Consider the following 144179-nt stretch of genomic DNA (forward strand, 5'->3'; position numbering starts at 1 on the left):
ACATTCTCATTAGCAATAAATGAGTGGTCTAGTTTCTTTGCATTCTAACCAGCATTTGGCATTATCACTATTTTTTGAGCCATTTTAATAAGCATGTAGGGATGTCTACTAAGTGTGGTTTTAAAAGTTAATTTCCCTCATGGCTAATCATCTTTTCATGTGCTTGTTTACCATTTGTATTTTTTTTCAGAGAAATACCTATTTATGTCTTTTGCCTACTTTCAAACTGGAGTACTTGGTGGTGGTGGTGGTGTTTCATGTTGGATTTTGAGAATTTTCATATATTTTAGATACAAGGCTTTTGTCGGGTATGTGATTTTCAAATATTTTGACCCCATGTTGTTTTCGTCCTCCTGACATGATCTTTCACAGAGGATAAGTTGTTATTTTTTTATTTTTATTTTGAAGAGATCTATTTTATCTTTATTTCCTTTTATGAATCTTTTTTTTCTTGGGTGTCAAAACTGATACCTTTTCTCCTAGTCCCAAGTCTCAAATATTTTCACTCATTTTTTTTCTAAAAGTTTGAATTTGAAGTTCATCTTCTATCTTTAGTTAATTTCTGTAAAGGGTGTACAGTTTGGTTGAGGTTCATATTTTTGCCCATGGACATGCAATTGCTCCAGCAATGGATATTGAAAAGACTACATTTTCTTCACTGAATTGTTTTGTACCTTTGTCAAAATTAGTTGAGAATATCTGTGTGGGTCCATATGTTCCATTGATCTATGTGTCTGTCCCTCTGTCCCTCTGCTAACACCATACTGTCTTGATTCTTGGCATACATGGCTTTTTTTTTTTTCAAATTGTTTTTACCTTTAAAACAAAGAGAGCAATTCACGACACCCTCTTATCTATCTATGTTGGTTGGTTAGGGACAAAAAGGAAGAAATGAATCATTTAAAATGTAGAGGCTATTTAGCAGAATTTGTTTCCAATTAGAAAAGGATTGAGATTCATGGCTTTGGGAATGATTTCCCTATTGCTTTCTCTCTCTTTGGTGTTCTTGATTATCCACAATGTGTTATATTCTCCATTTTATAGATGAGAAGATTAAAGTTCTTTGAGGTTCCCACAGAATATGGTAGGACCAACATCATGCTTGGGAGCCAATTCAGCTTGCTTCCAAAGTTTGAAATTTTATCCACTATATTATACTGCTCATGACATCTCAGAGTCCAGTGCCCCTCAGACCAACAACTCTTACATATATATGGGAGATTTTTGAAAGTCTACATCAGTGTCTACTGGTAATGGTACAAAAGAATCATCAGGTGGAAAATAGTCTTATTAATTTAATTACAAAATACTCATTGAGTACCTATAGACCATGCCCTTGACCTAATGGAGCTTACATTTTGTGGGAGAAGCAAACAAACACACAAGCAAGCAAGTCTCTCTATATACTTACATTTATATTTTTATATGTATTCCCCAAATCTCCTACCCGCAGTTCTGCAATTCAAGAAGTTCTGAAAACCAAAGATTCTTTTATAACTTATTTGTTGGAAAAAACTCGTCTTGAATTGACATAAAGCTATCTATAGTCTTTATTTATCCCACTTAAAACTAATTACTAGTAATGAATTTTATTGTAAATCAGTGGCTGAGGCCAAGTGTGTTGGGGGAGGGGGGTTACATAATATACAGTAAATGTCCTATATTATCCTTCTAAAATTTGGGAGGAAAATGTCTTATTCTGGAAGCATATTTATTCTCAAAGGTTTGGGATAAAGGAATGTAAACTTACATTATTAAATGCAGGAAGAATAGGTACTACATTGAAAAACAGAGTAATGAAGGAGAATACTGTTTGAGATAGGGCACCAGAGAAGGCCTGTCTGAGGATGTGTCACCTTAGAGACAAGCAGAGGAGAGCTATGGTGAAGGAGCATCCCAGGTAAAGAAAAAAAATAAATAAAACAGATGTAAAGACACCTAGACAAGAATATCATGCTCAGGGAGTTAGAAACAGCAAGAACACTGAGCCTGGAGTGGAGTGAACATGGTAGAGGGCAGTAGGAGGTAAATTTGGACTTTGTCAGACCATATGACTTTAGTCAAGGAGCAAAATTATCCAGGTGTTTTCTCTTTTGTTCACTGTAAACAAAAAATATCTGAGACAAGTCTCAATCAGTTTAGAAGTTTATTTTGCCAAAGTTAAGGACATCCTTCTGACACATCGTCGGGAGGTCCTGAGACCATGTGCCCGGAGTGCTGGTTTTACATGTTTTAGGGAGACATAAGACATCCATCAATGCATGTAAGATGTACATTGGTTTTGTCCAGAAAGATGGGACAACTCAAAGCAAAGGGGATCAGGGGTTCCAGGTCATAGGTGGATTCAAAGATTTTCTCATTTGCAATTGGTTTAAAGAGTTTATTTAAAGACTTAGAATTAATAGAAGGGACTGTCTGGGTTAAGACAAGGGATGGTAGAGACCAAGGTTCTTATTATGCAGATGAAGCCTCCAAGTAGCAGGCTTCAGAGAGAATAGATTGTAAAACTTTATTATCAGACTTATTAAGTGCCAGACTCTTAGTTAATTCTCTCCTGGATCAGGAAAAAGACCTGGAAAGGAAAAGGAATTCTCTACAGATTGTAGATTTTCCCCTATAAGAGACAGCTTTGCAGGGTCATTTTCAAAATATGTTGAAAAAAATATATACTTTGGGGTAAAATGCTTTTCTTTCCTTCAAGGCCTGCTATTTGTCATGTTGGTATCATATTGCTACAAACAGTCTTCTTTGTCAGTCATAAGGTCTCTGTTTTAATGTTAAGGCTGGTCAGTTGTGACTAAATTCCAAAGGGAGGAGGGTATAATGAGGCATGTATGACTCCCCATTATGGCCTGGACTAGTGTTTCAGGTTAAATTTGTAATGCCCTTGGCCAAGAGGAGGACACCATTTTGTTGGTTGGGGAGCTTAGGATTTTGTGTTTGGTTTACGTCATAATTGCTTGTATTCTCTTTAAGTCATTTCTCTGTGTCTCAGTTATAATCTCTAATAGGGTTTGAGGCTTGCAAACACCTTGCTATTATTTTTTAGTTATCTGGCACTGACTCAGCTTGTAAAACATCAAGAAGAGTTCTAAATCTTCCATAAACAAGGCAGTGATAATACTTACATATTGGTACATGAGCTAGAATATATGTAATAACACCTTAATACATTATTTGAAGGCCTGAGGAAAACAAGGATTATATTCAAATGCAATATTACAATATTTTTAATTTAAGAAACATTCTTAAGATAAAATCAAAGTTATTATTCAAAATTATTGAATTGGCCTTTTTTCTTTTCTCTTTATTAAATCATTTTGGAGGCTGCCATCTTAAGACAGACAGACTTTTGCCAGTTCAATTACACTTGCTGGATACTGTTCTGTATCAGTTAACCAGCTGCTTTTCATGGGATGCTCAAGTCCTTACTAAAGATGAAGATCTATAGTTACTTATTAAGTGAATTCACATCTGAGAAGGATAAATTGTTATTTAAAACAAAATACAGGTAGATGTAATGTAGAAGGATCAAATTCAATTCTGGAGACAGAATAATCTATTGACCACAAAGTCTAATCCTCTCTGATGTGTCTATAATTTCTTTATTCTAATGCCACTGTAAGGATTGTCTTCTGCCCCAATGTCATGTGTATTTGACCCAGCCGAGAGATAATATTGCTTTAATGTGAAAATAAATAAATGAATAATTACTTCTCTGGTGCTGACACCATTTAACTATAGTAATTTATAAATCCACATCCTTCTGTGACCATCCTGCACCCCCAGTGTTTCCTCAAATTAGTTCCAGAACTTTTCAGAGAAGCCTCACATATGGTCACAGGCAAGTCCTTTCAGCCTCCACTGCCTACTGAGTTCTATAGTGCCTGCAAAGCTGGGCTTTGTTGCAGTTTTATCCTCTGAGTGCTCTAAGTTCTATTCAAAGGAATGGCCTCGGTAAGTTATAGCTGAATCCACTGCTGGAGGTGGTGTCTCCTGCTATGAATAACCCCAGTGCTGACACTCCTGTGCTATGGTGGGCCCATTCTTTCTTGCTATATTTACACATGACCTGTGAAAATGCCTTTTTGAACATCCAACATCTCATAGACACTTTATGAGTTAACATTTTTTAAGTTTAACATTGTCACACAGACATTTCTCTTTTTGACAGAACTCATAGGATTAAAAAAAAATTGAGTGTATTAATTTCCTAGGGTTGTCATCGCAAAGTATCACAAACTGACTACTTTAAACAATAGAAATTTGTTTGCAGTTCTGGAGGGTAGAAGTCCAGGACCAAGGTGTCAGCAAAGTCAGTTCCTTCTAAAACCTCTGTCCTCAACTTGTAGAAGGGTTGTCTTCTTGTTTACATGAAGTGCTCTCTCTGTGTGTCTGTGTCTTCTCATAAAAACATCAGTCATACCAGATTAGGGCCCACCCTAATAACCTCATTTAACCTTGAAAGGGTTAACAGTCCACCAAAGTGATATGAAGATTACTTTAACTGAAGACTATCTAAACAATTAGCAGCCACATAAAGAAACATAATCTAAACTTAGCAGAGACTCCCCAAATACAGCTGCCATTGACCCCCTCCAAAGCAGTTTCCTATTAGAGGGCTAAAATGGTTAATTCTACATGGCAATTTAACAGGGCCAAGAGGTGCCCAGATTAAACATTGTTTCTTGGTGTGTCTATGAGGGTGTTTCCAGGTGACATTATTATTTGAATCAGTGGACTTAGTAAAGTAGACAGAACCTCCCTAAGGTGGGAAAGCATCATCCAATTTATTGAGGGCCTAAGTAGAATAAAAGGCAGAGGAAGGAAGATTTTGGCCCCTTTGCTTCCTGCCACATACTTGATCTGGGACATCAGTCTTCTCCTGCCCTTGGACCAGGACTTACACCATTGGTTTCCCTGGTCTCAGACCTTCAGACTTGGACTGAAATTACACTGCCAACTTTCCTACTATGTGGGCCAATATCTCATAATAAGTCTCTTCATATATGTATATATTATACATACATATTCATATGTATATATAATTGGTTATCAGTAATATGTCAATATATATATTGGTTCTGTTTGTCTGGAGAACTCTGATACAGGAGAATACTGGCCCTTGGCAGCAGGAAGTATAAATTACACTGTCATAACACCACCCCTCCTCTTCAGGCTGAGATTTCAGCCTGGATAAACACTGCCATTTCTATTTGCATCAAAAAGCCAACAGGACTTTCCATACTTCCCCACTGAAACCCTAGACACTGGCCACAGCCACTTACCCTCCTTTTGTTTAGGTAGTATATAGACCTATACCTCTGGCTATTCACTGAGTCACTCATTACTGTGTGTTCCTATATATGTGTGAATTAAACCTGTCTTTTCTCCTCTTAGTATGTCTGTTAATTCACAGGTTCTGATCACTTGAACTTAAGTTGACAGAAATATCTTTCTTCCAATAATCTTAATTACCTCTTTAAAGACCTAATCTCTAAATATACGTTCACGTTCTGAAGGTACTATGAGTTAGGATTTTCATATAGATATTTGGGGACACTATTTAACCCATAACACTGAGCTATAAATTTCTCCAAATCACTCCTTCTCTCTTAGAAAATCTATCTTAGAAAGAGCTTATGTGTCTCATTTCTTTACTCAGAAGGTCTCAAACAATTATGTCAAGCATCCCTTGAAGAAACTAACCTGCTTGCCTACTGGGTATGTCTAAGTGTGTCTGATCCTAGTAGTGACAGTCAGCAGAATTGAAATTCAAGCTGGAATGTATACTGTGTTCTCTAAACTACCTAATATAAACCAAATGTGTAAGTGTGGAGTTGAGAAAATATTCCCAAATGGTCAACAATTTAGAGCAACATTCCCTATTTTGTTTCAAGTATCCCAAAAAATGAGTCTGGGTGATTATCCTGGGCTCTGAACATTAGATGATGAACAACTGAAGAGAAATAGAAGATCCCACAAATAGATGTTAAGAGAGGACTATGACATTTCTAACACAGCTCAATCTAGTATAAAAATTAATCAGTTCATGTTCTGCAAGCAGTAGTAGTTCTAGAAGCCTTGACCCCCATTACCTCACATAGCAACCAACTTACAGATAAAGTGCTGATGGGATTTTCAATCACAAAAGATTTGAGGAAAATCAACTGGAGACTGTTTTTCTTAATGAGTCCATTCCTTGCCCAGACCACCTCCCTCAATGGGCTGATGCAATAAGGTGTATTCCTTGGCATCTGATAATTGTCATTAAGTCAGCCTTTTGGGGAGCCATTTATGATAGCTCACAACAAATTTGAGTATTATGTGCTTTTCATGTAGATGCATTTCTTAAATGGAAAAGTCTCAAACGAGCATTGATGGGTTTATTTCAAGCACATTAATTTGGTTATTGCCCTTATGAGGCAGTATTTTTCAACTCTCACATTTATTTTAAAATCTAAAAGCTGTATGTCTTAGTCCATTCTTGCATTGCTATAAGGAAATACCTCAGACTGGGTAATTTATAAAGAAAATAGGTTTAATTGGTGCACAGGTTCTGCAGGCTGTACAGAAAGCATGGCGGGGAAGGCCTCAGGGAACTTACAATTATGACAGAAGGCAAAGAAGAAGCAGGCACATCTTACTTGGCGAGAGCAGGAGGAAGTGGGTGGTGTGGGGTGGTACCAGACACTTAAAAGAATCAGATCTCATGAGAACTCTAACACAAGAACAGCACCAAAAGGGTAAGTCCCTCCCCATGATCCAAAAACCTCCCACAGGGTCCTACCTCTAACACTGGGGCTTACAATTCAACTTGAGATTTGGTCAGGGACACAAATCCAAACCATATCATTCTGCCCCTGGCCCCTCCCAAATCTTGTATTCTTCTCACTTTGCAAATTACAATCATGCCTTCCCAGCAATCCCCCAAAGTCTTAACTCATTCCACCATTAACTCAAAAGTTCAAAGTCCAAAGTCTCATCTGAGACAACACAAGCCCCTTCCCACTATGAGCCTGTAAAATCAAAAACAAGCTAGTTACTTCTAAAATACAATGAGGGTACAAGCATTGGGTAAACACACAAGTTCCAAATGGGAGAAATTGCCCAAAACAAAGGGACGACAGGCCCCATAGAAGTTCCAAACCCAGCAGGGAAGTTATTAAATCTTAAAGCTTCAAAATAATTTTTAATGACTCCATGTCCCATATCCTGAGCAGGCTTGCACAAGGGGTGGGCTCTCAAAACCTTGGGCAACTCTGCCCCTGTGACTTTGCAAGGTTCAGCCTCCACAGGTGATCTCATGGGTTGGCGTTAAGTGCCTATGACTCATTCAGGTGCAGGGTAAAAGTTGCCAGTGGATCTCCCATTCTGAGATCTGGAGGATGGTAGTCCTCACAACTCCACTAGGCAGTACTCTGTGTGGGGGCTCCAATCTCACATTTCCCATCTTCACTGTTCTAGTAGAGGTTCTCTATGAGGGCTCCATCCCTGCAGCAGGCTTCTGCCTGGATATCCAGGCTTTTTCATATGTCCTCTGAAATCTAGGCAGAGGCTCCCAAGCCTCAACTCTTGAACTCTAAGCACCTGCAGGCTTAATACCACGTGGATACTGGCAAGGCTTACAGGTTGCATCCTCTGAAGCAGCAGCCCAAACTATATCTGGGGCCCTTTTAGCCATGGCTGGAGCTGGAGCAGATGGAATGCAGGGAGTAGTCTCCCAAAGCTCAAGGCAGCAGGGCCGGTCCTGGCCCATGAAACCATTCTTCCCTCCTAGGCCTCTAAGTCATCTGTGATGGGATGGGCTGCCTCCAGGGTCTCTGAAATGCCTTGGAGGCCTTTTTCTCATTGTCTTGGCTATCAGCACTTGGCAACTCCTTACTTATGCAAATTTCTGCAACCTGTTTGAATTCCTCCTGAGAAAATGGGTTTTTCTTTTCTACCACATGGTCAGGCTACAAATTTTCCAAGCTTTTATGTTCTGCTTCCCTTTTAAATATAAGTTCCAGTTTCAGGTCATTTCTTTCCTCATGCATATGAGCATAAGTTGTTAGAAGTAGGCAGGGCACATTTTGAATGCTTTGTGGCTTAGAAATTTCTTCCACCAGATACCCTAAATCATCATTCTCAAGTTCAAAGTTCCACAGATCTGTAGAGTAGAGGCACAGTAAAGCCAGGCTCTTTATTAATGCATAAAAAAGTGACCTTTGCTTCAGTTGCCAGTAAGTTCCTTATTCCATCTGAGACTTCCTCAGCCTGGAGTTCAATGTCCATTTTGGTCAAAACCATTCAACAAGTCTCTAGGAAGTTCTAAACTTTTCCTCATCTCCCTGTCTTCCTCTGAGCCCTCCACACTCTTCCAACCTCTGCCCGTTACCCAGTTCCAAAGCTGCTTCCACATTTGCAGTTATCTTTATAGCAATGCCCCACTCTTGGTACTAATATTGTGTATCAGTCTGTTCTCACATTGCTATAAAGAAATACCTGAGACTGGGTAATTTATAAAGAAAAGAGACTTAATTGGCTCCTGATTCTGCAGGTTGTACAAAAAGCATAGCTGTGGAGGCCTCGGGAAACTTACAATCATGGTGAAAGGTGAAGGGGAAGCAGGCACATTTTACATGACCAGAGCAGGAGGAAGGCAGGGGAGGTGCCACACACTTTTAAACAACCAGATCTTGTGAGAACTCTATCACAAGAACAGCACCAAAAAGGGAAGTCTGCCCCCATGATCCATACACCTCCCACTAGGCCCCACCTCCAACATTGGGGATCACAGTCCAACATGAGATTTGGTCAGGAACACAAATCTAAACCATATCACTGTACTCAGCCATCTTCTCAGCCTTATGCCACCCCTGTTAGTTAATATGCCATAAGAAGTCAGAGAAGATTTTTCATATTTCCTAATGACATTTAACTATACTGTCCATACTGCTAACAGTGAAAATGTTTTTGATGATAATGAGAAAGTACAAACAAATTATTCTTTTCTTCTTTTAAAGCAATTTTTTATATGCTCATAAACTAATTTCTTTGAGGCTTTGGTTTACATGGTTCTGTGCTAGCAAGCAGAGATGGTTTAAATTATACTTCTTCAATAAGTCATCTACACTTTTTAAAGCTTTAATATAGAATGTCTAATGCTGTGCTGTAGATTACTGTTAATTTGTGTCTCTTCATAAATAATGTGAAAGTGTTTAACTTTGGAAAGAGAGGACTATAAGAAACTGATTTAAGGAACAGTATGAGTTTCTGTATTACAAATATTTAGATATTGTTAAGAATATTTATAGGTTCCCATATGTTTATATGAGAACAAGACCCAGGTCCATTTCTTTTATTATTCTTATCTTTTTTTGCCAAAGGTGCATGACAAATAATAAATGTTTAAGAATCAATTGTGAGTGATGAATGAAGATAATATGACATACTTGAACATGGGATCAAGGAGATGGCCAAGTTAATACTTGACACAATGCTCAGCCTTATGATAGGCCCTGTGCAGAACACAAAAGATGTCCAAAGTGTGGTCTCTGTTCATGCAGACTTCTAAAGGTCTATGATTTAATATCCAAATATTTTAATTCATTTGCTAATAATTAAACAAGTAATATAGGCAATAAAAAGATTGTAACAAGAGTAAGAAGGGAAAGAATCAGCCAGGTATTTATTGAACACTTCATACATGCCAGTCATTGTTCTAAGCCATTAATTTGTCTTATTATTTGCAATGATCCTGAGGTAAGTATCATTATTGTTCCCATCTTATAGATGTGTAAAGCAAAGTAGTTTTTCTCCTCAAGATGTATGGAATAAAATATATGTTAAGTTCAAAGTAGAAGGTATTATTTTATCAAAATCTACGAATTATATTAGTTTAGTAATAAATATAGTATTACCAATTACGTTAACAACTTTGCCTAGGTTTTTTTTTTTTTTTTTTTTTTTGAGACAGAGTCTTACTCTGTCACCCAGGCTGGAGTGCAGTGGTGCAATCTCAGCTCACTGCAACCTCCACCTCCCAGGTTCAAGCGATTCTCCTGTCTCAGCCTCCCAAGTATCTGCGATTACAAGTGCCCGCCACAACATCCAGCTAATTTTCATGTTTTTAACAGAAACTTAGTATTTTTAGTTTCACCATGTTGGCCAGACTGATCTCAAACTCCTGACCTCAGATGATCCGCCCATCTTGGCTTCCCAAAGTGCTGGGATTACAGGCTTGAGCCACTGCACCTGGTCCAAACTTGCCAGTTTTTAAACAAATATTTCTAATATAGAAAAACACTGTAACTATCTAAGATTCAGATAGCCATCTTATTTACAGTGCACAAAGCTTTGCAAAATATTAACATTCACAGAAAAAAATAAAACCAAATTCAGAAAAACTAAAACTATTACCATGTGTAGAACTAATGGAATCAAAATTAATTTCTATCTATGAGAACAGAAAAAAAATGCAGCATACAATAAAAAATGTGTTTATCCTAAGAATACTATGAAATTCTTTCAAAAGTAATATTGTAATGAAGAGATGTCTTTTTAGTCTCTTACTGATAATTAATTTTCAGTTAATATAATATTTAGTGTTACACACCCTGGAGCCACAGCTTAATTCACGTATAAAATCCAATTGTGAAATTCTAAACATTGAGAAAGAATCTTTAACTTTGTTAAAACTGAAAGAAAATGGGAAAGATATTTCTAGCACCACTATAATCTTGATAAACTAACCTTAAAAATGTTGAAAACACAAAAATATTAGATTCTATTCCCAATAAAATCAATGCTGGTAATTATTTTTTCATTCATGTATCCATTTAACAAATGATTATTTAGTGCTTACTATGTGTTAGACACGGAGCTAGGCATTTTTAAGCAAAAATTGATATAAATTCAATTTCTAGTTATGTGAATAATTAAGAACAAAGTATAGAATTTTTAAATGACTTGAGATTAAAATTCTTTATTTCTTAATTTTATTCATTCATTATTTTTTGTGTGCCCACTTAACAGAGATACATTTTAAAATATAAAGTCACTTTCTTGCCATTAAAAAGACTGAAATCATGGCAAGAAGAAATTTTATCCAGCCTTGCATACAACATTGAAGACTTAGTCTATGATGATTTTGATATACCACACTGCCCTAGTAGATGTAATTAAGTCACTAATTAAATTGTGTAAAGAATCTAGAAGATAAAGCTCAGCATCACTAGTCATAAAAGAAATAAAATTGATAACAATAGTTATCTTAACCTGCCAAATACTAGAGAATTAGAAATGTTGGAGCAACTAAGAATATGGAGACACAGGCATGGTAATAGAAAGTGCTGGTGGGCATACAATCTACTTACCAGATTTTTTTTTGCAGCAAGTAGTCGTGACAAATTCTGGCCAATAAGATATAAACAGAAGTATTGTATATGACTTCCAGGAAAATTCTGACATCTTGTATTATTAATGTTAGTAACCATTTAAGATATCAAGAGAGGTTTTGCAGAATAAAGAGATAATTAAAAGAAAATGGTTTAAAGTACAGAATTTTCTGTAATACAAATAGCTGGAGAATCAAAAATATTTATATTTGTTTATATAAGACAAAAATGAAGTGTGTGCATTTTCTGTGCTGTTTCCTTTGTTAAAAAATATAAATGTCCTCCAATAGCATTGTGTTTCTAATGACTAATATGAAATGATGGAACACCCCCAACACTGATATTTGATGGATACAATCTCAAGTCTACCTTTTGGGAACACAGGACCTATGCAAAGAGTTCTCAGCCCCTCACTGCCTAAGAACACTGGGAACAGGGCAAGGAAATTCTATGAGTTCCTTGAGGTTCAAATTACAGCAAAGCTTACTTCAAGTGGTTTAAGCAGTAAGAACACACGCTATTTTGTATAAGAAAAACTCTGGAGGTAGATGGTTCCAATGTAGATTAAATTAATAGCCCAACAAAGTCAAAAGTTCTAGCTCAAAGTCTTGTGATCCTCTGAGCTTTTTCCTCATGCTCTGAAGATGGCTGCAGCTTCTCTGATCATCAGGGCCTCACATAGTAATCTCCAAAGGCAGAAACAGAAGCACTGTCTCAAGAAGCCTCACCATGCTTCCCTTTAAATTCCTCTAGGCAAGATGCCCTTGCCTGAGCTAATCACTGGCAAGTACAGTGAATTGTCTTGATTGGCTTAGGCCATATTGTACACCAGCTTGGAGACCTAAGAGGGGCCCAGAAAGATTGTGGATGCCAAATATCTATTAAAAATCACGTTGGATTAATAATAAGATAAAGACAGAAAATACAGCTGTGGGATGGGCAAACACGTGGTCTTTCACACTAAATGCTGATATAAAGACTAGAAATAGGCTCACTAAAATTTCTCCCAAGTCCATGTAAATATTTTATATATAAATTGTTTTAAAAAAGGTTTATGAATTTTTTCTATGACAGAAAAGAATAGAAATACAAAGAGATAAGGGCTAAATGTATATATTTCACAATTAACATTAATCATATACTATAAAATGTATTAGAACATGATAAAAATTTTAAAACCAACAATTATTTTATAAGAGTATTAATTTTAATGATACTCATTTATGTAATGGAAAACAAAATTGCAAAGCCATTTTAGATAGACTTTTTGTGAACTGCTGCAATAAACATGTACCTTCTATGAATGTTAATGCTATCATTTCTTCTTCTAGAAAGGACAAATAATTCATTCAAAATGTTCAGCTAAGTAACATTTTATGGATGCTGTTTCTTCCAGAGCCTAAGTTTGTCTTTCTGGGAGAAAGTAAAGATGTCTGGAAATGCAATGAGGTGCACTGGGCTTAGCCCAAACTTTTACCTCAGCGCTCAATTTCAACAGAGGGACTGGTGGTAGGAACAATTGCTCTAAGTTTTCAACAATAATAAGACTCAGGTAATGTACAAAAACATTTAAAGACCAACATATTGAAAAACATATGAAGGTTTTTCAATCAGTTATTAAGAATATAAAATATGATTTTATGAGGATTCACTTGAAAGACGTTTTTAATTCATTGCCTCTCATATCTAAAGATGTCTTAGTAATAATCTATTCAGTCTCTTCAATTTACTAATGAATACATGGAGGACCAGAAATATCAAAGATTTATCAAGACCACATAGTTAATGGGTAGAAGAATCAAGAAAAAAACCCAGGTGTTGTGATTACTAGTTCACGTTTTCCTACTTGGGTCTGTTATTCCAATCATTTTAATAATCTTACTTCTTTTCATTAACAATGCAAAAATTAAAGATAACAAAATATAAACAGTATTGCATTAAAAATGAAACACTCTTCACCCAGATATTTATAACAGCTTCATTTATAATTGCCAAAACTTGAAAGTAAACAAGATGTCCTTTGGTAAGTGAATGAAAAAATAAACTATGGTATATCCAAGCAATGAATTATTATTCATTACTAAAAGTAAGTGAGCTATCAAACCATGAAAATACATGAAGGAAACTTAAATGAACACTCTTAAGTTACTGAAGCCAATCTGAAAAGGCTACAAACTATATGATTCCAACTATATGACATTCTTGAAAAGACAAAACTGTGGAGTTAGTAAAGAGATCTGTGGTTGCCAAGGGTTAGGGGGCAAAGAGAGATGAATAGGAGGAGCACAAAAGATTTTGGAGCAGTAAAAATACTCTGTATGGTACTACAGTGGTGGATAAAGTCATCATAGATTTGTCCAAACCCAAAGAACATACAACACCAACAGTGTACCCTAATGTATTCTATGGACTCTGGGTGATAAAGATGTCCCAGCATAGGCTCATCAGTTATAGCAAATGTATCATTCTGGTGGAGGATGTTAATAACGGGGGAGGATGTGTACATGTGGGGGCAGGGCTATATGAAAAATATCTGTATCTCCAATTTTGCTGTGAGCCTGAAACTTTTCTAAAAGAAAAAGTCTTTAGGGAAAAAAAAAAGCATTCTTTATTTTCAAAGAAAAGCAACCATAAATAATGATGGAAACATGAAAAATTATATTTTAGGTAGGTACTATCTCTGAGACAGACTAATATCTTCATGAATGTTTATTAACTGTGACATTTTATTTTTAAAACTTCAATTTTTACTTTTAAATAAAAATTGTTAAATTATTAATATAAAATTATAAATTATTAAATTAAAATATTTTTAAATTTTTAAAATTAATTTTTGGTTTTTTAAATTAAATTGTATTAATCAAAAACTACTTGTACATATTAAATAAAATTGAACATATATATCATAAATCTCACAACTCAATAAGACTCCCCTTTTTGTTAATAACAGTAGTATGGTTATCACTTAGTAAGTTCCAACCAAATGCCATGTTCTTTGTATATAATAAAGTTATATCATTAGTATATTTACGTCACCTCCAGTCAAATTTTAGCTAAGACTAAATGACATTATGTTCCAGGAACTTTCCTAAGTACTTTACATATATTTACTTAATCCTCTCAATTTCTTGTGAGGTTGGTATTATTAGTATCCCTATGAATATTAGTGATTACAGGGTGGTCTTAGTAGCACCAAGCCTCATATCCTCCCAGAAAAAGTGCAAAGCATGGAAGAAAAGAGAGGCTTCTTGTGAGAAGTTCCTGGAAGTCTTCTCTTTAGTTCCTATGAGCTAGCAGTGGAGCTGGTGCAAGGAGAGCTGAGAAAGCCAGGGTGTGGGAGGCGGGCTCTGCCATTAAGGAAGTGGGAGAAGAGGAACACCCTTAGGGCAAATACAACCAGATCAGTAGCTACTGCTTCATAACAAACCACTCCCAAAACAGTTATTTAAAACCGTGCATTGTTTCTAAAGGTGCCATGGGTCACGTGACCTGGGTCAGGTTCTGGTATCTTGGCTGAGATCACTAGTGCATTTGTATTCCATTGCTGGATCAGTTCTTGTAAACCTAGTAGAGAACTGCTGGTAGTCCTGGAACAATCTCCTTTGAAGCATTTCTCTTTATTCTTCTTTTCCCATTTTCATCCTTTGATGTTAGAGCCAGATATTGAGGTCACCATGTCACTATGAGGTTCAGAATCCTGATACCTCATAGTAGCAATTCTGGGTGAAGTGCATGTTAAAGAGGAAGCACATCTTTAGTTTCCAGTAACTGGCATTTGGTTATGGGGTGGCTGTTTTTCTACGTGGAACAAGCAGGGTCCCAGTTCAAGTTTCTGCTGCGTATCTGATAATCTTGAGGTATTTATGAAGGACTCCTTTGAAAGTTCTCTACTGAGTTTCCTTAAGGAATTCCTTAAGGAATCCTTAAGGTATGTAAGTAAATTACTGTCCAGAATGGAGGAATACTACACTAATCACAATGAATAGACTGTATATTCCTTATGAAATTCATATTATTTGAAGGAAAAATTAGGTTAGTAACTCTACCACATAATGTATTTACTTATGGAATTTTTTACTCACTTCTTCAGTCTATTGTATCTGCCATGCTTTAGAACATGGTCATGGATCTTATTGGGGTTATCCTCATCTTTATTCCTGAGCAGTCTCTACCTTTGGTGGCACCGCTTATATTATATTGATATAGTTTTGATTAAGTTTTACCACTGATATGGCTCCAATGAGTGGAGGAACACCAGGACTCTAGTCTTGTGTGAATTAGATAAAACAACACGGACACACGTGGAGTGGTTTTAAGGAGCGGAAAGTTTAATAGGCAAGAAAGAAAAGAGAAGGCAGAAGGAAGAGGCTAGCCTTACAGAGATAGAAGGAAGGGGGCTCCAAGCTGAAAGAGGAAACCCCAACTGCCACAGATACCAGCCAGTAGGCTGGAGAAGGTGGCGTTTGATTTGCATAGAGCTCAGGGGATTGGTTTGACCAGGCATGTCATTCATGGAGCCAGTGGAAAAAGCTGGCCCTCCCACCCCAGCCTTTTAATATGCAAATGCAGGGTGCCACGATATTCTACACAGTGGGGGTATGCGGAGGCAGCCATGTTGTCCAGAATATGTGGGGCAGGGGCAGGGGCAAGGGCAAGGGCAAGAAGGCCGAGGGAATGCCATGTTTGGGTGGACCCAGTTTCTAATGGCCTGCACTTGCATATCAAAGTTTGCTGGCCTGGCTCTAAGAGCTTCTTTAAAAATGAAAACTTTCCAAGGACCCGTTTTCCTCTCTATCTGCCTAAAATAATTACTTAATAACTCCTACAGCACCACTATGCATGGAAATAATTTGGAGGTGGAGACATTGGCAAATTCGTATACATTCAGTTAACTTTCCTTCCTTGTAGATATGAGAAAACTGATCCTTGAAAAGTGAAGAAAGAAAAGTGACTTGTCTAAGATTGAACAGCCAAATGATGAGAGTCCAATCCCTTTGGACCTGTTTTCTCACCTATAAAATAGGTGAGACCATATCCCAGGAACATCCTGTCTTTGGCAAACAGTACAAAAGGAGAATTTGATAAACAAACACATTTATCTTCATGAATATCCAATCCTACTGGTATTTACACTCTGGACATATACTTCAGTCTGGGGAGAAGAGAAGGACACTGTAGAGATACTCAATCTAACAGGAAAGAGAAGTAAAAGTCTTATAACTTGTATGAGTTAATTTTTATCAAGAGTGAAGAAATGATTTATGTCAGGAGAGGTGGGAGTTTGGTGGGGAGTGAGGATATTGCAGCCACGAGAAGCTTGCTCTTGGATATATGCTGTTCTGATTGGAAACTGTATTTTATCCATGTAGTAGCCATCCCTAGTAACTGCTTACCTACTTTAGGACTTTTAGTGAACAGAACCTGATTAAAATATACCCTCCTACATAGCCTCATATTATCTTTATAATAAATTGCCATTGAAAACTACTCAGAAGATAGTTAATGTATTTTAAAGATAATAAGTATTTGGGAATCTGGATGAAGTTTTAGTTTTAAATGTAATATATTCTGAGAAAAGATAACTGATTCTTGGTCATCGTTTCAGTGATCTGAAAGAATCAATGCTCTTGTATTCAGCCAACAGGAGGCAAATTGTGAATCCAAATCATAAACTATAAAAACAAGTAAGGACCTTAAAAAGTATCCAGGCTCAAACCTCTGCTTTTAATGATAAGAAAGTAGGCTCAGAGAAGAGCATAATATACAGGAATAATTTCACGAATTGCTGTTGTTTGCTTCTTTTTCATTTATTAACCTATTGAATACTTGCTGTGTCTCAGCATTGTTGGCTGACAGAGATATAATCATAAACAAAACCCCAGAATAGCACAAAAGCATGTTCACAATGCCTTCCTGACTTCTTCCAGGCTTATATTCCCCCATTCCCCAGGCTCTCAGCCTCACCGAAAACCTCAGACACATCCTGTTCTTTCCAACTTCTCTGTCTTTGTTCATGTTTCTGGTCCTTTCAAAATAGTTGATTACAGTCGTTAATACAAGTACATGGTAGAAAAATCCCAGAGGTATAAAAGGACAAAAAAAATGAAAATCACATCTCTCTTTTGTCTGTGTTTACCGGTCACTCAATTCCTCTTCTCAGAGATAACCACTGTTTCTAATTATGTATTGTCATGGAGTTAGTTAATGGATATGTAAATATACATGCATGCATAATTGATAGTTATTTTTTGTCACCAAATGTTAATATGTTCTGCATGTTGTTCAGTACCTTATATTTTTGAGCTTAAATGTGTGTGTTCTCTTCTAAATTTGATAGTAAATTTTTTAGATTAATAAGGTCTCTCTTCAGCTGGGCTTTGGTATACTAAGATGATTTTTAACTTAACTTGGGTCCTCTCTTAAATTATATTCTTTATATTATATATAAATTATATTATTTAATTCAATTTAATTCAATTACTTTAATTCTTTAATTCAATTACTAATTCAGTATATTCAATTAATTCTTCTTGCCATTCAAAGTCTTCAGAGCCTGTTTACCTGCAATCTGTAACCTGATTTCACGCCACTGTCTAACTCACACCTTCGTATCACTCAGCCCATTTCCTTATTTTCCCTTGAATGCTGATGCATATTCCTGCTTCTGAGACGCCACTAGTTGTGTTTCTCACAGCATTCCCTTCTTCTCTCTGACTACAACATTCTTTGAGACTTAATCCTCACCTCCTCCATGAAGCCTTCACAGCTGTTCCCACCCACATTTGTCTCTTCCTCTTTCATATTCCTGTTCCATTTTGATATAATCACATACTATCCTTTATTTCAGCTCAGTGGGACTCAGTCATTACTCAGAGTGTTATAAGCTATATTTTCCTGGCAAGTTAATGTTTACAGAAATCATGTAGCCCCTTTCGACCTGTTTTCTCACCTATAAAATGGGAAAAGCAGTATGATGCAGAGCAAGTTCATGGAATTTGGAGTCTGCTAGACTAGGGTTGTATTCCAAAGTTTGCATCATATTCTATCCCTTAGGCCTATTAGAAAATTGCTCTAAACTCTGTTTTTTAAAATCTTCAAAATGTAAATGACTCCTTCCTCATAGCATTGTTGGAGGATCTGAAAGAATAATTGATGCAAAGCTCTTGACATACAATAACTGCCACTTTTTGCATGTATAGCATTCAGTCAAGTGATACCAATGTGGACGTCACCAATAAATATTTTACTGAGTATTGACTATGTGTTCAAGACATTGTATTGGGCACTAAGGTATGAAGATTTACATGCTTAGTACCAGGACCTAGCACATGGAAGGTACCCAGAAAATGTTGATTCAACTCCTGGATGAGAAAAAGTCCCTCAAATGCAGGATCCAATATGTTAGAACACGGGTATGTGCGTTTCGTTTTTTAAAAAGTCTATAAAATTTAAAACTTCTAAATTTATCACTAAGGATTGCTTTAAAGTTTAACATTATATTTTGAGGAAATTATGAGCCTCAATATAGAAATACAAAGTATTCAAAATATGTAAATAATAATTGTTCTTATGTAGATGTAAATTAATCTCTAAGGTTTTTAGGACAAGTTACATAAGAGTCCAAAACAAATGTCAAGGCCCTAAGTAGGGATTGTGCTGTCATATTCAAAGGACATCTAAAAGACTAGTGTCGCTGGGACAAGTTAAGTGAGAGATAAAATGAAATTAAAGGTGATTGTGGCCCTGTCTCCCAGTTTCTACAGGAAGTAGGGGTCTGACTTCAGGAATGGCTTATTCCAAGTTGTAAAACTATCCCCTGTCGTGAAGGTAGGATAAAGTTTACTTTGCCTTTGGGTAAGGCCAATTAGCAAACACAGGTGGCCAATGATCCTCTCCTGACACAGCTTTTAAACACTTTCCAGCTTTTTGTTTCAGAAAAGTTGAACTCCAGGCCTTTCTCCTCTAGTTCAATAGCCTTGAATAAAGTCTTTCTTACCTGTATAACTTTATATAGTGTCATGTTTTCTTTGACACAATGATAATGGTAAGAAGTGGTGGGATCACTGGATATATTTTGAAGACAGGATTTTCTGATAAATTAGATGTAGACTGTGAGAAAAATAGAAGACTCAAGAATTATGTCAGGTCAGGTGCAGTGGCTCATGCCTGTAATCCCAGCTCTTTGGGAGGCTGAGGTGGGCAGATCACTTGAGGCCAGGAGTTCAAGACCAGCCTGGCCAACATGGCAAAACCTCAGCTCTACTAAAAATATTTAAAAATTAGCCAGTTGCAGTGGCGTGCACCTGTAGTCCCAACTACTTGGGAGGCTGAAGTGAGAGAATTACCTGAGCTCAGGAGTGAGCGGAGATCGCACCACTGCACTCAAGCCTGGGCAATGGAGTAAGACCCTCTCTCAAAAGAAAAAAAAAAGGAATGCTGTCAAAGGAGTCCATGAACAAATGGATAAATAGAGTTGTCATTGACTGAGATGGAGAATACTATGGTTATGGCATATGGGGGTGGTGGGTTGGGAAGTTCAGTTTTGAATATGTGAGTTTGAGATGTCTTTTAGACTATACGGTAGTCATTTAAATATTGAATGTATGAATTTGGAGTTAAGAAGTTCTGTTAGATCTAAAGATATAATTGTGGGTGTTGTTACAGTTTGAATGTTCGTCCCCTCCAAACTCATGCTGAAATTTAATTCCCTATGTGGCAATATTGACAGGTGGGACTTTTAAGAGGTAATTGGGTCATGAGGGCAGAGCCCTCCGGAATAAATGAATCTATTTATGAATTAATAATGAGTTAATGAATTAATAGATTAATGAATTAATAGATTAATGAGTTATCACAAGATTGGGACTGGTGGCTTTATAAGCAGAGAGAGGGGAGACCTGAGTTAGCATACTTGGTCCCGTCACCATGTGATGCCCTCCACTGCCTTGGGACTGTGCAGAGTCCCCACCAGCAAGAAGGCTCTCACCAGATATGGGCTCTCAACCCTGAACTTCTCAGTCTCCATAACTGTTAAAAATAAATTGCTTTATATATACATATATATATATATATATATATATGTATGTGTGTGTGTGTGTGTGTGTAAATTGCCCAGTGTCAGGTATTCTATTATAACCACCAGAAAACAGACTAGGACAGGAGTCTTCAAAATACAAAGCATGTATCAAACCAATGCCTGGATATAAAGATTGTGGCTAGAAAGGAGAAGACTAAAGATTGAACCCTGAGCCACTACATCAGCTAGTGAGACAAGAGAACTTCCAAAGAGACTGAGAATGCATGGCTTGGGGTCAGAAAATCCAAGAGTGCTGCCTTGGAAGCCAACAGAAGAAAGGATTTGCAGGAGAAGGGAATGATCCTCTCAGTCAAATGCTGTTGATAAAGTTAAATGTGAGCTGAGAGTTGGTCACAGGATTCAGCAACTTGGAGGTCACAGGTGATCCTAACTAGTGCCATTTCATTGGAGTGATGGGAACAAAAACGGGACTGGAGTAAGTGAAGAAGAGTAGGAGGTGGGGCTTGGAGAAACTGAGTCTGGTAAGGAGTTTTTGATGCAAAATTGAATAGAGGGATGTGTCAGTAACTAGAGAGAGAAGAGGGGTAAGGTTTTGTTTTAAGTTTGATTGTGTATTAGGGATGACAGAAATAAAAGCACAGTTGTACTGATGGGAAGGATACAGTAGAGAAGAATGTTTTGATGATGTTTTGATGGCATAGGAGAAAGATAGAGGGGAGAACTGTTAGAGTGAGGCATGATGTCCCTGAGTAGGGGAGATGAAAGTAAATCCAGGGTCTAGTGTACCAGATAAGGAATTAGCCAAGTGATGAGATGCATCATATTTCTGCCAGGAGAGGAGGTAGACTTTTCACTTCAATAACCAAAAGGAAGGCAAAATATATGGGCACAAAAGCTGGCATGGATGGGGGATGTGGTAAAGGAGGTTTATGAAAATTCTCGTCTGATTGCTTTTAAATTATATTTTTTGGCTTTTCAAAAATCCACAGAACTTTAATATCTGTTATGAAGGAGTAATAGTCAGGGAGATTTTCATCTATGAGTTGTAGAACACTTTGAAAAGTGAAGCCTGTCTCCAAAGATAATTAAATATTCCCTTAATTTTAATGACACATCTGTGACTCATTAGTGGATCTCTCTTTTCCTTTCAAGGCAATAATAAAATAGCAGTCATACAATTTAAGTATTATTTTCTAACATTTCTATTTATTACTTTTGTTCTGTTTGAATTTTTACTGTTACTCTTTCCGCTGCAGTGACAAAAAAGAGGTTATTCTTATCTTATCTATATACAGCTACATTTTGACATTTGGATTTTTAATCTACCAACATCTAGCCCAAGGCATTACATCCTTTCAATTTATCTGAAGAATGTTATTGTTGTGTCTTTGAAAGAGAAGAAATATAATGTCTAATAATAAAAATAATAGCAACAATAAGAATAATCACCATTAATTAACTGTTTATATACTGCTAAATGTTTTACACTTCACACAGATTACATCTTTTAATTCTCACAAAAAACTATGAGTTAGGAACTATTATAACAATCATTATAAATAAAGTTTCAGTGACCCAAAAGAAATAGCACTTTAATATAAAATTTTCTTTTTAATTCTCAGCAAGGCAAGTTATTTCTATAGAAGGGTGTGCCCTTACAGAGGGAGCAATGGTGAGCGCACTTGGACAAGGGCAGGGAAGGAGTTCTTAACCCTGACACACGTGGCCCCTGCTGCTGTGTCCTTCCCCTATTGGCTAGGGTTAGACTGCACAGGCTAAACTCATTCTGATTGGCTTTTTTAAAGAGAGTGACAGGGTGAGTGGTTTGGCAGGAAAAATGGTTATGCAGGGTGGAGAATGAGTTAGGGAGGAGCGGGTAGCCGTAATCGGAATGAGTCAGGGTGGAGCAGGTGATTGAAATGAGTCAGGGTGGAGCAGGTAATCGAAAAAGTTTGCTTTATGAGGAAGTAAAGTTTAAAAGTAGAAGTCAAAGAATTGAATATACAGACATATTGATTCTTTGAAAAGAAATTTAGAACTCCTATCTAACACACCCATTATTTATATTATGCATTTGAAGTTTTAAAAGGTTAAATAACTTGTCTATGTTTACACGGACTAAGTCACAGAGCTGGAATTTGAAAGCAAATTGACTACTCTTTACAACACCAGATTATCCCAGAAGGTTGTATGAGAAGAACCCTACCCTTTCAAATGATAAAATGTAGGTGAATTCATCATGGCAATGGTGTTAGCAGCAGTGTGTGGTGTGTGTTAAGTTAGTGTGTATGTGCACACATATAATTGTTAAATGTGGACACTAATGCTTATATGTAGGTTTCTATTTATTTAGAAGCATACATCCAGTGGTTTAGAAAACAATCCTTATTTTTTTGTTTTATATTCAAACAATATTATATTTCATTAATTCTTAACCTACTTAACAACTGGTTCTCAGAACATTTAGCGGGCATTATTCAGGCATCTATTTTAGCTGATAAAAGAAATTATATTCATAGATTCCTAGGTTTCAACCAATAGGAGAGAGAGAGAAATAGAGTTTGAAACAGAGGGTGGGGGAGGAGTGGCTCAGGAGTTAGTGGGGCCTGGAAATCTGAAATTCGTGGTGCAATCTGTCAATTTGGAAACTCAGGCAAGGGTAGATGTTGCATTTATGAGGCAGAATTCCTCCTTCTGGAAACCTCAGTTTTCACTCTTAAGGCCTCCAACTGATTGGTTGATGTACACCCATGTTATCAAGGATAATCTCCTTCACTTAAAATCAATTGATTGTAAATGTTAATTACATCTATAAAATACTTTTTGGCAACCTCTCGGCTGGTGTTTGACCAAACAATTGGTCATAATGCTGTCTTAGTTCATTTGGGCTGCTAAACAAAATACCATAAACTGAGGTGCTTAAGAAACAATAGAAATTTCTTCCTCTCACTTCTGGAGTGTTGGACGTCCAGTATCAGCTCTGGCAAATTAGACGTCTAGTGAGGGCCCACTTTCTGCTTCATAGACGGCAGTTTTCTCCCCGAATATGGTGGAAGGGGTTGAGAGGTCTCTGGTGCCTCTTTCATAAGAGCACTAATTCCATTCATGAGGGCTCCACCCACATGGCCTAATCACCTCTCAAAGACCCCACCTTCTAATATCATCACATTAGGGATTTGGTTTCAATGTATGAATTTTGGGGGGACACACAAAGTCTATAGCAATAGCCTAGTGAAGGTGGCATATAAAATTAACTACCACAGTAAGTATTCCTTGTGATATGATAAATAATTCCTAGATTACTGCAGAAAATATAATACTGAGTATTATATACATGTTGAGAGGTGTTCCTGAGCACTCTGCATGTTGGGATGTTTGTTCATGGCAACAGTAACCTCTCAGGTATTTTGCTTAATAAGCTTTTATGTCTGACATGCAGAGAAAAACATAGTCTATGTTTGCAGTAGCAATTATAGTAGAGACTGCTCTCCGTGGACCAAAACTTGTGCTTCTCCTTTCATGTTATAGCGCTGTCAGCTGGATGCAGCTCCCTAGCCAGGGACTACCTGTCCCAGCTCCCTATTCCTTACCTTCAGGTGGGGCCATGTGACTAATTCTCACAAATAAAATTTGAGCAGAAGAAATGTTAGTTTCAGGCTGATATGGTTTGGTTCTGTGTCCCCACCCAACTCTCACCTTGAATTGTAACAATCCCCACGTATCATGGGAGGGACCCATTGGAAGGTAATTGAATCGTGGGGGTGGTTTTTCCCATGAGTTGGTCTCATGATGGTAAATAAGTCTCATGAGATCTGACGGTTTTATAAAGGGCAGTTCCCCTGCACACGCCTTCTTGCAGGGGCAAGACATCCCTTTGCTCTTCCTTCATCTTCTGCCATGATTATGAGGCCTCCCCAGCCATGTGAAACTGAGTCCTTTAAGCCTCTTTCCTTTATAAATTACCCAGTCTCACATATGTCTTTATTAGCAGTGTGAGAACAGACTAATACAGTAAATTGGTATCGGGTAGTTGGGCATTGCTGTAAAGATACCTGAAAATGTGGAAGTGACTTTAGAACTGAGTAACAGGCAGAAGTTGGAACATTTTGGAGGGCTCAGAAGAAGATAGGAAAATGTGGGAAAGTTTGAAATCTCCTAAAGAGTTGAAAGGCTCAGAAGACAGGAAAATGTGGGAAAGTTTGGAACTTCCTAGAGACTTGTTGAATGGCTTTGACCAAAATGCTGATATTGATATGGACAATAAGGTCAAGGCTGAGGTGGTCTCAGATGGAGATGTGGAAATTGTTGGGAACTGGAGGAGTAAAGATCACTCTTGCTATACTTAAAGACTAGTGGCATTTTGTCCCTGTCCTAGAGATATGTGGAACTTTGAACTTGAGAGAGATGATTTAGGGTGTCTGGTGGAAGAAATTTCTAAGTGACAAACTGTTCAAGAGGAAGCAGAGCATAAAAGTTTAGAGAATTTGCAGCCTGAAGATGCAATAAAAAACAAAAGCCCATTTTCTGGGGAGAAATTCAAACCTGATGTAGAAATTTGCATAAGTAACAATGAGCCCAATGTTAACTACCAAGACCATGGGGAAAATGTCTCTAGAGCAAGTCAGAGACCTTTGCGGCAGCCCCTCCCATCACGCGCCTGGAGACCTAGGAGGAAAAAATGGCTTCATGGGCTGGACCCAGGCCCCTCCTGCCGTGTGCTACCTAGGGACTTGGTGTCATGTGTCCCAGCTATTCCAGCTGTGGCTAACAGGGGCCGAGGTACAGCTCAGGCTGTGGCTCCAGAGGGTGCAAGCCCCAAGCCTTGGCAGCTTCCATGTGGTGTTGATCCTGTGTGTGCACAGAAGTCAAGAATTGAGCTTTGAGAACTTCCTCTTAGATTTCAGAGGATGTATGGAAATGCCTGGATGTCCAGGCAGAAGTTTGCTGCAAGGGCAGGGCCCTCATGGAGAACCTCTTCTAGGGCAATGCAGAGGGAAATGTGGAGTTGGAGCCCCCACAGAATCCCTACAGGGGCACTGCCTAGTGGAGCTGTGAGAAGAGGACCACCATTTTCCAGACCCTAGAATGGTAGATCCACCAATATCTTGCACTGTGCACCTGGAAAAGTTGCAGACACTCAATGCCAGTCCATGAAAGCAGCCAGGAGTGGGGTGGTACCCTGCAAAGCCACAGGGGTGGAGCTGCCCAAGGACATGGGAGCCCACCTCTTACATCAGTGTGACCTAGATATGAGACATGGAGTCAACTGAGATCATTTTGGAGCTTTAAGATTTGACTGCCTTGTTGTATTTCAGACTTGCATGGGGCCTGTAGCCCCTCTGTTTTGGCCAATTTCTCCCATTTTTAATGGCTGTATTTACCCAATGCTTGTACTCCCATTGTGTCTAGGAAGTAACTAACTTGCATTTGATTTTACAGGCTCATAGGCAGAAGGGACTTGCCTTGTCTCAGATGAGACTTTGGACTGTGGACTTTTGGGCTGATGCTGAATGAGTTAAGACTTTGGGGGACTGTTGGAAAGCATGATTGGTTTTTAAAAGTGAGGATGTGAGATTTGGGAGGGGCCGGGGCAGAATGATATGGTTTGGTTCTGTGTTCCCACCCAAATCTTACCTTGAATTGTAATAATCCCCACATGTCATGGGAGGGACCTGGTGGGAGATAATTGAATCCTAGGCCAATTTTGTGATAGCGAATAAGTCTCACAGATCTGATGGTTTTATAAAGGGCAGTTCCCCTGCACATGCTCTCTTTACTGCTGCCATGAAATACATCCCTTTTCTCTTTCTTAATCTTCCACCATGATTATGATGCTTCCCCAGCCATGTGGAACTGTGAGTCCGTTAAACCTCTTTCCTTTATAAATTACCTAGTCTTGGGTATGTCTTTATTAGCAGTTAGATCTCAAAAAGTAATGCACTGCATGAAGTAGATAAAGAACTGAAGATTTAACCCTGGGGAACAGTTGTGGCTACAGTTCCATGATTTTTACTTTCTTCTATAATAAAGTTTAAGGAGAGTCTGAAAATTTAGGATAAATGAGAAATAAGCTTTGTACAAGGGGTGGGTGGGGGGCTCTAAAGGGTAATTCTCTGGGCATCATCATCTTAGCTGAAATGGGCATCTGGCATCTACTTGGTCTGACTAGATGCCCTTGGTGAGAACAGACTAATACACAGGCTGATCCTGTAACAGAGAAGGTTGTCTTTCTCCACACATTTTTTCCATCTACTGAGTGGAGAAGACTCTGAGATGCTAAGAAACAGTGGAAACACAGGGTGGAAGGACCTGGGTTGCTGAAGCACCTCATGGAATAAAGTCACTGCCAACACAGATGCCTCCATTGAGCACCTGCATGAATAAGATGTGCTGTTGTATTATGTTAGCAATTCTGTGTCATTAGACTCTTGCAGGAACAAGGACAATTATTTCATTATGTTAATCTATTCAACTCTTGGAGTAAGATTATATTAACCTGAACCAAGACAAAACTGGGAGTACACATTTGGACCTTCACATCAGTAAATTGTTTCTTTAGGAAGGGGTCTTTCCTAGTGACTAACTTCATAGCTGCTTTGTGGTTTTTGTTTTGTTTTATTTTTGTTTTTCAGTGATGCTAGAATGTAAGCTGCATGTGAGCAGGAATTTTTGTCTGTTTCGCCATTGATGTATCTGAAGCAACTAGAAGAAATACCTGGCATAAGGTAGCATTCAGCAATTAGTTGCTGAATAAGCAAATGAGCAAAAGCAAATATTATCTTCTAACTAGTGATTGGACTGTCATCATGCATAAATTGAAAAAATGCGATGTAAAACTATGAAATGGGTTTTTATATAACTGTGTTTCTATATCTCCATAAATAAAATGTTACAAAGTTTTATGTTATTAATGGTAACAAAACAATTTCTGAAATTTTATGGCATATTTTTCAGAGTTTTTTGAAAACTACTTGGCAGCTCTAAAAACTGCAAGTGTGTCACATAAATAATAATGCAAAGGGTTAATAAGGAAGAGGGAGCGTTGATCCCGTAAGGCATGGAAGGTTGTGTGGGCCTTCAGATCAAAGGGAGATGTGTATATATGTGTAAGGGTATCACCGTGTCATAAGAGCTTAATTCTTTGGTTTAAGTTAGATCTCAAAAAGTAATGCACTGCATGAAGTGGATAAAAAACTGAAGACTTAACCCTGGGGAACAGTTGTGGTTACAGTTCCATGACTTTTACTTTCTTCTACAATAAAGTTTAAGGAGAGTCTGAAAATTTAGGATAAATGAGAAATAAGCTTCGTACGAGGGGTGGGTGGGGGGCTCTAAAGGGTAATTCTCTGGGCATCACCATCTTGGCTGAAATGGGCATCTGGCATCTACTTGGTCTGGATATTAACGTACGTAAATCTCTGGGAGCTTCATTTTCTTGGGTAAAGGAAATAAAATAAAAAACTAAAAATGAGTGAAACTACACAAATGAATGAAGCCACATGTAATTTACTATACTATAGGTTGAAGAGTAAAATATATACAAAACTCATGACTACCATACGATATCTTTTTGGTATTAATGTCCAACTTTCCCTCTTCACTCCTTGCCCCTCTCTCCCCAAACACACTTGTATAGAGAATCACTAGAAATGAGTGATAGATCTTGAGCTAAATTTGCCTACAGGACATTTCTGTCATGGTCAAGTTTGTATCTTATTAGGCTTTCACCATTTTGTTCACAAATTCCATTTTATAGAGTCTCAAAATATAACATTTCATATCCCTAGCACAGAATCAGTGGCAGAAATTTTCCATATTTCCATTCACAGCTCATATGTTAAGTTTATCTCTTCATACCTTTCTAGAACCCTTTTCACTGTTTGTCCTGCCTACATAGATTTATATAATTTGGTCCTTTAGGGGTTTCCCTCTTTTTCAATAGCCCTCTGCTATTGTAGCCTCAGGGATAATTTACTTCTGTGCAAAGTCACCCATGTGCTCCTTTCTTTTTAAATGCCTAAATCTCCCTGGTCAGTAAGTTGTATGTCTCTCTGCCATGCTTCCACAGTGGGAAGGACAGATTTCCATAATAAGGCTGAACTAAAACTGGCCTCCTAGTTGCATTCTTTCCTGATAAAAGCATTCTTCTTTATAATGCCACTAAATATTTCCCTTGGCTGCAACACTGTATTTTACTGTTTGAACATGCATTAAATATGCCTTCTTTCTTTCTTTTTTTTTTTTTTTGAGATGGAGTCTTGCCCTGTGGCCCAGGCTAGAGTGCAGAGATGCAATCTTGGCTCACTGCAAGCTCTGCCTCCTGGGTTCACGCCATTCTCCTGCCTCAGCCTCCCGAGTAGCTGGGACTACAGGTGCCCACCACCACGCCTGGCTAATTTTTGTATTTTTTAGTACAGATGAGGTTTCACCTTGTTAGCCAGGATGGTCTCGATCTCCTGACCTCGTGATCTGCCTGCCTTGGCCTCCCAAAGTGCTGGGATTACAGGCGTGAGCCACTGCACCTGGCCCCTTCTTTCTTTATTATAGGAGATGTTATTATTTCCGTGATCATTCAGGAACGGAGTCTCAGAGGAACATAGGGGTGGGTTAGACTGGTTGTTGCTCACTCTTGTGATGAGTTCCAGACAGACAACCCTGTAAAAAGCATTACTGGACCACCCAGAAGGCACAGCCTAAGGCCATCCTTCTGGGAATGTCACCACACCTCTCAATGAGCTACAGAGCTAACCCATGGTAACAATTGGTATGGAGGCACACTGTCTTATTCTACCTGAGAAACAAGCATAATAAAACTATAGAATTCTACTTAGCCTGTTGTATCACATACTATTTAGTTTTTTTCCTGAAGCCTACCTATCTTATCCCTCTTAATTTTTGGATTTTTTTGTCAGCTACTCTGTCCTTTTCATTTTTTCTGGACTTTCTCTATTCCTCGTTTTTGTTTTTATGAAAGCATGGCCTTTAAAAATGCCCACATATAACACTCTAAGTTCACCAGATAAAACTATAACAATAATTACAAAAGGTTTCACTTGTTGCTAATGCTTTATGTATATTAATACACTGTATAATCTCCGTAGCAAATTTATGATATTAGATTGCTTTTCTTTTTCCCCATTTTACTGAGGTAAACTGAAAATCAGAGAATTAGCAAGTTGTTCAAAGCCACATAGCTAATAAATGGCAGGATTCGAAGCTTGTCCAACTGACTCGAGAAGACATGATTTATGGATCCAATAAATAACGAGTGAGTGTGTTGGCGACAGAGACACAACAATGACAAAACAGGCTGATCACTCACCTCACAGAGCTTACATTCCTCTGGAGTGTCAAAGAAACATTACACCAGACATATTAAACAGAGAAGGAAGACTTTATTCAAGACTATTGCAATAGAGGAGAGAGAGAGAGAGAGAGAGAAAGAGAGAGAGAAACTGAATTCAACTCCCGTAACACAGAACCATGGAGTGTTTTTCTTATGGGGATGAACAAGTGGAAAAGTATTGGAGGATCTTAAGGTGTCTATGTGGTCAGATCATTTGTGTTGCTAATTTGGCACTTATGGAAGTTAAGCTTCTACCTTACCCCAGAGACTGGAAGATAGGGATGCAATTTTTCTTGATGATTGCACTACAAAGGAATGAATCCCAGGTACTTAAGAAAGACATTCCTGGATTGTCAAACTGATAAAAGGCTGGGAGAAGATTTACATTTCAAAAGGGCAGAGAAAGAATTTACAACAGCAAATTTTCTACAGTAAATGCTTGAAGAAAAGGAAGGTGGGACATCAACAGTCAAGAAGAAATCTGTCTAAAGTTTAGTCAAGCTAAAGAAATCATTAAGATCATCTTGGTCAGGAGAGAGACAAAAATATGTAGTGAATGTCCTATCAAGCAGGATACAGATGCTGCGGTGGGGGAGTTTCTATTTTATGTGGTTGTGTGACTTTGTCCTAGTTTCTATCTAGAATAGAGGTTTTAAGCCCCCAGTTCCTGATTTATGGAGAAGCTAGTTGATATTAAGGGGAAATATTTCCTAAAGACAAAAACATTACTACTGACTTGGTCTTTACTAGAATACACATTGCCAGATTGGTTCTCCTGATTTATCCCCTGATCTCAGGGCTTTTCAGCCATTATATTCAATGCACATTATTTTCGGACCATTGGCATAAGCAAATAGGCTACTATTGACCACCCTGACCATCTTCTCCCACCCCAAGTTTCTATACCATCTAACCCAAGACCTTGTTATAACCATCTCTTAGATAACATGGCTATCTTCTCGTTCTCCTTAAGGAAAACATCCCAAGGCACTTCAGCTCCCTCCTACCCCTTCCAAATCTGGCATATTTGACTAATAAGCCTAAATATACAGTGTTCATGTATTCCATTTTCTGGATAATAGCATTATTTGTGCCATCTCTAAAAGACAGAAAAGACACTTCAGCACTTTGAAAAGTAATGTCCCCACTTGGGTAATCAAGCAGACTTTTTAGCAGCCCTCTCACCAGCTAAATCCGGAAGAGCAACTGCCTAATAGCAAATGTAATCTCCAGCAGGGCACCTCTATGCCATTATACTATTCTTATTATCCTTTTTTTGTCAAAAAAATTTTACAAAGCCACTACATTTCAAACATAAGAAGACTGAGGCTTAAAGATTTTTATTCAAGCCACGTAGCTATTAAGCAGGAGAACTGAGATGTAAACCCAGGTTATTTTAATTCCAAAGATGTGTTCTTTGAAATTTTTGTTTCCATTATTACATGCTACTACCAATCAAGTTTTATTTCTGGGGATAGGGGAATAAAACCTAAATATTATGAGTTTTATTTGTTCATGGAAAACATAGGCATTTTTCATTTTTAATGATATCGCAATGAAACATAAGAAATACTATTCTGGTCTAATGTAGGGTTTCTCATGGGGTTCAATAATTATTACTGAGTTCTCTATTCAAATGTTCTTTTCATAATAGATCATTTGGGAAAAGGCTAAATGATATCAATTAGTCATTTTTATTTCAACATTAGGAGGAACTATTTTACTAGCTTATTCTTTTCCTTTGTGGCTTTATAGGCTCCATCCATCTTGTTCTCTTTAGAGATAAGAATATTGCAGAAAATGGAGAGTACCACAGGGTAAATTTCAATTACTCTGTGGAATATTAGCTATTTTACCTTGTTTGCTTAAGAGGTTTTTTTTCTGATTAAAGAATTATAATTTAAAAGGCAGAAGTAACTGTTCCTTTCATATTACTTCACAGTTCATCTCTCTTCTCTCTGGGGCTGACTTTTGCCCACAAGGCTGATTCTAATTCCTTTTTTTTTTTTTTTTTTAAGACAGAGTTTCTCTCTTGACACCTAGGCTGGAATGCAATGGTGCAATCTCAGCTGACTGCAACCTCCACCTCCGTGATTCAAGCAATTCTCCTGCCTCAGCCTCCTGAGTAACTGGGATTACAGGTGCCTACCACCACACCTGGCTAATTTTTGTATTTTTAGTAGAGATGGGGTTTCACCAAGTTGGCCAGGCTGGTCTCAAACTCCTGAGCTCAAGTGATCCACCCACCTAGGCTTCCCAAAGTGCTGGAATTATAGGAGTGAGCCACCTTGCCCAGCTGGCAGTTTCTAATTCTTTTCTTGGGGAATAATAGTTGGTGTATCCCTTTGAAAAACTGGTCATGCATCATTGCACTTCTGTCTCCCACCTTTTTACCCTAGAATTTATTCTGAATATTTCAGAAAATTCAGACTACGTCTTCTACAGACGAATGGGGTTTGAAAAATGAAAACCCAGGCACTTGTATAGACATAGGAACATCCAAGATGTACTCACAGAGATAGTGCTGTGGCTGCTATATTTCAGATGCTCTGTTCTGCTGCAGCTATGAGCCTACTGAGGCTGTGAGCCTTACTTGTCATTGGCTTATCCCTGCTCAAATGGGAGGAGAAAGATGTGAGATCCTTAGGGCACCTCAGTGTAGCACTGCTACACAAGATTCTCCATTATGGCACCAGTTAGAGGGAAAGTGTGAAACTCCCTAACTCAAGAGATATTTAAAGATCAGTATCAGTGCTGTATATTTGAGAGGGTGGCCTCTGGGTTCTTTCAGGAATGGTTGGTTGACATGATTGAATCATACAGTTTCACAAGGAGATGGGCCATAAAAGGCTACACAGTACAATCATTGTCAAGCTCCAGAACTACTAAAAAAGTCACTCAGGGATGAGAGTTAAACATTCACATTCCTATATCATATCCTGATAACAATAAGTTTCCCTGGGTGTCTCCAGAGTCTGTCTGGTCATAAACTTCTTAAGTATTTCTTAGTTAGTTCTGAAACTCCAAAAGTATTTGACTAAATGGTGAAACGGTGCAATGTACCTTTAAAAATTTGAAAATGACAACAAATAATTCCTGAATGATTTTATTAATAATAGTCTGCTAAAACCTAACCAGATGTTAACTTCTATAGATTAAAAACGTATTCTGTTTTCTCCTGAATGGATGGATTCCTACCTGATTTGATTTTTCCTTGCACAGACGTTCTGTGGCTGTGTCCCTCGTGGGAGGACATGAAAAGATGGCCATTCTAGAGAACAGATTCTGTTGTGGTGAAGGGTACCTTCGCTCCTCTGACTGGATGCAGATATCACAGTCTTTAGGAGGCAAGGAAAGCTCTGCTTTTAGCCTCACTATCCTCTTACCCTTCATATTCTTGACAGAGTGCATCTGAAAAGTAAAATAATTGTTTCCCTCATGACTGCAGCACAGATGAAATGAAAAAGACTGGCCTTTCCCCGACTCCTGAGTAATTAATTTAGTCTAATGTGTCTGTTCTAGCATCCAAGTACTGCAGCAATAGGCGCCAGGCATATATGCAGATAGCTTGACAGAGATCATGTTATTCAGATAATCTAGTTACCCCTTGGTCCACCCAATGTTAACAGTGACTTGAAGCTCTCATTCATTATTTAGGCTAACAATATCTTACATGTTAGAGCAAATTTTAGCATTTAACACACTTTCATAAATACTGTCAGGAAGCTGGATATATGGAAGGAAGTTTGTATGACTTGTTTCATGGTCTGACAACCAGAAAGGGTCAGAGTTGAGACTCAAATGCAAGCCTAGGGACTTCAAATCTAGTTTCCCTCTAAAGGACATGAGGGTGTATGTAATACAATTTTTCCAGTTCCTATAGTTATAGAGGAAATCAAAGCTCTGGTTCCAATAAGAGTGTTATTTGGCTCAAATCCACACCCAGATTTGCTGAGACTCTAAAGTCACTCCTAACTCTTTATGAGGGCTTGGCTCCTTCTGAAAAACACTCCACTGTCTCCTTTATCCAGTTAGAGTTCTAGGGAAACTTATTTGATTAGCACTAAAACCCAGAGTCACAATATAATATATTTCTTTTAGCAAGTCCTTCATTAAACAAATACTTGTGTATTCAGCATGTGCTACAACCTGGGTACTGTGCTGAGAACAGGGAACATAATCAGTGGGGGGAAGGGGAAAACTTACGCGTCTTCTTTGAATTTATAGTAGATTTAGAAGAGGTAGACATATGCACAGGGTATGGGCATAGAGGGATGTTTCTGAATGAGATGGATGTATAGAGATAAACAGCTGGCCGGGTACAGTGGCTCACGCCTGTAATCCTAGTACTTTGGGAGGCCAAGGCAGGTGGATCACAAGGTCAGGAGCTCAAGATCAGCCTGGCCAATATGGTGAAACCCCATATCTATTAAAAATAAAAAAATTAGCCAGGCATGGTAGCAGGTGCCTGTAGTACCAGTTACTCAGGAGGCTGAGGCAGGAAAATCGTTTGAACCTGGGAGACAGAGGTTGCAGTGAGCTGAGATCGTTCCATTGCACTCCAGCCTGGCGACAGAACAAGACTCCATCTCAAAAAACAAAACAACAACAACAAAAAACACTAAGCTAATCAATAAAGGATGAGGAGGAGTTAGGCAGGTAAATGGGGATGAGATGGAGAGAAGTTCCCAGGCAGAAGGGAGCAGCACCATGGGGAGGCTTGGACTGGGAAGCCTTGTGAGATCAGCTGTTGCTTATGTTAGAGTCACTGATGTGATGCTGCCACAAACCTCCACACCTGTGTGCATCCTCTTCCTTTTCCAAACCTATTCGTGGGCCTCTGGCTGCTGCCCTTTCTTGCCCCCACTCTGTTCCCTGATAAGTCTTACCTCTTCAACCTACTTCTGCTCCTTTACTTGCAAGCAAGGGAGACTGTATTAGGTAGAGTAATGACTCCCTCAAAGATGTCCATGCCATAATTCCCAGAAACTGTGAATATGCAAGGACATGCCAAAGAGGTAGTAAGGTTGCTTACAGAATTAAGGAAATTAATCAATTGGCTTCAATACAGAAAAGTACCTGGATTTTCCAGGTGGAACCAATCTAATCACATGAGCTTTGAAAGAATAGGGAAGTAGAAGTGTGGTCCTGATGGTCAAGACACTAGAAGGATTCCATACTCCAGTGTTGGCTCTGAACATGGAGAAAGCAAGCCATGAACCAAAAAAACTGGTGTCCCATAGAAGCCAGGAATGGCCCTCAAGAACATACCAGCAACAAAATATGAACCTTGGTCCTACAATCCACAACCTGAATGAGCAAGAAGCAGATTCTCTCCTCAAGGTTCTAGAAAAGAACACGAACTGCCAACATTGTGATTTTAGTCCAGTGAGACACACACTGGCCTTCTGACCTACAGAACTGCAAGATAATACATGTGTATTGTGTGAGGCTGCTCAAATTATGAGAATTTCTTACAGCAGCAATATAAAACTAATAAAAGGCTTTCTACTGGAAAATGGTAATCTTCTATCAGACCTGGAATGGCCCCAATTTCAAGGTTACAATATAGGTCATGTGAACTACACCCCTAGGGAAGCAGTGTATACCCACGCTCTACATGCTGCCTTGCTGCATGGAAATAACACCATAGCTTTTGCAGACATGTTGAATTCAGTCTTCATCCTTCTATAAAGAATGGCCTCCAGGAATCACAAGATATTTATTTGTGTGGTTCCAATATGTGCTTTATTCTGATCCCCTGTCCTAAAAAGTCTGGTCCTGAGTCTTGAGTAAGCTTTCTTTTAGTTTTCCCTCTGAGAGAAAAACCTGTTTTCTGCCTTGCTGAAGCACTTTCCCCTGGGCTTTGTGAGGGAGTTTGTGTCTCTCCATTTCAATACTGTGATGTTTATCTTCATGACTTGAAACCTAAACATACTCTCCAAAATTCTGTAACAATTTTTTTGAGTTTGGAGATAGAAGTGGGGCCAATAAAGATGATAGTGTGGTCAGCTGGTGGGATTTTAGGGCCTCTTAAAATTTGCTACACATGATGCATGTTGGGCTCCACTGCCATACTGTCATACACCCACAGAGATGGGAAAAGAAAAAGTTTGTAAAATCAAAAGCACATTTATGTCCTTAAAATTTTAAGATGGCATTATAAAGACATCTCTGTCATTTTCTTCCTACAGAAATCAACTCACAATAACAGAAAAATCTAAAAAATAGAAAATACAAAATCCATCTATGATGAAACAAGGGATCATCTTAGCTCTAAACAACAATATATAAGGAAAGGCTGCTAAGGAAAGATCACACTGGGGTCTAGGAAGACATAGAACTCTCTCCATGCCACTGGGCTGCATGCTACTGCAGATCTTAAACTAGCAAAACACCATCATTTTCTAATGGAAATGCATACCGAGGGAAAAAAAACCTCTTTGCCTTTTGGCTTAAAGGGATTAAATAGAACAAGGTGCATATCTTACTGAGATTATCGTTGAAGACTGAGTGTCTCTGTAGAGTAATAGGAGAGTTAGATCTAAGAGAGAAAACTGAAAATGTCATGACTGCATGTAGATGACACAAAAGTAGAGAAAAACTTAATTGTGAGCAGTTTAGACATGCTAGTCTGTTGTGAGTGCTCAGAAAAATATGCTAAGAAAAATCATGCTTATACACACAACTCTGTAACATCAGAAGTTCCACGGAGAATGAGACTAAAATCCTGCTCACTTTGCCTTCTCTGGTCCCTTTAGTACATAAATTTCCTTAAAATAACTGAACCAGGACTGACTTAGGTCATTCGAAGTGAATAATAATAAATAAAAATAATTACCACAGGCCTATATACATTACTACTACTGCTGCTAGTGGGAAAAAGAGGAAAGAAATACATTACTACTACTGCTGCTAGTGGGAAAAAGAGGAAAGAAATAGAAGTGAGAAGAAATGATAGATGCAAGTATCTCCATTGAGGAAATGACAATCCATAACAATCTGAATTGTAAGTTTTCATGAAATTCAAAAACACAAACCAGAGATCTAAGAGGTTAAGGGAGATACAGAAAAAATACAGGAGGATGACAAACTAGTAGAGTTCTGGATAAAAGTGGTGCAAAACCATCACATAAATGAAGGTTACATTGAGACCAACAGGAGAACAGAATGGATGCCACTTAAATCCTAGTAAATGACACAGAATGTAGGATTGAGAAAAGTGAGGATAGTAAAATATAGTAAGCAAGGATGAAAAGGATTAGAGAAAACATGTTAGATACAGATGGCAGACAAAGAAAATGTGATGTATACATCATTGGGTCCCTCAATAAGCAATCTGATGAATTAAAGACAAAAATATCCAAATATATAATTCAAAAAACTTTCCAGAATGAAATCCAGTTAGGATCCATAGGTTTTTTAAGTGTTCTCTGCCACAGGAAAAACTGGTATAGAATGATCAAGCTGTGACATATCCAAGTATATATTACTAGGTTCAAACACTAGGAAAAGAATCCCTTGATCATTTTTGCAAAAGGAAAAAATCACTGTCCTAATCAGCATGGGCTGCCATGATAAAGCCCCATAGACTAGGTGGCTCCATCAACAGAAAGTCCTTTTGTCACAGCTCTGTAGGCTGGAAGACCATGATCAGGATATCAGCATGGTCAGGTTCTGGTGCAGAGCAGCTTCCTGGCTTGCAGATGGCCACCATCTCATTGTGTCCTAAAATGGCAGAGAGTAAACAAGCTCTGGCCTCTTCCTCTTCTTATAAGGACACTAACCCCATCCTGGGGATTCCACTGTAATAGCCTCTTCTAAACCTTATTATTTCCCAAAGACCCCACCTCCTAATCCCATCACATTAGGGGTTAGAGTTTCAACATACAAATCTGGAGAAACATAGGCATTAAGTCCATAACAGTCATCTATACAGCATAAAAATTGGTTCCAGTCTTATACCTCTTCATAGATACACTCACAGCACTAAAAGACAATGGACTACACTAAAGAAAGGAAAGAAACACCCCATAACTTTATATTTAGCGAAACTGTCACAAGATATAAGAGCCATAACCCTACATCTTTTTAAACATAGAAGAACTCAGGAAATATAATTGTCAAGAAGATTGTTTTTATAGAAAGTACCACAGGGTAGCCTTGGGAAAACCAAGTAATGAGTAAAGAAAGGGACTAGTGGTCAGCTCTGAGTTAATTTAACTCACTAAAGTTAATACTTAAGCACAGCTGAAGTATTAATTAAGCTGTGCTTAAGTATTAATTCCCCTCTGTGGTTGTAGAGGGGAATGTAAATGTTTAAAATAATGATAATGTAGTTCTAGTATAAATAATGCAAATTGGGAGGGGAAGTGAGAGATAAGGTAGAAAGTAGCGATGAAGACTTCTTTTCATAATGGATGAAAAAAGTCACCACCAATAAAATTACACAAAATACTGAGTGGATCACATATTTACAACCTCATCACTGGCAGATGGAGTAACATAATTGAAATATTGAAGCAATTTTATTTTTACACAAATAGAGGGTCACATTTCAGGCTGACCTTCTAAAAAATATTTTATGTTGTAAAGAGCTGGATGAACTTCTGGCCATTAGCCCATTTAAATTATTTCTGGAACCAATATAAATGAATAAAAACATTCAAATGTTTACATTTATCTCAAATTTATCACATTTTCTACTTTACCCTTATTAACACTCCAACTTTCCTCCCACCATGGAATTTGGTTAAAGATTATCCTAATTTTGAATTACTTCCAAGGTTATTTTCTTAAAAAATAGTGCTTATTTTCTTTTATAATAATTGTAATTTTGGGCAAATTTTGTCTGGCATTTACTGGTATATATTGGTATACATTGACAAAATTCATAAATGACTGTGTACCAATTTTGGATGGGATACTCAGTTATACATTTTGCTGGAATTTGTGAAATAATTTCACAAGAAGTTTTCCTTGATAAATAACACTGGAAAGGAAATTTGCAAAATTCACTGCATCATATATATATGTATATATACGTATATATATACATACACATACATACATATATATATATACACACATACATACATATACCAGTCTATATTTTCTTGCAAAACTATGATCCTCTTTGGCCTATTCATTAGTGATACTGGGGTAAATTATTAAATAATGCTATGCATTAACATAGCAGCTCTCCCTACTGTGGCTAAAAACTCAATTTAAAATGATCTACCACTAGACAAAGAGGGAAAAATCTAAACATATAATGATGCTACATTGTCTTCTGTGTTAACCTTGATTGCTTCTTGACCTGTGTGTAGGCAATATTATTAACAGTTAGAAATACTCTATTCATGACAGCTACAGGCAATGGTATCCTTGGAATGATAGATTAATAGTCATAGAGTTAGCTAACTAGCTTAAATATTATTTATGTCAGAATCTAAGCTCATTTCTACTTATTCTGAGGCAAACTCTTTGAATATGAAATATGATTTCTCAGGACTCTTACAAGAAAAACATCAGGTATAAGATTCATATATGGAAACACAAGCTGATAAGTTAGGGAAAAATATTTTAAATCGGTTGATACATGGGAGTAGGGTGTGGAGAGGCTATTGATTGGGAAGTGACACAAGAGAACACTCTGAGATAAAAGAACTATTCTGTGTGGTGTTAGGAGGGTACATATTTCTCAAACAGACCATATGAAATTCTTAATCTAAGCATTTTACTCTATGTAAGTCATACATCAATAGTAAATAATTATTTAAAAACTCACTAAAAATTACCCCTGTAAATTCCACTTGATTTAGTTTATCAGTGAGTTTTGAAAATACAAGCAGGGATGGTAGCTTGAATTGCAAACACTATTAGAACACTAGGAGTTCAAATCTGAGACTCCTAAGAATTTGATTACAAGTTATCTAGTATCCATTTCACTCCTGTCAGACATGCATAAAGCTAAGATACTAACATTAACCAAACTTATTGGGCTGTCTGAAGAATAAATTAATTGAATATCTCTAAAACACCTAGCAATAGAAGCAAATCATTCTTTGTATCCTATATAGTTAAACTTGATGTGAAAAGTGAAAAGTCATCACTCTCTTCCACATTTGTTATTCTCATTTATGCTATGCATTACATTTATAGAGGTAAAACTATGTAAAAATATATGTAAAATTGGGAACAGGTCATTGTTATTTTGCATAATTTATTTTTGGTTAGCAGAGAACCTTTATGGTCAATTTATGTAAATGCTATAGTGTTTTTGTCATTATAACCAGGAGACCAATTTGTTGAATTGGACAGCTGGAAACAAGGAAGGGAAAAAGTATTTCACTGAAAAGGCAGAAGACTGGCATCAACTGCAAGCTGTGGAATCAAGACAACTTTGGCTGAGTCCCATTTTATATAGGACAAAAGGAGAGTGCTGTCCTCAAGGGCAATAATGCTTATGAGAACAAAGAAGACTATGGAGAAATTTTAGGCAGTAGAAGAGAGCAGAAAGGCCAAGAGGATCAGGGTTGAAGTAAGCTATACAGCAAATCAGGCATTGCCCAATTACCTAGGAATTACATTCAGGCAAAGCAGAAATACCTGAAGCTAATTGCTTATACAACCAAATATTGAGAAGTAAAGATATTTTCATCTAGAACAATCCTAAAAATCACTCTGGTTTCTAAAAGGCCAAAGGTAGTGGGCAGGTATTCAAAGAAAGGGTTATTTATGAGAGAGGGCCTGACATTTAATCTATTTATGTAAGTGACATCAATACATATTGTCAAGTCTGGATATGACATAATTAATCATTAATACAACCTAGTTGCAGAAGTTCTTTTTAAAAATAGAGTTATGTCTCAGAATAAAGAAAGATCCCTAGCTCCAACACTTATTGCCTCTATTTTCTTGGGCAAATTACTTCAACTCCCTAAGCCTCAGTATGCTACAGTAAAATATAGATAATAATAATACCTACTTCATAGGATGTTTGGGAGGGCTAATGATAAAATGCTTGCAAAAACATTTAGCATTTAGTACTTAGAATAAAGTAAGCACCCAATAGATGTTAAAATCTGACATATATATACACACACATATTTACACATATTTGCATGTGGGTGTATATATATACATGTACACATAATATAAATATTTAGCAAAATAGACAAATTTGACAAATATACATTAAAAACTCTACTTGTTACTTATGGAAGAGACTGGCTATTTACCACATCTATTTCCCTTTCCTTCTGGGTCCACAGCCATCTTATGTGCCTTAAAGTAAGATATTGCAGTTACGGAGTTCCTGCCACTGGCATGAGTAGCATGAATGTGTGCTGTTTCTAGATCTGGCAGGTGAAAACCTTCCATGAATTCCTCTACCTGTTCTGTTTCCACTCTGCCAGCTCAATGTTGGGAGTCATTTTCCAAAGAATGGCAAGGCTCTGATCATTGGAGACTCAGAAAGGTGGAGGGATGACAGAAGGGTGAGGGATGAGAAATTACCTAATAGGCATAATGTACACTATTCAGATGAAGGTTCCACGAAAAGCCTACACTTTACTGCATGCAATATGTTCATGTAACACAATTGCATCTGTACCCCCGTAATCTCTTGGGAAAAAAAAGAATGGCAGGGCTCCAATCTGACTGCAGGAACTGAGTGCTACCACCACCACCATCTCCACCCTTGGTTTTATTTCCTTGAGTTTTAAGTGCTTGAAAAATATACTTATATTGCATTAAGGCCATTGAAATTTGGAACGTTGCCTATTGTAGTAACTAGAGTTACCTTGACTAATATACTACTAAATCCAAACGGTGTATATATTATGCAACACCGGTTTCATGTTTTTACTGCATGTATGAATAGAATAAGAGTGTGTCATTCAGAATTTTCTTTGGTTCCTCGTAATAGAATACCAGTTGCCAGCAGCTTTAACACCTAGTTATTTATTTTTCTTATAAGAATGTAGGTCCAGAAATAGCAGTTGTTGCTTTATTTCGGCAGTCAATATATCTGGAATTCCCTTGCTTTTCCCTCATTATTACCACATGACTGCTGTGGTTCCTACCATCATGTCTATGTACAAGGCAAAAAGAATGTAGAAAACCTCACTGTATCTGTCCTATTATTAGGAAATTCAAAGCTTACTTAAACTTAGAAGACAACTCAAGTTGCACTGGCAGAATTGTGTCATCTGGTCACCACTAGCCACAGAAAAGATGCAAAGTCAGCATTTGACTGGGCACCTTATTGCCCTAGACATAACTATGGTTCTGTTATCAAAGAAGAATTGAGGAATGGCTATTGGCTAAGTAACTGACAATGTCTGTAACTTATAGTGGTAACAATGAACTCTAACCTGACTGATTTTTAGTACAGGCTATTTGTTTATACAGGTGATATCAAAAAACCCAGAAAAGGTCAGAAGGGACTGTGTTTTTACTAAATTCCAAAAGTTAACAGAAATAATTATAGCTCTGAAAAGGCTATATGTTGTCACATGCTTATAACTTCTGCTTCCACACGGAAAGCCACTTGACATCTGAAAACCCTGCTCTCTGTTCACAGGCTTTCTTTGTTTTTGTTCACCACATGATGAGACAGAGACATAAAAACATTTTATCTGTATTTTAAAATAATTTGAAAAGAAAAGGGAAAGTATATTTGAAATTATTTGGGTTAAATCCTTAAAGTCTCTAATATACGATATATTTAATCCATTTTAATGTTTTCATTTTCTTTTTCTTTTTCAACTTTTCTTTTAGGCACAGTGGGTACATGTGCAGGTTTGTTGCATGGGTAAATTGCAACAAACCTGCACATAGGGTTTGGTGTATGAATTATCCCATCACCCAAGTCGTGAGCTTAGTACCCGATAGGTAGTTTTTCAACCCACATCTTCTCTCTATTCTCCTCTAGAAGTCCCCGGTGTCTATTGTTGCCATATTTATGTCCATGTTTACCCAATATTTAGCTCCCCCTTATAAGTGAGAATATGCAGTATTTGGCTTTCTGTTCCTGTGTTAATTCATTTAGGATAATGGCCTTCAACTGCATCCATGTTGCTGTAAATTACTCAATTTTTGTTGTTGTTATTGTTGTTGTTGTTGTTGGAGATGGAGTCTCACTCTGTCATCCAGGCTGGAGTGCAGTGGTGCAATCTTGGCTCACTGCAACCTCTGCCTCCCAGGTTCAAGTGATTCTCCTGCCTCAGCCTCCTGAGTAGCTGGGACTATAGGCGCACGCCACCATGCCCAGCTAATTTTTTGTATTTTTAGTAGAGACGGGGTTTCACCATATTAGCCAGCATGCTCTCAATCTAACCTCGTGATCCACCCGCCTCGGCCTCCCAAAATGCTGGGATTACAGGTGTGAGCCACTGCACCCAGCTTTAAGTACGTAATTTTATTTCTTTTTATGGCCACATAGTATTTCATAGTGTATGTGTACCACATTTTCTTTAACCACCATTGATGGGCATCTAGGTTGATTTCATGTCTTTGCTATTGTGAATAGTGCTGCAATGAATAGACAAATGCAGGTATCTTTTTGGTAGAATGATTTATTTTCCTCTGGTTATATACCCAGTAATGGGATTGCTGGGTCAAATGATAGTTTTATTTTAAGTTCTATGGGAAATCACACTGCTTTCCACAGTGGCTAAACTAATTTGCACTCCCACCACCAGAGTATGTGTTCCCTTTTTTTCCACAACCTCACCAACATCTGTTATTTTTTGACCTTTTTTTTAATAATAGCCATTCTGACTGATGCGAGATGGTATCTCATTGTTGTTTTGATTTGTATTTCTCTAATGATTAGTGATGTAAAGCATTTTCTCATGTATTTGTTGGTGGCATGTATGTCTTCTTTTGAGAAGAGTCTGTTCATGTCTTTTGCCCATTTTTGGATGGAGTTGTTTGTTGTTTGCTTGTTGAATTGTTTAAGTGCCTTAGAGATTCCGGATATTAGACCTTTGTCAGATGCATTGTTTGCAAATATTTTCTCCCATTCTGTAAGTGTGTTTACTCTATTGATAATTTCTTTTGCTGTGTAGAAGCTCTTTAGTTTAATTAGGTCATGCTCATGGATAGAAAGAATCAATATTGTTAAAATGGCCATAATGCCCAAAGCAATTTACAGACTCAGTGCTATTCTTATCAAACTACCAATGTCATTTTTCACAGAATTAGAAAACAATATTATAAAATTCATATGGAATCAAAAAAGAGTCTGAATAGCCAAAGCAATCCTAAGCAAAAAGAACAAAGCCAGAAGCATCACACTACTGACTTCAGCCTACACTAAAAGGCTACAGTAACCAAAACAGCATGATACTGATACAAAAACAAATACACAGATCAATGGAACAGAATAGGGAATCCAGAAACAAAGCCACACACCTACAACCATCTGATCTTTGACAAAGTCGACAATAAGAAGCAATGGGGAGGGGACTGCCTATTCAGTGAATGGTGCTGGTATAACTGGCTAGCCATATGCAGAAGCTTGAAACTGGACCCCTTTCTTCCACCATATTAAAAAAGTAACTCAAGATGGATTAAAGATGTAAGACCTAAAACTATAAAAGTTTCATAGAAGAAAACCTAGAAACACCATTTTGGACATCAGCCTTGGCAGAGAATTTATGACAAAGTCACCAAAAGCAATTGTAACACAAACAAAAATGGACAAACAGGGCCTAATTTTAATTTTTAATTAAATTAAAACAGGTAATAGTCTTGTTTAGTTTGAGTGTTAAAGTACAATGAAGAACATATCGACTTGTTTTCTCATCTTATTGGGAGTTCCTAAATAAGCAACTCTGCTATATGACTCATTAATAAAACATATACTTTTGCCCTGTGAAAAACACCTTGAACATATACTTTTGCCCTGTGAAAAACACCTTGAAGATGCTTTTATAAATTTATGACAGATTTCACTTGCTGTCATGACTCATGGATGGTAATAATTATAATTTATTTGAAGGTCATTGTTTTCTTTTCTTAGTATGGGGGTAGTTTTAAATGAGACATTCAGTCTAAGCTGAAAATTTTAATGTACTATATAAATATATATCTGGAGTATTTATATTTTCTATTTATTTTCCTTGTAAGTATTTTCTTCAATTTAAAAATTATTATGTGTAAGTATATTTGCATAATATATTTTCTGTGATTACTTGTTCATTTATAGTAAATTATAATTATTTTAATGAATTTTTATATAAACATATTTGTTACTTAGGGAAATTTATCCAAAGCCTTGAATTTTTTGTTTGTAAATATTCCAAACAAACATTAATTACTGCCAACTTTTACAGCTGGTCAATATTTTTTTAGCAAGAGCAGAAATTTATACAATTGTCCTGAATGGACCTTAATAGATATCAAGTAGTCTGCATGATATACAGACATTGCATTTCAACTTTATAACTCAAGATTATGTTTTCCTTATTATATTGTACTTGCTAAAGGGGAAAATACTAACATTACTGTCAGCATGGCACACATAATTTTCACCTAAATTAGTTGATTCTGCAATGCTACCATATCTGCTGCCTGTAAAAGCACAGGAAGCATAATTCCGTTTCATTTTTTATTAAATGATTGTTGCAAATAAGTTATAAATTCTTCCATCTTAAAAACAAATAAAGCCAGGCTTGACCCCATATCCCCTTCATCTATGATTCCCTCTCCAATTTTCTTTGTTCCTTGTTAGCAAAGCTTATCGAAAAGTAGCCTATACTTCGATTCTGATTGCCTCTCTCGCTTCTTTTTCTTGAAAACACTAACCAGGTCTTCATCCCCATCACTCTGTTGAAATCTTAATTTCTTAGGTCACCACTGACTTCCATATTACCAAATAAGTCAATCATCAGTCTTCTGATTACTTGGTCATTCTCTTTCTTGAAGCACTTTATTTCACTGCTTTCCAGGGAATGCACCTCTCCTGGATTTTCTCTAACCACACTGGCTTTTCTTTCTCAGTTTCAGGTGTTGAGTCCCTTCATCTTTCTGACCTCTAAATGTTGGGTTACCCTAGGGTTCAGTCTGGGACCCCTTTTCTTTTTTCTTTCTCTTTCTTCTTTTTTTTTTTTTTTTAGGCAGAGTCTCACTGCGAGACCCAGGCTGGAGTGCAGTGGTGCGATCTCAGCTCACTGCAACCTCTGCCTCCCAGGTTCAAGTGATTCTCCTGCCCCAGCCACCTGAGTAGCTGGGACTACAGCCAGCACGCCCAGCTGATTTTTTTATATTTTTAGTAGAGAAGGGGTTTCACCATACTGGCCAGGCTGTTGTAGAACTCCTGACTTCAAGTGATCCATCTGCCTCAGCCTCCCAAAATGCTGAGATTACAGGCATGAGGCACCATGCCCAGCATTTTTTTTTTTCTTTTTTGACACAGGGTCTCTCTGTTGCCCAGGCTGGAATGCAGTGACGCAATCACTGCTCACTGCAGCCTCAACCTCCTCTGGCTCAAGTGATTCTCCCACCTCAGCCTCCCGAGTAGCTGGGACTACAGGTGTGCACCACCACACCCAGCTAATTTTTTGTGTTTTTTCATAGAGACAGGGTCTCCCGAGGTTGCCCAGGCTGGTCTATAACTCCTGAACTCAAGCAATCCACCTGCCTTGACCTCCCAAGGGTTGGGATTACAGGCGTGAGCCACCCCACCTGGCCAGGGACCCCCTTTTCTTCTTAATCTATACCTACTATCTAGATGATCCCATCTAATCCCATCTGTATGCTGATGACTCCCAAATTTACATTTCTGGAGTTTTGTCCCTTGATTTGAATATCCAAACTAGCTACATGATACCTTCTTTTGAAATTAACTTTTCCAGAATTCTTTGTTTTCCTTTCCAGTCTTGATTTCCCAGTGTTCTCCATTTCAATAAATGGTACCAGCATTCATTCTGTTGCTCAGTGCCATCCCTGATTCTATTTTTTTCCACAGCCTCATCCAACACATCTTGTAGTTTCTCCCTCAAAACACAACTGAAATTTGATGACTTGGCATCCTGTGCAACTACTCTCATCTTTTTTCTGAACAACTGCAACAGCTCTTAAACTCTTCACCCTTGTTCCCTAAAGTCTATTGTCTACTTAGGAAAATATCTATGTTATACGATCTTGTGCAGTCACTGCTATTCACTCTCCAATTTTACACGTGAGACTTAAAATGAAATCCAAGTCTGTGCCATGCCTTATGAGGTCCCACAGGTCAAATTCACATGGGTATTCTCTAGGTATTCACATGGTTTGCTCATTCACTCTTTTTAGGTTTATCTCAGTGTTCTTTAGACAAACTTCTGATAATCCTATGTAACAGCTTCTATCACTCTATCCTCATACCCTGCTTAGAGGTTTTTGTACTTTTAATCAGTGAACATTACATTACATATATATTTGTTTATCTGGTCAGTGTTTCTCTTCCCTATGAAAATAAATTACATGAGCACAGGATCTTTGTTTTTTCCATTTATGTATACTCAGTACTGAGACTAGCACTTGACATATCCAATCTATTTACTGGGCTTCCATATAATAGATAATCATTACTCTGACCAAAATCATTCCTATATCTCACAAAAAACTACATATTTTTGCTGTCCTTGGAATTTTTTTTTTTTTTTTTTTTTTGCAAGACAGAGTGTTGCTCTGTCACCCAGACTGGAGTGCAGTGACACAATCTCTGCTCACTGCAGCCTCTGCCTCCTGGGTTCAAGCAATTCTCCTGCCTCAGCCTCCCAAGTAGCTGGGATTACAGGCGTGTGCCACCACACCCAGCTAATTTTTGTATTTTAGTTGACCAGGCTGGTCTTGAACTCCTGACCTCAGGTAATCCACCTGCCTCGGCCTCCCAAAGTGCTAGGATTACAGGCACGAGCCACTGCACCTGGACTGTCTTTGGAATATTTCTTAAACTTGCCCGCTACCCAGGGAGATTAAACATTTTCTCTTCTTTTAACAAAAGAAGATATCATTGAAAATGTTGCCAACCACCTTTATAACTAGCATGGAGAAGATAATGACCTGGACAGATCTTCTTTGTTCTGGAAAGAGTCACAGCTTTGGTTATGTACTCTGAGACATGAGTTACCTGATTATCTGGGAATGGTAGAGCTAGTTCCCAATATTTGTCATAAGGTATCAGAAAAAAAATTGTTATTATTGATTACCCTGAATGTTTTAAGAATGCCTATATCAGGCTTGGTTAACACAATTGCCTTTTCTTTACATAAAAGTAAAATTTAAAATTATTAGAAAATAATAAACCTGTATCAAATGTCACAATAAGGTGTTTGAAAATGTATAATGGGTGATATGATTTGGCTCTGTTTCCCCACCCAAATCTCATCTCAAATTCTAATCCCCACATGTTGAGGGAGAGACCTGGTGGGAGCTGATTGAATCAAGGGGGTGGTTCCCCCCTGCTGTTCTCATGATAATGAAGGCGTTCCCATGATATCTGATGGTTTTAAAAGTGGAAGTTTCCCCTGCATGCTCTCTCTCTCTCCTGCTGCCTGTGAAGAAGATGCTTGCTTCTCCTTCACCTACTGTCATGATTGTAAGTTTCCTGAGACCATCCCAGTCATGCGGAACTGCGAGTCAATTAAACCTCTGTTGTTTATAAATTACGCAGTCTCAGAAGACAAGAGTTGAGGTTTGGGAGCCTCTGCCTAGATTTCAGAGAATGTAGGAAACACCTGGATGTCCAGGCAGAAGTCTGCTGCAGGTGTGCAACCCTCACGGAGAACCTCTGCTAGGGCAGTGCAGAGGGGATATGTGGGGTTGGCACCCCTAAAGAGTTCCTACTGGGACTCTGCCTAGTGGAGCTGTGAGAAAAGAGGGTCACCATTCTCCAGACCCCAGAATGGTAGGTCCCCTGACAGCTTGCACCAGGTGCCTGGAGAAACCACAGACACTCAATGCCAGCTCATGAAAGCAGCTGCAGCTGTATCCTCAAGATCCACAAGGGCAGAGCTGCCCAAGTCTGTGAAAGCCCACACCTTCCATCAGAGTACCTTGGATGTGAGACATGGAGTTAAAGCAGATCATTTCAGAGCTTTAAGCTTTAATGATTGCCCTTCTGGGTTTTGGACTTGCATGGGGCATGTGGCCTCTTTGTTTTGGCCAACTTCTCCTATTTGGAATAGGAACATTTACCCAGTGCCTGTATGCCATTGTATCTTGGAAGTAACTAACTTGCTTTTGATTTTACAGGCTCATAGGTGGGAGGGACTGTTTGTTGGGAAGGCATGATTGGTTTTGAAATGTGAAAAGGACATGAGATTTGGGAAGGGCCAGAGGCAGAAATGATATGGTTTGGCTCTGTGTCCCCACCCAAATTTCATCTCAAGTTGTAATCTCGTGTTGAGGGAGGGTCCTGGTGGGAAGTGATTGGATCATGGGGGCAGTTTCCCCCATGCTGTTATTATAACAGTGAAAGAGTTCTCACGAGATGTTTGTTTGATATATCTGGCATTTCCCCTGCTCTCTCTTTCTCTACTCCACTATGTAAGATGCGCCTTGCTTGCCCTTCACCTTCCACCATGATTGTAAGTTTCCTGAGGCCTCCCCAGCCATGTGGAACTGTGAGTCAATTAAACCTCTTTTGTTTATAAATTACCCAGTCACAGGTACTATCTTTACGGCAGTGTGAAAATGGACTAACTGGTTGTGTGACTTTTTAATATCAGGTTTTATAGTTGAGATGTCCACATGCAATCCTGATCAAGACATATAAAGATTATCTCATCAAACCCTTAGAGACCAAACATTTTGTTAGCATAAATAGATAATACAATTTTTGAAAACATATACTGCATCATCAAATCCTTACCATTGGATCATATTTCAGTAAGCAGCATTCTTTTCTTTCATTAACAATTAAAATACTAAGCTTTCATGTGACAAAGCAAACCAAATCATGTTGAACATTTTGTGAAATATAGTGTATCAAGATAATCATGGAGTTCTGGTTTGATGAATGGCACTTCCATGGTTGGAATGGATAGTGCAGTCACCTGCAGCTAGTTTGGATGCCACTAAAAGCTCACACAAACTATGAAAGGCAGTATATACTTGAAGATAGAGAACTGTACCCTCCAGGAGACTCCATGTAGCCTCCAGGCACCACCCAGCTTTTATTAGTCTGGCCATTAGGCTGGCCACCATAGTGATGCACAACAGATGAATAACGTACTCAGACACTGATTATTCAGTGAAAGAGCAGCTAGTGTGCCGGGCCACGCACAGAAAGAGTTGTGGCAGCCCCACACCTTGACTAGCTGGCCCTGTGGGCATTTATTCAGCACAGATTAATGACAAAGGCTTTGAGTCAACACACCCGTGGATAATAAAACTAGTCAGTCTCCCCCGAGAGAGCCATCCTGCCTGTGAATGATCAAAGGTTAGTCTTAGGACCACATGAGTAAACAAGCTATTTAGATAAACTCCCTTATATTCCTTTGTGTCTGTGACCTAAGCTCTTTGGCTCCTGAAAAAAGAATCTGGCTGCCTTCAGCCAAATCTTTGACTGAAGCTATGCAAACCCCCTGGCCTTCCAAGAAGGTCTGTGTCTATTTCCTGTAATTTTTCCAACCACACTGACTGATCCCCTACAGTGAAGTTTTTTGGGCATCTGAGAAATGAACCCCTCCAGCAGCCCACAGGCTCCTATCCATGGGAAGCAGCCTACTCCACAGCCGGCTACTGAAATGGATTCCATATGATTGAGGAACTTCATGGCCGAGGTAGAGCAATGACTGCCCACGTCCCTCACTTTGTAGTAACCTGCAAGTACAAAATGGAACACCAGTTAGCCTGAGTCTCCATATGGCACCCTCCTAGAAGCCTATATGAAGCAGTTTGAGCCAGAGGGGAAAAACTCAACTGGGGCTCTGTCCCGAGCTTCTGTAACTCCCTGACAGGAACCCCCCCACAGCATTTGTAGTATATCAGTGCACTTTAGTTCATGTATGTGCTTCAGCACACCAGTTGGAAATTTCTGGGGAAGAAAACATAACCAGGAAGGCTTGCGGATCTGTTTCATTTGGACCTTGCAGTGTTCACTTTAAGAGTTTTGTTTGTTTAGTTGACATGGACACTGATATTTTAAAATACAAATTCTGTCAAGGCAACTATTGGCTGTTATTGAGGAAGAGGTAGGCTCTGTATCCCCAGTTCATCATCACCTTTGCCCCTCCATTTTGCCTCTTCAATACTGAGGTCATTTGTCCTTACACATTTATCAACACACTTACAATTATTTTTCTGGTGGTAGAATCAGAAAAAAGTCAAATATTTCTTTTAATTGTGTCTGTTAAAATGAAAAATCTGGTGTTAGAAACAAATTCATGTTTTAAGAAAAATAGCTCAGGGTGTGGGAAGGGCCCCTAAAGTAAAAATTAGAAAAAAGTAGCCACAAGCAACCATGCAATCCGTTCACCAGGATTGAAGCATCACTGTAGACCTTGACTTCAGCATCCACGCTTGGGCATATCTGAATTACAGCTCAATTCAAAAGATAGTTCTATCTGGGATTCATTTTTTAGACTGCATGAACCGGTAAACCCTGGGCTTGTTTCTTTTTTTTTTTAATTTAATATTGCCACAGGAAGGACACCAAGACAGAAAAAAAAATAGTGCTCTGGATAAGGCTTAATCTACTTAATTGTAAATATTAGAATATAGGTGAGCTTATTTTCTTTCCCAACTTAATGCAATGATACACACATATGCGGTTTTTCATTTAGAGGATTATTTTGTTGAAACTGAAAAATTAATGTAATATTTAAGTAAAATTTCTATCTGTAAGTTATAATACTCATAATTTAATTCCATTTTAATACTCATAAAATTTCTAAAATTTTAACTGTAAAGTCCTGTTCACATGTATAATATACAAGCATTACAAACATTCATGCACTATTTTTTTTTTTGAGACGGAGTTTCGCTCTTGTTGCCCAGGCTGGAGTGCAATGGCACGATCTTGGCTCACCACAACCTCCACCTCCCAGGCTCAAGCGATTCTCCTTGCCTCCGCCTCCCTAATAGCTGGGATTACACGCATGTGCCACCACACCCGGCTAATTTTGTATTTTTAGTAGAGACGGAGTCTCTCCATGTTGGTCAGGCTGGTCTCCAACTCCCGACCTTAGGTGAACGCCTGCCTAGGCCTCCCAAAATGCTGGAATTACAGGTGTAAGCCACCACACCTGGCCATATTGATGCACTATTTTTATATTTTACTTTTAACTTACTATTCTATCAGCCAAAGATTATCCAGAACCAGCTGATAAACTAGAAATGTCAAAATGCGGAAAATATAGTTCCTGTCCTCATAAAGCTCTCATTTAAGTTGGAAAATAGACGCATACACTTTAAAAGGTGTGGCCTTCAATAACAGTCATTTAGGGTAGGGAAATAGGGTAGAGAAGAGTAAGTTACACTGTGTGTGGGATGGGTGGGAATCACAGTAGACTTTCCTCAAAGGGGATCCATGAACACCATGGAGTTATTTTTAAAGGTTATATGGCCATGCATACAGAAATATAACTGAACTCAATTAACCTCTAGATGGGGATTCATTTCATCATATCTACTTCAAGTGAATGGATTCCATTATTGTGTATGGTTACTACAAGTCTCCCAGAAATCATAATATGAGTTGGTTTTAAAAGCATAACAAGAACCCTAAAGCTTATGTCAAAAATAAAGCAGGTTCAAGAACAAAATCTGAAATGAAGAGTTACTAGGTGATTTACCTGAACGGTTGCTTTCTTACTCAGTATTCAATCCAGGTTTAAGTCCTTCAGCATCTGACATTCTCCTGGCAACTGTAATTCAATCAATGATGACTCATCTGAGATGAGCAAGTTGGTCCAGTCAGACCAAACAAAAGACACTCTATAATCAGGGGAGAAGTCTTCTCTATATCTTTCTTATATGAGCAAGTAAGTAAGCATTATTATTATTGCTTTGAGGTTTTGAAACTGTGGCCAAATATATGTAAAATTTACCATCTTAACCATTTTTAAGTGTAGGGTTCAGTAGTGCTACATACATTCTCACTGATGTGCAAGTGCTCTCCAGAACTCTCTTCACCCTGCAAAAACTGAAATTCTATACCCATTAAACAACTCACCTTCTATGTCTTATAGTTCTGGAAATATAAAAAGGCATCTAGTTTTATTTATAACATTTCCTTTATTTATCAACAGCAATGATATGACATTACAAAGTGACCCATGACATCTTTTTTAATCTTGCACATGCACTACAGCAAGGTTAATCCTGTATGTGAAAACTTCTGAGTGACTATCTCAAAGTGTACATGTCATATAACCTGCTGAGTTTTCTGATATTGTAACACTAGATACAAGATGTCTGAATAACTCCTTACATTTATAAATTCTTATTTAATTTTATAGCTTTAATGCGGTCCATCATTTCTAATAATGATATTGGCTACAAGAATAATGATCATATTTATCATATAATTTACCATCTGTAAAGCAACAAATTGCCCATTAACAATTAAATTGTAGTTACAGCATCTAAAATTATTAGAAAATTATATTAGCATGGAAATATGTTCATGATATATCACTGAGTGAAAAAAATCTGGCTACCAAATATGTAGTCTGATCTCTTTCTTATTTCAAATAATAAAAAATATGTGTATGTTTGAAAATATGCACATATGCACATTAGTATTTGTATTTTATATATATTATGTACATTATATATATATGCATACATATTTGTATATACACACAGATAGCACAGGAAAGAGAGTGGGAGACAGAAAGAAGAGGGAGGAACTATCCCTTTTTTCTCAGCTTAATTTCTGCTACAGGAGAAAGTACACTAGAAACTAATTAACGGGAAGAGTACAAAATAATATGTTAGTTATAATTATCTTTGGGAGATGAGAACTGGGAACATGGGCGACTTTCGCTTATTTGCATTTTCTAATTATTTAATAATTATATAATTATATTATCTCTCTCTGTAATTTGTGTAGTAAAACATCAGTTTTATATCCAAATTTTTAGTCATTTATAATAAAAGGTATATTAGCATAATATGATTATTTCATCCTTAGCCCACAAATAAAACTCACACCACATTTCCTAACACTTTGGGCATTTTGGAACACAGTCAATAGTGTCACCCAATAAAATAAATCTTGAATGGTTGATTTTAATACATTAAACATTACATGAAAATATGCTATCAAAAAGCACACATTAATATCTTCTTAATAATTTTTTAAACATCCTAAATTCAATACCAAGAATTTTGCCTACCCAAGTTAACATTATACAATTACATGTAATATACATATTCAAAATGGCATAATCACATGAAATTTTAAAGTAAAAATAACTCAGAGAAACTTCCAGTTTAACATTTACACAGCATTTTATTATCCTATTAGCCAGTGTAAATGCAAACTAGGAAAGTTGATATCTTTCTTTTATGTAAAAGGAAGCATATGGGTTTAAATACCTTTTTATATAGCACTATCGAAATCGGAGTCAAGATTAAATTAGGGAAATCTAAGTTTCTTTTACTAGTTTATTCTTGGGAATGATTATAACTAACATGTAATTTCCCCTACTTTGTGAAATTCCTTTTCTTTATTGTATCTTAGTCCATGACACAGGATTTAAGAAACTTCATTATTTCCCCTCACTTTAAAGTGTAGGTACCCAAATAGCTTTGATCTGGTGGACAGTTATGAAGGCGGCAGTGGAGGAGTAAGGAGATAAATAAGAGGACATGAACCAACTAAATGAATAATAACCACAGTTCAAAAGTTAGTGTGAAAGTTTTATCAGTATCGAAATTGTGGAATGGTGAGCAGAATACAACTGGGACACCTGATACCGAGATCTAACTCTAGAGGTACCATAGTTAGTTGTATGAGATTGGACAAGTCAAAGTACTTGACAATCAGTTTCTTCAACTTAGAAATAAAACAGTTTAGGCCAGGTTTATTAAAGTATTAAAACCCCTTTCAGAGGCATAGTTCTATAACTCTAAGGAACATAAGACTGTGGACAACTTTAAACAATAAATGGACTAACATTTTTGAAGTATGAAGCAAATACAAACCACTGGAATATTTTTATCCCATAAATAGTTACTTTCTTTCATTAAGAAAACTTTAACCTCTTGATCTAAAATGCCATATTGCATCTTTTAAGTTACATAGCATTACCACTTTCTTCATTATTATGAAACTTAAATTCTGTATACTACTTTATTATTTAGTATTAATATTTAAATTTATCCACAAATGTGCTTTCTAAGGAAACTTGTTTTAAGTAATGTTTTAAAATATTCATAAAATGTTTTCTTTACTTTGAGATCTCTGCATTCTTTAAGTGATCAACGCAATTTATAAAACTGGAACTTTTATAGGAAAGTCTATGTACTTTTAATGTCCTTAATTTGAATTAAACATTCCCTTATAATACAAATTAATGTAAACCTAATGAGTAAATATCTATATTGACATGACATACTTCCTAAGGAAATATAGGAAAATCATACCTTTTAAATAGGTAAATGTATATTCAAGAGAATATTACCAAGCTTGATTCTCTCCCTTGGATCTTAGGAAGTAAACAACAGTACTGTATTTTCACCCACCTCCCCAAACTCAGCTTTATTTGTGCTAGAAGAGGTGATTTTATTCAACTAGTTAATTTCAGTGCAGGTTGCTGTAAACAGGAAATAATATGTTATTTATCATAGTAAGACAAAAAAAATTTGAAGTGAATGACTTGTTGGGTCTATGCAAACACCTCATCCTACCTCAGAAGCAATCCTAAGAAATTAATACTTACTTAGCTTTCTTTTTAGGAAGGCCCTAATACAAGGCATCTTTCTATATTTTATTTTTGAGTGTTACAGCCTGGACTGGCCAGCAAGACAGAAATTTCTTCTTGCTAAAAATGTGTAATGTCAAATAACCATTATCAACCCTATCTATGTTAATGTTCTCACACTCATGAAATGGGGAAATGTAGGGCTCATGGTAATAAATCAATAATGACAACAATGAACATTTAAGTCCTTATTATGTGTCAAATACTTTACATTAATTAACTCAGTTCTCACAACAACCTAAGAGGTAATAACGGTTAGCCACTAAATATGATAATGTAGAAGAAAATAATTGGAAAGTAAATAAATAATGTGAAATCTATAAGATACACATTCACGATCTCACATCCCCAAAAGTAGCTGTACCTTTTTCAATTTTTTTCCTTTTACTTCCCTGGAATTTGTAAATATCTTTTTAGCTCTAAACAGCTAATACAATAAACACTTAATCTATTTTGGCAGGCACTCTTTTTGGTACTATGGGGGACACAGGAATGAGTAAGAGAGGTCCTAAATTCCACACTGATACTACATATTGCTGATAATCAGATCAATTTCATAAAGTATTACAGTTCTGGCCATATAGAAAGGGTTCTAGTTTTATCTATGAAATTTCTCTTAATTGTCTATAGCACTGATACAATCTTACAAAGCTGCCTATGACATCTTATCTTGCACATGCACTGCAGCAAGAAGGCTGACGCTCAGTATGTGAAATGTCTGGAGTGACCATCTCAAAGCCTTTGTCACATAACTTGCTGAGTTTTCTGATATTCTGATAGTAGTTATAAGATGCCTGAGTAACTCATGAAATCTTACGGATTTTTATCTCACTTTATAGATTTAATGACCTCCACCATGTCTAAGAACAAGCAGCTATTTCTGTAGAGAAAGATCACCTTTGGATAACAATACATGATTTTAGGCTCTAAAAGTTACAACGTGTTTGTAACGTTGATATTATGCAGAGGTCTTGACAGAACTTAGCAGTCTCTGAGGCTACAGAGAAGTGTGAAAAAGAGCATAGAGATTTCAGAAGGAGGCAGATTCAGTCAGACATACTGAATCCTGTTTGATCTCAATTCAGGCACACTCCAGATGGATGGTAAGTTACTTGGTTTATCTGAGCGTCAGTATTTTTATATGTAAGATGAAGCCAGTAACACCTACCCTGAAAAGTTGTTGTAAAGATGTTAAATACATTTGTAAAGATCCAGTAGAGATTATATATTAGATGCTCAATAAATAGGAACTGTGTATTGTCATCCGTCATCTCCGCATTGCACTATTGACTAATGCATTTCAACTCCATGAGCATACACTTGGTCTGTCTTAAACCAGATGACCAGGTCAAGTATGAGACCAGTTACTACAAGGACATGCAGAGATCAAATAAATTAATAAATAAAGGCTTTGTGGACATTGTCAACATATTTACCTTCCCATACAGCTGTCTGCTGAATATAAGCTATAAAACTGGACTAGCTAAGATGACAATAATTGCCTAAATCACCTTTATGGCTTTAGTCTGGAAAATAATTATAGTGATAATGACCTCGAACTCCTGTGGAATTTCCATAACTAATACATAAGTATATCACTACTGTGACATTGATGTCTTTTGGTATCAGTGAAATAATAAAGTGAGATAGAATTCAGAAAGAAAAATTTCAGAGGTGGACGCATTATAAAGTGCCTATGATTGTCACATAAGCCTGGAACAGATAAAGTACACTCATATTAAAACATAAGGCAAAATTCTTAAATAAAAAGCCTTGATGATTAGAGTTCTACTGAACTACTGCCTCAACTGATGAAAATTCTAACTGGCACAGTACAAATGCAACTGCTTTGAGCTAAACATCAGTTTCAGAAGGAATAATATATGCGCTCTTCCCAGCGACCATTCATTTAAAAACCTGAATCTAGATTCACAATCATCCACAAAAGGAATAATTTCTATCATTATGGCACCTAGATGATTTCCTTTTTATTACTGGAATTAAATATACTTAAATAACATACAGAGCTTAATGAAAAAGATCATGAATCACTCCAGTATAAGAATTATCAGGACATGATAAAATCTTATGTATCTTAATGGTAAAAACAATCTGATTATTAGATCTTCATTTGAGGCAGTTTATCTACAGTTCAAAAAAATGGTTTCACTGATTACACTCCAAAGTATCTCTTTCATTGTCAGCAGGAGTGTCTGGCATTTAATTAAAATATATTCCTCTAACTATAAATAATTGAATGGTTTTAAATCTATGGCTAATATTGGCAAACCGATAAATAACTAAATAATGTAAGAACTAGAATTATCAAAACACTTTTGCGAACACAGTTCTGCTTGGAGGGCTCCACGGAGGAAGTGCCTCACTTTCAAGAAAGGAATGACGTTTCTTCTGTTTTCGTTCAATTCTTTCTTGTCTTTCCTTATTTTCCTAAAGAGAAGATAGAACACTATAAATTTATGTACATATATGATTATTATTTTCAAATCAGGTTGCTTGCTGAAGGACAAAATAATCCATTATAGGATATTTATATATCACTTCCTAGTTTAACAGATCATAGAGAAATAACAGGTAGGACCAGGCATGGTGGCTCATGCCAGTAATCCCAGCACTTTAGGAGACTAAGGTGGGTGGATTGTTTGAGCCTGGGAGTTCGAGACCAGCCTGGGAAACATGGTAAAACATCATCTCTACAAAACAACACAAAAATTAGCCAGGTGTGGTGGTGCATGCCTATAGTCCCAGCTACTTAGGAGGCTGAGATGGGAGGATTGCTTGAGCCTGGGAGGTGGAGGTTGCAGTGAGCCAAGATTGCACCACTGCACTCCAGCCTGGGCAACAGAGTGAGACCCTGTCTCAAAAAAATAAACAAACAAAAAATGGAAACAAGAAAAAAATAGTAAACATTGCCAATTTGCAAGTACAGGTATTAATATCACTTAATTTTTAAACTTTAAAAGTGAAAACATTAAAAAAGAATTGTATAAAATAGAAAAAAAGACCTACAATTATAACTCAAATATAGTAACTATTATAAGTTGGTGGTGACTTCATGAGAACAAATTCTCAGAAGTAAACTTACTGGGTGCAAAGTTTCAGTATGTCATGACAGTATGAGATACTTCAAATTTTTTACAAATAGTTAAAAATTCTGCCTCATGTTTCTTTATTATTGAACTTGAGCACATTTTCAAACATTTATTTAGCCTTTTGTAAATTTTCTGCTCAATTATTTGGCCCATTTAAATGTATGGTATTTGCCTTTAATTTTTAGTAATTTGTGTACTTTCCTATAATAAATATTAATGATATCTTTGCATCAAACATTTTGCCTACCTTTGTGAGTCATTTCTGATTGTTACACAATGTATACAATGCAGATGGAAACATCATACTGTATTCCATAAATATGTGCACTTTTTATGTGTCATTTGCAAATAAAAATAATTTTTTAAAATCCCAACACACAGATATGGTCCCTGTCCCCCAAGGAACTTTCAAAATGGACAGAAACAAACAAGAAAATAAACAACAGATAATTACAAATTGTGTAAATTTCTCTGAAACATGTTTTAAAACTATGAGAAGCAATAAAAAAGAGTATTTACTTTTAACAAAAAATGGACTCAGGGAAAGTCCCTTTGAAGTGTTACATGATGGATAAGAGAAGCCACTCGTGATAAATATCGGGGAAGAGCTTTGCAAGCAAAGCAAACAGTAGTGGTGAGGGCTCTGAGAGTGGGAAAAAAATTTGTGCTGTGGGAGGAAACAGAAATATCCATTGTGACTAAGGCTTGGCAGAAGGCAGGAGACAAGAAACGGAAGAGGGGCACCAGGTGAGAAAAAAATGGATGAGGACTAAGATTATACGGGGCTTGGCAGGCCATGTTAACATGCAGAACTCAGGTAAAAGAATTCAATGAATGACACAGAAGCCAGGCAGAGAAGTGAGGGGAACACCAGGGAAGCATGACAGCCAAAGGAGGTGACAGCTGCAGGAGGAGGAAATCAACACTGTAGAATGCTGAGATATTCTGAAATGGGACAGAAACACACAATAGACCGTCTAAATGCAAACCTGTAACTTTCAAAGTGTGATTTTGGTGTAGTGATGAGGACAAAGACAAAACTGAAGTGGAAAGTGAATGAAAAGGATATAAGGAACTAAGGAAGTATAAGCAATACTTTCTAGATGTTTCACTTTAAAGAAAAGCAGACAAAAGTAGGCCCATAGACAGAGGGAAATGCAGAGTTCAGAGAGTGTATTTTTATGGAAGATTATGTATCCTGGAACATGATGGGAACAATTCAGAACAGTAGAAATAATGATGAGTCACAGAAGTGGAATGGTAAATTTATATTTTATTGCTTGATAGGGATAGTCCTACTTCATATTATTCTCAAAATATTATATCCCATATTTTTATTCCACAGATGAATTTGAGAATCATTTCATTTCCCTTCATGTCCTTCCCGTCAAAGAAATAACTAAGTATCTGCGTATTAGTATGAAATCTAAATATTTATCTAGGTATACTTGAAATATTAGTAGGATCTGGACTTTCCATCTTACAACTTGGATTGTGACTAAGGCTTGGCAGAAGGCAGGAGACAAGAAATGGAAGAGGGGCACCAGGTGTCCCTCTATGTCTCTGCTAACACTATAAGGTTTGGTGGTTTCTTCATCTTGGTATTTTTCTCATATTCCTCAAGGAGCAGGAAAACCCTTAGTGAAACCTGCCTCTGCAGGTTGATGGCTTGGGAGGAGAGGCATTATGGAAAATGATTAGGTATGTATGCATCTTTTCATCAGTATATATATAAATGCCACAAGAATAATATGGCAATACAGTACAAGATTTCCATTCACATGTAACAAAGTGAAGTGGGAGGTTTGTTTTTTTTGTCAATGTTAACACCCATATCCTCATTCCATGTCATAAGAATGTTTGCATGTTTGTTTGCTTGATATTTCTAATAAGGCAAAGAGGAAACTTCCTTTCAGAATTTTAATTGAGAAAAGCAAAGCTGTAATTAGATCATCTTCAATCATTTTAATATTTTAGAGAGAGGCAGACCATCTAGCTGGGCGGAAGAAAAGCAGTGACCAGACTGTGTCCACAGAAATTGACTGAATAAATCTCTTTTTGCAATTTCACTTAACATGGGGGGACAGTAACTGGAAATATGCTTCATCTTACAGGGAGCTGTAAAGCCAGGGTAGCAAACAGACAATTATATTAACTGTGATATCAAAAGAATCAACAGTTACCTTGATAGTAATCAAAAGAACCTTGTTAAAAAGTCCTTCTGACATTTATCTGTGGAAAACTGAGCTTTTTGGTCATTTTCTTACTAAAGGTAATGATGAATTAATCTGGTAATTGGCAAGAAAAATATTTTAGTCTTATCTCATCTTTGGCTATTAACTTTCCCCTAAAGCAATTACCCACCAAATGCTTACTGTTCAAACTAGTTTGTATATAAAAAGCTTGAGATGTTGTTTTCCATGAAAATTGAAGTCATTAGACTTCTATATAGGGGCAATTTTTCTATTCTATCTGCAAACAAATTTCAATAAGAATTTGGTAAGAAGGAGAACTGATCTGTAACATGTATGTTTATGTGTTTATAGGTGTACTATATTTGCAGACATTTTACTAGATATCAAACATGTCATTTTGTCTTTGGTCTTTGAGGAATTCTTGTTCTTCAGAGGACTGATGAGAATGACAATGTAATTAAGTACTATAATTAAAAATAGTGTACCTAAATGTGACTTATTAAAGAAATTCTGTTCCATTTTCATGAAGATATGGAATTAAAATGGAAAACTCAAATGTTTACATTTAATTTCCCTAATTGATACTAGCAGTCAGTGTACATCTTCTTAATATAAGTGGACTTTAAAATTTTTTTTAGAACATAGCATTATTTAACAGATTAACTTAAGGAAATCATCATGAAACACTACCTTTTTCATTCAAAATTGAACCAATTTTGATTACCTTATTTTATTACTATTTCTCTGCATCAAATTAGCATATAGCAGTACTAAAGTCAACACACAGAGTAAATCCTGTTGGCTTTTGTTAAGATTGCATTAAATTACTTCAGGGAGAGCTGACATCTTTATAACATCGTTATAAGGTTAAACGTGTTTCTGTGCATGGGCAATTCTGATCCATTTTCTCAAGTCTTCATTTGTGTTGTTCAGGAGAGTTCTACAATTTTCTTTATGTTGGTCTGGCATGTTTCTTGTTTATTATTGTTTTATCTTTTTATCCTATCTTTAAATAGTTCATTTTGGTTCCATGTACCTTTCTAACTACTGCTGATTCTTAAGTTTATGGAAAAAATAAATAAACAAGACTGGTCAGAAAGACTGTGAAAGAAGAACTATAAAGGGAGATGAATCCAAGCAGATATTTAGACATATCAAGCCTAATAATGGAAGTGTGGCACTGGAATCACGAGACTGACCAATGGAACAGAAAGTTAAGAAATAGACCCGAAAATATGAGAAGGTATCATATAATAGAAGCAGCACCTCAAATCAATGGGTAAAAATGGGCTACTTTATAAAGGATATATTTGGAAAAACTAAAGTTGAAATCATATTTCCCACCATGTAGCAGGGTAAATTCTAAACAGAACAAATGTTAAAACATTAAGATATTAAAGTCAAAAAGTTGTTAGAAGAAAAATAAGAGAATTTTGTTTAACCTCAAATTGTGGAGGTCTTTTCAACTATGCTTGAAAATCAAAAGCCAAAAAAAAAAGACATAAATTTGACACCTAAAATTTAAATTCTTCATGGCATAAGATACTATAAGGAAAGCCAGGAAATCAACAATATAGTGGGGGAAAGTATTTGCAACTCATATAAAAACTGATAGGCTAATTTCCCTAGTACAAAACAAAAGATTCTAGAAATCAGTAAGGAAAAAAAAAACAATCTAATAGAAAAGTGTGCAAAGTCTATGAAACGACAATTTACAGAGAAAATAATAGATAAATGGCCTGTATACAAATGAAAAGATATTCAAGCTCAATTCTAACCAGAGAAATGCAAATCAAAAATAACCTAGATGATTTAGTTGATTGGTATGAGTTGTTTTAAAGTTTGATAGGAAACCTGACTGGATAGACTTCTAGTGCAAAAATACTATAATTTTGGTTGCTGAATCACATGAATATGTTAACTATTCATACGAATGTGTTACCTACTTATGTAAAGTATTTATTCATAGTAATGTATTACTTATATAAAAATGGACAAAATGCATATTTATATTGATATTCTAAAATGGAAAATAATATTTTGCTTGACATCAACAAAAAGTAACTTTTATAAAGATAAGTAAAGTGAAATCAAATATATACACATATCTGGTTCAGCTAGCTATTGCTCCTTCTAAACCTCAAACCTGCTCTCTTTCATTAAAAATGCCTAAATAAGAGATTCTCCTTGAGGTCATCAGAAATATCAAAAGAGAATAAAAGATGGAAGAATTTTCTCACTATTAAATTCAGTGTTACTTTTTGTCATGACCAAGTTCCACCACGTAGTACCCTCAATAGTATACTTGTCTTCTTTCTATGTTAGATGTGAGAATCACAGCAAAGGAAGAATGGGCATGAATAGTAAATGGTAAATGTGGGGATGCAGGTAAGGAAGAAGATTATAACAAGTTTTGAGCCTGGGTGTTTGAGGGAATAGTAGAAACATTAATAGAAATGACTAAATCAAAGAAAATATGGTATATGCAGGAGGAGAGCTTGAACTCAACAAAGCAGATTCCAGGCAGAAATGATCAGTAGGTCTGGAGCAAACAGAATTAGAATTAGGGACAGAAAAGACACAAAAGGTACATGAAAAAGACACAAGTGCATTGACAAATAATACCTACCAGCCATTTTTCATATTCATCAATAGCTTGTTTATCTTTATCTTTTTTCTCAGCTCTTTTCAGTTCTTCCTTTCTTTTCTCATTTATTTTTTCTTTTTCCTTTTGCTTGAAAAAAGCTTCCTTTTTTTCATTCCTATAGAGCATAGTGTAAAACACTGGAGAGTTAAAGGAAAATACATAATAAAGATTCCCTAGTACATCTTTGACGGTAATGAAATTGAAATGCATTACTAAATTTCAAGTAAATAAATTTTATAAAATCCTGAAGTGTTACTAATTTAAAATATATCAAAATATTTATGATTTTGGATTACCATTTCTCAACAGCAGTTAAATTATCTTTCTTTTTCTCGGCAACAGTTTCCTCCTCTTTCTGTTTCTTTGCTCTTTCATATTCTCTCTCCTTTCTATTTTTCTCTTTAAGATATTCCATCTTTTTCTCTTTCCATTTTTCAAAAGCCTGAAAAAGTTCAGAATAATTTTCTTACTGTGACTATTTGAAAATAAATAAAAATATGGTTAATCATTAATTTGGATTTCAAATGTTTTAAAATAATTAAGATGTGCAAAGTTCTCAAATACTTGTAGTGCTTCTCCTTTTCTCGCAGCATTTTCTTCTTCAGTTTTCTTCTTGTTTTTTTCTTCAAGCCTCTTTTTGGCAGCTATTTTCTTTGCTTCCTTTTCTTTCATAGCCTTCCAGGCCTCAAATGATGCTAATGCTTCTTCTCTTTTAGCAGCTTCTTTCTACATTGGAAAAAATAATAGAGTGATATACATATATATGTATATATACATAGACACAAATATGGCTAGATATAAATATACACATATACATTTATCTTTAGTCCTCTGATATTCATTATACTTAGAAATTAACTTTCAAAGTAGGTAATTTATTTAGAATGGCTTAGACAAGTTAATTTACAAACAATGTTATCTGAATTATTCATTGGTTTTAAAACGTCCTTTTCTAAAAACATTTATCACATATTGACCTATTAATGAGAAAGATGTCAACTATTATTTTTGAAAGTGTACTAAACAAATTATATCAAAATAAACTGTAATAGGCTAAGTGATAACAGTAAAATTTTCATAATAAAATATTTGAAAAAAAAATCAGTAAAGTTATGGGCTTATAAAATAAGTTAGAGTAAGGCAAATTGGCCAAGCCATGCAGTAAGATGCAGATTTTTGGTTTAAATCTTAATTTTGAATAGTATCAAAACATAAAGTTCTTACTGCACAAATGTATTCCAAATGTTGAAAGTATGTGCTCGACTGAAAAATAGGTTGGACACTATATAGCAAGTTATGTTATTATTTTACTTCCTTCCATCTAATCCCATAATATTCTATGTTTGCTTTATTGTTCAATATTAAATGACACAAAACCTTAATATTGGGGTAACATAATTTAGAAGCCAAAGTACTATCTACCTCACAGAGCTATGAAAACCAAACAAGAAGGGGTATGGCACTTGACCACAGCAACATACTGCTATGAATGTGGTTAACAGATAGACAGGCACGCCCCCTGGAGGGCTGCTCCCTTCACTACTGACGCATTATCGTGCAGTTCACTTTGGAAAACATTTTTCTTCTAAATCTATTTTTAGTATTGAACAGCACACTGGAGTTTTTGTCCAGAAGTTTGACTTTAGAAGATAAGAAATAACTGAGCGTATTACAAGCAGGAGTTAGAGGAAGAGACTCAGTACAGAAGAGACAGGAACAAAAGTTCACCTCCATTAGATGGGAAAGGATACAGATCAAGAGCTCAGGTAGGGGTTGGACTTGAAGATACTTATAAAATTCAAGAAAGAAAAGAGGAAAATTGAAGGCTAACTAGTGTCTAATGATCCTTTATCTTCTCGTGCCTTTCTTTTTTTTTTTTTTTGAGACAGTCTCTGTCACCTAGGCTGGAGTACAGTGGCACGATCTCAGCTAACTGCAAACTCTGCCTCCCGGGTTCAAGTGATCCTGCCACCTCAGCCACCTGAGTAGCTGGGATTACAGGTGCCCACCACCATCTCTGGCTAATTTTTGTATTTTTAGTGGAGATGGGGTTTCACCACATTGCCCAGGCTAGCGTCGAACTCCAGACCTCAAGGAATCCCATCTGCCTTGGCCTCCCAAAGTGCTGGGATTACAGGCGTGAGCCACAGTACCTGGCCTTCTTAGTTAAGTTCTAAATGAAATCAACTTTTAAAAGTGAATTGGGTGCTCATAAACAATAATAACTTCATAATCAGCAGGAACAAAGCTATCCTATACATATACAAAATTAAAATGTTTTCATGTAAAACAGTTATATCAAATTAAAATGTATAAAGTGAAACAGAAGTAAAACCAGAAATCATTTCTTTAATATACAAGTTATTTTGCCATTTAAAAAGCTGATTTAGGAAAGTTATATATTCAGGGATATTTTACTGAAATAAAAATCCAAAACATTTTTACTTCTATATGTCAGAATACCTGTTCATTTTGGATCCTTAAGTTTTCACTTTCAATTCTTTTTATTCTGTGCATTTCATGTAAATATACATTTTTCTTTTCTAACCACTCCTATGAGAACAAGAAAAAGGTTATATAATATTTAAAATTTCTTAAGTGAATTAGAATTCTTTATATTAACATTTTCTCTGAAATTCAAACGTACAATTTTCTAAAGTATACTATTCTACTTTAAAAAAGACAAAAAAAGACTTTTAGAATTGTGAATAAATTAATACAATCTTTTTTGTATGTACGCCTAACATCTCAGGAAAGAAAAAATTTAATAACTTTGTTCGTAATAACTCCTTTTGTTCATATAAACTTCAAGAAGAAAAAAATGAAAACATATATAGACTTTACAATGTTTTGGCTTGTGCTGTATTTCTATAAATTGCAATGGTATATTCTTTCTTTAAAAACAACTATGATCAGTTATGCAAAGTGTGGAAGCAAATAATTTAGTAAAATATGATTACTCATGTATTAAAAGGAAACTCAATAAATTTAAGTATTAAACCATCATTTTCTATCAGGATTACTTTATTCTTTATAAACAGTGTAGGCTTATGAAAGTGATCATGCTTCTCCTCTTAAAAATATTTTCCTTTTTTACCTGATAAACAGCTGCCCTTATGTTATCTGCTCTATCAGGTTCTATGCTCTGTTTCTGTGAAGGTTTTTGGTCCAAGACTTTTAAAGTCCCTAAATAGTGAGAAGAGGTAGTTGTCGATGGAGTTCTCCTTTTAGAACTAGATTTCTTCAAAAACTCAGAGGTCATTAATCTGAAAAGATCCAAATGAATCAAGACAAAATATTACAATTGCATTTGGTAGAAGAGAGATCTGTTAGAATATGCACGTATAATATTTAAAAACTGGCCAGGCATGATGGCTCACACCTGTAATCCCAGCACTTTGGAAGGCCAAAGTGGGTGGATGACTTGAGCTCAGGAGTTACAGACCAGCCTGAGCAACATGGTGAAACTCTGTCTCTACCAAAAATACAAAAAATTAGCTGGCGTGGTGGCACATGCCTGTAGTCATAGCTACCCTGGAGGCTGAGGTGGGAGGATAGCTTGAGCCCAGGAGGCAGAGGTTGCAGTGAGCAGAGATCATGCCACTGTACTCTAGCCTAAGCAACAGAGTGAGACTCCATCTCAAAAAAAAAAATTGAAAACTACATTATAATTTAACAAATTATAATTACTTTGAAAATGATGTAGGCAAAATGTACAGTCTTAGTATACAAAGAATATTAAATTATGTTGAAGGGGACATAACTTAAATATGTCCCCTTCAACATAATTTAAATTTTATAACTTTAAGTTATATAGCTTTAAAATGATTGCTCTTTTTAAATATTTGTAATTAGAAACTTTTTAAGAAATATGGACCACTTCTCAAGTTACATGGAAAAAACAATACAGTAGGTTATAATCATTCTTTTAATATTTTCTTTCATCATTTTGTTACATGAAGCATTCCAAATATAAAATTAGAAAGAATAGCACTATCCACGTCAGGGATTGGTGGGAAAATTTGGCCAGCCTTTGGTTTTGGTATACAAAGTTTATTGCACCATAGCTGTAATCATTCACTTAAGTTTTGCCTGTGGCTGCTTTCCTGTTAAAACAGCAGAAATGAGTACTTCCAATACAGACTGTATCACCTACAAAGCCTAAAATATGCACTAACTGGCCATTTACAGAAAAAAGCTTGCTAGCTCTGTTTTATTTGATTAATGACAATCTGACTAATGATAATTTTAAAGATTCAGAAGGTTTTTGATTAGCACTTACGAGTTAGGCATTCATTATCATTGGTGTGAATGAAACTATATAGATAATCATTTTAATAAACCTACTTAGTTCATAGATTCTGAAGGCTTTCAGTACAATTTCTCATGTTAGACAATGATACTTGATAATGAATAAGTATCATTCCTAGACTTCAGCTTTATTATCATTTTATATTGCTTATCTCAGGAAAAGTAGGAGAAAGAAGCTCTATTCCAGAAGCAGTGTGGAGCACAAAGAATCCCTAATCCCTGACATTAAGAAAGAAGAAAAATATTCCTAGGACGATCCTGGAGAGCAAAGGTATTGCATAAACATTCCAGGCACTAAAACAATCAGTAATAGACTTACTTTTTATAAATTACTTTATTTCAAATAATATCATCAACCAAGGGGTTTTATCATGAAGTAACTACTTTCATTTTATGAAATGGAAATAAAGAGAAAATACAGTAACACCAAATGAAATTTACTTTATGAAAGTTAAATTAAAACTAGCTTTGCTAGAATGCAAGCCCATAAATGACAAATATTGGTAACTTTATTACCTGGCAGATGCACTGGATGCTCTATTATTTGTTGACTTTTTATTCTTCATATTTCTATCTTCAATTGTTTTCTATTAAACAGAAAATGCCAAAGATGATTTATTCATGACAACTATCCTTTTTAGGCTTAGAGGCCAAACTGCCAGTAAATCACTATTCTTTAAGCATCTACTATATGTCAAACACAGTAGACATTGGGAGCAAATCAGTGAATAAAATGACCTTAAGAATATTAAATTCTAGAGATGGATGACCAAAAATAAATATATAAGCAAACATGGCTCATGAAGGAGATAAAACAGTGTGCAGTGACAGAGAATGACTAGAGTAGGGTTGAGGAGCTGCTTTAAAGAAGTTGGTCAAGGAAGGCTGTCCTGAGGGGCTGACATCAGAGCTAAGAGTGCAAAGGGCCCACCTGAAGGTCTATGAAAGAAAGAAACAACAAGTGATAAAAGCCTGAGAAGGGACGGAACCTGTTATCTTTGAAAAACAGAAAGAGGTGAATGGAGCTGAAGCATAGTGAATGGCAGGGAAAGCGGAGGAAGACGTGGTCAGGGAAGAACCAGGTGAGATCACTATGCAGCGATGAGGAGTCTGGACGGAATTCTTGTGATGAGAAACCAACAAAAAGACTTTAATGGAGAATGATTATATTTCTGTTTAGAAAAGGTCACTCAGTAGAGAGTAAGAATGAAGCCAAAGGTCCAGTCAAAAGAAACAAGTTACAACCTTACTTGTTACATATGAATTGCCTGTTCTAATTTAGAATTGCCTCTATTAGACATTCTACAATCCTGTCTATAAACTCCAGAATATCCTTTCTTCTTTTAAGGAAGAACTTTTCTACTTTACACAGACTGATGGGTGCTAGCGGTAAAGTGAGAGCACAGATATAATAAACACATCCCTAATTTGGCAGTAGTGTTTTTTTCCTAAAGAAATTAGCTAAGCATGATATACCTGGCACATGGCTTAATGAACCTTCTTCATAAATTTTAAGAAAAGCTTGTATTTTATGTTATAAAAGTATTGCTCAAAAACAAATTTTCAGCTGGCCCTGTTTTCTTCTGCTGATAATAAATACACAGAGCTGCTAGCTAATTGCAGCTATAAGAGATAATGACAAATTCAGGAGAAACAAAGACTGAAAATGCTACACCATAAATTTTTAAAGTATAGCACTCGGGCACAATTTAGCGTAGGGACAAGTAATCCTACATATCACATATCTGTTTCTTAAGGTTAGAATAATAATGTTCCCCTCAACAACAACAAAAAACAACCCCACTAAAAAGAGGGCAAAAAACATGAATAGACTTTTTGAAAAGAAGACATACAAGTGGCCAAGAAACATGCAAAAAAATGTTCACCATCACTAATCATCAGAGAAACACAAATTAAAACCACAGTGAGATATATTATACTAGTCAGAATATTTAGCTATTATTAAAAAGTTAAAAAAGTAACAGATGTTGGTGAGAACACAGAGAAAAGGGAATGCTTGTATACTCTTGGTAAGAATGTAAATTAGTACAATCTTTATGGAAAATAGTTTGGGGATTTCTTAAGGAAATAAAAATAGAACTACCACTCAATCCAGCAACCCCACTGTGAGTATCTGCCAAAAGGAAAATAAATCATCATATTAAAAAGATACCTGCACTCATATGTTTATCACACCACTAGTCACAATAGCAAAGATATGGAATCAACCTAAGTGTACATCAACATATGATTGTATAAAGAAAATGTGTATACACACACACACACACACACACACACACACAGGAATACTATTCAGCCATACAGAAAAGAAATAATATCTTTTACAACAACATGGATGGAACTGGAGGCTATTACCTTAAGTGAAATAAATCAGAAACAGAAAGTCAAATGGTACATGTTCTCACAAGTCAGAGCTACATAATGCGTACACATGTATATAGAGTATGAAATAATAGATAATGGAGACTAGGAAAGGTGACAGGGAGGTGCGGGATAAGAAATTACTTAATAGGTACAATGTACATTTTAGTTTATACTAAAAGTCTGACTTTACCACTACACAATATATCCATGTAACAGAAAAGCACTTGTACCCATTAAATTTACATGAATTGAAAAAAGAAAAAACAAAGCAACTTCATCACCTCTGGAGGTTGCCAGGGCACCAGTTCATTATTTTGAAAGTTAGAAAATAAAGGCAAAGGATCAAATATGAATAAAAATAATAATGTTCCTGATGATAACCATCTATTTTAAAGAAGCACGGATGTTGATAAACATTTAAGATTTTTGTTAAAATTGTTAACATGTTTTAAAACAATATCCAAAAACATAACTCTAATTTAAAATCTCAGAAATTATTCCAGTTATATTTTTAAAATATGAAGACCTATGGAAATATATACACTGTGAGTATGCATTTCTGAGACATTTAAAAGTATATTATGATCATACACCTCTGATAATTTTTAAACACTGGGTTTCATTATATTCACTACAAACTTTCCTTAAAGTTAAATTTTATTGGATTAAGTAAGAACCATGTGACAATATAATATCACTAACAAAAGATAAACTTTCCACTGGTAATTCAGAAGTATATAACACAGAAGATAAAATTTCTTAAAGTTCTATTTCAAGTTTTAAGCTGTAGTATGTAAGGTATGAATTTTTACAAATACCTTTGAAGACGCTGTTGCACTAGTAGATATTAAGATACTCTGAGATTTAGATAGCAGTGGATCAACTGTTCTGTCATCATCCATAATCAGTTCCGCTTTTGCCTTTTCTTCTTCAAGGTCATTAGCAGTCACTTGACTTTCCTTGGATTTCTCAACTGCAGTAGTCACACGGTCTGCTGAAAATGAATTCTCTTTATTTTCATCTGATTTCAAGGAATTATGGTTTTCAGTGATTTCTTCATTTGGATCTATTTTGAGACAGAGTAATAGCATTAAAACCCCCTTCTGAATTAATAAGGTAAATACTGGATTCATTTGCTTTCTTTTAAATGAGGACTATCTATAAATTCTTTTTTCTTGCAAAATATGAAGAAAACTATCATATTAAACTTGCATAAACTCTTTTCAAAAGTGATTTACAAAAAAAAGTCTACGCTTAACTAATGAAGCACTTAACAAATCTAGTACTTAGAAAAATAGCATATTAATAAACAGAATGGAATAACTACCCTAAAACAAAGACATGTCAAAAGAGCTTGTTGATATACAAACCAAGTAAGTGAGATGACAATATTTGTTCAACTCTAAAGCCTGAGTTTCTTAGCTGGAACAACAGGCTGCATAAGAAGGTGTCACACCTCTCTAGGCTACTACAGTTACTAGTAGTACAATTGTTGAATTGTATAGCTGCAGAAAGTACCAAGAATTAATGCAATTTTACACAGTCTCTAGTGAGTTTCATCTCACCAAGATGTAGTACTGCCTCTGATACCATAAGGGGCAATAAAGACAAGCCTATTGCTTATCCTCTCAGTGCTCCAAGAAACAGGCTCAAGCTCTGGCATAAGAAGATTCAGTTTTGCATTTATAGAATTGCTTCTACTATTCTGATTCTACCACATTTTGGAATGGGATCACCAACTTTCAGTTCTACCAACGTCCACCTTGCAGCTAAACCTGAATCTTTACTGTGAAAAGTCTTAATTCTGTTGGTTTCATTATGACCATTTTTTTGGAATTTGTTTTGAGGTAAGATGGGCTTAAAATCACCCAATTCAATTCACTATTGGATTCTTTGGAGCTGTTAATCTATTCAGTGAAAAGAACAAGAACTTTGGAGCTCAAGATTTAACTATGGCTCCATCACTGACCTTGAGTATGTTTCCCCAAGTCACTACACTTCAGCTTTTCTCATCTGTAAAATGACAAAAATGATACTACATAGTAAGCACTAAAATGTTCATTACACATCCCAGACCCAGAAATAGCTATGTCTTTTAGGTTTCATTAAGCTACATATCACTAAGAAAAGAAATTATGTTAACAATTCACATATCACACCAAGTGCTTACTATGGTATTGCTGTAAATGCTTTACATGTTTAATTCTTACAACACCCTATAAGGCAGATTATTCTTATTTTACCCATTTTAAAGACATACAGGGTCAGAAAGGTTAGTTACTTTGCTTATGTAATTGTGCCTGTATTGGAATCTAGCTTAGTCTCACTTTAAAATTCCACCTAGCTATTATGTTGTCCTGCAGAATATCACAGCAACACATACATAACTATAGTTTACCTTAAGTGCTCACTCCACTTGGGCTATTAACTAGGCTAATGGCTAAAATGCACTGTATCACTTAATTTTCACAATAACCTTATGAGACAAATATAACAGGGAAACTGAGGCACTGAGAGATTAAGTTCTGCATCCAAAATCACAGTTAGTTAACTACATAGTCAGGATTAAAACTCAAACACATAAAAACATATATTTCTCTTATAACTATACAAAGTATTATTTCTCTTACAAACAGGAGTCTAAGTAGTACAGAGTTCACAAATAAGATGTAATTATTAGACATAACCACCTTTTCCAGATGCGTTTCCCTCAGATCCTGGTGAAAAAGAATCTCCAAGAATTTGTTTAAGTGATGATGATGCTAGACTTGTTAAGCATGAATCCTGTTTTCGCAAAAAAAATACATTTGCCACGTAAGTTTAATAATTAACATTTATGGGAACAATAGCATTATTAAAACTAAAATTGAAATAGTGCATAACTCTGAAATCTGCATTATTTAGGCATTTGTTGCTGAAACGCAAAGTGTGACAAGCCAATGGAGGTGAGCATGCTTTGCTTTCAAGCCTTGATGTCTTGGTCATTAAAAGGGGTCACTGAAAGAGTTATTCAAGTTCTTTAACTACCACCACCTCTCTATTTATTTTTACCAATTTTCAAAACTCCTATTACTTTGTAATCACATTTCTTATAAATATTTAAGGCCAAGATTTGATTTTGATAGCTCTTCCTACAATTATCCTTTGAAGGAAAGCATAAAGAAGGCAGGTAAAATACTTTAGTTCCAAGCAAATATTACTAGTTATCCAAATGAAAGCATTTAATAAAATCAAGTAAGCAGCTACTTCCAAATATTTTAGATAGGAAAAGCACATAGATTGCAGGCACTTGAGTCTTCCTCAAAATTCTGAAAATTATTCTTATTATTATTTTTATTTTATTTTATTATTATTATACTTTAAGTTTTAGGGTACATGTGCACAATGTGCAGGTTAGTTACGTATGTATACATGTGCCATGCTGGTGTGCTGCATCCATTAACTCGTCATTTAGCATTAGGTATATCTCCCAATGCTATCCCTCCCCCCTCCCCCGACCCCACAACAGTCCCCAGAGTGTGATGTTCCCCTTCCTGTGTCCATGTGTTCTCATTGTTCACTTCCCACCTATGAGTGAGAACATGCAGTGTTTGGTTTTTTGTCCTTGTAATAGTTTACTGAGAATGATGATTTCCAATTTCATCCATGTCCCTACAAAGGACAGGAACTCATCATTTTTTATGGCTGCATAGTATTCCATGGTATATATGTGCCACATTTTCTTAATCCAGTCTATCATTGTTGGACATTTGGGTTGTTTCCAAGTCTTTGCTATAAAATTCTGAAAATTATATCTGATATGAAATAATTATATTTGTCTATCTAAGGTAAACATTTCTTCATAGAATCGTCTAGCCTAAAGGTAATGATATTATAATGTAGGAAGTTCAACTTTGTTTTACAAATACTTTAATTTTCTTTCTCTGCAGTATTTTATGGGTGCAAAGGAAATTATATGTCAAAAGCAATGGAGAGAAAACATTTGAGAAAATGGAAGAAATGCTGAGACACTGGAGTCTACCCTGAAAGATAAAGTTTCACCTGAGGAGATCTGCAAATTAGTAGCTTTTTGCCAGAAGGCATTCTCCAATCTATGCAGCTCAAGTAATAGAAGGCTACAGCCTTGGTGGAATGACTTGAGGGGACAGAGGACAGAGTCTAGGACCATCAGATCAGCCAATAAGTATGTGGAAAATAGCAGAGGACAGTGACCACAAAATCTGCATATGAAATTCACCAAAAACCTTTACCACCTCTATTTGTGGCATAAGGGAGACCTCAGAGGATCCTGTAAAAGCATAGAAGCTAGAAACTGAAAAGAATTAAGCAGAAATTTCAGCTGATATCCACTGCAGGAGAAATAGGATTGGGAATTTGTGTCCAGCCATATCTGCTTGCTAGAAAATATGTTTGAAGGGACATAAAATAATCCAGAATCTCTACAAAATATCATTCAGAACACCCGGTATTCAATCAAAAGTCACTAAAGAAACAGAAAATGGTGACACTTATTTAAAAACAAAACAAAAAAACAGAGAATGGTCAATAGGAACTAACCCAGAGATGACTCACATTTTAGAGTTAGCGGACAAGGACTTTAAAATAGCTATTATAAATATGTTCAAGCACTTTGGGGAAAATATAAGCATTATGGCTGAAAAGATGGGGGATTTTATCAGAGATACAAAAAACAGAAAAAATACCAATAGAAAATCTGAAGTTGAACACCACAATAAGTGGAATAGAAAATTCACCTGGAGAACACACATACTTTGCAACTGCAAATGGAACTCTCATGACATACGCTTTTGCTGGGCCATTAAAACAAAACAAAACAATTTAATACAATTTGAAATCATAAAAGATACAATCTCTGGACCACAATCAGTAAACCTGAAGACTAAGTAATACAAGTTATTCAATCTTAAAAACAAAGAGGAAAAAAGATTTAAGAAATGTAAACACAATCTCAGAGATCAGTGAGATATAGCAAAAATTTCAATGCATGGGTAACTACAGTACCAAAAGAAGAGGAAGAAAAATAGGGTGGGAAATAATAATCTTTCCATTTCACAGACAGTATCAGCTTATAGGTTTGGAAAGCTCAACAAACGTCAAGCAGAATAAACATAAAGACAGCTAGACTCAGGCACCATGTAGTCAAATTGCTGTAATCAAAAGATAAAAACCACAGTCTTGAGTAAAATTCCTGACAGCATTCAGACAAAATCAACACATTATATAGAGAGGACAATGAAATGAATGATTACAAGAGAGGCCAATAAAAATGGAAACCTATAAAGAGCTGGAGGTAGAAGAAGGCAACTGTTAGACAAGAAGAATACAATCCCATCAACCACCCTTTGAAAACAAAGATGAGACAAATACTTTTAGAAAAGCAAAGACAGAAAAATCCATCACTAGTAAACCTGTATTACAAGAAATGTAAAATAAGTTTCTAAGACTGACAGGACACAAAATGGTAATCTGAATCTACAGGAAGAAATGAAGATCCCTAGAAACTGTATGTGTATTTATAGATATGTAATATCTATAAATAGATTATATAGATGTTATATATCTACAGATTATATAGATGTTATATATCTATATAATATATAATAGAATATATATAACCTATATATAGATATTATTTACAAATATATATTATCTATAATATATTTAGCAATATAATATGTTATCTATAATATATACAATATATAATACAGTAGATATATAATATATATTTATTCTAGCCTTCTTTAATTTTTTAAAAGTCTAATACAAAAAACTGAAAGGGCTCTTTAAGAAAAAGTTATAACTCTATTGTGGGGATTATAGGATATGTAGATATAATATATATGACAACAATAGCACAATGGATGAGGGAGTATAGGGAACTATACTATTCCAAGGTTTCTAGATCAAATGTGAAACAATACAATATCAATTCTAAATAGATTGTGATAATTTTCAGATATATTCTGTAATCCACTGATCAACTCTGAAAAATACAGTGCAAATATAGATAAAAGGTCAATAATAATAAAAGTAGAAAACTAAAAGATTCATGATTATCTCCTCAAAAAAAGGCAAGAAAAGAGTAACAGAGAAACAACAATAAAAACAATAATTTTAAAAAACAGATCAATAGAAAATAAAGAGCAACAAATTGCTCCTAAATCCAACCATATCAGTATTTACATTAAATGGACAAAACATTCATAAATGGACTAAACACTACATTAAAAGGCACAGATTGTCAGACTTAATAAAAAAGTGACACCAACCAGTTAGAATGGCGATCATTAAAAAGTCAGGAAACAACAGGTGCTGGAGAGGATGTGGAGAAATAGGAACACTTTTACACTGTTGGTGGGACTGTAAACTAGTTCAACCCTTGTGGAAGTCAGTGTGGCGATTCCTCAGGGATCTGGAACTAGAAATACCATTTGACCCAGCCATCCCATTACTGGGTATATACCCAAAGGACTATAAATCATGCTGCTATAAAGACACATGCACACGTATGTTTATTGCAGCATTATTCACAATAGCAAAGACTTGGAACCAACCCAAATGTCCAACAATGATAGACTGGATTAAGAAAATGTGGCACATATACATCATGGAATACTATGCAGCCATAAGAAATGATGAGTTCACGTCCTTTGTAGGGACATGGATGAAATTGGAAATCATCATTCTCAGTAAACTATCGCAAGAACAAAAAACCAAACACCGCATATTCTCACTCATAGGTGGGAATTGAACAGTGAGAACACATGGACACAGGAAGGGGAACATCACACTTCAGGGACTGTTGTGGGGTGGGGGGAGGGGGGAGGGATAACATTGGGAGATATACCTAATGCTAGATGACGAGTTGGTGGGTGCAGTGCACCAGCATGGCACATGTATACATATGTAACTTACCTGCACATTGGGCACATGTACCATAAAACCTAAAGTATAATAATAATAATAATAATAATAATTACAATAAAAGAAAAAAAAAGTGACACCAAACTCTTATTGTAAGAGATTCACTTACATGAAAAGACAGAATTAGTTTGAAAGAAAAAAGATAGAAAGCATATACCATGGAAACACTTGTCATAAGAAAGCTGAAGTATTACACAAAACAATCTACAAGATAAGGAAAGGAATATTCTAGAGGTAGAGATGTTTCATAATGCTCAAAACATAATAATAATAAATGTGTATGTGCCTGATAACAAAGTTATAAAATACTGACGGAACTAAAAAGAAGTATAAACAAACCCACAGACATAACTGGATATTTTAATACCCCTAAGTTGGTAATGGGTAAACAAATTGGATGAAAAATCAGTAAGGATAAAGAAGATCTGAATGATATTACCAACCATGCTGACCAAACTTAAATTATACAACATTATATTCAACACCTGGAGAACACATCTACTTTGCAGATGCAAATGAGACTTTCACAAGATACACTAAAGCTGGGCCATTTAGAAATAATAATAATAATTTTTAAAAATTTGAAATCATGTAAGATACATTCTCTAGACTACAACAAAATTAACTTATAATTAACAGCAAAAGTGTATCTAGAGAAGAACCAAGTATCTGAAAATAAAATAAATCACCACAAAATAACCAACTGGTCAAAAAAGAGATCACAATGATCACTATATATTATATGTATCGAAAAATCACTACGTACCCCATGTACAATTATTATTTTTCAACTAAAAAAATAAATTTTTATAACAGGAGATCACAAGGGAAGTTAAAATATATATTTAAAGAAATGATAATAAAAATAAAAGGCATCAAAAAATCGGGGCCACTAAAGCAGTGCAAAAAAGAAAGTTTACACCTTTCAACAGGTTTAGCAGAAAACATGAAAATCTTAAAAATGAGTGAGAAAATTTTCAAATCTAAAGATAAGCAAATTAAACCAAAAGTAAGTAAAAGAGGCCAGGCGCCGTGGCTCACACCTGTAATCCCAACACTTTGGGAGGCCGAGGTGGGTGGATCACAAGGTCAGGAGATCGAGACCATCCTGGCTAACACGGTGAAACCCCGTCTCTACTAAAAATACAAAAATTAGCCAGGTGTGGTGGCAGGCACCTGTAGTACCAGCTACTCAGGAGACTGAAGCAGGAGAATGTCATGAACCTGGGAGGCAGAGCTTGCAGTGAGCTGGGATTGTGCCACTGCACTCCAGCCTGGGAGATAGCACGAGACTCTGTCTCTGTCTCAAAAAAAAAAAAAAAAAAAAGAAAGTAAAAGAAGTAATATTGGATAATACTGAAATAATACTGAAAATCAATGAAACAAACAATAGAGAAAATTATTAGGTTGGTGCAAAATGATTGCGGTTTTTGTCACTGAAAGTAATGGCCAAAACTGCAATTACTTTTGCACCAACATATGACAAAGCCAAAGTGGTTCTTAAAAAAGTTTAATAAAACTAAGCAATGCCTATCAAGATTTAGCACGAAAGACACAAAACACAAATTATATATGTTAGAAATAAAAATGAAATGTCATGATAATCCTAGTCATCAAAAGAATGAGGGACTATTATGAACAACTCTGTTTATAAACTCATCGTATCAGATGAAATGGACAAACTTCTTGATAGACACAATTACCAAACTGGCAAAACAGAAAATGTGAGTACTGAAATACCTATTTAAAAAATCAAATGTAATGCCAAAGATGTCTCCACAAAGAAAATTCCAGGCCCAGATAATTGTATTGGTGAATCCTCTCATTTAAGAAAAAAATGATATCAAACTTTTATAAAATAAAGGAAGAAAAGACACTCCCCAACTCATTTGATACCCAAGCCTGATGGTAACATTATAAGAAAAAAATTACAGACCAATAGACTTCATAAATATAGATGCAAACCTTAACGCAATTTTAACAAATCACATCCCACAATAAAATATCACACCATGACTAACCAGAGTTTATCCCGGGAATGTTAGGTTTAACATACGAACATTAATGCCCCAAAATTCATGTTCATCCAGAACCTCAAAATACGACTTTCTTAGGAAATAAGGTATTTACAGCTTTAAATAGTTAAGATGAGGACACACTCAATTAGGGTGGGCCCTAAATCCAATGCCTGGTGTCTTTTTTTAAGAGAAAGAAGAGACACAGACATGCAGAGAAAACACAGGGAAGAAGGCCACATGGGATGAAGGCAGAGATGGGAATGATGCAGCTACAAGCCAAGGAATGCCATGGACTGCCAGCAACCACTAGAAAGAAGCTGGAAGAGGCAAGGAAGGATTCTTCTGTGATGCCTTCAGAGGAAAATGGCCCTGCAAACACCCTGATCTCGGACTTCTGACCTCCAGAAGTAAGAGAATACATTTCTGTTGTTTTAAGTTAACCAGTTTGTGGCAATTTGTTACAGCAGCTAAAAGAAACTAGCACAATATTCAATGGATCAGATAATTTTCTTAAATATAAAGTAATTGCTTGGGTTTCTTCTTCTGGTTTTCAGAACAAATTAAGAAACAGCATGGTGGTGTCAGGCGTATATCAAATTGTCAGCTTTACTGGTAAAGTTCAACTGCAGAACAAGATTTGAATTGGTAGCCTGTTGTACTTCCTAATACTTCCAGTCTGAATTAGGGGGATTCCCCCATTTAGTCATAGCACAAAAGAGCTCCTCTCAGCACCTTCTGCCTCACCTCCCAGAGAGCGGATCCTTGAGCACCAACACTGCAGACAAGCGATGAGAAAAAGAAAGAAGCTTGGCCAGGTGGCATGCAGTTCCCTAATCTGCCCAAGCAGATTATGGGGAAGAAATGTTCTTCCTGTACTTTTCCCTTCTGAAATGTTCAGAAGGGACAGTTTGCTTCTCATAGTGAAATACAAAGAGAAAAACGAAGTGTTCTCCCTTAATAACAATGCATAGTAAACTCCCTGATGGAAACCTGAAAGGCCACATTTAATGCTATTGGAACATAACCCAAAGAACACAGAAGAGTGCCATGAACATCCAACACACATTTGTTGAGTGAATAAAATCAAATAAATAAAATGACACTGACTATATTGTTCTTAGCCATAAATTACATAATTCAAAGATACATAAATTTAAAAAATTATTAAAGATAAACACTATTATATAGATTCAGAAAAGCAACACTTTTTGACATTTTACTTTCTCTAAAACTGGATAAATTCTACAATCACTGGTGTGTTATAGTTTAATTGGATGCATTTCCTTCTTCCTTAGTGGTACGTAAAATAATGCTACATCTTACAATTGATGCAGTTTTAGACTCGGTGGAATACAGTATATTTTTAAAAATTATTTCCCTATCAGTTGCAGAAGAAAATATGTAAAACACACACAGATGCACACAAATTCATTCTCTCCTTCTCTTTTTCATAATCAGATAAAAAAGCATAAATTCAAGAACACAATTCAACAGGCTAGTGGTAGTGCTAACCTCAGGATCAAGGTTTTCAGAGAATGCTTTTTTCTCAGCTTCTAATTGTATGCCGTTCGGCGTTGGAAGGGAAGAAGGTGCAGAATGTAACTCCAATTCTTCACTGAGAGCAGTTTCTTTATCTTTTAGTCCATCTTTCTCCTCTATGTGACTTTTCTTCTTTAACATACTCCTTGGCCGAGGTGATGGTTTAAAGTGATCATGTGTGTCAAGGCTGTTGTTTTCTGCTGAAAAATAAAATGCTTAAAGTGTGCGTACAAAAAAATGACCATGACTTTATCTATCTCTCTAGGTGCTACCATACTTCCCTCCCGTGCCTATGCCCCTTCGTTCTCTGTCCTGAAGAGTCCAGATGAAGCCCACAACTCTTCTCTATACAGAGCTCTAGTAAGGCACAAATAAATGATGGTTAATATCAGGCCGGACACGGTGGCTCATGCCTGTAATCCCAGCACATTGGGAGCGGTGGTTCATGCCTGTAATCCCAGCACATTGGGAGGCCGAGGTGGGCAGATCATGAGATCAGGAGTTCAAGACCATGGCTACCATGGTGAAACCCTGTCTCTACTAAAAATACAAAAAAATTAGCCAGGAGTACTAGCGCGCGCCTGTAATCCCAGCTACTCAGGAGGCTGAGGCAGGAGAATTGCTTGAACCCAGGAGTCTGAGGCTGCAGTGAGCCGAGATCGAGATCACACCATTGCACTCCAGCCTGGGCAACAAGAGCAAAACTCCATCTCAAAAAAAAAATAAATAAATAAATAAAAACAAAAAAAAAAACAAAGTAAAAAAAAAGTTGTCATCCTGAAAGTAACCAGTCACAAGAAATTAACTCTTCAACATTGTGAACTCTTATAGTATTCAAAAAAAATGTTAAAAATCAAAAACAAAACAAAATCGTGCCCCAGTTTCTACCACCATAAAATGAAGAGGCTCATCCATCAAGCCTTTGAGTACCAAGCCCTGTACACATTACTAAACCTCATAATCAACAAAGCGGCAATGGAACTGTCCAGGGACTTTACAGGTTGATTTTTCTAAACAAAATTACAAGACTAGATTACTAAGATTATAAGTGCTATTATAAGGACAAAGATGATGATGTTGGCACCCAAGGGATAAGAGTGCTAACTCTCATTAGAGGAAGGAATCTTTTATGAGTTAATTGTTCTGAGTCCATAAAACTTCTTTAGCAGTTATTAAAATTTCACTCTTTCCATTACTTCTAAGTTTAAATCAAGAATCTAATGCTGATATGCATCCAGCATTCGAAACAATGGGAAGACTTTCCATGTATATATTTTTTGCCTGAATTTTACCTGCTATATATATTTATGTTTCTATTGTTCTACAAATGCATTTTTCTAAACTTCAAAATTGGTCTAATTAACATCTTCCTCCCATTTACCTAAAAATGGGCTTATGGATTCTGCCAGAAGATTCCACAACCATACCAAATTGGTATTATTATAAGTATTTGACAATTTTAGCTACATCCTAAACTCCAGCCAAATGTTCAACCCCAAATCCAAGGGCTCTAGATTCCTCCCTCTATTATCCCCTAAATCCAAAGTATCAATATACCCTATCAATTCTAATTGCCAAATATCTCATTTATTCTACTTTCTACATCCCTGCTGTCGGGTCCTTATCCACTCTTTCCTAGATCACTGCTTCCATGATATTTACAAAATCCAAATCAGATCACATCACTCCTTTCTACAAAATTATTCAATGGCTCCCCATGATCCAATCCTACAGAATAAAAGCTTAACTGCCTTTAAACAAGATAAAAGGAATTTTATGGTTTTGTCCTTCACTGCCTTATCTACAGCCATTTTGTCATCTGTGTTTCTGAAATGCTGGGCTAACAGCTGTCATGCACATGTACCACAATCCCTCCAATCCCTCCTGCTACCATACCTTTACCTAAGCTGATTCCCCTGCCTAGAATATCCACTTCCTGCTTCTCCTCCTGACTAATGCTTGCATGTCTTTTGAGCCTCAGTTTAAGCAGAGTATTATATAATGCCTGAAAGAAGGTGTTGAGTCAATTTTTTTATTATTGTGGTAAGAACAAACATGAGATCTACATTCAGTGCACTGATCTACATTCAGTGCCAAAGACAGTACTGTTGACTATAGGCACAATGTACAGCAGATCTCTAGAACTTACGCATCCCGCATGACTGATACTTTATACCTGCTGAGCATGTTTATAAACAAATGCTAAATAATAAAATGAATAATCAGAACATTTATAGAGTGTTAAATTTATGCCAATATTATTCTAAGCACTTCAAATATATGAACTCATTTAATTGTCTCAAACTCCTAGAGGTAGGCAACTATTATCCCATTTTTAAAGATGAACAAAATGAGAACAAAGAGGTCTCATGCCCAAAGTCACAAACTCTAGCAGGCTGCAGATCTCAGATTAAAGGAGAAGCATCCTGACTCCAAAGTTCATGATTTCAGTCATGTTAGTATTAAAATAAAAACATATCCTGTGAAAAATACTTTCACTTTATAGAGCAACTGTCACTTCAGTAGTGATTATAAAGTCTGGTTATTATACTTTGTACAAAAGACAAGCAAGGACAGAGAAAACCTTCAAGCTCTAACAGTTTCATAAAGCATTACTTGCTACTCAGCAATCTCTGACCACATTAAAAATACTGAGTTCCAAACCTGTATAGAAAAAAAAAAGTCAAAGAATTTAGAGGATAAACTCATGAACCATATTCCCTCTTTCAAAGATAAATCATTCATATATTAATTTATTCATTTAAATACTTAATATATTCTATATGCCAGATATTATCTTAGGAACACTAGCCTCAATTTTTACTTTTCAACCTGAAGAACCTGAGAATGACAACTTTAATATATTTTCTACAAAAATTCCACTTCCAGAAGTACTGTCAAGTTCCCAAAAAGAAAAAAAAAAAAGTCTATACTTTAAGAAAAGTGCTTTTTTTGGTAATCAATGTATACAATTACCTATTTAGGTAATTATTTTTATATTACACATACTGAATACAACATTGCATATATAAGTAGAGCATTTAGGATCCTGATGCCACCTTGTGGTTAAAATACAGTATTTCCTTATTCATTGTAACCCACCACAGGGTTTTTTTTTTTTTTTAAGGTATGAAATAGGTGGATTATTGCTTTCCTGATTATCTACCATAAACTTTTAATTAGATACATCCACCTGTCTCAGACAAACTTTTAGTTGCTATATATGCTCACATTTTCTTAATAACAAAGTTCAATTATGTTCCTCTTCTCTCCAGCATTGATTTCACTCACTATACTTGGAAGGTACATTTTAACAAGTTAATTGTTTCATTATGCATCCTGTTTGCATTTTTGTAGTTTTTTATAGTTTATGAGATGCACTTCAATAAACTCTCACAATTTTGCAGGAATAGAAACAGGGCTATTTTTAGCTTCCTCATCATGAGGATACTGAAGCTTAACTTATTTGCTGAAGTCATATATAATATACAGAGGCTTTTCCCCCAGTGTCCTGGACATTATTCTAGTGTTCTTTGCTCTGCTTACATCCTTTGCTCATGTCAAAGTTAATGAGATCGTGGGGTCAGAAAGAAAGGAACAGTTCCCCAATACATGCCTGAAATAAAGTTTTGTCTGACGTTACCACTGGTATCTAATATGCAAAGTATGAAATATTTACCAGCACTGTATTTACTGATGGTATGGAAGGAGATTTTTATGAAGGTTAACATCAACTAATAATTCCTTTATAAAATACAAAGAAGACTGAAAAACACAAAATCCTTAACCTTGCATATACAAGTCCATGAATGGTGGCCCAGGGTATGTGAGAGGACTTGGTCTTTGTTTCATTCTATCTTTGTTCCTTTATGCTTAAAGTTCAGTAAAATTGTGGGGAGAACTAACTGTAATCCCAGATCACACCAGGAACTTTCCTTTGGAAAACTGAACCTTAGTAGATTTTCATAGGCAATACAGAGACCAAATGGAGATTCTCTTAAGGAGTGCCTGGACGCTTCAACAAACAACAGCAGCAATAACATAACTCGTCCTTCAAATATACAAATGTCAACAAAATTTTCTGGCACAATGTTGGTATGGCAAAGATTGTTTTAAGGATTAGTCTCAATATTGCTGTAATTCTAATCTTTGGAGTGTGAGAGGGATTAGACAGCATTCCATTCCAGTTCCACACCTACAAACAAAACTGAAGCTCACAGGTCCAGGTGTCTGGAGATCCACAGCTATGGATGCTGTGGATGACTAAAGGTGCTTTGGCTTTCTATCGGGCAACAGCCTAGATGCAAGACAAAATACAACAGGTCTGTAAAATTGAAGTTAGACAAAATACAACAGGTCTGTAAAATGGAAGTTAAGTCTGTCTTTTTTTCTTAAATATATACTAGCTACCATATAAAAATTTTGGGACTCATTATCTTAAAATAAACTTCCAAGAAATGCAATTACAGTAATCCTAACAAATTACCTGAAGATGTGCTTTTAATTGAAATAATTCTGGGTTTAGGTTTCATTTTTATTTTGTCTTTTTTAAATTCCTCATCCTTATTTTGAGATTCAGAGAAAGATTTTACAACAATGTCTTCACACTCATCAGGTGCCACTTCCTCTTCATTTTTGATGGCACACACTGGCTCATCTTTGGTTATGTTACCGTTTGATTTCTTGGTTTTCAAAAACGATAGTTTTGAAGGATTCTTTTCTTCATCATCTGATATATGAAAGTCATTCATTTTTTTATTAACTGAATTTTCATCTGCTGAAGTGTCAGAAAAATCACCTAAGGAAACTGAAAAATGGAAAAGAATAAATGTTTTCAACAGTATTTTTAAAAATTGTCAAGGTTATGTTAACTTAATCAAAAAGTTTGCCTTAAAAGCTACAAACAAAATTCTAACAATGAATAGGCACAAATGTATTTATAAATAGACTTGCAGCTCTAAAAACACAGCTCACTCAGGCATGTTTCATTAACATTTATGAAATAAAAATTCCAATTTCATTAATTTATTCAAAATGTATTTATTGTGTGTCTGTAGGGTACCAAACAACCAAACACTGTTTGCTCTAGAAAAAGCCATCCAAAGGTCCCTAACAATCAGCCATGTAGCATTTAAATTAGATTATGGACTGTAAAACTTTTATTTGCAAATTACTTCCTCATATAAAATCAAGAACATTTGTAAATGGAAGAATTTAATTAGTAATTACTAATTATATTTTTTTCCATAAAAATTTTGGAACTACAATTCCATCCACACCAGAATATTAGATTTACTAAAAATCATAAGAAATGCTAATAAGTTAACTATACAGCAGTGATTTAACTGTGGTTATTACTGGTTTTACAGAAATCAATTACAATTATTCACCAAATTTAAAAGAATAAAACACCAGGCCGGGCGAGGTGGCTCACACCTGTAATCCCAGCACTTTGGGAGGCCGAGGTGGGCGGATCACAAGGTCAGGAGTTCAAGACCAGCCTGGCCAATGTGGTGAAACCCCATCTCTACTAAAAATACAAAAATTAGCCGGGTGTGGTGGCGGGCACCTGTAGTCCCAGCTACTCAGGAGGCTGAGGGGGGAGAATCACTTGAACCTGGGAGGCGGAGGTTGCAGTGAGCCGAGATTGCACCACTGCACTCCAGCTTGGGTGACTGAGCGAGACTCCATCTCAAAAAAAAAAAACACAAAACACGAAGTTTAGAATTCTGTATGCTTACACCTGAAACTAAAATGTTAATATGTTTACATGGCTAAGAGAAACCAAATTATAATAGTACTGATATATGAAACACAAAGAGTCTGTGGTTTTTAAATTTACCCCTTATCACAGCCAAAAAAAAAATCTGATTTATAGCAAGCTTTATAAAAGCACTTCTAATGTGCACCAAAGTTTAGTTCTGTGGGACTAGTTACCAACTAGCTGTAGCACCTCCTAGGGTTGATCTTAAAGATGAACCTGTCTTCTTCAATGTGGTTTACCACTGGCAGCCATCCTTTTACTGCAAACCTGCCATCAATTAATTTATATTTTTGTATACACATTCAGAAAACAAAACAACAACAACAACAAAAAACAAAAATCATACAGCTTCTTGACAAGAGTGGCTTTCTACTAATTAAAAAGTTGAAAATCTAAAATTAGTGAATGCTTAGGTATTATTTTAACATACGTGATTGAGGGGATGGGTGGTTGGGGGGCTGGCTAAATACAAAACTAAGGAAGCAAAAAGAAGAAAAGTGGTTCACTTTTCCATACTGTCACATACCAATCTCATCACTGTCAAAGTCATCTGAGTATTCAGAACTCCTTTGTCTGGCTGAGCGAGCTGTAATTGCTCTTATTAGCTCATCCTGAAATGAGATACTGAAATCAATTTCCATCCAAACATGGAGGTATCATATTTACAAGTAATTCTTTAAACAAACAATGCTTGATTAATGACTGCTTTCAAACTTAGGTTTCATTCAACTAACAAATATTTCCTGCAAACTCATTTTATGCCATGTACCCACTTTATGCCTCATACTCAATGCAGAGCATCACAGACAAGAGCCCTTCCTCATGAAGCTTGCAGTTAAACTAGAGGAGACACACATCATGGAATAAATTAATTGCAGGTTATAATTAGAGCTGGAGGGTAACAAACAAGAAGGGGCTCAATTTGGATTATAATTTATTAAAAACTGGTATTTTGAAAGAAATTGGTATTTTTAAGAGTTTTTGTCTCGGCATATTTCAGAAATGGATGCAATCAATATTGCAAACTCAGAGGCTGAGTTCAAAATTGCAGTGACTCAACAGAAAAAAAAACTCAAACATTATGTTACAACAGAAAAAAAGTTTTTATATAGAAATGGCAATTTAAGGTTGCGATTCAACTTTTAACTTAGTAGGAAACTAGTATTGAGGCTACTTTGGTAGTCTTAAAACCATATAGGGGAGTCTGTAATACTGGATGGAGCCCAAACATGATCATGTGCAAAACCTCAAAAGAAATATAAGCTTGACCCCTACTTTATATAGGACTGTTCCTAGAATCACCAATTTCAACCCATCTAATACAGTGCTTACGCTGTGAAATGATTCCAAATAAAAATACCTTACCTGGAAAGTAGTTCTTTTGGTAACTTTTGGACTCTTTGTATATGCCAAAGTGGTGCTAAAAACTTCATCAGACATAGTGTATTTTTTTTCTCGTTACCTTTATAAAATAGCTAATTATTAGAATAATTCAACTTCTGATGGTGGCTGAAATATACAAAAAAAATCAGACTTTGCATGCTTGAGAATTTATTTTATTACATTTGATTCTACTCTCCCCACAAAGGTAAAAGAAAAGCATCTGATATGAACATTGGGCTACATCTTCACTTAAAAATATTCTTGTAAAGAAATAGCAAATTCTCACAACAAGCTTGTTTAAAAAAATTCAAATGGAAGTTATCCTAAAATAGTTTTGCAACTACTTAAAAACTCTGCAAATAAATGATTACAAGTTAATACGACAAAATGCTGCCAATTAAAATAGAACACCTTATTTTTCACCTCTCTTCTAAAGTATAACATTGCCTTCAAAATAAGTCATGTCTTATTTAAAAGGCCATCAAAAGGACCGTCGGCGTAAAAATTATGAGCACCACCACCAAAAAAAAGTATCTATATATTTGCATATAGCGCTATTCAAAGAAAAAGATCGTAATGCTAACCCGCAAACAGCCAGCGATATGTATTGCAAGCCAATTTTTCCTCTCACAAAAGTGTTAAAGAGAGCCAGGTAAACAAAACGACGAAGCTTTCGCGATGAGCCGCATTAAAATCGTGGTTTCCCGTGCTCGGAGCAGAGGCCTGGCAGGGCCGCCCACGGCGGTGCGCGCCCCGGGTTCCGTTCCCTACCAGGCCAGGTGACGTCCGGGTGCTCGCCGCTCCATACCGCGCAGTACGCTGAGCACCAGCGAACGCCAGGCCCGCACACGCCCAAGCGCGGTCTCTGTCCGGATCCCCCATGGCCCCGAGGTCCCGCTTTCTGTTCCCAGCCCCGGACGCCCGCGGCCAGTTCCCCGCGACCCTGAGAATCAAGAGCCAAGCGTCGAGTAGGAGCTACTCACCTTGGTCCGGGCCTGGCAGCGCCCGCAGAGCCGGTCCTGGACCGAGCGAGGAGGAGGGGCAAATAACAGAGGCGGAGGGTGGTTGCTAGGAAACAGCGTCTTCGGGAGGAAGTGACTTCCCCACCGCCGGGTCTCTCGGGTACCCAATACCACTCTTCGGCCCAACGTGTCGCTGGGGCAACCACCCAGACGAAGGAAGTGACATCACCTTCCTGGGTCTTTGGAGAGGGACTCATTATTGGCCGCTTGTGTGCATGTGCTGTTGCCTAGGAGACAGGACCCGCCCAACTCCCACCCAGACAGCCTTACTCTTGCCAATAGAGTAAGGGTCTTTATCTGCACGTGTTGCAAGTAAAGCACATTCGTCGTTTTGCCACAGTTAGGACGTGAAGTTCATGAATCGAAGTACAGTGTCAGTGGATGGGACAGAATAGTACGGTAGTGACGTTTGCAGAACCCTGTTTCCGACTGCACCTTTGAATCCTGGTGCCCCTTTCCTACACACTTGATTGTTCCAAGTTAAGGTCTTTATGACTCAGTTTCTTCTTCTGGGGGAAAACAAAAGTGTACTAATAATAGACACCTGAAAGGTTGCTGTAAAATTGAATGAAATAATCCAAGTGGAACACTTGGAAGAGTGCCTGGAATTGTATTCGGTATTAGATATGCTCTTCATGCAACTAAGCCGCAAAGGGCCTGGAGAGAACTCAGCTCTTGTGGACACAACTGAAAGCCCATTTGACATCTTACTTGAATGTAAAACTCCCCCTCTTTGTATACTTAGTGAGTAATCTTATTCGAATCAAACCAAACAAAATGATCCACTAGGCTAAAAGAGCGTTAAAGTAAACAAAATCAACATCATTTAATTAGCATAAGAAATTCTTAAAGCGAATAAAAACAAAAACGTTTATTGAAAGTCTTTAAAATAACATGAATTTTTACTATTTTTAATTTTTAAAAAGCTTAATCCTAGTTGAATTGTCTGAATGAATTCATTGACTAGTAATTAAACTCATACCTGGTATTTTTTCCACATCTCTAAAATATGTTAATATTTCACTAATTCAATTTTGTATAAACAAATCACACTGAGATAGAAATTTAATAAATCAATGTATTGAAAAACTAAATGTGCATAACAAGAAATAAGAAATTTAGTAAAATACAATACTGTATTAATCAGGGTTCTCTAGAGGGACAGAACTAATAGGATATATATATATATACACACACATATATATATATATATATCTCCACTCATCTGTATCCATTCATGAAGCTGAAAATGTACACCACCTCTACACACACATACCCAGAGTAGAAAATGCTCCCTATTTTCTATTAACTCATGGCACTACTGTTGAACCCTTCCAGGTTCCTCTCATGCTCCTGGAACCTCCTTTCCACTGTAAAATTCTCTCACTTTTTCCTCTATCATCGCATCCTTATCTTAGCTAAGCAAAACTATTTTCTGAATAAACTATCTCCCTGAGGGCTTTTCAAATAGGGACTGCTGTAGAAGGAAGATTTCTAAGTTCTCCTAGGTCTTCACATATTCAGTGACTGCTCTCCTATTACTCCAACCGTTCCTCCTCACAAGCCAATATTCTATGCTCTATTTCTCAGTTTCTGTCATCAATAGATATCTAGGCCCTTCTCTCACATTCACTGAGTATCTACAGCCAACCTATCCAATACCTGAGATCACACCAAGGTATGGTGTGGCCATGTTCCATTCAATAGAGTTCTTTGCTCTATACTCCAAGACTTTCACTTGTCCATACCCCTAATTGTGGGGCTCCATACTGGAAGTCTTAAACTGTAATACTCCACTCCAAAAGGCCCATGGCTTCCTTTTTTAGTTATTCTTCTCTTGTTATTTCTATTTAGGAACTCATCAAGACATCTAGACTCTTTTTTTTTTTTTTTTTTTTACTTTTTCTTTCTTTCTTTCTTTCTTTTTTAATGCATGTATCTCATCTAAGATGTCCAGACTCTTGAGCTTTTCACATCTTCCCCCAATTTATCAGTTGCTCTTTTTGCTTCCTGCTTCCCTTTCCTAGCTAGCCTAAGTCCCACAATGTAGCTTATGGAGTTCTTTCTTCAGCACTTTCAACTTTCTCACTTCGTCATTCCTCTGGGACACAAAACTTGTCCATTGATCATCCGAATTCTTTGACCCAACGTATTTCAGAGTAATAGTGCATCAATCCAAGCTTACAATTTTTTTTTATTTTTAGAGACAGGATCTCACTTTTTTTGCCCACTACTGGGCTCAAGCGATCCTCCTGCCTCCATCTCAATCTCCCCAAGTGCTGGGATTACAGCCATGAGCCACCATGCCCAGCCCCAGCTCGCAACTTTCTGTGTGACCTCAGATATGTTACTTAGACACTCCTAACCCCAGTTTGTGCATTCATAGGTTGGGATAATACCTACCCCTTCCAGTGCCATTTTAAAGATTTCATATAATACTTTGCACAAATATATATGATAAAATTATTTCCCCACTCAGGACAGTGCCCAGTAGAGCTGGTGAGTCAGTAACTGTGGTTTCCCCGCTTTCCTTCTCCTTACCAAGCTCACCTTCCACCTTCCCTCTAATTCCCGTCCCTATTCTCTTTCATGTGTTTACATGCCTGTCTCTTCCACTAGAATCGTTTCTTAACGGCAGCAGTTTCTCAAAATTGACAGTTTGAGCAGAATCATTCTTTGCTGTGGGGACTGTCCTGTGCATAGTAGAATGGTCAGCAGCATCCCACTCTCTACCCCACTAGATGCCAGTAGCACCCTCCAAGCTGTGACAATCAAAAATATCTCTAGACATTGTCAAATGTCTTCTGAAGGACAAAATCACCTCAACTGAAAACCGCTGCACTAGAGTAATGGTTATCCAACTTTTTTTTAACAAGACCTACAATAAGAAACATTTTGTATATGTATATACACACACAGTATGTGAAATAACTTCATCAAATCATTCTTTCCCTTATGGTGTCCCACTCTGATATGTTCTATTCTGTTTAAAAAACAATGACTAGACTGAGCCTCCACAAGAATAGTAACCTTATCTGTTTCATCTTTGCACTCACAGTACCTAGGCAAATTTTGTGGCACTCAACAGGAACACAAATACTTGTTAAATTGCAATGAATAATCATTTCTGGTAGTCAATAAAGAGTTTTAGTTAACAGAAGAAAAACAAAAGTTAAATTTGTTTTCTGGTTGTGCCGTGTTCAAAATTGAACACCACCCTGGCAGCTTCCAGGAGAAAAAGATCTTCGCCTCTGCTCTAAAATATTCTGTAGCCTAATCAATGTGAGAAAAAGGCAAAAATCTACTAAGATATAAAATGTATACTACATATATAATCATGTGTGCACTAGGCTGTGACCTAAAATGCAAATGACTATGGCCAAATTACTGACAGATACAAGCCTGTGACTTAAGCCAGACACTCAGAAGAAATAAGCCTCCCTTTCCTTTGAGACATTTTCTAAAACTATAAAAATAAAAGGTGAAAATTAGGACATATTCAGGTAACAACTACCCCCTCTCCCCAAACAACTTCTGTTGTATAAAACCCAAAGATTAAAAACTACAACATTGGATATAAAAACTGAGTCTTTCAATAAAAAGAGGAATGGGACAAATTAACTCAACATATTTTTTTAAAAAACACTCATCATTTTTCCTGAAAGTACAATAGTTCTCCCTTATCCAAGAGGGATCCATTTGGAGACCCCCCAGTGCATGTGCTGAAACCATGGATAATACCAAACCCCATATATACTATGTTTTGTCCTATGCATACATAGCCATGGTAAAGTTGAATTTATAAACGAGGCTCAGTAAAAGATAAATAACAGAATAACTATAACATACTGTAATAAAAGTTATATGAATGTAGCCTCTTTTTCTCTCAAAATATCTTATTGTACCATACATAGGTAACTCACACTGTGGGTAAAGGGGGACTATTGTACAACAATCTCCCCATTTGCTGATATTCCCGAACCGTTTTTAGCTTTTCTTCTCCTCCCTTGTTTGTTTCTTTTGGTTCAATGCTGCTGATTATTCTCTAAGAGGCTCTTGTAGCTCCAGTCACATTCTCATATGAACAGATAGGAGGTTCTTCAACTGTCAGCTACACATCCATCCCTGCTACTTTCTTCATTGCCTCCACAATTTCTATAAGGAAAAAGCAAAATCTGCATATCTGCAAAATTAGTGCCACGTAGATGCTGCCAAAGGGTTTTCTGCCTGTGCCCTCTGGAGGGGTGACATCACATCCCCCACTGCACCAGGGCCCATTGAGCAACACTTGGAGCAACCAAGGGGTGTCACACCAGAATGTGGGGACCAGTGGCTTCAGGGATTGCTGGGAAGCAAGCCCCAAGGTCCCCAGGGCACCCTAGGGCCTTCCTTGGAAACTGTACTGCCCTCAATGCTCTGGCAACATGGTCCTGTGATGACAGTGGCAGCGCAAGCAATTTACAAAACACCTTCCGGGTTGCTCTTTCATTGTCCTGGTGAAGAGTACCGTCCTGATCCATGTCTCCTGATTCATAACCTTTGTGTTCTCTCCCACACTTTATTTGTTAAAATATGGACAGGCTGAGAAGGCTAAAAATTTCCCAAATCTTTAAGTTCTGCTTCCCTTTTGATAACTTCTGTCTCTAAATCATTCCCCTTTTCTTTCATTTTCCCATACACATTCAAGAGAATCAAGCTGCTCCTTCAATACTTTGCTTAGATATTTCTTCTAGCAAATTTTAGTCTCATTATTCGTAAGTTCTGCCTTCCAGAAAACACTTGGACATGAACACAATGCAGTCAAGTTCTTTGTCACTTTGTGACAAATGTCACCTTTCCTCCAGTTTCCAATAACCTGTTCTTCATTTCCATCTGAGACTTATCAGAATGACCTTTCTCTTCCATATTCTTTTTTTTTTTTTTTTTTAAGAGACTGGGTCTCCCCTATGTTGGCCAGGTTGGTCTTGAACTCTTGGCCTCAAGCAATCCTCCTGCCTCAGCCTCCCAAAGTGCTAAGATTCCAGGCATGAGCCACCACACCCAGCCCCCTCCATATTCTACAAACATTCTATCCAGCTCTCCTCATCTGAGCTCTCACCAGAATCACCCTTAATGAAGAGTCACAGGGAGAAGACAGTCACCCACACCTCAGGAGACAGGCCTGGAACAGAGCCTTCCTGCACTGCCCTCAGAAGGGACCCACCTGCTGACAACTTGATCTTAGACTCATGGCCTCCAGTACTGTGAGACAGTAAGATTCCGTTGTTGAAGGTGCCTAGTCTGTGGCCAGTCTGTAAGACAGCCCTAGCAAACTAACACAGCCTGTTAGCCCATGGATGGTGAAAAGATGGAGTGTGCAATGGAGCTCCAGGCTTACTGTCTACAGTTCCCAAAGTGTGCTATGGGACCCTTTGGTGGATGTAGGTATGCAAGATAATTTTGGGTGGTGCAGGGTGAATAATTTCAATTTACATAATAATGTAAGTTCACAAGCTTCCTGGGGAGCCTAGTGACATGAAGGCACTGCAGAGCCTCCCCAAAAGAGGTGTCAGCTTTTGGTGGATCCTTGAGCCCAGGAAGGCGATAGGCAAGACATCACCGTTCACCAGAAAACACAACCAAAATCCATTAAGGAAGGGCAGCAGTCAAAGGTTTTATTCTCCAGAAGGAACTCTGGAGAACTGCAAGCAGGAGGCAGAAGACTTCCTTGCATGTGTGGTTAGGCGATGGTGACCTACAGTTTTCACTGGGAACTGGGATCAAGAGTGACCCGACCTCCTACTCTTATACCTCTCTCCCTGTCTCTCTCTGCCTTTTATGTCTCTCTTCCTATTGCTCTCCCTCCTCTTCCTCTCAGCCTCCTCTGTTTCTTTCCCCATCTCTCTTCCTCTCTCTCTATCTCACTCCCTTCTCCCCATCTCTTTCCTTCTTCTCCACTTCTCTCTCCCTCCCTGCCACTGTTCAGGCAGGGCTCCTAGGCCACCTTTCAGTGTACACGCAGGGCAGCAGGACCTTGGCCCCCCATCTCCCAGCGCCCTCAAGGTCAGGGGTGTGGGCCTTTCCATGCTCTCCTGGGTGGGCACCCGACACTCCAGGAAGCAGAAGCTGCAGGTCACCGCTGACTCGAGTGGCGCACCCACGGGGTGCTTCCACTTGTAATTGTGACTTCCATCTTGTGATCTGCTGAGGTCAAAGCAGAGGACACATGCTCAGGCCCGACCCTGCACCATGGTGAGGGTATGGGTGGGTTTGTGGGTAGAGGTGGGGATGGCAGCAACCACTGCAAACTGGTCCCTGGCCGGCTTCCTGTCCTTCACCTGCCATGCAAGGCCTCCTCTCCCACCCCTCCCCCTGCCTCCCACCACCTCCACCCCTAGGCAGCCCCAGACCCCGGCTCCAGAATTCCCTCTGGATCCAGGAACTAAGAGCAACCCATGGGCTCTGCATGCCTTAGGCCAGATGTCAGCTGCCCCTGCTGTGTGCTGAAAAACCTTGGCTCTCACTTATGCCCTGACCCAAGCCAGCCACACACCCCCAGCATAACCATCTCCTCCTGACTTTAGCCCTGACATCCCTGCTTTCTGGTAATCCCCAGCTCCAGGCAAGCCCAAAGGCCAGCACCCTACACCCACCCTTCCTGGGTGCCACTCTTGTCTGCTTGCCAAGATGTGTTAACCTGGCTTTATCAACATAGAACAAATAAAGGGCCTCTCCCAGGAAGGTTTAGCAAAACACTCTCCATTTAGAAGCAGGGGCAGTGACAAGACCTAGGGATGACCCGAGGTTTGCCACTTAAGTAGCAAGAAGGGCAAGGAGCCCAGTTTCATGTCCTCATCCTGGAAGGATGGCCAGGGCTCCACAAGGTCCTGTGGGGGGCTGGCGGGAGCAGATCCGCCCTCCTCTTGAGAAAGCAGGCCACAACCACCAGGAAGCAACAGATGGTGGCATACAGGTACAGCACCCACGTGCTGTAGAGCAGGGCCAGCAGATCTGCACTCAGCCCAGCCCCAGGGGAGCTGCAAGACAGACTGAGACCCTGATAGGTTTGGCTCTGTGTCCCAACCCAAATCCCATCTTGAATTGTAATCCTCATGTGTCAAGGGAGGAACCTGGTGGGAGGTGATTGGATTTGGAGGCAGTTTCCCCTCATGCTGTCTGTTCCCCTGATAGTGAGTGAGTTCTCAGGAGAGCTGATGGTTGTAAAGTGTGGCACTTTCTCATTTGCCACTCACTCCCTCCTGCCACCTTGTGAAGAAGGTGCCTGCTTCCTCTTCACCTTCTGCCATGAATGTAAATTTCCTGACTTTGAGTCAATTAAACCTCTTTCCTTTATAAATTACCCAGTCTCAGGCATTTCTTTATAGCAGTGTGAAAACAAACTAATACAGACCCCTTCTCTGAAGTGCCTTCTCCTTGGGCCATCAGCTGCCCCCATGCTCCTCCTCTGCCCCGTGGTCTTCCTTTTCCCCTCATTCGGCCCAAGTGATCCACATGGCCAGCCCCATCCCCATCCTACTGCAGGCCTGTCTGACTGGTGGAGAGGTTGGGCTCCTTTCCTGACCCCAAGGATGGCTGACATGCTCTCTGGATCCTGGAAGAAACTGACTTCCTACCCTCATACTGGTAGCAACTTCTTCCAAGACCTCAAAGCTGGACCATATGAGCTGGTCTTTTTTGTTATCTCCGCTTGCTAGGGCTGTCACTGGGACAGGCCTAGCCCAGGAAGCCCATGGGGACCCCGACACCAGGCCCTTCCCAGACCCATCAGGACTAAGAGGGAGGTTGGGAGATACCCCTGCTGCAACATGGGCACCTGCATCTGGCCCCGTTGGTGGCCAGTGACTGGCATGCCTGGAAGGAGCCAGGGTGGCACCCCATCAGCTGCCCCGCAGCCCCAGACACCTTGGAAAATCCTATTCAATGTGAAAGCTGGTTTCATTAAGGCCATGAGAGAGAAAGGTGAGCATGGCATCCCTGTAGCCCGGGCCAGCCAGCAGCATGCCCTGGGGCCTCTGTCCCAAACTGTGCCTCTCTCTTCCCAGGGCCTAGACCCCAGCCCTGGGAAGAGAGGGGCACCAGGGGTGTGGTGGCCTCCCAGCTGCAGTCAGCATGACCATGCAGGGGACCCTGGCCCTGTGGAGCTCTGTCATTGTCACAGTTCACCTCGCAGAAGCTGGGTGAGATCCCGAAGCCTTGCTGCCACTGCTATAGCCACAGCAGGGGCTGAGATTGGCTTTCACTGCACTGAGCCACAATGTGGACATGGACTAGCTCGCCCTACAGTGCACATAGCGCTGCTTCCAACCAGGGCACCCCATTCACAGCTAGGGACGTGCAGCAGTGCGCTCCCACCTTGAAGCCTTGGCTCTGCCATCTCTACTTGGAATGTTCTTAGTTCCTTCCAGGCTTCTAGGACCATCTGGGCCAGGGCTCATGGTTGGATAAGCACTCGAGGCCCCACAACCCAACCTTCCCATCCTCATTTCATTTTTTGTTAAACTTATGAAAATTTATTAAGATATGACTTACATCCCTGCATGTAAATGTTCAGCTCAAAAGTCATTCAAAGATAGAACACACCAGCCCCCAGATCACAAAGCCAACCATGCCCAGCCCCTCCCAGTGCCCCTAGCCCTGCAACCAGTGTTCTGAATGCTGACAGCATTGTGAGCCTGCCTTTTGTACTTTACACTCTTGGAAGTATAACCACCTTCCTGTTTTAAAATAAATGTTTACTTTTGAAATGATTTTAGATATACACTTTCCATCCAGCTGCCCCTAATAATGACATTTTGCATTACCATGGCACATTTGTCAAAACTAAGAAATTTAGGCCGAGTGTGGTGGCTTGCGCTTGTAATCTCAGCAATTTGAGAGGTAGAGGTGGGAGGTTCAGGTTTGCTTAAACCTAGGAGTTTGAGACTCGCCTTGGCAATATGGGTAGACGCTGTCTCTAGAGAAAAGTAAAAGAAATTAGCTAGGCATAGTGGCATGTGCCTATAGTCCCACCTAGTCAGGAGGCTGAGTAGGAGGATTGCTTGATCCCAAGAGTTCCAGGAAGCAGTGAGCTATGATCACACCACTGCACTTCAGCCTGGGTGACAGAGTGAGACTTTGTCTCTTTTAAAAAATTAAGAAACTTGACTTGGGTGCAATCCTATTAACTACATGATAGTGTGAACTATTATCTAAGGTTATTAATGCAGTAATTATATTAATATGGTGAAATTTATTCAGATTTCACCCGTTTTTGCCCAACTTCTCATACCTGTCCCGGAATCCCACCTCGGACTCACCCTCTGCCTTTAGGTCATTTCTCCTTAGCTTCCTCCAGAGAGTACAGCCAGACACACACCTGGGCTGAAGGGTAGAGCTGATTGCTCCTGGGCTCCAAACCTCTGAGGCATGTTACCGTACTGAGAATTGTAGAAAATTGTAACATAATAGTGGCTATTTGTGTATCTAAACACAAAACGCACATAAAAATACAGTATAAACACTAAAAACTGGTACACCTGGCCAGTTGTGGTGGTTCATGCCTATAAACCCAGTACTTTGGGAGGCCAAATTAGGAGGATCACTTGAGCCCAGGATTTCTAGACTAGTCTGGACAACATAAAAAGACCCCATCTCTTTTTAAATATCAATTTTTAGCAATGGCACACCTGTATAGGGCAGCTCCATTATAATCTTATGGGACCACCATCCTATATACATTCTGGCATGGACTGAAATGAATTATCTGACACATGATTGCATAAGTAATCTAGAGATTATTTAAAATATACTAGAAGATATACTTAGGTTATATGCAAATACTGCACCATTTTATATCAGGACTTGAGCATCTGTGGATTTTGGTATCCGTGGAAGGTAGTGAAACTGGTTCCCCACAAACGTCGAGGGACAACTGTAAACATTTCAGGCCACACAGAAGGCTCAATTCCCTGCACCCCTACCCCCAGGTAAACTCTATCACTGGAGATTAGTTTGCCTGACCATAACTTTACATAAATGGAATCACACATTGTCTATTCTTATAGGTATAACTCAATATGAGGTTTGTGAGATTCATTCATGTTGTAGCCATAATTTATTCATTTTCTTTGATGTATAGTATTCTAGTCTCGAATGTACCATGGGTTGTTTTTTGTTTTTTTTTTATCCATTCTTCTGTGAGATATTTGGGAAGTTTCTAGTTTGAGGTTATTACAAATAGTGCTGCTATGAACGTTGTTTTGCTTGTTGTATTAGTCTGTTTCACGCTGCTGATAAAGATATACCCGAGACCGGGCAATTTACAGAAGAAAGAGGTTTATTGGACTTACAGTTCCACATGGCTGGGGAGGCCTCACAATCATGGCAGAAAGCAAGGAGGAGCAAGTCACATCTTATGTGCATGGCAGCAGGCAAAGAGAGAGCTTGTGCACAGAAACTCTTGTTTTTAAAACTGTCAGATCTCATGAGACCCATTCACTATCACGAGAACAGCATGGGAAAGACTCGCTCACATGATTCAGTCATCTCCCACTCAGCTCCTCCCACCACACGTGAGAATTATGGGAGCTACAAGATGAGATTGAGATTTGGCTGGGGACACAGAGTCAAACTATATCACTTGTATTTTAGTGAAGATATAGACACATCTGTGTAACGTACATGTGCAGGGATGAAATTACTAGTTCATGGGAGGCAAACGTTTAGCTTTGGTGAATATTGCCAAATCATTCTAAAGTGTTTGTTCCACTTTACCTGCTCATCTGTGAGCCAGAGTGTTCCATCAACAGTTTGATTTGTCTAAGAAGGACCTGGGTTCAATCCCATTCAATCACGTAGTAGCTGTGTCACTTTGGGCAAGCCATGTAACTTCTCTGAGCCTCAGTGCTCAGTGTCCTCATCTGTAAATTGGGCTGATGGTGGTCCTTACCTCGCAGGGCCGCTTTAAGGACTAAGTGAGATGAAAGCTGACACCCCAAGTGACAACACTTCTCCCTCCCTCAGATTCAATAGGAAGACGTCTTCACTGCCCAATATGAAGGCCATGAGGAGGACTCGAAGCCCCAGAGTTCCCCTGTCCCAGGAGCATAAGCCTTGGATTTTTGCTTTCAGAGACAACCACCTCTAGGATCAGGATGGCTCTCAACTTCCCCAAATCTGTGCTCCCACCCCACGAAGGTGACATGTTCAGCAGGGCGGAAGGGACTGCACTGTGCTGGCCTCACCCTGCCCACTGTCTGTCCTCGTGACTCAGAGCCCAGCTAGTTCCCCAAGCAGAGCAGTGCGGGGTCCTGCCCCGGCCGTGGGCTCCAGACATCCGGGCCACCACTACCTGTTCCTACCCTGCTGCCTCCATCCCTCAGGCCCTGCTTGCCTCCTTCACAGCTCAGGTTGTCTTAGCGTTTTACCTGTCTCCATCATCTGTCTCATCGGGGGAAGAGCAGCACAATGGAAGGGAGTCTGTCAGTCTAGGGATGTGTCTCCAGTGTGTGGGAGAGATTAGAAGCTCAATACACACTTGCCCACTGTCTGCATCTCACTAAGCAGAAGACAGCTTTGGAGATGAGAAGAGACCCTCCTGAGGTGACAGTCCTTAGCTGGTGTTTCCCAAATATTCTCAGCATGACAGGTGCTGAGCTGGACCATGGACATAAGAGCTCTGGAACCCGTGCGGTACCGGATTACAGGTGTGAGCCGCCATGGCTGGTCAGAAGTATTCTTTATTTCTTTTTTAAAATCTGTACTTTCTGAGTTTATGTAATTGGCATGTACTGCTTTTGTGATTAGGAACAGAAAACATATAGAGAAAATGTGTAGAAAAAAGCAGAAAACCAAATCACATCTACAATAAAATCCTAGCTTTTAAGTAAAATGTGCAGAGGAGAAAGATGGAAAAGGAATGCAGTAGGCCAGGCATGGTGGCTCATGCCTGTAATTGCAGCACTTTGAAAGGCCAAGGTGGGAGGATCGCTTGAACCCAGGAGTTTGAGACCAGCCTGAGCATCATAGTGAGACCTCGTCTCTTTTTTTTTTAATATAAAAATAAAAATTATTAAATTAGAAATACATGAAAACATTAATAGTTGTCTGGGTGTGGTGGCTCACATCTGTAATCTCAGCAGTTTGGGAGGCTGAGGCAGGTGGGTCACTTGAGGTCAGGAGTTTGAGACCAGCCTGGCCAACATGGTAAAACCCCATCTCTACTAAAAAAATTAAAAAAAAATAATAATAATAATAATAATTCCGGGCATGGTGGTGTGCACCTATAATCTCAGCTACTTGGGAGGCTGATCCAGAATTGCTTGAACCCAGGAAGCGGAGGTTGCGGTTAGCCGAGATCTCACCACTGCACTCCAGCCTGGGTGACAGAGTGAGACTCCATTCACAAAAAAAACCAGAAACAAACAAACAAAAAAACCCATAAAAACCTTTAATATTTGCTGTCTCTGAGGACTGCGGTTATCAGGAGACTTACCTTTTCTGTCTTTGTTTTTTATATGTTCATATCCAGATTTTAATGTATTATATGAACCTATTCCTTTAGTAGCCTCCTAATTAGTCTGCCTGCTTCCCTTCCTGCCTGTAATGTACAAAGGCTTCCCATGGCATTGTGCTGGAGAAATTATGCTGCTCCTAGTAAAAGTCTTCATTCTCTGTGCCTAGTTAATCTCCACTTACCCATCAGTACTCTACTCAAGGTCTCCCCAACTTCTTTATGGAAGACTTCTGTAGTGGATGCTGTGACCTGCCACCCAGATGTCATTTCAGGACCGGGCCCTCATTCCCTAGCTGCTGGGAGACTTGGAGGCTGATGCTGGCAGATGAGTCTCACTCTGGAAATGCCGTGCCTGAAAGAAGCTGCCTGGGGACAGCCTGCATCCATTGCCTGGTCCACTGGAGGAGGGAGATGGGGTGAGCAATAAAAGCTCAGACCCCTTGCCTCAATTCAGTGCAACTTTGACGGGTCATCTACCCTCTAAAGCTCCCTGTGGGACTGGCTAAGTCCTTTGTTGCAACTCTAATGCGGTTTTCTCTGCCTGCCGAGGCCTGCTAGCTTCACTCTCTCACAGGTGCTGGTCCTAAGGGCACTTACCAAGAAACTTCCTTAGCCAGTAACACCTTCTTGACCTCCCAGGCTAGGGTAGTTTCCTTTATTATGTGCTCTTTCAGAGCACGTATCTCCTTTGTTTTTTTTTTTTTTTTTTTTTTTTTTTATAGTATATTATTCCATTTAATTGAAACTTTAGGAAAGACAAATCTAATTTATAGTGACAGAAATCCATAACAATTGCCTTGATATGTGTGTGTGCCCTGGGGGCGGGGGGTGTGGGATTGACTGAGAAGAGGTATAAGCAGAGTTTCTGAGGTAATATTGTGTCCGAAATTGGTTCCTTCTGGTGGGTTCTTGGTCTCGCTGACTTCAAGAATGAAGCTGCAGACCCTCGCAGTGAGTGTTATAGTTCTTAAAGGTGGTGTGTCCGGAGTTTGTTCAGATGTTCAGATGTGTCCAGAGTTTCTTCCTTCCAGTGGGTTCGTGGTCTCGCTGACTTCAGAAGTGAAGCCGCAGACCTTCGCAGCGAGTGTTACAGCTCTTTTTTTTTTTTTTTTTTTTTTTTTTTTTAATTTATGAAGTATTTATTGATCATTCTTGGGTGTTTCTCGGAGAGGGGGATATGGGAGGGTCATAGGATAATAGTGGAGAGAAGGTCAGGAGATAAACACATGAATAAAGGTCTCTGGTTTTCCTAGGCAGAGGACCCTGCGGCCTTCTGCAGTGTTTCTGCCCCTGGGTACTTGAGATTAGGGAGTGGTGATGACTCTTAAAGAGCATGCTGCCTTCAAGCATCTGTTTAACAAAGCACATCTTGCACCGCCCTTAATCCATTTAACCCTGAGTTGACACAGCATATGTTTCAGAGAGCATGGGGCTGGGGGAAAGGCCATAGATCAACAGCATCCCAAGGCAGAAGAATTTCTCCTAGTCAGAACAAAATGGAGTCTCCTATGCCCACCTCTTTCTACACAGACACAGCAACAATCTGATCTCTCCTTCCTTTCCCCACACTTCCCCCCCTTCTCTTCAACAAAACCGCCATCGTCCTCATGGCCCGCTCCCGATGGTCGCTGTCTCTTCGGAGCTGTTGGGTACACCTCCCGGACAGGGCAGCCGGGCAGAGGCGCTCCTCACCTCCCAGACAGGGCGGCCGGGCAGAGGCGCTCCTCGCTTCCCAGACGGGGCCGCCCGGGCAGAGGCGCTCCTCACTTCCCAGACGGGGCTGCCCAGGCAGAGGCGCTCCTCACTTCCTCCCATACCGGGTGGCAGCCGGGCAGAGGCGCTCCTCACCTCCCAGACGGGGCGGCCGGGCAGAGGCGCTCCTCACTTCCCAGACTGGGCGGCCGAGCAGAGGCGCTCCTCACTTCCCAGAGGGGGCGGCCGGGCAGAGGCGCTCCTCACTTCCCAGACCGGGCGGCCGGGCAGAGGCGCTCCTCACTTCCCAGACGGGGTGGCCGGGCAGAGACGCTCCTCACTTCTTCCCAGACGGGGTGGCGGCCAGGCAGAGGCGCTCCTCACCTCCCAGACAGGGCGGCCGGGCAGAGGCGCTCCTCACTTCCCAGACTGGGCGGCCGGGCAGAGGCGCTCCTCACTTCCCAGACTGGGTGGCCGGGCAGAGGCGCTCCTCACCTCCTAGATGGGGTGGCCAGGCAGAGGTGCTCCTCACTTCCCAGACGGTGTGGCGGCTGGGCAGAGGCGCTCCTCCCTTCCCAGATGGGGCAGCCAGGCAGAGGCGCTCCTCACTTCCTCCCAGACGGGGTGGCGGCCAGGCAGAGGCGCTCCTCACTTCCCAGATGGGGCAGCCGGGCAGAGGCGCTCCTCACTTCCTCCCAGACGGGGTGGCGGCCAGGCAGAGGCGCTCCTCACCTCCCAGACGGGGCGGCCGGGCAGAGGTGCTCCTCATCTCCCAGACGGGGCGGCCGGGCAGAGGTGCTCCTCATCTCCCAGACGGGGCAGCCGGGCAGAAGTGCTCCTCACTTCCTCCCAGACGGGGTGACGGCCGGGCAGAGGCGCTCCTCACCTCCCAGACGGAGTGGTCAGGCAGAGGCGCTCCTCACTTCCCATATGGGGTGGCGGCCGGGCAGAGGCGCTCCTCACTTCCCAGATGGGGCAGCCGGGCAGAGGCGCTCCTCACTTCCTCCCAGACGGGGTGGCGGCCAGGCAGAGGCACTCCTCACCTCCCAGACGGGGCGGCCGGGCAGAGGTGCTCCTCATCTCCCAGATGGGGCAGCCGGGCATAGGTGCTCCTCACTTCCTCCCAGACGGGGTGGCAGCCGGGCAGAGGCGCTCCTCACTTCCCAGACGGGGCGGCCGGGCAGAGGCGCTCCTCACTTCCCATACGGGGTGGCGGCCGGGCAGAGGCGCTCCTCACTTCCTCCCAGACAGGGTGGTGGCCAGGCAGAGGCGCTCCTCACTTCCCAGACGGGGTGGCCGGGCAGAGGCGCTCCTCACTTCCCAGACGGGGTGGCCAGGCAGAGGCACTCCTCACCTCCCAGACGGGGCGGCCGGGCAGAGGCGCTCCTCACTTCCCATACGGGGTGGCAGCCGGGCAGAGGCGCTCCTCACTTCCCAGATGGGGCAGCCGGGCAGAGGCGCTCCTCACTTCCTCCCAGACGGGGTGGTGGCCGGGCAGAGGCGCTCCTCACTTCCCAGACGGGGCGGCCGGGCAGAGGTGCTCCTCACTTCCTCCCAGACGGGGTGGCGGCCGGGCAGAGGCGCTCCTCACCTCCCAGACGGGGTGGCCGGGCAGAGGCGCTCCTCCCTTCCCAGCCGGAGTGGCCAGGCAGAGGCGCTCCTCACCTCCCAGAGTGGGCGGCCAGGCAGAGGCGCTCCTCACTTCCCAGAGTGGGCGGCCTGGCAGAGGCGCTCCTCACTTCCCATACGGGGTGGCAGCCGGGTAGAGGCGCTCCTCACTTCCCAGATGGGGCAGCTGGGCAGAGGTGCTCCTCACTTCCTCCCAGACGGGATGGCGGCCAGGCAGAGGCGCTCCTCACCTCCCAGACGGGGCGGCGGCCAGGCAGAGGCGCTCCTCACCTCCCAGACGGGGCGGCGGCCAGGCAGAGGCGCTCCTCACCTCCCAGACGGGGCGGCTGGGCAGAGGCGCTCCTCACCTCCCAGAAGGGGCGGCTGGGCAGAGGCGCTCCTCACTTCCCATATGGGGTGGCAGCCGGGCAGAGGCGCTCCTCACTTCCCAGACGGGGTGGCGGCCAGGCAGAGGCGCTCCTCACTTCCCAGATGGGGCAACCGGGCAGAGGCGCTCCTCACTTCCTCCCAGACGGGGTGGCGGCCAGGCAGAGGCGCTCCTCACCTCCCAGACGGGGCGGCCGGGCAGAGGTGCTCCTCATCTCCCAGACGGGGCAGCCGGGCAGAGGCGCTCCTCACTTCCTCCCAGACGGGGTGGCAGCCGGGCAGAGGCGCTCCTCACATCCCAGACGATGGGCGGCCGGGCAGAGGCGCTCCTCACTTCCCAGATAGGGCGGCCGGGCAGAGGGGCTCCTCACATCCCAGACGATGGGCGGCCAGGCAGAGATGCTCCTCACTTCCTAGACGGAGTGGCGGCGGGGCAGAGGCTGTAATCTTAGCACTTTAAGAGGCCAAGGCAGGAGGCTGGTAGGTGGAGGTTGCAGCGAGCCGAGATCACACCACTGCACTCCAGCCTGAGCACCATTGAGCATTGAGTTAGCGAGACTCCGTCTGCAATCCCAGCACCTCGGGAGGCCGAGGCAGGCAGATCACTCGAGGCCAGAAGCTGGAGACCAGCCCGGTCAACACGGTGAAACCCCGTCTCCACCAAAAATACAAAAACCATTCAGGCGTGGCGGCGCGTGCCTGCAATCCCAGGCACTCGGCAGGCCGAGGCAGGAGAGTCACAGGAGCCCGAGGCAGGGAGGTTGCAGCGAGCCGAGATCATGGCAGTACAGTCCAGCTTCGATAACAGTGGGAGACCGAAAAAAGAAGGAGAGGGAGACCGAAGAAAGGGGAGGGAGAGGGAGAGGGAGAGGGAGAGGGAGAGGGAGAGGGAGAGGGAGAGGGAGAGGGAGAGGGAGAGGGAGACTACAGCTCTTAAAGGTGGCACGTCCAGAGTTGTTTGTTCCTCCCAGTGGGTTTGTGGTCTTGCTGACTTCAGGAATGAAGCCACAGACCCTCTCAGTGAGTGTTACAGCTCATAAAGGTAGTGCGGACCCAAAGAGTGAGCAGCAGCAAGATTTATTGTGAAGAGTGAAAGAACAAAGCTTCCACAGTGTGGAAGGGGACCCGAACGGGTTGCCCTCCTTTGTAAGTTTTACATCTATTTCTGTTATCTGGCCAATGTCTGCCTGTCCCATCACTGTAATAGCCACAGGGTGGGAGCTATATCTGATTTTACTCACCATTGCATTCTTCCATGCGGGCATTTGGTTTAGAAATATTTGTGGAGTGAACAAACAACATTATAAACCATCTAACCTAATCCCTTAGGAGGCCATCAACTTTACTTAGGGCTGCAGAATGTCTCATTCATTCATTCAATAAATATTTACAAAGAGAAGCTGGATTCCCACCCTTTCAACACCAAAATAATTCCAGATGGTTTAAAGATGCTTATATGTAAGAGAATGAAATCAACAACTTTCTAGAATAAAGATGAGTACGTTTTAGAAAAAAATTGGAATATTAAGGGCCTTCATAAGCATGACCACATAAAATTATAAGCCTTTATAAAGCAAAAATAAAGATTAATAAGCTGGCCAGGCATGGTGGCTCATGCCTGTAAAACTAGAACTTTGGGAGACTAAGGTAGGAGGATTGCTTGAGGTCAGGGACTAGCCTGGGCAACATAGTGGACTCTGTCTCTACAAAACAAACAAACAAACAAAAATTAGCTGGGCATGGTGGTGCATACCTGTAGTCCTAGCTACTCAGGAGGCTGAGGCAGGAGGATAGCTTGAGGCCAGGAGTTCAAGGCTGCAGTGAACCATGATTACACCTGTAAATAGTCACTGCACTTCAGCCTGGGCAGCATAGAGCCCGTCTATATTTATATTTGAAAAAATAATTGATACAAGCAAAGAAAAAGTATTTGCAGCTGAGTGCAGTGGCTCCTGTTTGTAATCTCAGCATTTTAGGAGGCTGAGGTGGGAGGATCGCTTGAGCCTAGAAGTTTGAGAACAGCCTAGTAACATAGTGAGACCCCGTATCTACAAAAAATGCAAAGATTAGCTGGGTGTAGTGACGTGTGCTTGTAGTATCAGGTACTCAGGAGGATGAGGAGAGAGAATCGCTTGAGCCTGGAGCTCTGGGATACAATGAGCTGTGATGACACCACTGCACTCCAGCCTAGGTGACAGCCCAAGACCCTGTTTCTAAAAAAAAAAAAAAAAAAAAAAAAGTGAAAGAAAGAAAGTAAAAAAAAATTTAAATAAAAAAGAGTATTTGCAATACTTACATAAGACAGCGAATATACCAAGAACCCTTACAAATCAAAAGGTTAAAAAGCCTACACAAAAATGGGCAAAGAATGTGAAAAACTATTAGAAACCTTATTTATATTCTAGGAAATTCAAATTAAAACAGTAATACAATATCTTTTTTTTCTATAAAATTGACTGAGTTGAATGATTGACAATATCCAGTCTTGACAAGAGCATAGATAAACAAGGAATTTAATTCACACTTGTTGACAAAAATTGTCCTGAACTCTTTGGAGTGCAGTTTGGCAATATCTATTAAATTAAAAGCATTCACCATTTTTTTTACCTCACAACTCTACTTCTAAGAATTTATTTGTCTAAGAGCATGCATTTGTACAGATTGTACAAAGTAGAGCATTGCCACATTTATAATTACAAAAAAAAAAAAAAAGCCTAGGCAACATAGTGAGATCTTGTCTTTACAAAATCTTTAGCATGGTGGTGCTCACCTGTGATCCCTGCTACTCTGGAGGTTGAAGAGAGAGGATCACTTGGGCTAGGGAGGTTGAAGTTGTAATGAACTGTGGTCACAACACTGCACCACAGCCTGGGCGACAGAGGGAGAGGGAGAGGCAGAGAGAGAGAGAGACAGAGAGAGAGAGATAGAGAGAGAAAGGGGAAGGAAGGAAGGAAGGAGAGAAGAAAGAGGAAAGAAAGTAAAAGAGAGAGAGGAATGCTCCATTAATGCAGATTGCTTAAGTACATTGTAATTAATTCATACAATCAAACTCTAATAAACATCTATCTTAAAGAATGAGGCACCTCTCTGTGTACTGAAATGTACTGTATGTACATTTGTACTGAAATATAAGGAAGTGTGTACTCTCTATGTACATGAAAAGAGTCCGTCACGTATTAAGAGGAAAAAGCATGCGGTAAATGAGGTATTTCCCGTTTTGGATGCATGGAGGAAAATATGGCGTGAATGTGTGTGAGAGAGAGTGCATTAGAATAGGCACAGAAAACACATCTGCAGACAAATAGCACAAATGCTTACTAATGGAGAGTTGGGGGTGATGGGCAGCTTCTACCCTCTCTGTCGTGTGCTTCCTTGTGTTTGATTTACTAATGATGAGTTCACATGACTTTTGTAATCCTAGAGAGAGGACAGCACATATGAAGGTCTGAAGCAATAGGATACATTTAGGGAAATGCTAAAATTGGCCCAAAAAGGATGGCAGGAAGAGATGATATTGAAGAGGAAGGCGGCAGGCAGGTGGCCCAGGGGAGCCCACGCTGTGCCAAGGAGTGTGGGTTCATCCTGGCGCAGCAGGTTTTCTTTGTCCTCACTGGCAGCTCCTGTCAGTCTCTGAGGCTGCCTCCTCGTTTTTTGCCCACATCAGAGTGTGGGAATTTCTAATCTAATCCCTCGGGAGGCCATCAACTTTACCCAGGGCTGAAGAATGTCTTATTCACTCAATAAATATTTACAAGCTCTGCACGGTGGCTCAAGCCTGTAATCCTAGCACTTTGGGAGGCTGAGATGGGAGGATCACTTGAGTCTAGGAGTTGAAGAGCAGCTGGGGCAACATAGCAAGATGTGTCTCTACAAAAAATAAAAAATTAGCCAGGTGTGGTGGCACACACCTGTGGTCCCAGCTATTTGGGAGGCTGAGGTGGGAAGATCGCTTGAGCCCAGGAGGTCAAGTCTGCAGTGAGACTTGATCACACCACTACACTCCAGCCGGGGTGACAGAGTGAGACACTATCTCAAAAAAAAAAAAAAAATAATAATAATAAAAGAAGAAGAAAAGAAATATTTACAAAGAGAAACTGGATTTCTACAGATTCAATCCTGCTGAAAGTCAGTCCTGCTTCCTCATCTCTTCTTCGTCTACACTGTCTCCTTCTGTGATATCATTCATATTCCTGGCTGTAAAAAACATCTTTGTGTGCCTACTGCCATGTCCTCTCTCCTGCTTGATTTCCCTCTGACCACAGACTCAGGGATGTAATTTTCTCCTTGGCACCTTCATTTGATAGTCACCTCACATGAAAAAATTAACTTTGGCTTTTAGCCACCCCACCAACTTGCTCCTCTTCTGACCTTCATCTCAGTAAACAATGCCACCATCCACCCAGTTGCCAGGAACGGACACCTATGGAGTCTTCTTTATCTTTACTTTCATTTCTATGACAAACACTCACTCTATTGCCCAGGCTGGAAGGCAACCTCCGCCTCCTGGGTTCAAGCAAGTCTCCTGCCTCAGCCTCCCTTGTAGCTGGAGTTACAGGAGTGTGCCACCATGCCCAGTTAATTTTTATATTTAGTAGAGATGAGATTTTGCCATATTGGCCAGGCTGTTCTCAAACCTCCAGCCTCAAGAGTACTCAGCCTCCCAAAGTGCTGGGATTACAGGCATGAGCCACCATGCCTGGTCTTAAGGAATCTTCTTGATGCCTCTCTTTTCTTTCCTGCATCCCCCTCTGCCTTCTAATCCATTATCAAGGTTGGCCTGTTTTATCTCCAAAATAGACCTCAACTTATCCACTTGTCCCCATCACTCTTGCCACCCCTAGTCCAAAGTGCAGAAATAAACAAAGAGCACTCAAATGGGAACAAACAAAGTCAGTTATTCAGTTTGCTATAGAAGGGAGTTGACTACCATCACCTGCATTCGTCAGAGCCTCAAAGATAGGGCAAGGGGTAGGAATGCCTTCTTTCTTTCTTTCTTTCTTTCTTTTTTTTTTTCTGACCAAGTCTGGCTCTATTGCTCAGGCTGAAGTGCAGTGGCACAAACACGGCTCACTGCAACCTCTGCCTGTTTCCCAGCCTCAAGCCATCCTCCCACCTCAGCCTCTTGAGTAGCTGAGACTGCAGGCGTGCACCACCATGCCCAGCTAATTTTGTTTATATTTCGTAGAGATGAGGTTTCACAATGTTGCCCAGGCTGATCTCAAACTCCTGGGTTCAAGTGATCTGCCTGCCTCAGCCTCCCAAAGTGCTGAGTTCACAGGCGTGAGCCACTGCACCCAGCCTCTTTTCACTTTGTTTTTTTTTTTTTTTAATTATTATTATACTTTAAGTTCTGGGTACATGTGCACAATGTGCAGGTTTGATACATAGGTATACATGTGCCATGTTGGTTTGCTGCACCTATCAACTCATCATTTACATTAGGTATTTCTCCTAATGCTATCTCTCCCCCAGCCCCCAACCCCCTGACAGGCCCCAGTGTGTGATGTTCCCTGACCTGTGTCCAAGTGATCTCATTGTTCAATTCCCACCTATGAGTGAGAACATGCGGTGTTTGGTTTTCTGTCCTTGTGATAGTTTGCTGAGAATGATGGTTTCCAGCTTCATCCACGTCCCTGCAAAGGACATGAACTCATCCTTTGTTATGGCTGCATAGTATTTCATGGTGTATATGTGCCACATCTTCTTTCTTTCTTTCTTTCTTTTTTTTTTTTTTGAGATGGAGTCTTGCTCTGTCACCTAGGCTGGAGTGCAGTGGCGCGATCTCGGCTCACTGCAAGCTCCACCTCCTGGGTTCTCGCCATTCTCCTACCTCAGCCTCCCGAGTAGCTGGGACTACAGGTGCCCACCACCATGCCCAGCTAATTTTTTGTATTTTTAGTAGAGACAGGGTTTCAACATGTTAGCCAGGATGGTCTTGATCTCCTGACCTTGTGATCCATCCACCTTGGCCTCCCAAAGTGCTGGGATTACAGGTGTGAGCCACCGTGCCTGGCCCACATTTTCTTAATGCAGTCTATCATTGATGGACATTTGGGTTGGTTCCAAGTCTTTGCTATTGTGAATAGTGCGGCAGTAAACATATGTGTGCATGCGTCTTTATAGTAGCATGATTTATAATCCTTTGGGTATATACCCAGTAATGGGATTGCTAGGTCAAATGGCAGTTCTAGTTCTAGATCCTTGAGGAATAGCCACACTGTCTTCCACAATGGTTGAACTAATTTACACTTCCACCAACAGTGTAAAAGTGTTCCTATTTCTCCACATCTTCTCCAGCATCTGTTGTTTCCTGACTTTTTAATGATTGCCATTCTAACTGGCGTGAGATGGTATCTCATTGTGGTTTTGATTTGCATTTCTCTGATGACCAGTGATGATGAGCATTTTTTCATGTGTCTGTTGGCTACATAGATGTCTTCTTTTGGGAAGTGTCTGTACATATCCTTTGCCCACTTTTTGATGGGGTTGTTTTTTTCTTGTAAATTTGCTTGAGTTCTTTGTAGACTCTGGATATTAGCCCTTTGTCAGATGGGTAGATTGCAAAAATTTTCTCCCATTCTGTAGTTTGCCTGTTCACTTTGATGGTAGTTTCTTTTGCCATGCAGAAGCTCTTTAGTTTAATTAGATCCCATTTGTCTGTTTTGGCTTTTTTGGCCATTGCTTTTGGTGTTTTAGTCATGAAGTCCTTGCCCATGCCTATGTCCTGAATGCTATTGTCTAGGTTTTCTTCTAGGGTTTTTACGGTTTTAGGTCTAACATTTAAGTCTTTAATCCATCTTTTTTTGAGACAGAGTCTTTCTCTGTTGCCCAGGCTGGAGTGCAGTAGCGCGATCTTGGCTCACTGCAAGCTCCACCTCCCAGGTTCACACCATTCTCCTGCCTCAGCCTTCAGAGTAGCTGGGACTATAGGCGACTGCCACCACACCTGGCTGATTTTTTGTATTTTTAGTAGAGATGGGGTTTCACCATGTTAGCCAGGATGGTCTCAATCTCCTGACCTCATGATCCACCTGCCTTGGCCTCCCAAGTGCTGGGATTACAGGTATGAGCCACTGTGCCCGGCCCTTTACCATCTTGACTTAATTTTTGTATAAGGTGTAAGGAAGGGATCCAGTTTCAGCTTTCTACATATGGCTAGTCAGTTTTCCCAACACCATTTATTAAATAGGGAATCCTTTCCCCATTTCTTGTTTTTATCAGGTTTGGCAAGATCAGATGGTTGTAGATGTGTGGTGTTATTTCTGAGGCCTCTGTTCTGTTCCATTGGTCTACATATCTGTTTTGGTACCAGTGCCATGCTATTTTGGTTACTGTAGCCTTGTAGTATAGTTTGAAGTCAGGTAACATGATGCCTCCAGCTTTGGTCTTTTTGCTTAGGATTGTCTTGGCAATGCAGGCTCTTTTTTGGTTCCATATGAGCTTTAAAGTAGTTTTTTCCAATTCTGTGAAGAAAGTCATTGGTAGCTTGATGGAGATGGCATTGAATCTATTAATTAATTTGGCCAGTATGGCCATTTTCACGATATTGATTCTTCCTATCCATGAGCATGGAATATTCTTCCATTTGTTTGTGTCTTCTTTTATTTCCTTGAGCAGTGGTTTGTAGTTCTCCTCGAAGAGGTCCTTCACATCCCTTGTGAGTCGCATTCCTAGGTATTTTATTCTCTTTGTAAAAGCAATTGTGAATGGGAGTTCACTCACTATTTGGCTCTCTGTCTGTTAATGGTGTATAAGAATGATTGTGATTTTTGCACATTGATTTTGTATCCTGAGACTTCGCTGAATTTGCTTATCAGCTTGAGATTTTAGGCTGAGATGATTGGGTTTTCTAAATATACAATCACGTCATCTGCAAACAGGGACAATATGACTTCCTCATGGTGTCTTTGGAAGTGCAAAAGTTTTGAATTTTGAAGAAGTCTAATTTATCAATTTTATTGTATTCTGTCTATCTGTAGATCTATACATACAGACAGTTCTGATTTGCCATGGTTCGACTTAACAACACAAGGTTAGGAGGGGAGTGAGGACATGAGTGTGTGGTAGTGAAAAAGGTGATGCTGAAAGTGGATTGGAGGCTCTGATAAAGCCTGGTATGGAGGGGAAGCTAGAGCCCATGATAAATGAGCCCATGATAAATGATTGGGAGATGAGTGCAAGAAACTGCAAGTGCGGGCGCATAGGGTGTACCCTGATGGCATCAGACGGGCAAGGGTTTTGAAAGTGGAGGAAGACAAATGGCTCAGAAGGTAACTGAATGAAAAGAGGGTACCCACATCCCCTCCTGGCCTTCCCAGGATGTTTCTCCCCTACATCTCTCAGAGCCGTTTTATCTATTGTCAGGTTGCCTGAAAAAGCCCACGACAACTTTGGTGGCTTAATTTTTAAGGCTGATCAGGCCATTTTTTGACTTTGTTCCTCCTTACAGCCTGGTCCACAGCCTGGTTCTGACTGCACTGCACAGATGGTAGTGATGTGTCTTCTGGAACAAGCACCTATGGGCCACATGGGAGTCATGTCCCTAGAGAGAAGCCTTGGTTTCTTCTCCTGTAAAATGCATTCCATCATTTGTCTATTCAAACATGTGTGAAACACCGCTGTGTGCCAGGCCTATTTGCTTTCTTTTCCTTACATTTCTCAGCCACCCTGAGGGAGAAGAATTATCATTTTTTATTTATTTTTATTTTTTATTTTGTAGGGGTGGGGTCTCACTATGTTGCCCAGGCTGGTCTTGAACTCCTGGGCTCAAGCAATACAGAGATGGATTATTACACTCATTTTTACAGATGAGGAAATAAAAGCTCAGAGAGCTAAAAACCTTTGCCAAGGCCACATAGGGCCTATCTGAGTCCAGGGAGGCTCACTATCCAGTTAGGGAAAGACTCAGGTAGGGAAAGAATAAAAAGTAAGTTGGTGTACAAAATTGTATAGGAACATGGAAGTTAGAAAGATTAGTCCTGTTGTGGGACAGATGGTGTTGTGCATGTGTGTTAGGCCCCCAGGATGAGTAGAAATTGACATGGGGAGACGGAGAAGAAGGACCGCAGGCAGAAGTGATAGCCTGAGCAAAGACACTGCTACATGAAACTCCATGGTGTGACCAAGATTGTTGAGTTAAAGGCAGAGACAAGATTGTCTATAAGCCTGGGGTTCATGGACAGCCTCAAGGAGGGCCCACAAACCTCCAGACGTTTTATCGTAATTGTGGATGTCTAGTATTTTTTTCTGGAGAAAGGCTTTTTATTTTCATCAGATTCTTAAAACTGGGACATTCACTCAAAACAGCCTTGAGTAGCAGATAAGCTTGGAGACACCATCAGGGTCCGGGAATGCAGGACCTTGTACCCCGGTTCAGGAATTCATACTTCACTCTGAGGTCGACAGGGAACCCATGGGTTTCCTAGCTGGGAGCAACATGGGATGGGCCTTAGGAAGACAACACAGAGTTACTGTGAGCTGAAATAGATGGAAAGTCCTTTTATAGACTATGACATGATGTGCTATTTACTGCCATATTCCCAGTAGGGCACAGTGCTGAGGACATATTGGAGGTTCAGTAGATATTTGTTGAAGGAATGAAGAAGTAAATGAATGAATGAGCACAGGTGCATGTAATAACAATAAAAAGAGTGTATCTCTCCAGGGCGACCTTGTGCATTTCTTGACCGATTTAACTGAAGGTGAAATCCATGAACCCCAAGCTCCCCCTGCACGGCTTCAGGCTCTAATAGAAACCCACTGAGTCCTGAGATGATGCTAGCTGTACGGAGGGGTAAGGGAGAGTGGATTTGGCACCTGAGGGTGTGGCCACACCTGGCTGCAGGATAGGGCTCTTCCCACAGTGCCCTGCAGTGTCTTTGGAGGGGTGGAGGCTACACTGCCAGGATGGCCAGAACTCTTCCTTTTCCATCGCTTGTCCTGTTGACTCTGTCTCCAAAACGTGTCCTCCGTCCCCTCCATTTCCTCCATCTCCTCCACTCCCACCTGGTTCCTGCTCCCCCACCTGGCCTGGGCCACCGCAGCCATCTCAAAACCAGAGCGATGGCTCTGCCCTTGTATCCCTACCATCTGCTCTTCATGTGGCAGCCTGAGGGATCTTTAAAACTCTCCACCTGGGCTGGGCGCGGTGGCTCATGCCTGCAATCCCAACACTTTGGGAGGCTGAGGTGGGCAGATCACTTGAGGTTGTGAGTTTGAGACCAGACTGACTAACATGGAGAAACCCCGTCTCTACTAAAAATGCAAAATTAGCTGGGCGTGGTGGTGCATGCCTATAATCCCAGCTACTCGGGAGGCTGAGGCAGGAGAATCACTTGAAACCGAGAGGCGGAGGTTGTGGTGAGCCGAGACTGCACTATTGCACTCTAGCCTGGGTGACAAGAGCAAGACTCCATCTCAAAAAACAAAACAAACAAAAAACAAAACAAAAAAAGCAACTCTCCATCTGCAAAGAATGTGGCTTTCTTTCCATGAACTTAGAGTACTGTGCTTCCAAAAATTTAATATATTTTCAGAGTCATGTGGGAATTTTGCTTAGATGAAGTTTGTGATTCAGTTGATCTAGGGTTGGGCTCAAGACTGCATTTCCAACAAGCTCTCAGGCAACGCAGTTGCTGCTGCTTTTGGACCACATTAGGAGTAACAAAGACTTAGAGAAAAATGCAAACTTCCTTCCCATGTCCTACTTTATCTGGCCTTTGCCCAGCTCTCCCACGTCATCTCCAGCCCTTGCTCCTCTCCCTCACCTTGCTGTGGCTCCCCTGGCCTTTATTCTGTTTCTGGAGTGTGCCAAGCTGCTCCTGCCTCAGGGCCTTTGCACGTGATGTTCCCACTGCTCGGAATGCTCCTTTCCTGGAACATTCCACATGGCTTGCTTTTCTTTATTTACATCTTAGTTCAATGGTCAGATAATAATTCTCAGACCACTTCATCTAGTGAAGTACCTTAGCTCCCAGAGACTCTCAGCTATTTGCTTTTTTTCCCCCTCTTCATAGCACTTATCATTCTCAGTTTATTTTGGTAATACATGGTTGACTTTACCTTCCTGTCCTCCCCCATGCCCGACGTATGTTCCACATGGATAAGGACTCGGTTTTCTTCACTCTGAGCCTATCCCAGAGCCTGGCACAGGGTAAGCTTTTCATGTTTCTCAGGCCTGTGCACGAAAATGCTCCCACCACTGCTGTTGGTGTTTGGATGCACACAAGCTGGAAATACTAACGGAAGTACCTGAGGCAGAGGGGAGGAAGGAGGGAATAAAGCAAACTTTCTCTACTGGAGTGCCTCAGAAACAGCCTCAAGAACCTGGAGATGATGTTGAAACTAAGAATCAACACATAATAGATGAATTCATCTAACTAGAAGAGATTCATTCTAGGTGGAAGGTGGAGAACAAAGTAACACATAGTTCAACAAGTTAATAAGCATTTGGAACAGTGTAAGTAAATACATAGTAAGTATTTATCGAATAAATAAATAAATATGCTGAGTGCTTATTTTATTATGATCACTTTGTATTATATAATCTGTTCATCCTCATAAAACATTATCACCATCTTGCACATAAGAAGCTGTGCTACCAGATTAGGAGATTTGTCCAAGGCCATATAAAACTTGTCCAAGTTCGTAGAGCAATTCAGAGACAGAGCTGACAACTCCACTCTCTAAAACAGCTCTATTCAATGTTGTAAAGGCCATAATCCCTGTCCCCCTTCTCTTCAATGACATACCACTTGTTAGCACTTGATACACTGTGCGTTCTATTTATCTATTTGTCTGTTTTCTCTCACCACAATATAAATTCTCCAAGGGTAAGAAGCTTTATTTAGTTCACTACCCTTTTCCAGAGCCTAGAATAGGGCCTGCCATGTAAGCGGCACTTAATGAATGCTTACTGAGTGTTAAAAGGATGAACGAAGGGATTATTTAAGAATCCTTATTTTGGCCAGTTGCCATGGTTCGTGTTTGTAATCCTGGCAGTTTTGGGAGGGTGAGGCCAAGGCCAGGAGTTTGAGACCAGTCTAAGCTACATAGTAAGACACTGTTGCTACAAAAAATTTACAAATTAGTCAGATGTGCTGGCATGCATCTGTAGTTCTAGCTACTTTGGAGGCTGAGGCAGGAGGATTGCTTGAGCCCAGGAGTCTGAGGCTGCAGTGAGCTTTGATCGCACCCCTGCACTGCAACCTGGGCAACAGAGCCAGACCCTGTCTCTTAAAAACAAAAGTTTCTCCACCTCTAAGGGGCAGTTCTGTAAACTTGTGGCTGACAGATCACTCAAATCCAGGCAAGTAGCTTTTAATTAATTGAACCAGGATTGGACCCAGAGCCAGCCTTCTTAACTAACCCCTGTAGTTAACTCTCAGAAAAGTCCATGTTCTAATTCCCAGAACCTGTGAATGTGTTAACTTGCATATCAAAAGAGACTTTGCAGATGTGATTAGATTAAAGATCTCAAAATGGGGAGATTATGGATTATCACAATGGGCCCAGTGTAATCACAGGGGTCCATACAGTTGGAGTACAAGAGGGTAAGAATTAGAGAGGAGATGTGACCACGATGGAAGCAGAAGTTGGAGTGATGCAGGGTCATGGCCCTTAGAAGCTAGGAAGGAGCAGGGAACAGATTCTCCCCTAAATTCTCTAGAAGGAGTACATCCCTGCTCATGCATTTCAGACTTGTGGTCTCTAGAACTGTCTAGAGATGGTGTTGTAAGACAGTAAATGACTATGGCAGCAATCAGATATTCATATAACCCCTACACTATATTTTCATATACCTGACTTTTTCAGTCAAGATTCTGGTGCTCAGAATGGGAAAAACATACGACTTTATGTTAATAAGTTGTATTTCTGTTGGTGCCTCCCACACATGGCAGGGAAGCAGGGTTGATTATGGCCTGTGCAATTAATATTTTAACCTAGAGGAAAAATGGGAGAGAGTAGGAAATGTAATTAGACTGTGCCAGAGAAATGTAATTTTGACAGTTAAGTTGGAAGATGAATGGTGGTTGTGGGGAGAAGAATTTGAAAGGAGGGTAGACAAAAAAAATCACCCAAAAAGCTGTGGCATTTGCTCAGGAGTGATATGACATGCAGATGAAATTAGGCAATAGCAGTGAATATAGAGAGGAATAGATACATTTTTAAACTGTGGTAAATAGTACGACTGAAGTGTGTGCCGGGTGCAGGAAAAAAAGGAAGAGGGGACAGCACGATGTCAGACTGGGACTCCCTGAGTTGGAGGTGTCTGTATATATGGGAGTGGGTGAGGGGCTGAGATTATAAGGGGAGTGAATACAGAAGAGAGCAGAGGATAGGACCCTGGGAAGCATCTATCAAGTTATGGGCAGAGGTTGTACGTAGCACAGAAAGGCAAGCAATTGCCAGGGAAATAGGAAGAGAACCAAAGAGGAGAATGGCTCACCAATAAGGGAGTGGCTCATGCTACCTGTTAGTCAAGTAGAGAAGCAAACTAGATTTTTCCTTAGGAGGTCACTGGGATCTGTACCATGCCTAGGTAAGAGCAGTTTCAGTAGAGGGATTAGAGAGAGGTGTGCTGGAGCTCATACCTACTCAGCAGAGGCCCTTGTGCACTGGAGCTCATACCTACTCAAGAGTCTCTTGTGCACTGGAGCTCATACCTACTCAGGAGAGTCTCTTGTGCACATCCAAGCCCAGCTCTGCATTCAATGACATCAGCTTTAAATCAGTGATGGTGGAATTACTTGGAATCAGCAAATGCTACAATGCTACAAATCAGGGTGTTCCCTTCTCACCAGTTAAACATTCACCAGCTTCAACTGGGAGAGAAGAAAGGTGAAGCATGATTGATTAAGTCTGCAAGTGAATGGGAGATAAGGAAGTGGGGCTGAGGGAGTTCATTATCTTTCCAGATGTGAGTGGTGAAGGGAAAGGGCACAGTATAGTCACATCTTATGACCCAGATAGGTTTGAAAGAATATTGCTTTTTCCTGGAAATGTCCCAGACAAGATTGATTGTATAGCCTCTATTATATCACTAAAGTTTTAAGAAATCTTTACTTTTAAAGACATCTCACATATATAAAACGACATTATTCTTATGTAAGAAATTAACCCAGTGCTTGCCTTCTTTCCTGATCGATTAGCACACACTGTCTTTTTTGCATCATTTCTCCCATGTGTAGCTCCTCTGTTCATCCACCTTTCTGGAATTGCTTGGCTCCTTCCTGCTTTGTACACAATCCCTTTCAGACAAATCTAGTTTCACACACGAATGCAAATATACTTTTAGGCACTTTTTGGAAGAAGGATACAAGTGGATGCCCAGTTCTCTTTGTTTGTCTGTTGGATTTCTGAGTAAGATTTCCTAAATAAAGGGCCCCAAACTAATGTTTGAAAAAAAAGGGGGGGGGGGAGTAAACCTAGTTTCAAGTTTTTTTTAATCACTTATTTACACGTTAGTCTTTATTCAAATTGTTCTATTTTATCTGTTATCATTATATGCATTTGTAAGATTATGAGTTTTTGCGGAATTAAAATCCAGCACTGAAGAAAGCCCAGGCATTACTTAGTGGGAATTTCTTTGTAAAAAAATAATCCCATTCAGGATTCTCAAGGAAAGTCCAGAGCCCAACTGTAGGTTAATGAGAATAAAAGAAATTATTTAGCACGTGCATATAGCTAATTTGGCGTCAGCATTGTGCTCATGTAAGGATGTAATTATTCTTTTGTCTCTTCTGGGAAGCCCAGAGTATACGTTAGTAATCAAGTTCCAGAAGATGGCAGCAAAGGATTTACTATCCGGAGGGAACATGAATGTAATCATTAATATTCTTGAGATACTTCATTTTGCTTACAGTGATTAAAAGTTACATTGAATCAAAGCTATTTACATAATTTAATAAAGCTTTTTGAATGATTAGCTTTTTCTTTATATTAGGAAGTAGAAATTTACTAGTTTAATGTGTCAAGAAAATATTGTTTAAATCCATGTTTTTAAAAGACTTAATGTAAGCTGCTCACCTCCCAATCCTTTCCCTACCCGCCCAAACTCAACCAGGATCATTGTTCATAGTTAGGATTCTTTTCCATACTTTTATCCTCTATGCACAAAAATGGTCATATTACATATATTATTCTATAACCTGGTCTTGCCATTTGAAAATCTTTCCATGTTAATCAAAAACTGAATTGTGCATTATTTTATGGTTATATAATTATATGTACATATTTATAAGTATGGTTGTTTTAAGGTTGCATGAGCAGCCTTGTGGTACATGTAGTTGTTTATTTAGAATACATCCTAGAGGTAGAATAATCAGGTTAAAGTATATGAAAGTTAACTGCAGTTAGCCTTCCTGCCAAAATGCCTTCCAGGAAAGTCTTTACAATATACATTCCTGTGAATATCATGAGAATGGTTTTTTACCTAAGTTTACTCATTAGATACCCTCATTTCACCCTTAGAAGATGGAATTTTATTTCCTAAATTTTATTCTCATTTTATTTTATGCAACTCTACTTACTGTCTCCTTTAAACATCCTTTCATCTATTGTCTCAAAGTAAAAACTAGATATGAAATAAAAACATAAAAGTAAAATGTTATTTTATTTTGTTTTCAAAAGGAAACATTAAAGAAAAAAGACATTATTTAAATGTAACTGGGAAATGCTCTTTTGTGGGCAAAAATAAATCATTTTAAATTTAATTTATTCCTATAGCTATTATTCCTAGCATTAGGAAGACACGATTTAATAAAGTTCTCTTGAGGAAATTCATTAGGTCACAGGAACTAACATGAAAGCTCTTTATATTTAAAACAGGCAGTGATGCTAAGGCATTACTAAATACTTTATGTAACTTCAAAGGCACTACATTGCCCAATCACGTACTCCATTTTAGGCATTTTATATACATACACTGTAGCCAAACTTGAGTAAACTCTGATAAAAATTTTCTATTATGCAAGTTTCTTAACCTTAAAATGAACTTCTGTGATTCTTAAGTAAATATTATAGGGTGATGCTTTTATTCTTTGGGCTGGATCCAGATGTCAACTTTTCGTTTTATAACAGCATGTTCTTTGCAACTCATAGCCAACTAATTTTTTCTAGTATGGACAAAGAACAAAGAATGCGCCCTGTAAAAATTTTATACAGACTTCTTTTTCCTGCATTATATATTACATGTCTCCTTCTCTTTGTGATTAAAGCCCACGAATATTTTCCTTTGAAAAGTCAATATTATATCTGTTAGATAAGACAAATTTTCCCTATTATCTAACAGCAAATCTGCTTCTTTCTGGTTTTTTTTTTATTTTAATGTTTGTTTTCTGTTTTGTTTTAAAACTTGCAGTGATATGTGTCTGAGATTGGTAGGTGTTGAGAAAAAAATCTGTAATATCTGAAAAGGTATAAATAGTACCAATTTTTTTTGAGAGGGTTTATATTTCAAAAGCCAAATCTTTTGAAAGTTTGGACCAACATTTTAAAAACTCACTGTTTTAAATGAAGTTAGACAATGAAGTAATGAGACATGATTTTGCATCTAGCTTATGATCAGCAGTCATGTTCAAATGTGTTTTAGACTATTTCGTTTTAGACAAAGCAATTCAAGAATATTATGTCTCAGCTAGAGAGTTCTGCTGTCTAGATGAACTATGCTACACTTACTTGTATATAGTTAGAATCCTAGAATGCCATGGAACTAATGTAATTCTTGGTACACGGATCCCTTGGATAATATTATGGGACCTGTTTGAATACTTTGCAGGACATGGAATGAATACATCAGCGTATGATGCACGTGTTCCATTATTGGACAGCTAATTATCACAATTTTATTCTTTATACTGAATCAAAGTATGCGTCCCATTTTTCTGTACACTGACAATAGTTTTGTTTTGCAGGGTCACAGAGAATAAATCTAGTCTTCCTTTCACTTGACAAAACTTTCATTTGGGGGAAGATTTATGTTAATTATTAGCATACTGCCCTCACTTTACCATTTTCCTTTACTGCTATTTCTCATGTTCCTCATAATTTCAAAACCCATCACCATCCTGGTTATGCTTTTTTGGATAATCCATTTGATTTCATCCCTTAAGAGTTGTACCTTAAGGTAAACAGAGTAACCCAGATATTATTTAACCTGAACAAGGAATAATCCCTTTTTTAGGTATAGACACTGCTAACATGGCCTGAGCTTACATTAACATTTTCCTGGCAGATAGGCTCCACTCTTCATTTATCTTGTGTACGTGTAATCAACCAAAATGCTAAAGTTTTCCAGGTCCCATAGGATTCAAATATTCTTTAAACGCAAACGTAGGATTTTAAATTTTAATGTGTTAAAGACTGTCTTTTGGTTTGGGACATCTCTTTTTCAATCTTTCAATCTATAGATAACTTATTGAGTTCTAATTTATCATCCAACATACTATTTTTCAGTTTCATATTTAAATGTTACAAGTGTATCTGCTTGGCACGTGTTTATATAAGTCATTACTAGAAAAAAAAAGAATATTAGGATATTTAATTTATCCACATTCATGAGTACGTTTCTAATCAGGTTCAAAGCAAGGTGATTTTGCTATTTTCTGTGGGACAATTTTAGAAAAGTTGAATCTATTTCTGAATCACAATCTTTTCCCTCTTTCCCAAGGCAGCATAGCAATATCGGGGCTTACTTAGGCTTGGTTCTCTTGTCTTTGGCAATGGCTGCTGAAGGACAAGAGAATCAAGTCTAAGTAAGCCCTGATATTGCTATGCTGCAAAGGGAACGAAGGAACAGATTGTGGTTCAGAAATAGATTCAATTTCTATTGGGAAGACGTCTTTCTTAGGAAGACAATCTCATCTTATTTGATGAGGTTTTTTTTTTGTTTGTTTTGTTTTTTTTGAGACAGAGTCTCTCTCTGTTGCCCAGTCCAGAGTGCAGTGGTGTGATCTTGGCTCACTGCAACCTCCGCCTCCAGGGTTCAAGTGATTCTCCTGCCTCAGCCTCCCGAGTAGCTGAGACTACAGGCACATGCCACCGCGCCTGGTTAATTTTTGTATTTTTAGCAGAGATGGAGTTTCACCATATTGGCCAGGCTGGTCTCAAACTCCTGACCTGAGGTGATCTGCCCACTCTCTGCTGTGATTTTTTGGAAGGTGCTTTTTCTTTCTAAAAGTTCCTGAACTCTATTATATTTAAAACTTGATTAAGGTATTTTTGGGGAGGACAGAATTGCATTACAAAAGGTTACTATTACTAGACATTTCAGTAATTGAACTATTAAAAGACATTAATAATTTTATTTTAGCAAATAAAGCATTTAGGCACGGAGTAAAAGTGCAAAAGGAAATAGTCTGAATGGTTTTAAGATTAATTAGGAGACAGTGATAGACTTAGCTGACTAAATTTCATGGAATGTAAGCATTCTTTTTTTAAGTATTACATACTGAATTATCCAAAATCCCAGAATAAACTACATTTCTATTACAGGAAACACCAATAAATGTGTTCCCATTTATTTTATTTTTTAACTTTAGACATTTTGTTATTGGTGAGAATATTTATCTCTGCTTGATTTCATGATTAGGCTTTTGTTACACACACAGAAAAACTTTACCAGTTTTTAAATAGGATTCTACTCTTGCTGTGTAAAGTATTTGTCACTTTAGGCATTGCTTTCTATTTTCTGGAATTAGATTTTGCCGTGTTTCTATTATACTACGTTTATTGTATTTATTCCTATAAAAACTCAAGCATATGTTCTATATCCATGTCAATATAAGTCTAAATCTTTTTTTTTTTTTTTTTTTTTTTTTGAGACAGAGTCTCGCTCTGTCCCTCAGGCTGGAGTGCAGTGGCGCGATCTCGGCTCACTGAAAGCTCTGCCTCCCGGGTTCATGCCATTCTCCTGCCTCAGCCTCCCGAGTAGCGGGGACTACAGGCACCCGCCACAATACCCGGCTAATAAGTCTAAATCTTGAAAGAAGGAAATATATGGAGTGCTTTAAATTTTTAACACTTTCAATATGAATAGAATTGGGAGCAATGCAGTGAAAGCTGTAATATAGTTGCTATTGCTCTCTAGAAAGTCACAGTGTAGTTGAGCAGTCAGACTATATACAAAAAAAGAAAAATTGATGATTACCTCAAATGTTCAACAAACCGATTTGATATTGATTAACCTGTACACTTAAAACAGAAGCAATGTGGATATGTACAAATAGAAGAAGAGCTTGAAAACTGCAGAGTAATGCACAGAAGGTGGAAAGAAAGAGGCACAGGGGAAAACAGCAAATGCTGTAGACTAAACCAGTGAGTGCTGTACTAAGAGGTGCAACATTTTTCAAATTAAGAATGGGGGCCATCTAGTGTGTCATCACATTTATTTAATTGGAATCATGATTAAAAAGAAGTTTCTAGCATAAACTAGACTAGATTAATACAAAAATAGTCAGTGCATTACAAATTGAAAAGGTATGGACCATTTCAGAAAGACTTTGTTTCCATATATAAAAATATGCTGTGTATGGAAAATAGATCATGTACATTTATGTGCATATATAAGATATATTTATGTGTATATGTATATAGGTGCACTTGGGTTGTGGTATAAAATATATTTTTTATAGTATTCAGTGACAAAAATGTTGATAGCCACTGAGGTGTTGAATATAGACTACTCTTTTCAATGAGAACAGAAAAAGAAAGTTAAAGTAATTTCCTGGGGTTTTGTGAAACCTGAAAACTAGTTTCCCTAAAACCATAATACTTAATTTGTCTACTATTACTAAAAGACAATTTCATTTCCTGTGACAGCTTGTAACTGGAAATGGACTAAACATTCCAAATAACTAATCTCCCATGAGTCAATGTAATTTATAGTAATAAAATTGTAAATGAACATTAAAAGAAATACATAACTCTCTGACTGCAAAACTGCTTCTGAGCCTGCTGTCTCAGTCTTTTCGGACAATCTATGCTTTGTTGTTGTACATACACTTCATTTTGGAAGCATTTTTTAAAGAGAAATATCTCTTATTCCAATCTTCGTACATACTATCATTCAAAAGCCTTTCCCATTTCACATCCTCCAGGAAACTTTTCATTATTAACCCAATATGGTATGATAATTTTTCTGTGTGTATCCATCTTTATTCCTTGCCGTCCTAATCTTAAAATAAAGAGATTCTATCATTTAATCTCTAATATATGGGGGCATTTATAGAGGAAGGCAAAATAATTCTTATATATAACTTTGATGTATGGTAATTAAGTGATATTATGTGGAGTGTTTGTGTGTGTGTGTGTGTGTGTGGTGTGTATGTGTGCTGTAAATCTTAGGTAGTTACATGCCTCTTTAGTTAAATGTTACTTTATATATGATTTGTATTTCTTTTCAGTTTTGTATTTGTTAGTGGAGAGGGATAAACTTTAACAGTCTTTTCCCAGGAGAGTGCAATGAATTTATAAGAGCTTAAGTACTTTTAGATTACGGTAATGATAATAATGGCGCTAACTTTGTCTTCAAGAAACAGACTATTTCTTCAGTCAGCTCCATGCCTGTTTCAGTAATCTGTACTTCATATCTTTTTCAGCATGAATTATTTAAAAATCTGTGAACTTGCCTCTGCTTATCTTTCTGTATCCTGGATTTTACTTATTTATTTGTAGATGCTAATATTACTCTTTCAGGGAGCCAAGAGAGATCTTCAGACAGAATGTCTTGTGTGTGTTTCAAAGATGGCATGAATTACTAATGTTCCCTTCAAGTTTAGAATATTCTTATTGTTGGACGTTTATGGCAGTAAGTAGAAGAAAATATATTTTTGCAAGAAAAATGAATTAAATTATATTTTAGAGAGGGAAAGATCAGAAGGAAGGTAATAAGCAAGGTTGTAAATCAATGTCAGAGATGGAAGAATTGTAATCAACGAACAGAAGTAATATTGTACAGATTATACTACACCTGTCACTCTGACACCAACTGTTTTGATTTTAAATCAGTGGACAGTTTTATAAATTTTCTTGATGCTTGTCAAAACTAGATTTAAATTTATCAAATTTCATTTATTCACAGAACCAGATCTTAGATTTATGTCATGTTTGGTCCTGATTCATTCATTTCTGCTATTATCTCAATAGATTTAAATCCACTGTTTTCCTAACGTTTGTTTTTTCTTTTTATAATTTCTATGACTATATATAAAATTATAGTTCTATAATTTCTGTTTTTAAATACTTGTTTTATATTATTACTTTTCTTTACATCTGGAATTTCAACAAGAAGTTGCAAGTTGCCATTGTGTTTGTGTGTCTTAAATAGACTTCATTTTTGTAAGTGTATTAAACAAATTTTCGCTTTAGGATCAGGACCCTGTGCTCAAACCCTGGCTCTTCCATGATGTAACTTTGTGACCTTGGGTAAGTTACTCAACCTCTCTGAGTTTCAGTGTCCTCTTCTGTAAAACAGAAAAAAAAATTGGAAATATCTGTTTCTGACTGGTGTTGAAAAGTTAAAGGAGATAAACATGTAACACATTCCCCTGATGCATAGCATGAAGAGTCAATAAGTATTATGGAGCTGTGAATACATATTTATGTGTGACATACCTTATGTGTTTGTTATTACATAGTCAATCACCTATTCTATGTCATATAATACATACTATAGGTTCCAGATGAACCCCTCCCTGTCTCTATTATGTAGAAACAACCCCATTTCTCCCCTTGATAATCAAGATAAATCACTCCAGTGTTTATGTGGTGGCAAAAGTAGTCCAAAATGGCCAGGTCACAGTCTCGGCTTCCAGTTCAATGGAACCATTGTTTTGTCTAGTTATACAAGCATTAATCCTTTAGGAAACAAGATCTTCATATGAGCAGAAGCTAATATTTCAAATATAGAAAGCACAAAGTGTTCAGATTATTTATTCATTTCTACTTCAACCCTTTTTTCCTGAACCTGACTTACCTCTGGGAGAATCAGCCATAGATATCCGAACTGGTTCACGGCATGCACTGCATCTTGTAGGAGAGCACCCTGCCCTGACCAATGCAGCCATTGAATCTTCAATAAGACATTCAATTGCAATATTAGGCACATTGCTTTGCAGTAAGGAGATTCATGATACAACCACGAATCTCATGGGGTCAGGCCAGTGCATCACTTATTTCTTCTGTAAAAGGAATTCCTCAAATGGGTGGTGATGCTGACACAGGAATCTAAACAGAGAAGACAAATCCAGATACAGAATAAATATGCATATTCTATTGAGCACAAATATCAACTAATTCCATGATGGGTACAATTCAAAACAACCATACTGAATAAAGGTGGCCAATTGGTCACCTCTGCATATGGTGCCCTAGCAAAGACTTGGTGTTAGTGTCTGCTGTTGCAAGGTTAGGCATTCAGTAGTAAAAATAGTCAAATCAGCCATGATGAAGGTGAGTTTAATTTGCTAGCTCATGCATAACCTCCATCCTTGCTGCGACAGCCACTTATTCAGGATTCCTTTGGGCAAACACTGTGGTGGCTGAAAAAGACTGGCTAATGTTCACAGACTGTTAACAGTCCTGGCTTTTACATAGAGGATTCATTTAAAGCAAAAACACAGGCATACCTCAGATATAGTGGATTTGGTTCCAGACCACCACAATAAAGGAAATATCACAATTAAGTGAGTCACACAAGATTTTTGGCTTGCCAATGCATATAAAACTTATATTTATACTATATTGTAGTCTATTAAGTGTGAAATGGCATTTTGTCTAAAAAATTGGACATACCTTAAAAAATACATTATTGATAAAAAACACTAATGATCATTTGAGAATTAAGAATTCATAAATTCTTAATCTTAATTAAGAATTCAGGATTCATCATCATTATGAATAATAATTCACATTCATGCATAATTAATCAAAGCATTTGTGTAAAAAATTGGACATACCTTAAAAATACATTATTGATAAAAAATACTAATGATCATTTGAAAATTAAGGATTCATAATCTTTTTGCTGGTGGAAGGCCTTGCCTCAATGTTCATGGCTGATTCTGCTGACTGATCAGGATGGTCGTTGCTGAAGGCTGAAGTGGCTGTGCCAATTTCTTAAAATAAGGCAACAATGAAGTTTGCCTCATTGATTGACTCTTCCTTCCATGAAAGATCTCTTTTCAGTGTTCAATACTGTTTGTTAGCACTTCATCCATGGTAGAACTTGTTTCCAAATTGCAGTCAATCCTCTCAAACCCTGCTGCTATTTAACAACTAAGTTTATGTAATACTTAAAATCTTTTCTTATCATTTCAACAATGTTTACACCGTCTTCACCAGAAGTAAATTCCATCTGAAGAAACCACTTTATTTGCTTATCTGTAAGAAGCAACTCCTCATCCATTCAAGTTTTATCACGAGATTGCAGCAATTCAGTCACATCTTCAGGCTCCACCCCGATACTAATTCTCTTGCTATTTCTACATCTGCAGTTACTTCCTCCACTAAAATCTTAAACCCCTCAAAGTTATCTACAAGAGTTGGAGTCAACTTCTTTAAAATTCCTGTTAATGTTGATTTTTTTTTACGTCCTCCCATGAATCATAAGTGTTCTTAATGGCACCTATAGTGGTGAATCTTTTCCAGAAGTTTTCAATTTATTTTGCCCAGAACCATCAGAGGAATCACTCTCTATGGCAGCTATAACCTTACAAAATATGTCTCTTAAATAATATAACATTAAAATCAAAGTTACTTGTCAATCAGTGGGTTACATAATGGATGGTGTGTTTGCAGGCATAAAAAGACATTAATCTCCTTATGCATCTTCATCAGAGTTCTTGCGTGACCAGGTCCATTGTCAATGAGCAGTAATATTTTGAAAGGAATCTTTTTTGTTTTTTGAGCAGTACTTCTCAATGGTGGGCTTGAAATCTTCAGTAAACCATGCTATGAAGAGATGTACCATCATCCCGGCTTTGTTGATCCATTTATAGAGCATGGGCAGAGTCAATTTAACATTAATTCTTAAGACCTTGGGATTTTTTGAATGGTAAATGCACATTGGTTTCACCTTAAAGTCACTAGCTGTATTAGCCCCTAACAAGAGAGCCATTTTGTCCTTTGAAGCTTTGAAGCCAGGCTTGACTTTTCTTCTACTTATGAAAGTCCTAGATGGCATTTTCTTCCAGTAGAGCTGCTTCATCTACATGGTAAATCTATTGTTTAATGTAGCCATTCAATTCATGAATGATGTTGGCTAGATCTTCTGTATAATTTGCTGCAGCTTCTCTATTAGCGCTTGCTACTTCATCTTGCACTTTTATGTTATGGAGATCATTTCCTTAATCCTCATGAACTAATCTCTGCTACCTTCCAACTCTTCTTCTGCAACTTCCTGACCACTCTCAGCCTTCATAGAATTCAAGAGTTAGGGCCTTGTTCTGCATTAGGCTTTGGCTTAAGGGAATGTTGTGGCTGGTTTGATCTTCTATCTAGACCATCAAAACTTTTTCCATGTCAGCAATAAAGCTGTATATTCACTGGTGTAGCATATTCATTTTCCTTCAAGAACTTTTCCTTTGCACTCACAGCTTAGCTAACTGTTTGGCACAAGAGGTCTAGCTTTCAGCCTATTTCAGCTTTTGACATGTCTTTCTCACTAAGCTTAAACATTTTTAGCCTCTGATTTAAAGTGAGATATGTACAACTCTTCCTTTCACTTGAACTCTTAGAGGCCATTGTAGGTTTATTTATCAGGCTAATATCAATACTGTGTGTCTGAAGGAATAAGGAGGCCTGAGCAGAGGGAGAGAGATGGGAGAATGGCTGAGCAGTGGAGCAATGAGAACACATACAATATTTATCGATTGAGGCTGCTGTCTTATATGGGCTCAGTGTGTGGTACCCTAAAGCAATTCAATAGTAATATCAAAGATGCCTGATCACAGATCACCATTAAATATAAAATAATTATTTAAAAGTTTGAAATACTGTGAGAATTACCAAAATATGACACAGAGACACAAAGTGAGCACACGCTGTTTGAAAAGCAGTGCTGATATACTTGTGGGAGCAGAACTTCAATTTGTAAACTATGCAATATCTCTGAAGCTCAACAAGATGATGAATAATAAATTGAGTGTGCCTGTACTCAAACTTTGCACCCATTTTAAACAGTTTATTCATAGACCTCCATGTCATCAATTCTCTCATCTTTTTATTCCTAAGAGATCATAAGAAAAATTATTAGCCCAGGAATCAGTGTAGAGAAATCGTAATCCCTTTTTTACTCCATGAAACGTGAATAAAGAGATCACTGGAGCTTTGCCCACTGGAGGATTTTCCACTCTCGCTAACCTTCAGGGGCTGAAATAGTGCAACAACAGTCCACTTCTGTTTGATATTAATATTCAGCCTACATTTTTATCTTCAGTCAACTTGTCATAAGAAATTACCAATGAGGTATTTGTTTAGGATGGTGAGAAAGTGAAATGAGGTTTGAGTGGAGTAGTTGCCATGAAAATATGAAGCACCTATTCATGTAGCTCTACTTTTGCTTCCAAAACTTGCTTGAACCCAATTTTGCATGAAATATTTCACTTTGATAATAGCGTGCTGCTTTATACCCTCAACCACTTGGAAAGTCAGGCAACAATTCATGTTTATAAGACTATCAGTTTCAACCAGGAATGAGTAGCAAGCCAGAGGCTTTCTCAAAGAAATTAGCTGTTTGCAGAAGTAAGTATGGCTCTTGCTTTTGTGCATTGGTCTTATCAAGGCTTGTCAGAAGCCCCATACAATCAACCTATATACCACAGATACTTTGAGCACCATGTTGTCTACTGGGTCATTAAGTCAAGTTGCAAAGTGGCATGTAACTGTGGTCTTTTCTTGCTCTGGGCCCATCCAAAACTGGTGGCCTTATAGGTACTTAGTAATTGGGTTGGAGCAACAAACTCAATTCTTTTACATGTTGCTTCCAGAATACACAGATACCCACCAAACCTAATGTCTTTTCTCTTGGTAGGAAGAGTTACAAGATACAGCAATATATATAACAATATATCTTTATGTTTGAAGTTAACATCTTAATATATCCAGGACATTGGACTTCTAGATACTTTCCTAAGATGGGTGGCTCATTAATATTCACGGAGATATACCTCCCACTCTTTGGTATGCATGTATCTTACCAGGACATCTGAGATATTTGCTACTTCCTGTTCAGTAGGTCTAAATATGGTAGTCAATGTGGTATTGTAAGAACATCTACTAATTATTTTGTGCTCTAGGTTATGACATAACAACTTAGGTAGACCTAAGTAAGGACAGAGAAGGTATGGTACTCTTTCTGCCACATGAAAATAAATTGATCCAATTGTCTTTGGTAATCAGTATGTAGAAGAAAAAAGGCTCTTAGTGATCTAAAGCTGCAAGCCATGAGCTCTGTGGATTTCGTTCCATAATGAGATCACATCTGAAACAACAGTTGCAGTTAAAGCTACCACTTGAAACGTCTACAATAAATCACTGTTATTTTCCAAGATAAATCTGTCTTCCACACACAATAAATAGGTGAGTTCAATAAAGATTAACTAAAGGAATCACTACCCCTACATTCTCCTGGTCTTTGGTAAAAGCAGTGCCCTTTACCATTCCCTCAGGAATGCAGTATTACTTTTGATTGATTATTTGGAAGGGAAGCCAATTCCAGGGCTTCCTGTTCACTTTTCCTAGCACCATAGCCCTCAATCCACATTCAGAGAACCAAGGTGGGGATTTTGCAAGTTGAAGAATATGTCTCTGCCAAATTGCAAATTTGAAAACTAGCAGAAGGTTGACTCTCAGACTAAATGGGCCTACAGTGAAACATTTGGGTGAGACATTTATTACCTGTATGTTTATTATTACTATGTATTGGGAGCATTTCCAGTATGCCTTTCCTTTAACTAGTGGAGCACTATGATATTTTGGATCCCCAGATATTAGCTTTATCTTAGAACTAGTTTTCAGTGTTTTTCTTTCCCTGGTGCCTAGTCACCATGGTAGAATGGCTACAGGTCCCCTTCAGGGAGATTAGAGGGAGATTCACAGCTCATACTTGTGCTTTTGCATGGCCTTTCCTCAATAATATTCATCCTCCTCTTCAAGTGGCTTCAGATCTGTGAAATGGCTTGGGTCTGGAAACTGATTTAGGGGCAACTGCAGTGACACATATCTGGTCTCTGTTTAAAAACCTAGAATTATATGTGTCTATTTTAGAGATCCAGTGAGATTTCTGTAGGCTTCCCATCAATTATTTGACATCAGCAGTTAGCTGCCTCTAAAGATCTCTACAGGTTACATTGTTCTGGTTATTGCTCCAACTTTGACGCCTATTCCAGAATCAGAGGCCACCTTGTATCTAGAGATTAAGTGCTGACACTTAGCCTCTGTCTCTCTCAGATTCCACTTTTCCCCAATAAAATCAAGGAGTATGTTTTATTGAATCATATCTGCCATAATTCCTGACCTGCAAAGAACCACTTTAGAGCTTTCCAAGAGCAGTAGAGCTCCCTTCCCCACTATATGTCTTAGTGCTGCAGAGGGAATGCATTCTGGGACTTCTTAGGGTGTATAGCAGGCATTGGGTGAACAAGATCCACATAATAAAGCTACTACAACATTTCTATCTCCTTTTTTCTTTTGACTTCTTTGGAATACACAAAGTTCTGGAATCTCAAGTTCACTAATATAGGACACAGTTGAGTCCAGATTTCCATCAAACATCAACTATTGGAACTACTCTTAGCTGCTTGAGCTTACTCATTAAAGAAAGAACTTCTGATAAATGTAGTCTGTTAATATCTTCTGCCTGATAGAATGTTAGATGAGTTCCTCCCCAGTTTAACACCTTTAGAATCCATTCCCACCAGTGTTCTTCAGGTTTGAATTAAAATAAATTAAAAATATATTGTGATTATTTTGGTATTCATGCTATCTCTCCCTTTTACTTTCACATACATTTTAAAATTGCTACAAAATATTTTATATATTTGTGAGGTACATGTGAGTATTTGTTGCATGCATAGAATGTGTAATAATCAAGTCAGGGTATTTGGAGTGTTGATTACTTTGAGTGTTTATCATTTCTATGTATTGGGAACATTTCCAGTGTTGTCTTCTAGCTACTTTGTTATATACAATACATTGTTTCGAACTGTAGTCAGTCTACTCTACTAGAGAATATTGGAGATTACTTCTATCTAACTCTGTGTTTACACCCACTAACTGACTTCTTTTTATCCCCCACTCCCACCCACCCATCCTTCATACCCTCTGGTATCTATCATTCTAGACTCTATTTCCATGACATCAACTATTTTAGCTCCGATATGTAAGTGAGAACACTGTATCTGTCTTTCTGTGCCTGGTTTATTTCACTTAATATAATGTCCTCCAGTTCTATCCATGTTGCTGCAAATGGCATAATTTCATTCTTTTTCTATTTCCAAATAGAATACCATTGTGCATATAAGCCATATTTTCTGTATCCATTTGTCTGCCGATAGACACAGATTGATTTCATATCTTTACTATTGTGAATAGTGCTGCAGTAAGCATGTAAGTGCAGGCAGCCCTTTGATGTATAGATTTCTTTTCCTTTGGATAAATACCCAGTAGTAGGATTCCTGGATCATGTAGTGGTTCTATTTTCAGTTTTAAGAAATCTTCATAGTGTTTTTCATAGTGGCTGCACTAGTTTACATTCCCAACAGTGTATAAGCGTTTACTTTTCTCTCCATCCTTGCCAGCATCTGCTATGTTTTTTCTTTTTAATAACAGCCATTCTAACTGGAGTAAGGTGATATCTTATTGTGGTTTTGATTTACATTTCCCTGATTAGTGATGTTGAACAATTTTTCATATACCTGTTGGCCATTTGTATGTCTTGTTTTGAGAAATATCTATTCCTTTGCCTGCTTTTTAATGGGACTTTTTAAATTGTTGGTTTGCTTGAGTTCCTTGTATATTCTGGACATGAGTCTCTTGTCAGATGAATAGTTTGCAAATATTTTCTCCCATTCAAGAGGTATCTCTTCACTCTGTTGTTTCCTTTGCTGTATAAATGCTTTTTAGTTTAATATAATCTGATTTATCTATTTTGTTATAGTTGTCTGTGCTTTTGAGGTCTTAGCCATAAAATCTTTGCTAGACTGATGTCTTGAAGTATTTCCTCTATGTTTTTCCACAGTGGTTTTATAGTTTGGGATCTTAATGTTTTACATACTTTCTACTTGTTTACATGCAGCATGCTGAGATCTAACTCTAGTTATGGGTCTAGAGACAACAAGAAGTAGGGAAAGCACACTTCGAAGAATAGGATAACTGCCTTAAATCAAGATAATAAAAGTTTCCAAGAGAAGGAATCTAATCCTGAGAACAAGGAAGCCAGCCAATTTCTTCTAGACAACAGAACCCAAAGCATAAGGATAAACAAATCATTCTGAATCCATCCATATTACTCAAGTTCAGTTCTTCAGGACAACACTTTCCCAACCATGTCCTAATTTTCATAAAGGAAATCTGATAAGACTATGAATTCAACTTGCACTGTAATTATGTAAGTATCAAGATAAAATTAGGTTTGCTTTGGTAAACAATGTCCTTGGGGCACAAGGGTGAAGATTTTTTTTTTTTTTTTTTTTGAGACGGAGTCTCACTCTGTCGCCCAGCTTGGAGGGCAGTGTCATGATCTCGGCTTACTGCAACCTCTGCCTCCCAGGTTCAAGCAATTCTGCTGCCTCAGCCTCCTGAGTAGCTGAGATTATAGGCGCCCACCGCCATGCCCCGCTAATTTTTTTGTATTTTTAGTAGAGATGGGATTTCACCGTGTTAGCCAGGATGATCTCCATCTCCCGACCTCGTGATCCACCCGCCTCGGCCAACCAAAGTGCTAGGATTACAGGCGTGAGCCACCGCGCCCAGCAGAAGATATTCTTGTAGGGTAGTCATAGGAGTTTTCTGATGGACCTAGATCTACTTCTAGTAGCGAATACTGACTGCATCAGCCAGAGTTGCATAGGAGTACAGAAACTACTCCAAACATTTCAGGCAAGAAGGAGCGTGATACAGAGAATTAGAGGATTACAAAACTACAGAAAAGCCTTTGGGTAGGAAGAACTGGAAGTCATTGCTGATGTTAAGGAACTCAGATGGTGCATGAATCACCCGGAACAATTGTGGATGATCTCTTCTGCCTGAAGCAGCACAATGGCTGGTTCATAGGAGGTTCCCAGAAGCAGACTAGAAAGGCAGTGTTCTTTTCCAGATACTGTCTAGCATTTCAAATAATATGCTTCAAAGGAGTTACTTCAACCATGAAATGTCTGTTTGGCTCCCTTTAATGGGGTAATCAAAATTATTATATGCTTTCAGAAACAAGCACACATTTATTTTGATTAAGTAAACAAGAACACTAAAATAAAAAGAATGCAAAACAAAAATCCAAATATAATATAAACATTTTCAATTGTGGCCTATTTTTATTTTTAATTTGTTAACTCATACCAATGCTACATAGACTATTACAAATGCTTACTCTAGTAGTCAATGCTTTTCTCATTTTCACCAGCAACCAAAAAAAATAAAATGGGAAGGATTGTGAGAAAATTAATTCAATATTTAATAAATGCCAAATTGATAGTTTTTGATAAGAATGATTTTCAAATAAAAATAAACATTTGTTCTTATAGATCAAAGAAGAATATTTTATTTTATTTTATTTTATTTTATTTTTACTTTCTGGTTACAAAGAGAAAGAATTTTCCTTAAGGTATTTTAGCCTCTTAACCCATGTCTTGCTCCTCACCACAGAATTTGAATGAGTTGCCTCATCAAAGTGATTGGTTCATTTTTCATCTGATTGGAAATAATTACCTTAAACTTTGGAAGTAAAAGGCATTTGGTCTCTTTATGCTTGCTCCATTCAGAACAGTGCAAGAGCCTATTGCAGAAATAGCACCAGTCCTTTACCTCTGCCTGTATCCTGCCCTTTGCTACATGACTTCTCTATTTTTCTCCCTAAAAAAGCATTTTTCCTTGCTTTTTGATTTTGGGGTCTGGCATATGACGTGTTTTGGCCAATGGAATGTTAGCAGATTTGACACCATGTATTTGTTACATTTAGGTTAACAAAATGAAAACAAGCTTTGAAATCTGCTGTCAATAATGTATTTATTAAAATAATCAATACACATTTGGTAAGCTTTAAAATTACCAGGGGACCAATGCCATTCCTTGGGTTGCTATTTATTTCAACAAAGATCATTCAGTTGCAGTCTTCAAGGCAGAACTTCTATTAGAGTTTCAGAGAAAATGCTCCCAAAGTCTTATCTTAAAAAAATTGTCCCTGAATTTTATAAAACCGGAGTAGTTTAATTAGGATATGTCTTTTTCTCAGATGTTGATATGCTGTTCTAATTCTTTCAAGTGCATAATTGTAAACTACTTAATTTCTATTGGATGGATACATTGAATAGAGTATCTTACAATTTATTTTTTAATGCTAATATTTAGAAAAATCTAGAAATTCTGTCTCATTGAAATTAACACAACTTTTGAAGGTTAACTAATGTTTGTGAGAGAACATAGTTTATACATAGTCATTTAGGGGATTACAAGCAAAATGTTTACAGACCACTGAACTGGCCTTTCATCTTGGCCTATAGGACCATTAGCTTACTTGTGATAGAATTCAAAACCTAGCAATAGTTAAATGCAGATTAGGATCATAGTTTTTCTACACTCTTGTCATAAAGTTACCATGAATATAAGTCTCATGGCACATTCTGCTACACACAGACAACAGGAGGTCATGTAATATTTTGTATAAACTCAATGAAAATCCAAGCTTCCTGTCTTCTTTGGTGCTTCAAAAATATCTTATTTGAAAGTTCTACTTCAAGAAAACAAAACAAGATTTCAATGGCAGACTATGGCCCACCATCCATTGAAGAAAAAAAAACTCAAAATCCTCTGAGAACTAGCGAAAGTGAGAGGAGGTGCCAGCTGGGCTTCCTGGGTTGAGTACGGGCTCAGAAAGCTGTGACACTCACTCATTTCCTGCATCGGGACTTACTTTGGTCCTGGATGAATAATATTGAAGACGTATGCTTAAACTATTCCTAACACCAGGTTTTGTGCATGTGTTTTCTTCCCCAAGAAAGCTATAAACAGCAAAAGTTTTGCTGTAAGTTTCCCTGTGTCTTCTCTCCCTCTCTCCCTTCCCCCTCCCCTGAAACTAAAGTGAAAGAAATGTTAACTGCCCGTTTTTCTGTGACCAGTGGACCTTATCTATACTCCCAGTTCCAATTCCTTGTGAACATACTTTGTAAAGTCCTGGAAGATCCTGTCTCCTTTGCCATACTGCTGCAAGGTCATAAAGTAAATAAAACCTAAGTTGCAATTCCGGTTTTCCTCAAGATCTAAGACATATAACAAATGGTTAATTGTCTTTGTTTCTCGCTCTGGTAACATCTTCCTGCTGTACGTATTTCCCACCTTAAAGAGTTTAAAAGGCAATCGTATAATCTAACTCTGGCTACCCGTTCGGGACCCCTTCCAGGCTGTGGAATCTTTGTACTTTCAGTCTGCTCAATAAAGCCTACAGCTTTTTCTCGCCCTTGGTCCGTGTCTCTATCACTCGCCGCGGTCAGCCGACACACCAATTCTTTGGCGTGGCTAGACAAGAACATTAGGCGTTACAAAAGGATGAAAGACATTTTAAGGATCAAATATTACGTACCACAACCAAAGGGTACAACGTCCTTGACTCACTGAACTCTTAATGCCATTTGTGCAAGGATGAGAAAGATCATTATACTATTAATTTTACCAATGAAAATCCATTTCCAATATATATCAAGCAACTTAGCAAATCCTCTAGGGTAGGAAATAAAAATCATTGAAATTTTTGTAGTAGATAACTCCTGGTGACTTCCTGATTAGAATGCTAGCTGACCAGTGACAGAGTCTGCATTCCCAATTAGGGCAATCAATCCTGTTAACAGCAGCAAGTCCAAGTTTGTCTGCAGCAAACTTGATTCTTGCCTCCTCAGAGGAAAGAATTAGGCAGGGGTACATAAAGCAGAGTGAGAGCCCAAGGCAAGTTTTAGAACAAGAGGGAAAGTTTATTAAAAAGTTTTAGAGGCCAGGCACGGTGGCTCACGCCTGTAATCCCAGCACTTTGGGAGGCCGAGGCAGGCGGATCACGAGGTCAGGAGATCGAAACCATCCTGGCTAACACGGTGAAACCCCGTCTCCACTAAAAATACAAAAAATTTAGCCAGGCGTGGTGGCAGGCGTCTGTAGTCCCAGGTACTCGAGAGGCTGAGGCAGGAGAATGGCGTGAACCCGGGAGGCGGAGCTTGCAGTGAGCTGAGATTGTGCCACTGCACTCCAGCCTGGGCGACAGAGCGAGACTCCGTCTCAAAAAACAAACAAACAAACAAACAAAAAGTTTCAGAGCGGTAATGAAAGGAAGTAAAATACACTTGGAAGAGGGCCAAGTGGGTGACTTGAGAGATCCAAGTGCATTGTTTGGCCCTTGACTTGGGGTTTTATACATTGGCGTAGTTCGAGGTTTCCATTTCTCCTCCCTTGATTTTTCCCTTGGGGTGGACTGTCCTCATGCATGGTGGCCAGCCAGCACTTGAGAGGGACCGCCTGCAGTGTGTTTATTGAAGTTGTGCGCATGCTCACATGAGGTGTTTTTCCCTTACCAATTGAGCATTCCTAGACGAAGGTCATATACTGGTTAAACTCTACCATTTTGCCTCTTACTGTGCATGCTTGAGCCTGCTCACCCAACGCCTGAGATCTGATTGAGAAGCTGCTTATCACCAGCTTCAGGTGTTTTCTATTGGGAGACTACCGTTCTCTGGTGCCGGTTGCAACCAATTATTATTTTAAAGAGACAGTTTAACAACCTCCTGACCATCACCTGATGACATTCCTTGGGGGTGGGGAGCCTCTCTTGCCCTGCTCATGTCCCTCTAACTACCTACTGTAACAATCCCATCTAGGTTAAAAATCAAACTGACATATACATAAATTAATACTTTCTGTGCTGAAGTATGTTTAACATAATTACATACATCATAAGTCACTGGATATATGAGTATGTAATTAAATACTATCAGATTGTTTTCCAAAACGACTCTACCTGTTAGTATTTGCACCAGCAGAGTATCAGAATGTCTAAATTCCACAATCTTGGCAACACTTGCTATTATCCAAATTAGTCATTTTTTTTACATTCTTTTGAATTTTAATTTGCATATTTCCAAATAATAGTAAATTTGAGTATTTTTTCAGACCATATTTTCAAAAACTATATGGGCCAATTGGGCTTCCCTTCTGTGAATTGCATGATCATATGCCTTGCTCATATATCTGTTGGGCTTCCTGTCTCTGCCTTGTTGATTTATACTCACAAATAAATATTGCATGCTAATTAGATCCTTCACCTTTCAACAGAGATTCTTTCAGGTTATATTTAGAAGGTTTATTGGAAAAAAATACATATAAAAATAGGGAAGGCAAACATCTCTAGAATACAGCTGGGAATCCAGGAACAGTGAAGTCTTGATTAGAATCTATTTTTACAACTGGAAAGCTCCAAATAGAGATCCAAATAGCTCTGGAGACAGATTACGTATTAATGGTGCTCCACCCATATCCCTTAAGGGTTGTTTTATTTGCTTGTTTTTTTGTTTGTCACCTCCTTCCTCTCTTTTGATGTTTTCCACATCTAATAGCCAGAATTTGCAAACGTTTTTCAGTAGCCTTTGGGCCACTGGATCTTTTCTTTGCTCGCGTTCTGGAATCCCTAAATCCCTAGAAAATTATGTTCCTTCAAGATAGTCCTTTAAAAAATGACCACCTGGCCTGAGGTTAGAAGAGCCTTACCTCTCTTGCCTCCCATCAGATAACTCTGAGACCCGATTTGTATTCCTGAATTCCCTGCCAGAGCAGTCTGAAGCTGGGTGACCAACTCATCCCAGTTTGCCCCCAATGTTTCCACTTTTAGCACTGAAATTCTCATGTCCTGGAACCCCTTCAGACCCATGCAAACCTGCTTGATACTTTGCCTGAGTTCATATTATTATCTTCCTCTCCACTGTCCTGCTTTCCTTACCCCTTATTAGTGTCTATTAGGACTGATTCCTTAATAAATGATTTGCACACAAAGTTGTTTCAGAGTCTGCTTCTGGGGAAACTGACTTAAGATATTCACTTAACTACTGTTTTCTCATCCATAATCTAATGCCCTATTTTATTAAGTTTCAGCTAGCGTTTTGTGATATTTTGGCTCCTATTCTCGCCACCTACAACATGTATCTTCAAGGCTTAATTTCTTCCTTCCATAGAGACAATGATGACCTGACTGGTCCAGTTAGTAGCATGATCCTCTTGGGCAAAATTTAGGCACCAAATTCAAAGGTAGCCCATCAGCCTGTAGACTGTCAATTCTGGGGTTAGATAATCAGGCTTCCTGCAATTAGCTGTGGCCAAGGAGGGTGAGAATAAGTGGTCTCTAGCTTGGTCCTCAGCATAACAATCCCTTAGAAGGGAGCTGCAGGATATGGGCACACAGGCATTAAAAGGCTTGTAGCCTATTCAGTACATGCTATTTGTCTTAAAATAGCTTTCATTTTAAAAAATTAAAACAAAGCACTTTATTTTATTAAATGCTTAATTTCTTGCAAATTCAGAAGTCTTATGCTGTGTTACCCGAGAAACATTTTTTGTAAAATTAATACAATAGAAATCAGCTAAAAGGCAAAGTAAAAAGTAGTGGCACAGGACAAATGTTTTGAAAAACCGCATTGTCTTATTGTGCCAAAAGAAAAAATATTAAAGGAATTTAGAAGTTGCAAAATTTGTAGTAATGCCATTTCATTTATTAATGCATATAGTAACATCAATAAGGCACGTAGTTCCTTATAATGTACAGCTTATGAATACATAAGCATGAAAGGTTTTAACTTTTTGCATAATATTAGATGATTCCACTTAAAACATTTTTGGTTTTGATGTGAGATTTTGCAGGCATGAGGCTTGATTTTCTTTTCAAGCTCTGCAATTTGTTTGAACTTATTTACATAAGGAACACCAAATTAGCTTGTTGTACTAAGAGTCATTCAAGTATGTCCAATTTGCATCCCCATATTTGAATCCCACACATTCAATTTAATTTTCTTTCCATTGCTTTTTCTGGCTTTCTTAAAATGATTAAGAATGATATACATATTTTTTGATGCTTCATAGCTGTACTTCCCAGGAAATTTGCCTAATTCAGAATATTTTATTATCTTTTATTTTAAACCCATTTTCACTTCAGGAGGATGGCAGAGGTTCTGAAAATTCAAGCATCTCTAAAGATTTTGCATCTATTGCAAAGATTCTTGCTTGTAGGGGCAACAAAGATTCTTGCTTATAGGGGCAACTATTACAGTGTCTATTCTTTTAATATGGGATTGTGTCCATATCTTTTGTATGGACATTGGAGGTACTTTTAATCCAAGAGATTTTTGATACATTTTTCCTTTTGTTTAAACATTAAGATGATTCCTGGATTTCCTTTCATATTCTTCTGCAGGCAGCCTTTATATTGTCAGGAAATGTCATTTTACTTTACTTGATGAGAACTTCTTCGATGCTTCCTGTTCTCTGTAAAAATACTAGCAGACTTCAGCCTGAGAACAACAGGCTTCTTTCTGTTCTTTGAAGCATCACCTGACCAACAGAAAGTTCAGATCAGATTACAGTGTGCCTTCAGACTCTTTGTAGCTTTTGGTCTATATCTTTTCTAATAACCATGGCTTTCACTTTATTGAAAATCTTCAACCTTTTAATTAAAATGACTAGCACACAATATAAAAATCAAATAGAACTAAAGAACTTACAATAACAGGCAATGATTCCCTTGGTCTCTCAATCCAACACTTTTGGCACTCAGTCTTTCTAAAGGCAATAAATAATGTTTAATTGAGTGTGGGAGTTCAGTCAGGCTACTGGGAAACATTTTAAAGATAGTTACAAAAAATAGGCACAAACCTTCTTGGAAGGCCAGGGGTTTGCATAAGCTCCAGTAATAAATCTGGCTGAAGGCAGCCTAATCCTCACCTTGAGTAAATAACTTAGAGGAGGTACACAGGAATGTAAGGGAGCTTATCTAAATAGCTTGTTTACTCCTAAGACCAACCTTTGATTACCCCGGGTGCATAATCGCTCTCTATGTGGGAAGTCAGCAATGTCAATTACCCTCTAGTGGTGTTTACTCAAGACCTTCGTCGTTTAATCTCTACTAAATAAACGCGAGCTTTGCTGGCTGAGAGGAGCAGGGGCTGCAACTCTTTACAGCACCCTCCTTGGGGTCTGTCAGTGGCCCAGACCCTCAGCGGGGCTGACAGGCAAAATATCCGTGTCAGTGTATGTTATTCATTCATCATTGGGTCAGAGTCTGCAGGACAGACCCCAGCAGTTGAGGGTTTAGTTGTAATGACTTTTCGTAAAAATCATCTTTAATATAATTCAGCTACCATATTTTAAAATATAATTTTAAAATCTTTTTTTACTTTCTGTTATGACAGATATATTTGAGCCTACTCATTCCCTGCCACCAGTTTCCCTTTTTTGATATAATTACATCATTTTTGGATTCTTTAACTGGTTTCCTTTAAACTTAAAAAAAAAAAGAAAGAAAATCAACCTCTCTCTCAGTCTCTCTCCCCCCTCTCTGTTTCCCACTCTCTTTCTCTTTGTGGAAACATAGATGTTATATTATCTTAAGCCAAAAGGGAAGACATAAAAATAGTTTGTTTACCCAAGTGTAATAACAAGGCATCCAGTAAGATTTAGATAATTTCTGCTAAGATTTATAATACTGGAATCTTTAGCAGCTTATTGTTATAGGCAGTACTCCAGACACCTCTGTTTCACTTCCTATCTCCAGATTTTTGAGGTTGATGAATAATATTTATAATAACAATAATAACAACTGTTGTTGTAGTACAACAACAGACACTGAGTGTTTAGTGTTAGGCATTGTTACAAATTCCTGTTATACATTTTAAAATCCTTACCACTGTCTTTAAGGTGTTACTATGCCCATTTAACAGATAAGGAATCAGAAGCACAGCGAAATTACGTTATTTATCTGTTCTGGTTACTACTGCTGCAAAATAAAACACCCCAATACTTAAGAACTATCGATTATGCTCAGGTATTCTATGAGTCAGAAGTCTGAACAGTGTCCAGCAGCTATAGCTTGTCTTTGTTCTAAGCTATCTGGAATTTATGATGGGACTAACCAGAGTTGGGGCTGGTTATCTGCAAGGAATCATCTGCAGGTTTTTCCACTCACAAATCTGGCAGTTGATGATTGCTTTTGGTTGTAATCTCAGTTGGGGCTGTCAACTAGAACACCTACAGGTGCCCTCTCTGTGTGATCTGGATTTCCTCATAGCACAGTAGCCCTGAGCTGTCAGATTTTTACCATGGTATCTCTGGACCACAAAGAGGGGTGGGGGAAATTGACCCAGTTAATAAGGAGGAAGCTGAATTGCCTTTTATGAACTAGCATTGGGAGTCATGCAATATTGCTTCTTTTGCTTTGTGCTGGTTACAAGCAGGTCACAAGCCTGCTGAAATTCAAGGATAAGATTCTAGAAGATAAGGTATTTTAATGTCCATCTTCAGAAAATACGTTAAAGTCATATGACTTGCAAGTGACATTCTGACTCCAGAGTGCACATATTTTCTGTTTATTGTTTCTTACCAATGTAGCTACATTTTACTGCTGCCACTTCGTCTGGAACAGGTCTAGATTTGGGGGTGTATGTCTTCTACTTCTCAAAATGTATTGCTGAGCTTCTCTAGTGTGTCAATCATTGTATTAATTTTCAGCATTGACAATTGTAAACCTAAATCATA

The 144179-nt window shown here is 38.5% G+C and overlaps 1 protein-coding gene and 2 long non-coding RNA genes across 10 annotated transcripts; 2 read left to right on the plus strand and 1 right to left on the minus strand.

The window, feature by feature from the left end:
• Positions 1-15088: 15088 nt before the first annotated feature.
• On the plus strand, positions 15089-68232 carry LOC103890528 (uncharacterized). Its single transcript, XR_654855.2, has 3 exons — positions 15089-15309; positions 65252-65416; positions 68119-68232. It is a non-coding gene; the product is annotated as an uncharacterized LOC103890528 (long non-coding RNA).
• Positions 49915-89174, minus strand: MAP9 (microtubule associated protein 9). Of its 8 annotated transcripts, XM_063723697.1 has the most exons (16): positions 88979-89142; positions 87978-88121; positions 87139-87223; positions 85335-85655; positions 80822-81048; positions 73037-73130; positions 71165-71412; positions 68478-68548; positions 66748-66916; positions 66114-66203; positions 64215-64376; positions 63947-64092; positions 63633-63765; positions 58083-58146; positions 52561-52632; positions 49915-50587 (listed from the first exon to the last, which is right to left on the minus strand). In XM_063723697.1, exons 2-15 carry the CDS (start codon positions 88050-88052, stop codon positions 52577-52579), a joined length of 1941 nt encoding a protein of 646 aa, XP_063579767.1. In that variant the 5' UTR covers positions 88053-88121; positions 88979-89142; the 3' UTR covers positions 49915-50587; positions 52561-52576. The 8 variants fall into 8 exon arrangements, with proteins under 8 accessions (XP_063579767.1, XP_063579768.1, XP_054410599.1 ...); XM_063723698.1 differs by lacking the exon at positions 49915-50587 and having other exon boundaries at positions 51699-52632; XM_054554624.2 differs by lacking the exons at positions 49915-50587; positions 52561-52632 and having other exon boundaries at positions 57674-58146; positions 80822-81045; positions 88979-89174.
• On the plus strand, positions 71282-81245 carry LOC129059114 (uncharacterized). Its single transcript, XR_008524826.1, has 4 exons — positions 71282-71462; positions 74276-75870; positions 79498-79716; positions 81114-81245. It is a non-coding gene; the product is annotated as an uncharacterized LOC129059114 (long non-coding RNA).
• Positions 89175-144179: the final 55005 nt, after the last annotated feature.

Source organism: Pongo abelii, chromosome 3, assembly GCF_028885655.2.
Source record: "Pongo abelii isolate AG06213 chromosome 3, NHGRI_mPonAbe1-v2.0_pri, whole genome shotgun sequence".
NCBI lineage: Eukaryota > Metazoa > Chordata > Mammalia > Primates > Hominidae > Pongo > Pongo abelii.

Excerpts from the sequence above, each read along its gene's own strand:
- MAP9 (XM_002815240.6), bottom strand. The coding sequence starts at position 88,052 with ATGTCTGATGAAGTTTTTAGCACCACTTTGGCATATACAAAGAGTCCA. Across the intron at positions 68,549-71,164 it reads GTGCAACAGCGTCTTCAAAG|AAAACAATTGAAGATAGAAA; the intron begins GTATTTGTAAAA and ends TCTGTTTAATAG. Across the intron at positions 66,917-68,477 it reads GCATCCAGTGCATCTGCCAG|ATTAATGACCTCTGAGTTTT; the intron begins GTAATAAAGTTA and ends GGATCTTTTCAG.